Source organism: Cupressus sempervirens, chromosome 2, assembly GCF_028749045.1.
Source record: "Cupressus sempervirens isolate cs-2001-9-10 chromosome 2, ASM2874904v1, whole genome shotgun sequence".
Taxonomy (NCBI): Eukaryota; Viridiplantae; Streptophyta; class Pinopsida; order Cupressales; family Cupressaceae; genus Cupressus; species Cupressus sempervirens.
In genome coordinates, this window is record NC_143119.1 from 316359560 (window position 1) to 316503738 (window position 144179).

Below are 144179 nucleotides of genomic sequence, written 5' to 3' on the forward strand. Positions count from 1 at the left end.
ATGCATTGTTTTATCTAAGAATTTGATGATTTGACTTGTGATTTACTATTATATTTTACCCCATACTTGCATGTGTATGGTATTTGTGCATTTTATATTTATGTTTGACGTGCCTAATATGGTTAAGAGAGGGAGTTGTAGTCACCTGCTAGTCAGGATCTACACAATGTATCACTTCCCACCATTGTTTGTTTAGCTTAGATATATATGCACATGCACATGCTCATCTTTTATACAAGTTTGCAGTATCGAGCATCGACTATACTAAATTGTCAGGATGAGCGTGCCCTATCACAATTACTCAATGATAAGAATGGGGAGATAATGTTCAGGTCCAATCCCAGCCATAGCTTAATTACTTGTCCTAAGAAGGAGGACATGTATTTGACTTTCCACCCTTTTTAAACCCATGAGTTTACCTTTGTATGTGTTGTTTGATTTTGAGTTTTGATCTATTTTGGTAATGTTGCCTTTATGTGGATTTAGCTATGTGATTTATTTGGTAAATTATTTTTAATTAGAATATTTGGGTTAATTATATAATATTGAGAATTATTATTTGATTAAAAAGAAAATATAAGAATATTTAATTAATTAAAAACTAATTAATTATGTACTTTAATTTAAAAGACTTAATTTAAAAGTCTAATTTAAGAAGTTGGATAAAAAAGAATTAAAAGACTAAAAGTTTAATAATTTAATATTACTTTATTATAATTATTTAATTATTAATAATTAAATTAGAGTTATATTTAATTAATAAGCTTTAGTTATTATTATTAATTTTAATAATAAACTACGCTTTAAATAGTGTTTAAACTAATTAATGAAGTAGAGGAAAATAAAATAAAAGAATATTTTAATTTAAAAGTTCTCTAAGTGTGTATGAAAGGATTAAATAGTAAAAGTTTATTTTAGGAAGAGGCCTTTGCATGTTTTCAAAAACAAGAAACTCTAGGTAGAGTTAAACTATTTATTAAGAGATTTGAGTTCATTTCTATACATAGGTTTTGAGAGCAAAATTATGGAATTGGATCAAAAGAATTGTTGAAAGTTTTATAGGGTTTGGATTTGCATGCATTCACATATTGTCTCAGATTTTAGCTGTGGTTTTGAAGTAGGGTTTGAAAACCCAGTGTAGAATTTTATTGAAAGATTTTGTCTACCTTGTGTCTTCCTGGGTGCTTGCATAATGCTTATTAATTTATTGTATTAATTTTTGGATAAAGATTTATATTGTGGATTTTGAAGAGGAAAACTTATTAATCAAGAAAACTTGACTACGAAAAATTGTAGAAAAATATTATGATTGTATTCTTTTAAAACACTTCCTAATATATGGAAAATTTGGTTATATAAAATTTGAAGAAAGTAACAAATTGAACATCTAAGATTGCAACTTTAAAGTTGCCATTAGAACCATGTGATTATCATGAATTTTCTAAATAAAGATAAATAGTATTCTTCAATCTAAAATAATTTAATTACACAAGTTATTGGAAAAAGTAAAAGATTAATTGAGAAGAAAGCATGTTGTAATTAAAAGTATACATGCATGTGAAAATAAATATAATAAAAATAGAAAATGAAGTATATTATGGTTGCATGATTTGAAAGATCAAAGGAATGTAAAAATAGTGATTGCATGTTTTAGAAGATCTTAGCCATGTGAAATAGGGAAATTACATAATTCTATTATTTTTAGGAAAATTCAATTTTTGGTTTTATTTTAATATTAAAAAAAAAAATGATTATTTATTAATTTAGAAAACGCAATTTTTGAATTTATTTTATAATGTGTGTGTGTGTGTGCGCGCGCGCGCGTGCATGTGTGTGGGTGTCTGCGTGTGTGCGTGTGTATAATTTGGAATTATTTATTAATTCCAAATTTTAAAAATAAAAATTATTATTATTTACTAATTTTGAAAATTAAATTGATACTACTCTTTTAGTTATAAAGTGGATGTTAGTATTAAATAATCTTTATGTTTAGTTAAACTATTAGTTGTATATAAATAATTTTATATTTATTAATGCAATTGGGAAATATATATATATATATATATATATATATATATATATATATATATATATATAATTGAAATAAAATGGCACTTAATCTTTAATCCTTTGCTTCTGGATAGCTAATTAATTAGAACAATAGCTCTTTATTTTTTTATTAACACTCTTGTTTTCAAATAGAAAAAGATTGCTAGTATTCTTGGGTGCTCTATAAGATCTCTTCCATGTAGTTATCTTGGTTTACCCTTGGGGTTGAGTCCTTCAGATAGTTTTTGGGAGGATCTTGTCAAGAAATTCAATAAGAAATTGGTGGGGTGGAAAGGTAATATGCTAAGTCAAGCTAGTAAAGCTACTTTCCTCAAAGCTTTTTGTCAAAGTATTCCTACTTATGTTTTGAGCCTCTTTAAGATCCCAGCTAAATTTGTTGATGCAATTGATAAAATTTAAAGGAATTTCCTTTGGTCTAGAATAGAGGAAAAGAAGAGAATGGATTTAATTGCTTGGGAAAATATTTTTAAACCTGAGTTGGAAGGTGGATTGGGTAAAAGATCTATTAGAAGAATGAATAAAGCATTATTAGCTAAACAAGGAAGGAGAGTCTATCGTGATAACAAGGAATGGAGTTCTATCTAGAAACATAAGTACCTTTATGAGGCTCCTTCTCTTTCTGGTTTTCTTTCCTACCCTATTGTTCCCTCTTCTTCTACTCTTTAGAATATGGTACAAGGAGCTAAACACATTTTAAATAAAGGATGTAAATGGAAAGTAGGTAATGGGAGCAAGATTAGGTTTTGGATGATGAATGGCTTTTGGATCACCCTTTGAGGATTTTGAGGATAGGACTTTTGTTGATAGATGTAGATAGGTTTATGGTGTTTTTGTGGAGAATTACTAGATTCATAGTAAATGGGTTAATATTGATGTGATTAATTATGATTTTTCCAGCATCCAGTTGGCCTTGAATGTTGTTAGCCTTTATCCTCAAAAAGAGGATATTTTGGTTTGGGAGATTGAACCAAGAGGATGCTTCAAGATATCTTCTTTTTTTAGATTGGCGGACAAAGGAAATACTTCTATGTGGGCTAAGGTATGGATTAAAGGGCTTACTCCTAAAATCAATATCTTTTTTTGGCATTTGCTTCAAAATAAAATTTTAACTCTAGATAATTTGCAAAAGAGAGTGGTTTACTTGGTCAATAGATTTTGCCTCTGTAAGATGGACTTTGAAGATAGGAAGCACCTTTTTTTAAATGTAGTTTTAACCAAAATGTATGGATTCATCTCCTTAACTACTAAAATTTAGTTTGGCTTCAACATAATAACATTGATCAATGTTTTCAGAGCTGGACATGTCCAACTAAGGATGTTGATATTGGTTTTCTTTGGAAGATTTCTCTCCCTCATCTCTAGTGGGGTATCTGGAAGGAGAGGAACAATAGAATTTTCAGAAATAAGGAGACTCCTAATTAGGTTTTGGGTCAAAATATTATCATAGCTATTAAAGAGAACTTCAAATCTTAGAGAAAAATGTTTGATGAGACTCAAATAAGTAATCCTATGAATGCTAAAGGTACTAAAACAAAATAGGAGGATCAAAGATAGAATGTAAAGTGGAGATCTCTACCTATGGGATAGATCAAAGGTAATTTTTATGGTTCAGCTAAAGAGAGTCCAGGAAAAGTTGGATGTGGAGATGTTTTGAGAGACCATTACAGTAGGGTTTTGGATGCTATCGCAATACCTATAGGCAAGTCTACTAGTCACAAAGCAGAGGCAATGGTTGCTTTTTTCACTACGAGGATGGCAGTAGTATATATTTTTTAGAATCTACGATTGGAAGGAGACTCTCTTAATATTATTAACATGTTGAATAATCAGAGTCTGATAACCTAGAGTATTGAGGGAAGTATAATGGAAATAAAAAACCTTATGATGAAATTTGATAATGTTTTTATTTCTCTCTTTTTTTTACAGGGCAAAAAAGCTACTAATTGGATTGTGAATCAAGTGGTCTATAGGGAAAAAAAGTTGATTTTGCAAGATGACCTAAGCAAGGAAGTGGATTTGATGAAAATTGTTAATTATGATATGAGCAAAGGAAAGATCATGCAAGATCAAGGAATTTATTATGGGAAGTGATGGGATTATGGCGGATTGTTTGAGTATTCCTAGGTGGTCCCTTTGTATAATTATGGATCATACTTGGCATGTATGTAACGTTAAAGGTTTCTTGGAGATCAAATATACTTTACTTTCTTTTCTAGTTACCATTTATCAAATAGTTGCAGGTACAGAGCTGAACATAAGATGGAAGGGGAACCAAAAAAGTAAGAGTCAAATAATTGTAAAGAATGGAAGGAAAGTTTGGATGTATGGGATATTCTTTAAAAAAGGGAAATTTGTGGCATATATTGAGAAACTTCAAGGGTCTAAGCCCCACATTATAGAGTCCTTCAAAAATTGGATTGAAGATAGGGTTACACTACATAGGGTCACTATGAAGCTATTAGAGGAATTTATTGCTAAGATGACAGGTCTTCCAATGGAGGGTCTTAAATTTAGCAAGGAGACCAGTATTTTGAATGTAGCCTTCAAGAAATTCCTTAAAACTATTGCAAAGGAGAAATAGTTGGAAAAGAATGGTGATTTCTATGACCTGGGCCAGATTAAGGTAATCTGAAGGGATGTTTTATCATGCATTCATGAGTATTTTATCTTTGATGGTAGAGCTAAGAGAGTCCACAAGTTTCATTTTGTGTTCCTAAATCATTTTAGCTATAAAGATAGAATCTTTTTCCCATTCTATTTAAAATACTCTCTAATTCAAAGTCTCCAAGCCCATAGCAAGAAGGAGTCACATCCTGTGCTCCATGAGGGCTTAATCTTACTTATTGAAAAGTACTATAAAAGAAAGGATGTTAAACCATCTTTACTTGTGGAGAAGAAGCAAAAAGCGATTGGTAATGAACCTTACTCAAAGAATAAGGTTAAAAGTGAGGAAGGACTAGTGATAGTAAGAGTACCAAAAAGGGTAACAAATGGGAGATTAAAAAGAAAAATGTAGTGGAAGTTATAGATTCTAAGAATTCTGTCGAGGATGATAATAAAATGGAAATGGGGAACCTTAGCTCAAACCTGGAAGGTTATTCTGGGAGCAAATGCATGTCAACTAGTAAGGATAATGTGGAGGGTAGTAAAGATAGGATAACTGAGTCTAATGCAGTTTCTTAAGCTCTGGGGGATGAAGACGAGAAACAAAGTGTTCACCTTTGCCCTCTTAAAATGAATTTCAATGAGGAGAAAATGGACATGGACATAGAAAAGAATAACAAAGGTAAAGTCCTTGTCATGAAAGAGCACATTTTGAGTAAGGAGAATAAAGAGGGGCTTGATGAGAAGTAGGATGCAAACACCAAGATCCGAGTCAATATAGAAAACAAGGACACTACTATTGACACTACGAATAGGACTGACCAAGGGTGTAGGGATGAGTCTCACCAAGTGAAGTTATCTTTTCTTCATATTGCCAGGTTAAAATTTGAGACATCCCTTCAAGGTGATTCATGGCTCTACAATGAGATTATGGTGCTCAAGAAAAAAATTGGGGTTATTCAGAAAGAGTTGGACCATGAATGTGCTATGAGAGCCCATTTGGAAAGACAAGTTGGAAACATTCTTGATAAACTTAAGGAGTATGAGCTAAAACTTCATCAATTAATAAAGGATATCAGGTAGAGAATGGAGTAGGTTACTTCTAACTTGTGTGTTGCAGTGGCCAATCTAGACAAGAAAAGAAATGAGGAGATTATGTCTCTAGATACAATTGGGGTGAGGAGTCCAAGAAGTCCAAGTAAGAGAATAAGGCAGAGTGTGAGGAAAAGGATTACTAAAGCACCTAAGGTTCTTAATTCTGCCACGGTTGATATTATCCTAAGTACTGCAAAAGTAGGCAAGGAGGCATTAAAGAGTTGTTGTATGTGTTGGTCATAGTTGCTGGTGTGTTGGTTGTTGGTTTGTGTGCTTTTTTTGGTTCTATTTTTTATTTTTCTAAATTTTGTTTAAACTTTAGGTTCTAAGTCCTTGTAAAACTTGGGTGTGTTTGGTTTAAACTTATGGTTTTAGGTCCTTGTAAAACCTAGTTTTTTGTGTTTTTTGATATACTCTAGGTTTCATGTCCTTGTAAAACTTGGTAGTGCTTAATGTTGATCTTTTTCTTTTGTTAAAGGGTTTTGGGTCCCTTCAAAACCTATTTTTACCATTATATATATATATACACACATTTTAAGAGAAGACATAGGGGAGTTTACTATATAATCATCTAGTTATAAATGTTTAATATTATGAGAGAGATTATAGATAACTTAATTATAATTATAATTTCAAGTTTGATTTATCTTGAGTTGCATTATAAATTAAAGGAAAAGTAAATATTAATATTAGACTTAAATAGAAGTCAAATTATTTTTTAGAAATAAAATTGATATTAAGTTTTAATTTAATAATATACATTTATGTTATTAATTAAATCATTCATGATATAAGATTATTTAAATTAATAACATGATAATATTGCATGATTGATAACCTGTATCCAACTATGAAATAATTATGAAATAAAAACTTGAATTTGACTCAAATAATTTTTTATGGAATTATATATATTTTTTTAAAAGAGACTAAATAGCTACACTTTTTTTGAATGCATGAGATGCCATGTTTTATTTTGTGGTGGGTTTGGGGGAAACCTTTGACTAGATAGGCATGTTTACCAAAGGCTTTGGAAGTGGTTGTTTTTGTGATGTTGTTTTGTCACGATTATTTTATTCTCAACCAATATTCTATATCCATGTGTTTTTGTAATGAGATTGAGTTCTTTTTCTATAAGCTAATGTATTATATTTTCTTGGTGTAACCTATGAGATTTTTTATCAGTTATCTATTAGCATTTTCTAGTTGCTTGTATAGGACTAAGATGAATATTGTGATTTATCTATTAGGTGCTTTCCAATTTCTTGTATAGGACTGAGGTGAATATTGTGATTTATCTATAGGTTCTTTCTAGTTGCTTGTATAGGACTAAGGTGAATATTGTGGTTGTATGAGATATACTTTTATGAGATTTGGGTAGGTTATATATGTGTATGTTGAGAAGTGGCTTGCAATGGAGGTCAAAGCCTTAAAGAGGTTGTATAGGTAACCCATTGTAATTTGTATTAATAAGTGATAAAATTTCATTAAATGGGTCAAAATTAATTAACAAGATTCAGTGTTTTACCTTGCTCATGCCTTGAGTGATAGTACAGGCTAGGATGGGAGTAGAGAGGATGTTTGGTTGCAACCTTGCCTTGTTAGTATGCCTTATCTGTAAGAAAGGATACTGATGCCGCATAGAGTCACTAGGGGGCTGGAGTCCAAAGAGGTTGTCAGGGTAACCTTAGATTTTGCTCATGTGATGACACTTTCCCACATGCATATTAAGTTTCCTAGGTGTCTTTTCTTTCTCTAGGATTAGAAGTTACTTGTTTACTTGGTACCTTTGAGATAGATTGCTATCAAGATTCCTTGCCTAGGATTGTTTAATGATTTGATTATCTATGTGTGGACCATATTTTATCTCTCCTACATGATGGGAGTGGAAGCCAAATTAGGTGACCATGCAGTTAGAAGGTAGTGTCTTCTTACCATTTGGGTCCCCCTCAAATTTGTGGATATTGGATTCTCACTGCTGCAATTGTACTCTTTGTCATTCTTATTCATATCTTGGAGACTTCTTTTTAGATGATGTAAATATATTTACATATATCTATTGGAATTACAAGTGAAAAGAGTAAACTTCTAAGGGTGTGGAATTTGTAGTTTAATTTGGACCCATAAAACTTTCACCATTCATTCACCACATGCATTAACAAGTAAGTTGAAATAACATGTAAAGAATATGCATCTAAAACATATAGCCATGTAAGCATTCACACACATAACACATAACACTAGATGTGATTACCCAGAAACCCTCGAAGTGAGAAGGTAAAATTGGGATTGGGATCACACCCACAAATCTTCACTACTATAGTAATAAAGTGTATCCAATGAAGGTTACAATGATTTGACCATGAAACATGATCTACCCTATGAAAGGTTTGTCATGTTAAAGGCTTACAAAGACTGATAGGTCTCACCTTGTTAGAGGATTTCAAAACCCTGTCAGAAGTGTGTCTTGTTAGAGGACTTCTATCTTACAACTAAGTAAGCACCCTATTAAAGGATTTCATATGCCTGTTAGGACTACTCTTCTTAAGATATTTAACTAAAATCACCTATTAAAATTTCTTAACATAGATCCTATGATTGGCACTTATTTGCCTAATAACAGATCACCTCTACACAATGTCTAATTGATCCTTCATGATTAGATGTCTCAATTTTGTATCCTTTTCTCTATCCTTTGTTCTTCTCTAACTAATTATGCAATTCACTCTTTCTACTAAGTCACCTTGAATTCTCTACAAATTATCTTGTTCACTCCTCCAATTCAATCACTCACCCATAAAGAGTTTAGGGCTTCATTCTCCTTAAGAAGAATTAGGTGGCTTAGGGTTAAGTATGAACCTATGACTGAGATTCATCCATTTTTCCACTTAAACCTTCCCTTTTTCTGATTGGTTGCATGTAATTACATAGGAAATCCAAATATAGATTCATCCTTATCTCTATAATATCAAAAATATAATCTTAAGTCAGCTCAAAAATGGTTTACATAGTTGTTTGTGCCATTACAAACAAATATGTCAAAATTGTGTTACTCGACATATGAAGTCTTTGATGCTTGTCATGCACTATGTGACTCGTCATCTACATTACTTAGCATCTACTATTTACTCAGCTCCTAAATCACTCAGCATGGTCTATCTACTTGGCACCTAAGTGACTTAAGACATGAGTGATTCGACACTCATTACAACTCGGCATGGTCTAATATTTACATGTTGTGCTCGGCATGTATTACTAGTTCAGCATGAACTAAGTAAATGGCTTAAGTGTGTTGACACTCACTTGTCAAAACTAATCTGAGATCAACAATCTCCCCCTTTGACATGAGTGTCAAAAACACTTAAGTATACAATATTATCCTTAACTTCTTGAGCATAACATATCCATGAATCGACATATATACAAAACTTCAAAAATTTAAAAATTTTGCACTAACTTGTATACCTCAAAATTTGATAACTCCCCCTGAGTTAATGTGTCTGATTTGTATCCAAAATCTGATTTGACTTCAATGCACTATATATGATACTCTTTCATCTGATATGCTCTGTCTTAGCTGATATTTGTATTTGTTTGTTACTTTCTCTCCAAAAATGCATATCATCCCAATGATATAATTCTGCTACTATGCTCGCCCTTTCTTTTCGATTTCTCTTTTGTTCATACTCACTCATATAATATTTCTCATATTATATCTACCTTTCTTTTATATCTCCCCCATGTTAAATTATTGATATCTTATTATATCTCCCCCTTTTTGACACTTATGTCAAATGGGTTGTACACCTATGGTATGTTTGTCTAAAAACAATTTATGGACATCCATTATTATCCTTAGAGTTGCATCCTAGTTGTCACATACAACATCCAATGACTTAATTTGGATTGCAAGCTTGGTAGCAAGGTGCACTAGACCATATAAAGTAGAAAGATTGGGATCTTTCTTCAATAAAGTCTCAGCATAGCCTAGTTCCTTGTGCATTATCTCTATATGTGGGGCGAGGGTAGTCTAAATATTTGTTAGTTTGGCTCTAATGTTAGCCTCATCTACTGCTAAGATAGCTAATTGACTATGTGTCTGAAGCAATGTTCTATAGATTTGATGGTAATCTTGCACTTGATGTAGATATTTGACTTTCCAAACTCGGAATGTGACTTTTGGCCTCTTGGGTGAAGAGTGTAGGATTGCATAGTTTTGTGTATAGTGAGAATATATTCTCAAGTACCTTCTTCACATCCTCAACCTTTGTTGCCAATGCAAATTTTTGTAGTGCTATCTCAATGGATATTTTCTCATTTACCTTGCCTTGAAACTTCTTTTTAGACCATTCTAAGAGTTTTTCATTTGTATCAAGATCTTCATTAGTGACATTTTCCACTACATCAGTCAATTTTTTTATGAGTTGTTTGGTCTCTTTAGGAGTTGGAAAACTAAATGCATCTAAAAGGATGTCCTTGATATCCTGAAGTGCTTTCTTCTGGTTGTGTTCTCTCCTAAGCATTTCTTGATGCTTTTTCTTCTCTAAGGCTTGTTGCAAAATTTCTATTTACTCCAATGTCATAGTATCATAGTCATATTTTAGAATCACAATTTCTTCATCAAGGCTTATGTCTCCATAATGAATTACCTTTTCTACCTTTGATGAGTTGGGGCTTGGTACTAAAATTTGCAATGGAATGGCTTATGTGCCCAGCTTCTGAAGAGCTTGTGTAGAAGGTGTGCTAGATGCTGGTAAGGCTACCAGTGCTTGAGTAGCCACTTTTTCCTTCACCTTTGGTGTTTTCTCACTCTCTTTAGGCTTGTCCTAGTTTATTACTATGACTTGGCTAGCACCTTGTTCCTGTGTTGTAGGTACAGATGAATCTATTTGTTGTGTTTCTTATTGTTGACCTATAGTAGTGTCTTTCTCTCCTCTTTTCTTTTCAATTGCAACACATCTATTAACCTTGGTGGATATGGCTACTGTTGTTTGAATTAAAAGTTGTAAAATGGTCACTAAAGGGGTGATTGAAGGTGGTTCTTATGTATTCACCTTCTCCCTTGTGACTTCAGTCACTACTTTGTGTAATTCTTCTACACTGACCAAAATTGGATTGCCACATAATTTGGCTTGAAGTGTGGACTAATCCAATATCTTCTTTAGATGTTCTAAAATAAGTGGATTAATGTTCTACGCTGATGCATCCAAAATATCCTTAACAATTATGGTTTCATTGGTCTTGGTTGTGTCATGGGAAGGACTAACACTTGGCACTTATGTGTCATGCACACTCTATTCATTTTGATGTTACTTAGTTGTTGCCTTGTCATCATTTTGCTTTTTTGTTTCTTGCCCAACTATATTGTCTTTATCATCGTCTTTCTTATCATCATCTTCCTTGTCATCATCCTTATCATCTTGTTGACCCTCTAAATGGTCAACTTCTCCTCATTTCATAGTGGTCAACCCTTAGATATGTTTCCATATTTGAGTTTATTTCTTGACCACATCTTCAATGTTATTTTGAAGAATGCTAAAGGCTCTATATTTAGGTGTGAACCTAACTGCATATCTCTTGAAAACCTTAGCAATTTTTCCCTTTGTCAGTTCTGGCACTACTTGGGCTAATGTTGTTTCTCTGATTTATTTTCCAAATTTAGACAATAATGCCATTTTTGCTAAATAATATTATATAAACCTTTCGGTATTGTGTTGGAAAATTCTAGTGGAGTGTTTTTAAACTTTGATGTCATGGCATATAATGCCTCTTCCACTTGGTTTTTCTCTTCTTTTCCCAATTTATCAAAATCAATATGTTTCAAACTAGATAAATCTACATTACTTTTGACATTTTCACATAAGTTTTCAAGATCAGATAGATGATTGTAACTTGCCACTTTAAATTGGTTATTTTCATCTGATTTTATCCTCTCTTCATCAGGATCTGGTTGTGCTACATATTTCCTTCTTTGTCTTTTCTATTCCTATCCTCATTGCTCTATCTTATTTGACTTTTCCTTAGCCTTTTGAGTATTTGCATGTGTGTTCACTCTAGTGGTAGGGGTAGTAGGCTTGGCTTGACTATGTTTTACAACTTTCTTTGCCTTTGTCACTAGTTGTGCCTTTGTTACTGGTTGTGCCTTTTCCTTTCTTTTCTTTGACTTGGTAGTGGTAAGTGCATCCTTGGCTTCTTCTCCCTTGGCACCTACAGTCTCCTCTTCTTCCTTATCTTCTCCTATGCCTTGAGTTAGAGCTAGAGGTTCTTGTGCTTGTTCTCATTCTTCCTCTTCATCCTTTTCTTCTTCTTTTTCTTCTTCTTCTTCTACACCTTCTCCAAACTTTTCTTTAGCTTCTTAACCATCTTATCCTTCTTCTTGAGTGTGGAGCTAGTCTTTAATTCCATGGAAATCTTTGATTTCACCATCTCATAGTTTCCAAAGACTTTAGTAGTCTTATCTACTTCTTCTACAAGTAGGACTATTATGGCTGCTAAGGCTTCATCTACATTTACCTCATAACCTAAGGGTCTTATCCATCTTACCTTTGGTGTGGCAACTTGCACAAATGTGTAGTCAGCATCAACAAGAAAACATACATCATAATAATGTTTCTCCACTAAGAAAACTAGAATAACAAGACTTTGCTTCATTAATTTCTTAAAATATTCAAAGTATCTACTCATGGTTTCAAATTTTTCTACTAATTGCTCAATATACTCATTAATTTGCACTTAAATTGATCTATTTGTCTTTCATCCTACTATACCAAAAGAGGGGAATGTATTATGTACATAAAAGAATATGCAATCTAGCATAGAACCAAACTTGAACTATGCACTCTTGGTTTTCCTTATAGCTCCAAGGTTCTCCATAAGTTGTTGAAGCCAAAGCTTTACTAGATCATATGTATGATCTTTCTTGACAATTTTATAATCAACATCCACAATTATATAGGGTACACTATTAAATCTACTAGATTGATAGAATTTGTGTGAGATTACCTTCATAGAAAAGTTTAGCAATGGATCAGTGATGGTATCTATAGTTATACCTCTCATATTCCAAATTTCTCCAGTATTCTTCTCAATTACTTCCTTGGAATCACTCTTGAGTGTCTTTGGCTGATCTAAGGTTGGGTAACTAGTAACCCTATGAATTATTCTCTTGGTTATTTTTATTGGTCCTCCTTCTAGCCACAAGGAACCATCATGAATTTGGCTTAGCACAAATCTTATCCACTCAATCTTAGATATATTTGGAAAATCTAGGGCTCGTGTTAAACCCTTTTTCTCAATGATTTTGAATTCCTCCTTCAAAAAACTATTTTCACACAATCTATTATACACACCTCTTATCTCCATGTCTCCTATACTTCTTATCTTACAATTGTAACATTTCCTCACATCTTGGACCATTATTACATTTGGTGGGATCATTAACAATGTGCCAAAAGGGTCTTGTTGATAGGCTATGTCAAGAATGGCCTTAAATACAGGTTGTTTTACTTCATTACTAACTAGTTGAAAATTTAAAAATTCTTTCCCTTCAACATTTTTTGAACTAGATGCCATCTTGTCAAACTAGGGTTTATGAAAATTGAAACTACATAGCCCAACTTCTGATAAATACCTTGGAAATTTGTTTATCTCATGATGAATCTTTTCACAAGTCTTCTATAATCACTTCTAACAAATTTGAGGTTGTTACGAGCTCTTCTCACTCTTTCTCAATTTCAAAATGATGAAAAATGAACTCAAATCAATCATATACCCTTTGAAAATCTTGCATTTAATGTTAAGTTCTCTTACAACAGTAAGCTTAGCAATAACCATTTTTTGGATTCACTTGACATCCATTGATATTTCTACTACTTGATAGCTACTACGAGTTTGACATCAACTAGATAGTCTAGTAGCTTAGCATCAACTAACATTCCACTTGACACATATAGGAAACTTTTCATACTCGACAACAATATGAAAGAATTTAAAGTTTTGTCTTGAATTTCTAACAACATCTTGCATCTTTATTCATGCTAATTTAGTCTTGTTAGTACTATCTCCTTTTGGAACTAATGTATGATATAACCTTTAAATATCAATCCCACATACCTCTTTTTTGCCTAATTTGATGAGGTGTGATCACCCAACCCATTAGGTGAAGTGATCCCTTCTCCATTTGATGTGTTGTAAACATCTTTCTTTTTCCATGTTTTGTTCATCTCATCTTTGATGTGTTCAACATTTGCCTTGCCTTTACCTTTATCAAATTTGCAACTTGGTTCCTTTGACATAGTTGGACAATATTTACTGATGTAACCAATCTTCAAATAGCTGAAACATGTGGTTTGACTCAACTACCTTTCATAGTTACCACTGAAGTGTGTCCTAATTCAATTCTCAAGAACATTCCCATATTCTTGACAATAATGATAGCTATATCTTGTATTATAATCCAAATTATAAAAGTTCCCATTGTTTCTTACCTTTGTTGTCTTGTGTAATGACTACATGGATTTGGATCTACATTCAAAGGCTCTATGTCCATACTTCTGATAGTTGTAGCAATAACCTTCAAATCTTTATTTATGCATGGTCCTAGTTTTGCATTCATGTGCTTTAAGGCCTTGCTTGTTACACTTATAACAATGAGTCATGTTCTTAGGCTTGATATTCTTATTTGTATTCTTGCTTCTACACATATTAGCAATATGTCCTTTGTTACCATAATTATGACAAGTAGTTTTGGAGTTCTTACCTTTGATGTTCCTTTCTTCAGCAACTTTGGATGGTTCTCCTTCTTTAGTGCTTTTGTAGCCTAGTCCTGATGTATCATTATTAGGTCTAGTAGATTTCAGTAATTGCTCAAAGTTTTTGATGGCTTCATTTGGCTTATTGAAACTTTCAACAAATTCATTTTCCCTCCATAGGTCACTCTATAATTGTTCATTCTGCAACTTCAATGTAGTTATCTCAATGTCCTTGAAATTTAATTCATAATTGGCACTCATCATTTGACGTAGAGTATACAATTACATGTTGGAGATCTTGGTTAACTCTATTGACTTCTCTTCCAATCTGTTGGCCAAAATTCTTTTGTCTTCTTCAATCATGGCTTTTTCTTCTATAGCTTTCTTCTTTTTTTCAGTTACCTCACATAGTAGTATAGCTTTTGATTCTTGCTTTAGCTTGACATTTCTAATTTTCTTAACTTGGATTTTGTTCTTTTCCATTAGATCTACAACTGCTACATCAAATTCATTGGAGTCACCATTTGCAAATAGTTTGGTAGTGTCTATCTCTTTGTATAGTTTGTCATTCTCTACAATAGCAATATATTTCCTTCTCTTCAAGGATTTCTCTAGTTCCTCTCTTGCCTCATTTAATTTATGTAATATGAGATGTATTTCAATCTCCCAGTTCTCAATAGTCTTTCCTAGCTTGTAGACTTCTATTTCAAAATCTTTCCTCAAAGTTGCAAAGCTTCTCTTTCAGACAACTAGGCTCTGATACCAATTGTTGGAATTACAAGTGAAAAGAGTAAAATTTTGGGGGGGGTGAATTAGTAGTTTAATTTGGACCCATAAAACTTTCACCATTCATTCACCACAGGCATTAACAAGTAATATGAAATAACATGTAAAGCATATGCATCTGAAACATATAACCATGTAAGCATTCATACACATAACACTAGATATGATTACCCAGAAACTCTTCAAGTGAGAAGCTAAAACTGGGGTAGGGATGACACCCACAAATCTTCACTATTGCAGTAATAAAGTGTCTCCAATGAAGGTTACAATGATTTGACAATGAAACATGGTCTACCCTATGAAAGGTTTTCCCTATTAGAGGCTTACAAAGACTACTAGGTCTCACCTTTTTAGATGATTTCAACACCCTATTAGAAGTATGCCTTGTTAGAGGACTTCAATCTTACAACTAAGTAAGCACCCTATTAAAGGATTTCATATAGCCTGTTAGGACTAATCTAGTTAAGAGATTTAATTGAAATCACTTGTTAAAATGTCTCAGCATAGATCCTATGATTGGCACTTACTTTCTTGATAACATATCACCTCTACACAATGTCTAATTGATCCTTCATGAGTAGATGTCTTAATGTTGTATCCTTTGCTCTATCCTCTATTCATCTCTAACTGATTTTGCAATTCACTCTTTCTTCTAAGTCACCTTGAATGCTCTATAAATTATCTTGTTCACTCCTCCAATTTGATCACTCACCCATAAAGAGTTAAGGGCTTTGTCCTCCTTGAGAATACTTAGGTGGCTTAGGGTTAGGTATGAATCTATGGTTGAGATTCATCCATTTTTTTGCTTAAACCTTCCCTTTTTCTAATTGGTTGTATGCAATTACATAGGGAATCCAAATATAGATTCATCCTTATCTCCATAATATCAAATTATGATCTTAAGTTGGCTCAAAAATGGTTTACATAGTTGTTTGTGCCATTACAAACAAATATGTCAAAATTGTGTCACTCAGCATATGAAGTCTCTGATGCTTGGCATGCATTGTTTTGTATTATGTGGCTCGACACCTACATTTCTCAGTATCCACTATTTACTCAACTCCTAAATCACTCAGCATTGTCTATCTACTCAACACCTGAGTGACTCAGCACTCATTGCAACTTGGCATGGTCTAATATTTACATGTTGTGCTTGACATGTATTACTATTTTGGGATGAACTTAGTGAATGGTTTAAGTGTGTTGACACTCACTTGTCAAAACCAATCTGAGATCAATAGTATCTTGTATTTGGATGTACTTGCATCTATTCTTGCATACCCTGTAACATGTGCAGTGGATGGCATTTATTAGATGCATTATATCAGATGTAATTATGATTTTTCTTATGAGATTATGTATATGTTATTTCTTAATGTTCATGAACATGTACTTAAGACTAAAACTAGTTATTATAAACTTCTTAAATGTGACTCAATGCAAAGGAACCATTGAGGAATGATAATTATATTTCTACTTTCTTATGTGTAGTTGATGTGTATGTGTATATTGCTTCTACATTGTTACTTTGATGTTATGTAAACATTTTTTTTAAAAGTTCAGTAGACTTTGTAACATATTATATTTATTTCTTTTGGGTTCTCGGGTGAGGCATTACAATAAAAAGAAATAGATGCTTCATATTATTAAATATATTTTTGTTGTTGCATTTGGAATAACTAATTTGAATAATCAAAATCAAATTTTGCATCATTTAGTGTATATAATTGAAAATTTTCAATCAAAAGATATTGAGACCAATGACAACCTAATACAATGGTCTGAGAGAAAATTTGAGTATGAAGTATTGGAGAAAGTCTCTAAAAAACTTGCATATAGAAAAGAAGACCTTTCTAATTTAGTCACAAAGTTAGAAGACTTTTTAAGACAATTCATACTTTGTATATGAAGCTTTGTGATGTTGAGTTATTCACATTAGAGAATCAATGATCTTGATTTAATTAATGCTAACTTGAGGGAATGTACAGTATAATTGGTTAAGAATGAAAGTTCAAACTCACCCTCATACAATAAGTTAACATTTGGTCAGCAAAGGTTACCCAAGCTCACATCTCAAGGTAGTGACATGAGGAATAAACTAATATTAATTCAATTCATGTTGCCACCACATTTGGAAATTATTCAAAAGGAAGTGTCTATAGCATAGAATATCATGAAGAAATACACACATTTCTCAAATATTGAAAACCTAGTCAATCTAGCTGCAGAGCTAGAAATTCAAATTCAATTTTTGGGGAAGGTAAAGGAGCAGTGGAATACAAGCTTTGTAGAAATTTTGGCAAGTTTTGAGAATTTTTTTGAGAAGTATAAGATAGCCCTAGCTCAACCCAATCCATAAGTGACAAAAACAAGGGGGAAATGAGAAATAAGAGTATAATATTAAGTGAAATATAACAAACATCATAGAAATTAGAGACATATTCATCAAATGGAATATAATTAGTAAATTCATATTGCAATCTGAATTATAATCTCAAGGGGAGCATTATTTTATAAAATGATAATTCATGACAAAAAAATTTTGCCACTAATGTCAAAGATTTTTGATCTCTACACCTAAGTTTCCTATTAGTGTCCAAATACTTAGTCATTTACTACAAAAGGTTGGACAGTCATCACTATGGTTGAGTCATCTAGTTAAGGTTGAGCACAAAAGGACTTGTTTATTTTGTATTACATGAAGAGAAAGTCAAAAAAAATTGAGCACCCCACACTACTACATTTGGGCCCAAATTACAATGATAGCTTATTGCAATTACAATGACCACCCATCACCCAAGTGACAGTACATGAATTGGCTCATGTTGAATGGGCATCATACTTTTGCTATCACAAATTGTGACAGTAAGAGCATTTCTCGCATTTGCAATGGATAAAGATATCATAACTTGGAATAAGGAAATAGAAAGAGTTCATCTTCACCCCATCACAATTAAGATAGTAAACTATTGTAAATATGACAACTTAGGCTTTTAGTTTGTCATCCCAATTGTGATGGTTGTGTGACAATGATGTTGTGGGAACAATGGCTATCTGTTAGAATAGTCAATCATAATTGTGACAAGTATGTGACAAAAATGTTGTAGGAGCAACAAATATCTATCGAAACAAGAAGTCACAATTGTGACGACATGTTGAATATTAAAAAAATTGGCAAAAAATGTTGAATAAGTATTCCCAAATTCCCCACAAGGACATCATAAAGAGGCTCAAAGTTAGCTATTATGCTCTAGGGAAGAAAGAGAAGGAGATATTCTTAGATGTAGCATGTTTCTTTATTGGAGAAAGAAGAAGTGAAGCAATTGCAACATGGGACACTGTGTTTAATGGAACACTTGGTGGGGGAAATCTTTTCAATAGATGTCTTCTTGAGGAGCATGAAGGTGGTCATATAAGAATGCATGATCACCTAAGAGACATGGGGAGGGACATTACAAATGGATAGCTACCATAATTCCTTTGGTCTCCAAAGCAAGTTATCGAGGTGAAGTCAATGCCTTATTGTATGGATTTATTATTCATGGCATGATTTCACCTTTGGTCTTGAGATATTCCTCCTCAATAGGTCAAGTTAATTCCTTATTTTTATGGCTTTAATAATCATGGATAGGGCACCCAGCTTCTCCAGTTAAAAATATTTCTTATGTTTACTTTGATAATTTGGGAAGTAATGTGTGTCAGAGGAATAATAATAGATTCACACAATTAGTTGTCATGCAATTGTAGGTTAATGTTGAGCCTCACTTGGTTTTGAGAATAGTTTACTATTCTCTACTAATCAAGGCCAACCACATAAAGGTGGAAGCTCATTTGGCCCCACCCACCCCCCTAACATCTAAATTCCCCATTAACATCTAAAATTTGTTAATTCATTAATAAAATTCAATCATTCCATTGATAAATTCCTTACTAACATCATACAATTGATTTGATAAACTTGTGAATACAACTTTGAATTTAGAATGCACATGCAGTTGTGTTCTATATGCATGGACAATAGGTGGAGCCAAAAAAAATGACCACGTTTACATTTATTTAATAGGTCTATGCAAACCTCTCACAAAAATGCAAACTTGTTGGGTTTTTTTAGCTCAACCTGATGTTTTATGCATATGACTTGAGATTCCATATTGAACTATGACATTCTTCTACATTGTCTAAAACCAAGAGCTTCACATAGTTAGTTTTCATGAAATCATAGGTTAATGTTGAGTTACACTTGGTTTTGAGAATAGTTTAATATTCTCTACTAATCAAGGCCAACCACATGAAGGTGGAAGCTCATGTGCACCCCACCCTCATTTAAATTCCCCATTAACATCTAAAATTCATTTATTCCATTAATAAATTCCTCATTAACATCGTACCATTGATTTGATGAAACTTGTGAATGCCCCTCTAAATTGAGAATGCACGTGCAACTACATTCTATATGCATGGACAATAGGCAGATCTAAAAAAACCCACCATGTTTACATTTATTTAATAGGTCTATGCAAACCTCTAACATAAATGCAAACATGTTGGGTTTTTTTAGCACCACCTAATGTTGTATGCATATGAATTAAGATTGCATATTGAACTATGGCATCCTTATGCATTGCTTGAAACTAAGGGATTTACATAGTTAGTTATCATGTAATCATAGGTTAATGTTGAGCTTCACTTGGTTTTGAGAATAATTTAATATTCTCTACTAATCAAGGCCAACCACATGAAAGGAGAAGCTCATTTGCAAACCCCCCCCCCCCCCCCGCTCACATCTAAATTATATGTTAACATCCAAAATCATTAAGAAAGGATCAATCTTTAAAGTACCTAGAATGTCCTCATCACCTCCTACTACTCTCAGGGGAAGTCCATCTTCATTGCTCATGAGCAATTCATCACAATTCATTAGTGATTCTCATACATCTAACATGGGTACATCCAAGAATTTCATCATCACGTCTTGCATAAAATGAATCCAATATTACAAAACGTCCCCTAAGAAATAATAGTTCAAGTGAAATAAACACACACAAAATAAGAGAGGAAAGAAGAAATCTACTTACCAATAGGTGTTTCCATCGCATCTGTGGCCATGCTACGTGTTGAGTGAGTGTTATAGTTTTTATGTTGTGCCAAGATCTCTCTATTTATATACATACATAGACATGCACATGTGTGTGTGTGTATATACATATCTATACATATACATATTTATATATATGTATATACATATACATATGTGTATATATGTATATACATATACATATGTGTATATATGTATATATATATGTGTATAAATGTATATATATACATACATATATACATATGTGTATATATGTATATATATATATACATATATACATACATACATATATGAAGATTACAAGGGCATGACAACAAGATGCAAAGATCACAAGGGCACAACAATGAAATGTAATGATCACAAGGGCACATACATACATATATATACTTATATACATATAGAGAGATATATACATACATACATATATACATACATACATACATATATACATGCATACATACATGCATACATATATATACATATATACACACATACATCTATATACATACATACATGTATGTATGTATTTATATAGATAGAGAGATCTTGTTTAAGGTGCTAAGTGACTTATGTAGTGCCTCTCATGTTTGCAGTCTGTACCTTATAGTTATTTTGATTCAAGAGATACTTGATACTTTTATTATTTGTACTTTGAGATGACCTGAGGGTCAAAAGTGATACTTTGATTCTAGTGTTATAGATGCTAGACTACTATGTTGTCTAGTTTATCATATTTGCATGTTGATTCCATTTTGAGATGACATTAAGTCTATGATAATATCTAATTATCTATTATTTGGGTGTATCTTTGATTCTATCATGTCATGGATTTTATGCTATGGTTATTTACCCTATTATTGTCTCCTTATGCTTTATGCAAGTGTGACTGATGTAAATGGATTATTTAGGTATAATTGAATAAATTATTAAATTAGTTATTTAATGCATTTATTTCTTTGACTATGTTATTATATGAAATTGTAGTTGATCATGTGTTTTAGTGTGTAGGATTTATATCCCTGGCAGTAGCACATGAAGTTAGTGATTCAGCTATTCATATTTTACCAATGGCGTCCCTATATGTTCAACGTATCCTTATTTTAATTGTTTAATTAAATCTTTAAGTGATTATTAAATCCAAACTCATCTACATTATGTGATTAGACCAGTGAGTGTGTCTATGTATTTATGATGTTTACATTCTCACAGAAATTGTTAAGGGATTTTTTGTGATTTTGGGTTTTTGGGCTTTAAATCTTATTGAATTTAATTTCTAGCAGCTTTTCCTTAGGTGAATTCATATTACAAGGAATAACCTTTTTTTTTTGGGTTGAATTAGAGCTTAACTAGTCTAACTGGCTATTTTCCCTAATTAATTATTCATTCAAAAAGTGAATAAGTATTGAAAAAGGGATTTGTTTTCTCACTTCTCACTTTTGAAAATACAAATTTGAGAGCTTTTTTGAGAATCCTCTTCTAGAAGATCACATTTCTATTCATTGTGAGAGCTATGAGCATGGGATCTTTGCGAGGTTAGTCTCATTGGATCCAGCTTGGGTAGACCTTGCTTTATTGTTATTTTCAGCAGTTTCAATGGGGAATTTATTTTATTGTGATGCTTTTAGTTTCAGCCCCTTTTCTCAAGTAGCGATTTCATGTTTTCTTGTTTCTACTTCATTTTAGCTTCTATTTTTGGTAGCAGTTTGTTAGGAGGCTAAGAACTAGTGTTCCCCTCCATTTTTGTTTGTTGGTTCTACATGGTTGGTCAAGTATGAACATTTTCCCTATTTTGGGGATGGGCGTTTGGGGTTTCACACCACTATGCTGGCCATTTTTTCATATGGTGTCCAAAGCCAAATATTATTGGATTTTCAAGGGTTTTGTAACCAAAGACCAAATGGCTTTTAATTTTGAAATTTTCCAATTTTTTAAGTTTTTACCTCATTCTGCATGCCACCCTATTTTCTTGACTTTTCTTGGCATAAGTTTGATCATAGACATAGATAATCCATTTGGATGTTAATCAAACCATAGTTGTACTTTTATGTTGCATTGGGATGTGTGCTACATCTATCCTCCTAAGTTTGTTTTCGATTGAGTGACTTTTTGCATTGTGTTCTCATCTAGTCCTTGTGTTGTGATCTTCGTGATGGTGGTGCACCATACTCAAGCATATGCATGTACATTTATCGAGTGACTTGTGAGTCCTAATCTTTTGTGGTACTTCTAGAAGTTATGATCATTGGGGTTGGGTTTGGAATTTTCATGCCTATGGACACTCATCATTGGATGAGCATGGGTAGTGTAGGGTAGCATATGGAGGAGCTTCTATCTCACAACCTAGTGTTTGTTTCCTAGTTGGCAGAGGAAGTTTTATATAACTAATAACTAAAAAAAAATACTAGGTAGTAATAAATTTAAGACAATTAAAACTAGATTATGCACCTTCCATTGGGGAGAGCAGCTGCCAATACTAGCTTGGGCTTGTTAATGCCAAGTGACTCTTCATGATGTCAACCCCTACTTAGTAGCCCATTGAGTGTCTAACCAAGACCTGTAGTTTATGCATTGTCTATGTTCTTGGTTTTAGTCATCATATGTGAGGCCTCGCCCCGACCCATCGTAGCATAGTGATACATTACTATTATTTTGATATTCACAACTCGAGATGTGGAGACATTATCTGATGCTTAGAACATACTATATTATTTCATGTTGTGTGATGTTACTTTCAGATATATTTGATGATTGTCATTTAATGTTTCATGTATATGTATTTTGATGAAATCAGTAAATGTAGGATTGAGACTTTGATTTAAGATATTTTAAATGGTTAAGAATTAAGCAGGATGAAGAAACCCTTATTGATGTATGTTTCAATTTATGTGGATTTCTGATACGTATACATATATATACATGTGATTTTATAGGACTACTGATGTGTGTAATGAGTGTGCAAATATTTAGTCGAGAAACCCTACGAAGGAACAGAACTGATCTCTATGTGCTAATTTTGGAAAACTTGTTGTTCGTAATTCAAGTATTGTATTGTGAGATGTATATATGTACCTTCTGTGTTCAGTGAATGTTAGTGTTCGTAACTATGTTCTTTTAGTGTCGCTTGACACTCGTAAATTGTTTATGTTCTTCGGTGTGCTGTTTAGGGTTAGTTGTATAACCTTTGGACCCAAGTTGATTTAAGTTAGTGTCAGTTTGTTATTTGGTTCTTATCGAGGTTAGTCATCCCTTAATTTGGATTAGTGCTTAATCTACAATGTTAGAGTAGTTAGATGGTCCTATTTTATTCCTACATTTTTTTTGGCTCTAAACCTATTTCTTAAGGCTTAAAACATAAAATAATTATACCCAAAGGGTATGGGTATGGGTTAGGGATATTTTCCAACCCCTAAGCCCCTTTTATTGACTTTTGAGGTCACTCAAAAAGTCTCTTTTTGCCTTTGTGCGAAAATTGACAATGGTTACCATGAGTTGCCTCACCCCACCTCCTTTTAGTGTCTAACCATAGTGTGGGTAGAGTTAGGATCTTCTAGATTTGTAGGTGGGTGGATGTAGTTATTGATCCCTTTGGTGGTTGAGTTTGAGGCTTATTTAGAGGCACTTCTTGGACTAGTGGAGGTTGTTACCCAATCTCTACATTTAGAGAGGAGTTTTGAAGATTGAAGGAAGGAAGGGAAAACTCTACTCAAACTTGTTCATTGCCATTACCTCTTTGTGAAGGTAAGAATTTCTCATCTCTCTTGTACAGATTTTCATGTTTGTTTCATGCTTATGCTACCTTGTTGTCAAGTGAATGTTCGTATGATTGTGGGTATGTTGGGAAGATTTGAAAACCATGTTTTTTTCGATAATTTCCTTTCATGTTTATGTTTGCAAATTCTGAGATTTTTCTTGCATGGGTCTTTTGGTATTACTCACCCTTGGAGAGGGCAAAAGTGACCAATTTTGAGAAAGGTCTATTTAGTTGGACTCCAACCAGTGTAGAGTCTCTTCTCAGGATGAGAAGAGGGAGAGAGGGTAGGGTGTTATGGGCCCCTACCCGTTAGCACAAACCTCGTATGAGTATGGCATTATAAAATGGAAGAATGAAAGTTCTTGGTTAATAGCCCCGATTGGGCATCTGATTTGGTGTTGTGCTTGATTTCTCCTATTGGAAGAATCCACCTTTCCCTAGTGTTGATTCATTGTGAATCATATTGTGAAAACCTTGTATGAATATGCATGTTTGAATTGTTCTTGGTCATGCTTTTGGTCACCTGATCAAATTTTGTTCCCTCCATGGTTCTAGAAATGTGTTGCAGAAAACATTATAAATTCCTTGATGAGGATCATGAAGAAAATTCAATTTAATTGTTGAAAATTTGGATTGATATCCTATGTAAATTGTATTTTAAACTTTTTTGTAAATGGCAACGAAGCTGAGTTTTCTTCCTGGTTCTTTACCGACTAAGCCTTTGAATCAGGTTTGCCAATAAAATTGGTGTTTGAGTATAATTGGTTATCATGCGATTTAATTGTGATTTAAATTTAGATGGATGCATATCAAAATAGGATGGAATGGATGTTTATTTAATTTGACAAAATTTCAAGTTTCCTTATATGTTGAAAATGAATATTATGATCATGTATGTAGATTCAATTTTCATGATTACTAGGATCAAACAATTATTGTCTTTTGTATGGAAGAAGCAATTAAATGATTTTGGACAACAGAGAATATTCCTTAAATGATCCTTTTATTTAAATTTTGAAATTAAACAAAATAGAGTAAAAACATTGATATACTTGTTAAATTTACAAAGAAAAATACATTTTGAATGAATCAATTCAAAAAAAAAATCTAATTCCTATCAACTAAACTTTATGCAATAACTTTTATAAATATCCCATCTTAGCATTACTTTTCCATCTTCCTTCATGCACGTCAACTTGAAACTATTTTATTTTTTAAAAAAATTGTGCAAGTCAATGTAGATGATGTCACCTGTACTACCCTGACTTTGTGCTTGATTAATTTAATCCCCTTGGGAAGCGATGGAGTTCATGTAGGGTATTTCATAAATTTTATTTTTAAAAAACTCACCTCACCTCCTTTTCCCATCGCCACCTTTCATGGCAGGTTGGGATGGGACCGTACGTACCCTATCCCCCTCTTGAATAGCGCGCAGTTCTTTTTTGAGTGCTTGGGAAGTGCTTAGTATGGAGTAAAAGATGGGGGGGGGGGGTGTTGACGTGACATGTAGGAGGGTCTTAGGGTAGAGTAAAGTATGGGTTAGTATAGGTTAGAGTTAGTAGGTAGGTTAGTTGTTAATAAATTTAGTTGTTTTGTAAGTTAAGTTTGTTTGTTTGTTTTAGTTTACTTATTTTATTCATGTTATGTAAATTAATTTAGGTGAAGTCAGTTTTAATTTAATTGAGTATAGATATTTGTTTTATTTAAATTTAAGTTAAATTTTGTTTTTAGATAGTGCTTAATCTAAAATAAGTTGTGTTTTAAGTTAATATTTATTTTTAAGATAGTTGTTGATTTGTATTAACATTAAGTTAGTTTAGTATGAAATTAATATTAAATTAAATTTAGTTTAGATTTAATTTAAATTCGATTAAATTTTTGTTGAGATTTAAGCTAAGTTATAGATTTAAGAAATGTTAGTATTTAATAGTGTCTTTGTTAATTTGTTTTGGTAAATTGTTTTATTAAATTAGCTTAGCTTGAAGGTCGTTCACATTAGATGTAAATATCAATTAGATTTAATTAAAGATGGTTAGTCTCATGTATTTTATTTTATTTTAGTATCTTAATTAATAATTTGTTTAATTAGTGTCCTAATAACTAAAGTTATTCGAATAATTTTAAAGATATTGTATACAAGTATATAAAATTTCCACTGTGATAAAACTTTTTAGAAATTTGATTGTTAAACTAATTAACCGATTTAATGATGAAGGATAAATCAATGATTAATTCATGTGTGAAAATTTTAAACTTAAGACATGACGTAGAGAACCTATACTTAAACTGTAATCACAATCATTTCAAAACTTAGAGCAATTTAATTATTATTTTTTTTTTTAAATTGTTTTTTTGCCCTCGTAGTTTTGACATGACATCATACAATTTGGCATGAGTGTTAGCCATAGACATTTTCTTTATGTGTGTTTGTGGTTGGATCATTATCTCCATCAGCATGGCAGGAGTGGACCTATGAGTTCCACATGGTTGGAAGGTATAGCTACCTTTTACACTATTGGGGACCAAGACACAGTCTTTTTTCCTAGTGCAACTGTTGTTGGATGTTTTCACTTGGTACTTCATGTTTTGGAGTAGGTATTCTTGAGATTTATGCTTTTATTGGAATGCTTGTATATCATGTTTAGATAATGTTAGTATTGAAACATTTCCTTATTATGATGTTTTGCATATGTAGATGATGAGTTGATTTGTAGGATTATCTTATGCTTTACTTCTAGCATGTTAGATTTCCTTATCCTTATCTTGTAGCACATTTTATTAGTGATGTCCTCATAAGATAATACCGATGATCTAGTTAGTAGTTTGGGATGTTATGCATAGGGATAACTAGGGCCCATGATGGTCTTATGATGCTATTATGGTTGGGAGGAACAATGCCCTTAGTTTGGTTATTCAATTTATTGCAATGTTAATTCTATACATTACAATGTTGCTTTCAATCATTTTTCCCTTCATTATTTCTTAGATGGTTAGATATTGGCTTTTTTTTTTTTAGTTATTGTTTGAGTGTCCTTGCCTCAAGATGTGGATCTGGTACTCCCTAGTGTGGAGGAACTTTACTTCTTAACTTTTTACTTTTTTGTTATTTGGCATGCTATCTTGGATTCTTGCGCAAAATTACACTTTATCGTGTGAGAATACAAGATCTCACATGGTGTGTTGGGTTTTCTCACATGGCCTTTGGAACCTTCTCACACCAAACCCAACACCAATTTTGGGTGTCTTGGTTGTTTGGCCAAGTACATTCTCACATTGTTTGGTGCACATCCTTGCACAAATGTATTTTTTTGCATGGCATGCTACACATCCTTAAGGCAAGATTTATGTCTAATGTTTGTCCTTGCACAAAAAACAAGGGGCATCTCCACTGGTTTTTGTAAGGAAACTCAGGTGCCGAAATAGCTTCCTACACTAATCTCTTAAGAGAAGTATGGTGCAAATCCTATTAAAATCTTTTACACTTACAGATTCAATATCATGTAAACAACAATATTTTAGCCAAACAAGAATAAAGAAAATAGACAAAGAAAGAAACACATAACACAAAGATTTTTGGGTGGGGAAAAACCTTTCGGTGAAACAACCCCACCCCTCAAGAACCTACACAATTTATTATCTTCAACACAAGGTTACAATACATTTCTAATGCAAGTTCAACAGCGACAACAGAAGACTCTAGTAGAAACTCACAGTACCAACAATACACTTTTTCACATACACCTCTTCGCAACCCTAAAAATGCTTATAACATGCACTTCACTTTTAGGGCTACTCCCAAAGGTAATCGTATTAGGGTTTTACCATTCTTCGAGAAAATAGGAACCCTAAAAAAAATTTTGGGGCAATGCCCCGAACCCCACTATTGGGGTAGAGTGTACAGTACTCAAAATTTATCAGTTGCCACATGTCTTTACCTGTCATTGAATCTTCCTAACATAGCTCTCTTATGTGTCATAATCGTTTTAGCTATGATCTCCTTATACACAATTCAAGATGCCGACACATCAACATTATTTGCAAGAAATACATTTTACAAAACAAATAATAAGAATAGGAATTATCCAAGGTTGAGACACCTTATTCTTAACATTCTCCCACTTATCAAACACCTTGTAAGAGCAACATCAACAGAACAGGAACTAATCGCTATAGGCCAAAAGGCCCATAGACTCCGAACACCATCTGAACTTCTCAGTGCCCACTGGTTTCATTAATGCATCTACAACATTCTTCATAGTATCTACCTTCTCCAAATTTACCTTTCTATCTTCCACCATATCTCTCACAACATGAAACTGCACATCAATGTGCTTCATTCTGGCATGGAAAGTTGGATTCTTCGCAAGGCAAATAGCGCTCTGACTGTCACACCAAATAGTAATCTATTTTGCATCGACACCAATATCAAAACACAATCTCTTAAGCCAAATGGATTCCTTACAAGCATGAGTAGCAGCCATGTACTCAGCTTCTGTAGTGGACAAAGCAACCACAGGTTGTCACTTGCTCATCCAATTGATGGCACCACCAAACATAGTGAACACATAAGCACTGGTGGATCTCATGTGGTCAATATCACCTGCCTAATTTGAATCCACAAACCCATGAATACAAACTAAATGCAGAGATCCAGAAGAGTTACCATGATAACATATGGAGTAATTGATGTACCCCTCAAATATCTGAATACTCGCTTAACTGGATCCCAATGTACCCGTCCAAGATTAACCATAAACCAACTCAGGACTCCCATTGCTTGGGCAATGTCTGGTCTAGTACAAACCATAGCATACATAAGACTACCAACTACACTAGCATAAGGTACTCTACTCATGTCCTCCATCTTAGTAAGAGATTTTGGACAATCATCTATAGATAACTTTGTTCCCATAGGAATAGGAACACATAGTGGTCTACAATCTGCCATGCTGAACCTGTACAACATAGACTTCACATACTTACTCTAACTCAACCAAAGTTTTCTATTAGACCTATCTCTATTGATTTCCATACCCAATATGTACCTAGCTGACCCAAGATCTTTCATCTCAAACTATGCTGACAACTGAGATTTAAAATTAGAAATCATACCCTTACCCTTCCCAAATAGCAACATATCATCAACATATAATGCAACAGAAGGTGATCATTTTCAACTCTTAAGTAAATACAATGATCTGATTTCAATCTTACAAATCCAATTGATAACACAAAGGCATCAAACTTAAGGTACCACATCCTAGGATATTGCCTCAAACCATATAGAGATTTCTTTAATTTGCAAACTAAGGATTATTTACCTTTAACAATGTAGTGCTCAAGCTGTGACATATAAATCTCTTCCTCCAAATCACCATGAAGGAAAGTTGTCTTGACATCCATCTATTCTATCTCTAAATCATATGATGTGGCAAGAGATAATAGAAATCTAATGGATGTCAACTTTGCAACAGGAGAGAATATTTCACCATAATATGTTCCCTCTACCTGTGAATACCCCTTTGCAACCAATCTAGCTTTGTACCTTTCAACACTACCATCTACACAAAATTTCTTCTTGAACACCCATTTATACCCAACAAATTTTCTCCCTTTAGGTGAAGGTACAAGGTCCCAAGTTTTGTTTTTCTCTAATAAAGCCATCTCATCATCCATAGCCTCAATCCAGGAACCTGCATCTTCCATGCCCAAAGCCTCTTTCATAGATCTAGGCTCATCGGTGTTAGTAATCAAAGCAAAAGCACAACTAGAATATAACATAGAATAACCAAATATTTTAGGTTGCTTTCTTTCTCTCATGGATCTCCTTAAGGGTTGTAGTTGAGGTTGTTCTTCCTCTTCTTCTGAACTATCAAAACTGCTAGAGCTCTCCTCATCATTAGACCCAACATGGTCTCTCTGTTTAGTCTTCTCAAGTGTAGGAGGCAATTGAACAACATCTTTTTCCTTTTCTTTTTCATCTGGTTGTAGCACAATAGGAGAAGATGTTAGCTCTCTAAAAATAACATTTCTACTATACAACACCTTACTAGTCACAGGATCCCAAAGCTTGTATCCTTTCACACCAGCACTATACCTGATGAAAATACATTTAATAGCTTTGTTTTCCAACTTAGATCTTTTCTCCTTTGGAACATGTGCATAAGCTTCACAACCAAAAACACAAAGATGTCTAATTGAAGGCTTCTTACTAGACCACACCTCCATGGGTGTCTTACCAACAAGGGTTGATGTAGGAGATCTATTAACTAGATAGCAAGCAGTGGCCACAGCTTTGGCCCAAAACCTATGTTCTAAACTAGCTCCACTAAGCATACTCCTAGCCTTATCCATCAATGTCCTATTCATTCTCTCTGTAACTCCATTTTTCTGTGGAGTATAATGATTTTTCTTATGCCTCTTGATACCTTGTTCTTTACAAAACTGTTCAAACTCTGCTGAGCAAAACTCACCACCATTGTTTATTCTCACACACTTAATCTTCTTACTAGTCTGATTCTCTACAAGGGCTTTAAATTCCTTGAATTGACTAAAGACTTGTGTCTTACTTTTAAGGAAATAAATCCATGTCCTTCTACTATAATCATCTATGAAAGATACAAAAAATACAGACTTGGAGATTGAAGGAACTTTTATAGGACCAAATACATCAGAATGAATAAGATCCAAAACATCAAAAGATTTGTGAGAACTAGAGTAAAACTAAACATGATTTTGTTTACCATAGACACAGTGTTCACAGAAGTCAAACTCAAAATTGCAATCATTTAACCCCTCAACAAGATTTTTATTTTTCATGGTTCTAAGACCCTTTTCACCAATGTGACCAAATCTCAAATGCGACAACATTGTCTTTTCTGTAGGAAGCTTACCTTCCAAAGTGTTTGCATTGCCATCTGAACCAATAACCACAATATTCTTCACTGCTCATTCAGATGGTGAGGATGAAGAACTATTACATAGAAGAATATATGCATCTAGCTGAAATAAATTACCTCTCCTAGTACCCTTTGCAAGCACTATCGATCCTCTCATCATCTTACATCCTTCTTTCAAAAAAAAAACTTGCACACCTACATCATTCAACATACTTATAGATAATAGGTTTTGTGCCAAACCTAGAATATGCATAACTCCATTGATTCCCTTTACTCATCCATCAGGAAATTTGATAGTGACCCTTCCGCATCCAACTATCTTTAGGTGAGAATCATCACCCAAGTACACCTTTCCACCATCAAAATCTTCATATTTTGAGAACCTGTTTCAATGAGAGGTCATGTGAAAAATGCACCCAAGTCAACCAACCACACATCATCAGATGCATGGGTTGCCAAAGCTACGATGAATGCATCACCATCTTCTTGAGATCTTTCTGATGCTGAATCTGAACCTTTCTTCTTCTTCTTTGGCTCTTTGCAATATTTATAGAAGTGCCCAGGTTTATCACAGTTCCAACATTTTTCCTTGGACTTATTGGAAGTCTTTGACTTCCCACGAGATTTGGATCTACCCTTATTGTCAGACTTATTGTCATTTTTTTCTCCCTCTTTTTGTGGATCTCCCATGAACAGCAAGGGCTTCTTTTTTTGAAATAGAAGCCTTTCTCCGCATCTCCTTTGATAGCAACAAAGACACCACATCATCCTTTTTAAAAGTGACTAACGTGCTTCCAAGATCCATCACAAGATGGTCCCATGAATCTGGTAAAGAACACAAAAGTGTGTGGCAACGATCCTCGTCCTCTAACTTGACACCAACTAATGTCAACTACGCAGCCAGAAGATTAAATGCATTTAAATGATCCGTTAAGGATCCACCTTCCTCCATTCATAGAGAGTACAACTTCTTCCTTAGGAACAACTTGTTCACCAAAGATTTGGCCTGATACATGGCCCCAAGTCTTTCCCACAAACTATATGTAATTTTCTCATCTAGAATATTCAGAAGAATTGCATCAGTTAAACAGAGTCTTATGAGACCCTTAGCTTTATGGTCTTTGATATCCCAATCTGCTTGAGCTACAGTTGCTAGTCTTGTAGCATTTGAAGTCGCTTCCCATATGTCACGATCTTCCAACATGTCTTCCATCTTGAGTTTCCACAACTCAAAATTAGTGCCATTAAATTTCTCCACCTCCATTCTTCCATATGATGAACTCGCCATTTCAATCTACAAATAAGATTTAGGATGCTCTGCACAAGACTCCCACTTAACTTGAGATTAGCTCAAAAAACCCTACCCAACAACTAGGATCAAAAGTTGATCAAGCTCTGATACCACTTGTAAGGAAACTCAGGTGCCAAAATAGCTTCCTACACTAATCTCTTAAGAGAAGTATGGTGCAAATCCTATTAAAATCTTTTACATTTATAGATTCAATATCATGTAAACAACAATATTTTAGCCAAACAAGCATAAATAAAATAGAAAGAGAAAGAAACACATAACACAAAGATTTGCCAATGGGGAAAAAACTTTCAGTGAAACAACCCCACCCCTCCAGAACCTGCACAATGTATTATCTTCAACACAAGGCTACAATACACTTGCAATGCAAGTTCAACAGTGACAACAGAAGACTCCAGTAGCAACTCATAGTACCAACAATACACTTTTTCACATACACCTCTTCGCAACCCTAAAAATACTTATAACATGCGCTTCACTTTTAGGGCTACTCCCAAAGGTAACCATATTAGGGTTTTACCATTCTCTGAGAAAATAGGAACCCTAAAAAAGATGAACCCCACTATTGGGGTAGAGTGTACAATACTCAAAATTTATTAGTTGCCACATGTCTTTACCTATCATTGAATCTTCCTTACATAGCTCTTATGTGTCATAGGAATCCGTCATAACCGTTTTAGCTATGATCTCCTTCTACACAATTCAAGATGCCGACACATCAACATTATTTGCAAGAAATACATTTTTAAAAAAATATAATAAGAATAGGAATTATCCAAGGTTGAGACACCTTATTCCTATCTATGTCTAATGTTGGTTCTCGCACAAAAAACAAGGGGCATCTCTACTGGTTTTTGAGGATCAATATTTGGTGATTCTAGTACCCTTTGGATTTATTTAATTTTCCATGCTTTGAAAAATCTTAGTTTCTTTTTGTTGTTGTGATTTTAGGTTTCCACTTCTTGTTGTGTGAGTGTCAGTTCAGGTAGTGGTGTTTGGAGATCCGTTGGTTGTTGGATTTCATTGCAATCTTTGTTATCCTCATATATGGTATGTCATGTGCATCCATACTTTTAAAAATAAAAAATAAATCTTGGCTTTTATTTCATCCTTGTTCAATGGATCTCTAGGTAGGGCATTACAACTTACTTCAATATCCTACACACAAATAATGTAGACTAGAAAAAATGGGCAAAGTTTGCAAGAAACTTTACAAAAACATATCATAGTAGATTTTTTAGAAAGAAACAAGCCATAACCTAGTTAAGTGGATCTAGTTGTTGATTACTTGGGTTGATTACAAATTCATGTAGAACTGTCATGAGATTAGGTACAATAAAATGAACAATCAGTTGTTTCCAGTTAGCAAGATCAAATATAGTTGATCCAGTGACATACATATTCTAGAATCTACTTACCAATAGGTATTGACATCACATTTGTGGCCATGCTATGTGTTGAGTGAGTTTTATTATTTTTTTGTTGTGCCAAGATCTCTCTATTTATATACATACATAAACACACACATATGTGTATGTATGTATGTATACACACACACACACTCACACACACACACACATATATATATATATATATACATGTATATATGTCTATACATATATATGTGGATATACATATATACATACATATATGGAGATCACAAGGACATAAAACTAAAATTTTAGATCTACACTGATCTCCACAATCCACAAGATCTCTCTATATATATATACATACATAGACACATATGTATGTGTGTATTTATGTATATATACACATATATATACATATAAATATGTATATACATATATACATACATACATAGATATACATATATATACATACATACATATACATGTATGTATGTATATATACAAAAAGATCTTTTTTAAGGTGCTTATTACATCTTAGCACAACAGAAAAATTGATCCAACTGCATACAATTTCCAAAATCCAAATAATAAAACAATAAAACTCATTCAACCAATGCTAAGTGACTTACCTCTAAATCATACACACAAATAATGCAGAGTCAATGGGAAATATATATATAATGTACAAATTTCAAAATGCAAATAATAAAACAATAAAACTCATTCAACCCATGCTAAGTGACTTACCCCCCCCCCCCCCCCCCTCTCTCTCTCTCTCTCTCTCTCTATATATATATATATATATATAATGTATGTATGCAAGAGAAATATAATGCCCATTAACAATTACATTAACTCTGACCATTTTTCTTGGTCTATATATATATATATATATATATATATATATATATATATATATATATATATATATATATATATATATATATATATATATATATATATATATATATATATATATATATATATATACACATACATACATATATACATACATACATACATTAATATGCATACATATATACATACATACATACATACATACATACATCTACATCCTTTGTATGGTTTAGAGGTAATGTCATTGTGGTAGAGGCTTTTGCAAGGGAATGAGCCTCATGATTATGGAATTTACATAGAAGCAAAACTTGCTTCTTAAACTCCTTACACTTAACTCTTCACTAAAGTTATTCTTCCACAAGTGAGAATAGCTTCTACAAATTTTTGGGATTCAAGGGACCCTGAATCTATGCTACATTTTCCAAACACATGGGAGAATTTACTATCAGCTTTAGTACTTCATAACACTCTGGATCATATAGTGATGCCCAAATTAATAGTAGCTGTAGATACTTGGGATCCTCACAAGGAGACTATGCCAATACATACATGGTTACATCCTTGGCTTCCATTATTGGGCTAGTTTATGGAGCCTTTATATCCAACAATTCATTATAAATTGGGGAATGTGCTTCATGCCTAACATGCAAGTGATGTATCTGCATATGCAATTTTATCACCTTGGAAAATTGTATTTGATCCTACTAAATAGTTGATTGTTCATTTTATCATACCTAATTTGATGACAATCCTACTAGAATTTATAATCAACCCAGCTAATCAGCAACTAGACAAATTTAACTAGGTTATGGCTCAGGTGTGTGATATTCCCATTTATCATATGGTTGCAATGTTGGAGGAAGCATTTTTTCCAAAGTGGCAAAAGGTTTTGTATCATTGGCTTTGTTCAATTACTAATTTTAATGAAGTAACAAAGTGGTTTTTAAGGTGGAAAGGACTATTTCACCCTGAGCTTCTTGCTAATGAGAGGATAAGAAGTCACCTAAATGTAGCCCTTGAAATGATAAATCAAGCTATAAAGGGTACAATTGTGGAATGACTTGGGGCTAGAGAGAATGTAAGCTATCTTAGGATGACAGAGTAGTACCAATTTGAGGCACTTTAGTAGCAATAGTATGTGCTCAACAGAAAGCCTCAACTTCCATGGGCAATGGGATTCACCTAAATAATTCCATGGGTGCAACTCAGATGATTTTGAAGGTAGTGATTGAAATATATGCACAAGAACATGACATCCAATTTTTTCCTAACATGGGACACATGCATGATGGTCTTTAGGTTTATGGCTTTGGAACTCTCAATTTCTATCTAGATTTTGTAAAACAATAATTTCTTATATCATTGAAGTAGCTAGTTGAGATGCACTATAATCGAACTACAGGAAATCATTGATAAACCATATATATAATGAAGAGGAAACTCAAAATCCTGAATGCTGAAATATTAAAATGAAAGCTATCGAGGATCAAACACCTATGCCAATGTTACAACAAAATGTGAAGTTAATTTTAGATATAAACAATAAACAAAAAAAAACATGACATAAAGCATTCCCCTTTTCTTTGATTGTGGAGAGTTGGGAATGAAAGAGGGTGGAGAGCTCTAAATGAGGGTGGAGAGATCTGAACATTGGTGGAGGTAGTGCCCTTGTGATCACTACATTTCATTGTCATGCCCTTATGATCTATGCATTTCATTTTCATACCCTTGGTGGGAATCAATGGATATCAAGGATTTTGTTGTCGTGTCCTTGTGATTGTTGCATTTCCTTGTCCTTTCCTTGTGATCTTTGCATTTTGTTATTGTGACCTTTTGGTCTTCATTCCCTTGCTCTCTGATTTCATTATTATGATGTTCCCTTGTGATCTCTATGCCCTTGCTCTACAATTTTCTTCAAGGGGAGAAGAGGTACCTATGTAAATATTCTTTTCTTTTCCTTCTAAACATGTATCTCTTTATATTTCCCCCAACAAGTGATTAGAGAAGCTTCTCTTTATGTATATGTATGTGTATATATACATACATACACACACATATGTGTGTGTCTATATATGTATGTATGTATATAGAGATCTCTCTATTTATATACATACATACATACATAGACACACATGTGTGTATGTATATATACACATATATACATATACATATCTATATATGTATATACATACATAGATATATAGAGATCACAAGTGCATGGAAATGAGATGCAAAGATCACAAGGGCATGGCAACAAAATACAATGATCACAAGGGCATGGTAATGAAATCCTAGATCTCCATTAATCTGCACAATCCACAAGATCTCTCTTTATATATACATACATACATACATAAACACACACATGTGTGTGTGTGTGTGTACACATATATATACATATACAAATGTATATATATGTATATACATACATACATAGATATACATAGATATATACATACATACATACATATACACATACATACATACATACATACATACATATATACATTCATACATACATCTACATATGCAATTTTATTACTTTGAAAAACTGTATTTGATCTTTACACAATCACCAAGAGATAATATAATCTGTAAGTACAGATTTCTGCATACTTAGTTCAGTATGAATAGTTTTGATTGAATTTTTCTAGGGAGAGTGAGTCTACTCATGATGATAATGGCTCTATGTATTGGATGTTTAGAGGAAATACACTTATAGAAGATCAAATGTTGTTTCTAGCTCAAATATTTCTAATTTTATGCTCACAACTCAAATGCTCTCCCATGGCCTGAGCTAGAACCCTCATTACTATATCCAAAATTAAATAATAAAATATGATTATGTCCCAATAGAGAATTGAAATGCAATTTTTTTGGATTCCACTTATCGTTGTTTTGATAAATTCTAGAAATTCTACTACCATGCAAATTAACTTACATTGATTATGAAGCTTAGGCCCTAACAATAGTCATAAGGTAAATTGTTGTCAAAGAATGTGCAAAAAACAAGAAAGAGTACATATTTAGAATGAACATAGATACTGGAAACAATGAAGAAACCTATAATCCTCTTATACATAATCAAAATTATGTCAAAGATGAACTCAAGAAATTGAGCAATTGAGTAATCCAAATTTGACATTTCAATTACCACACTCTGTCTATCATTATCATTTTATCAAACTACATAGTAGTTCTAGAGATTTATCTAAATAATAAATTACATTCATATAGAAATTTCATACCATGAGAGATATTCAAACTTGTGGACTATTTGGAAATAATACTATTTTCTAGTAAGATGACACTATAATGGAGCCATAGAGATATACTTCTGGCTTGTTTGTCATTTTTGAAGACCAACTAATATCTCCACTATCAAAATTATAATATCCCTACTCACTTAGAATCTTTACTCTCTTAGAAGATAAAATCCTAAGATGAGATTTGTTTAAAATGATTGTGATGTTATTTTGCAGACAACTTATATGGATTCATATCTAATGATCATAGGCCAAAGGCACTCATGTGTATCATACACTTTTCATGAAATAACCCCTAGTTAGAGAAGTTGTCTCTACTACTGGAGAAAGTATTTGACCTTGAGTGAGAAACTATATGCAATATGTAAAAGCCCTTTACTTTTTTGGGACATAGAGAGCATTCTATGTTAGCAAAATTCAGGTCTACAGTTATTTGCATTTTTTTTTCAAAGATATGAACAGTGATTGATTAGAATTTCCTACACTTGTTTCTAGATATTACCCTCTATCATTTCCTTCCTCTGGACATTAATGTCATCTTTAATTTCCCAAATCAATCCATACACACCTTCCTTCTACCCAACCATAGGCAAGGACTAGAGTTGCATGAAGCCCTTATTTTCTAACATGCATATGGTCAAATATAGACATGAATTACATAGGCATTATTTTTGACCTACATATGGTCTTTTATTTTATGTAGTCCTCTATATGGCCTGTTGGGAATCAAAATTGTATTCCTTACTTGAGTACCATTTCAAGCTTTTGAAGCCCTTAAAGTACATCTAATGCATGTGTACCTGACTATCCTTTTAATGTAGGGTGCTCCCCTTAAAACCATAAACTCATAACAAAAACAAAGAAACAAGAGCCAATGCGAGAATAAAATATGGACGTCTTATTTTCACTGCAAATGTGTAATTATAGAATTCTCAAGTACAATATGCTAACCCACATGGGTGCCTTCATTACAATAATTTTCAAGACAAGCTACCAACTATAACCCAGAGCTATCCTAGACAATATTCGAGCCCTTCTTAAATAGGCAATCTTATGCCACTTTAGAAGGTTGTAGAGATTGAAACTTAATACCTAGGGCCAACAAACCCTAACAATACATATAGAATCAGCCAAATACATCTTTAAATTTTATTTTGGATATTTTAGGTAGCCCAACTTTGAAAGACCATAACTCATGAACAATTGTTTTGACTGGCTATTATAACCACTTTTCAAAAATGCCACCTCTTGATCTACAAGCTTAGAATGGCGCTAGCTCCCTTCTGTCAAATTTTTGGACCTCATCCGAGCATTCTACAAATTTTTCCACCAAAAATCTACAATAACTTCTCTAATACTTATGCTTGAGCAATGAGATTTTTATGGTAGGCTTACAACTCTAAAATGAACCTTCCTATAGAAAATGAGAAGATTCCAAGCTCATATGACAAACTTACTAAAAATAGTAAGTTTCCATAAATAGTAACCACCCTATCTACTAGTCCTTATTAAAATAGAAAAGACTGGAAATAAAATATTTTTGGTGATGTAAGATTGCCCTTGCACCCAGGATGCTCTTGCATTAGACACCCAGAGTAATTTTGAGAAGTGACCCTGTCACATCTTAGGTGTTTAGAGGAAAACCAAGATGGTTAACCTCCTCCTTTGCTAGCCATGATGAATCCTCAATTGGTCTCCCTTTCCATTTGAATAGATATTCCTCATAAGTTCTATTTTTGGTACTTTTTCCAACACAACTGTCTAGTATCTCCTCAATCTCCTTTGTAGTCAAACTAGTTGTTGGAGTGCTCCATTGTGCCTCTAAAACTTCATCTCCATCACCTCCTTCATAATAATCTGTCAAATCTAAAATGTTAAACATTGGTGAAATATTCAATTCAGTAGGTTTTTGTACTTCATATTCATTGCTAGTATCATGCCTCTTCACTATCTTGCATGGTCCAAACTTCTTCATCTTCAACTTATTATTTGTGCCCACTAGAAAATGCTTCTTTCTCAAATGAATCATGACTTCATCTCCAATCTAAAAGTCCTTATATCTCCTTTTCACATCTACTTTAGCCTTATACTATGTATTCATCTTTATGATGTGCTTCCTCACCTCCTCATGGATGTTCTTCAAATGTTTAGCAAAATCTTCTACTTCAACACTACTTATCTCTCCTTTATCAAACTGCCTCAATTCAAAAGCATTTCTAAGACTACTCTCATATGCAATCTAGAATGGTGATTTACTGGTACTCCTATTGATAGAATTATTATATGCAAATTCTTCTTGTGGTAAAATCATATCCCATCCTTTTGGGTTATCTCCAACCAAGCATCTCAGTAAATTTCCCAAACTATGATTCACAGCTTCTCTCCATCCATCAGTCTATGGATGATGTGATGAACTAACCTTCAAATCTATCTTCAACTTCTTCCATAATGTATGCTAGAAATAGTAAACAAATTTTTTATCTCAATCTAAAACTATACTCTTTGGCAAATCATGTAATCTCACCACTTCTTTGAAAAAAAACTCTACTACATGAACAACATCACTAGTCTTTTTGCAAGGAATAAAATGTGCCATCTTTGAAAACCTATCAACAACCACAAAAATAAAATCATGTCTGCACTATGTCCTTGGCAATCCAAGAACAAAATCCATGCTAATATCCTCCCATGGTTTCTCTTGTATAGGTAATGGATGATACAATCCTATATTTTTCTTCACTCCTTTCACCATCTAACATACTCTACAACTTTGTACAAACTTCATCACATCTTGCCACAACTACAACCAATAGTAATTTTTAGGAACCAAAGTTATGGTTTTATCTCTACCAAAATGTCTAGCCAATCCTCCACTATGCTTCTCCTTGATGAGATTCTCTCATTGAACTTCTAGGAATGCACAACTAGCTTCCTTTGAACAACATATTATCCTAGATCATTAAATCCAACCACTTTGTCCTAACAAGTGTAATAGGTTTTGTACAAGCCTTCCACGCTTCACCAAAATTAGGATCATTTGGATACAAAGTACTGAGTTCCTTGAACCTAACCACTTCTATCTACATTTCTATCAGCAAAATTTGTCTTCTACTAAGAGCATCTACAAGTTTGTTAGACTTCCCACTCTTGTGTTTCAAAACAAATGTATAGCTCTACAAAAACTCAACCCACTTTAAATACCTTTGGTTCAATTTTCCTTGATTATTCAAATATTGCAAAGCTTGATGATCAATATACAAAAAAAACTCCTTAGGAAGAAGATAGTGTCTCCACTTCTTCAATGCTTGAACTATAGTATAAATTTTTTGATCATAAAAAAAATATTTTCTTTTTGTATCATTCAACTTCTCACTGAAATAAGCAACCGGTCTACCTTCCTAGATCAAAATAGCTCCTATTATAGTACCACTAGCATCACAATTTACTTGAAACACCTTGTTAAAATCAAGAAGTGCTAAAATAGGTTGCTTAGTAACTTTCTATTTCAACAAATTAAAACTCTTATTTGCTCCTATAGTCCACTTAAATTATTTCCTATCCCCTCTCATTATTTCAGTCAAGGGTCCACAAATGCTACTAAAAATTCTTATGAACTTTCTATAAAATTTAGCCAATCCATGAAAAGATCTTACCTTTGTCGTACTCCTTAGATTAGGCCATTCAAGGATAGCCTTCACTTTCTCTGGGTCCATGTTTAGACCTTCTCTTGAGACTACAAATCCTAGGTACACCAACTCTTTCTTTACAAAGTTGCACTCTTTCTTCAGGTTTATTAGCAACTTTTCTTCCCTTAACTTATCAAACACCTTGTAAATATGAATCAAATGCTCCTCCAATGTCTTACTAAAGATCAATATATCATCTAGGTAAACAATGAAAAACTTGCCCAAAAACTCCTTCAGTACCTCATTCATGAGCCTCATGAAAGTGCCTGGTGCATTGGTTAGCCCAAAAGGCATGACTAACCACTCAATAGTCCTTCCCTTGTCTTGAAAGTAGTCTTCCACTCATCACCTTCTCTGATACAAATCTAATGGTACCCACTCTTTAGATCTATCTTTGTGAAATACTTAGCTTCACTCAAACAGTCCATAATATCATCCATCCTTGGCAATATAAATCTATACTTTATTGTGATCTTTTTTGATAGCATGAGAATCTATGCAATCTCCCATTCTCCATTCTTCTTTGGTACTAATTTTTTTGGTATAGCACATGGACTTAGACTCTCTCAAATCAACCCCTTCTACAACAACTCATGAACTTTCTTGTTCAACTCTTCATTTTCTACTGGTTCCATTCTATGTGTTGCCTTCTTTGGCAAATTGGCTCTAGGAAACAAATCAATCTAGTGACTAATCTTCCTCATTAGGGGCAATCCATTAGGTACATTATCCGATACAATATTAGAAAACTCTCCCAACATATCTACAACTTTTGCAGGTACCTCCTCTACTTCTTCTTTACTATCTTTAGGAATTATACCAAAATAAATATGCTCATGCTTCATACCTTTAAGAAACTCTTTTCCATCAACAAAACATATTTAGGCAGTACTACATACCTTTACTTCTTTATCCTTCAATGGCTTCAACTTATATTTCACTCCATTCATGGTTAGCATGTAGGTATTTACTCACCCATCATGTACAACATACCTGTCAAACCACCATGGCCTACCTAGCAACATATGAAATATGTCCATAGGTATGATAACACACAGTACCTCATCTAGGTAGCTTCCAATCTTGAAATTCATTGAGCACTACTCATTGACCATAAACTTGTGGTCATCTTGCACCCAAGCAATAGGGTATGGACGTAGGTGTTTTTGTCTCTTCAACTTCAACTTGGTGACCATCATTTCTAATAGCAAATTGTTAGTACCTTCACCATCAATGATCACATCACAGCACTTATCTTCACATTTGCACCTTGTGCAAAACAAACTCCTTTGATTAGGCTCATTTTCACCACTCAGCATTACTCTTCTGTTAACTAGAATTTCTCCTCTTTTAGCATCTTTAGAATGTGAGGATCTAGCATCATTATAAACATGTGCAAATCTAGCCTGGCCTTCTACTATTTGATCTATCCTTCCTTAGCACTAGGTACATTCAAATGCTCTATGCCCTTCTTCTCCATAGTCAAAACATTTTCCATGGAAGCCTCCACTTCTAGATCCTTGTCCTCTACCTCTTCCTCTTTGATCTCTATTATTTTGATCATGAAAATGATTGAAATTATTTTCCCTCTAGTTCTAGCTATTATTCTAGCCTCATCCTTGTTATTTTGATCATCATTATGACCACCATAAGATCATTCACTAGATCTTCCACCATGACCTCTTCCACTGTTCTTATTGTCAAACTTCTTGCTTAGTTTCTCCTTGAATCTTAGAGCAAACTAGTATGCCTCCTCAATACTACTCATTCAAACTAGACTCAGCTCATCTTGAATGCTAGGCCTTAACCCATTAAGATAATAGGAAACTTTCTCTTTATTAGTTTTTAAAAAGCTAGTTCTAATGAGAACTTCGTAGAACTCTTCAGTATACTCTTGAATAGATTTTCTCACTTCCTTCATTCCTTGCATTTTCTTCAATAGATAAAGCTCATAATCCATAGGAATGAATTTTCACTTCATTTTAGCTATCATCCCATCCCATCTAGTGATTTTTTCCTTTCCCTTTCTATTTCACTCCAACTAAACCTCTTACCACCAGATCTTTGCATGTCCCTTCAACTTTGCCTTCGTAAACTTGACCCTATCCCAATCTTCAATATCTTAATACTCAAAGTACCCCTATAGTTCATTGATCCAATCGATCAGCTCTTCTAGGTTAAGAAATCCTAAAATTGTGGGAACCTCAAACTTAGGTCTCTTTTCAATCTTGGAGATGGCCCTAAAAAGCCTCTCTTCCTTTAGATTTAGAACTGCCTCTACTTCGACATTTTCTTCTATTTTTTCCTCATCCTCTCTTTCATCTCTTATAGGAAGATTTATTCCTCTTCACATTTTTTCTTCCAATGCTTGCATTTTCCTTTCGAGGGCTCAAAAATCATCAGGTGTAACACCTACAGTTCTTCCACCACGCTCTCTTTGTGGAGCCATTTTCATGCTTCTCTTGAAACCCTAGTGCAAACTACCTCACAATCGACAATATGTCTACACACTTAGCCCAAACCATGGTCCTGGTCTGGATTACCTCACAATCGATGATTTTTCCACACACTCAAGAACTCTAGCTCTAATACCACTTGATGTAGGGTCCTCTCCTTAAAACCATAAAATCACAACAAAAATAAAGAAACAATAGCCAATGCAAGAACAAAATACAAACTTCTTATTTTTGCCACAAATTTGAAATTATAGAATTCTCAACTACAATATGCTAACCCACATGGGTCCCTTCATTACAATAATTTGCAAGACAAGCTACCAACTATCACCTAGAGCTGTCCTAGACAATGTTTTGGCCTTTCTTAAATAGGCAATTTTATCCCACCTAGGAAGGTTCTAGACATTGAAACTTAATACCTAGGGCCTACAGACCCTAAAAATACATATAGAGCTGGCCAAATACATCTTTGATAATTATTTTAGATATTTTGAGTAGCCCAACTTTGAAAGGCCATAACTCACGAACCATTATTTCGACTTGCTATTATAACCACTTTTCAAAAATGTTAGCTCCTGATCTACAATCTTAGAACTATGCTAGCACCCTTTCTTCAAGCTTGTAAACCTCATCTAAGAACTCTATGCCTCCAATGGTGAGCTTGAAGATTTTTCTAAAAAATTTTTCCACTGAAAATGCCCAATAACTTCTCTAATACTTATGCTTGAGCAATGAGATTTTTTGTGGTGGGCTTACAACTCTAAAATGAATCTTCCTATAGAAAATGAGAACATTTCAAGCTCGTATGAAAAAATTACTAAAAATAGTAAGTTCCCATAAATAGTAACCACCCTATCTACTAGTTCTTATTAAAATAGAAAAATCTGAAAATAAAATATTTTTGAGTGATGCAAGATTGCCCTTGTACCCAAGATGCTCATGCATCACCTTTTGAGTCCTAAGAGGTGTTTAATATTTCTAATACCTTACATTTAGTATATCCACCCGTTTCATGAAGATAAATTGCCATTCTAGGTCATTATGTGAAGTTTTGTTTTGAGCAATGTCTAAATCTGCATTTTTGCCTAAGTGAAATAGCAATAGGAGGCCTAGTTTGCAATTGAATATCTTGCATCTGGTTATGTTTCATGACTCACCACCTTCATAATGTTTAGTATGCCTATCAAAGAACTTATTTTTTAGATTTAAAGTTGTTTTGACATGTTTTGACATGTTTTGAATCCCTCAAAGTCGATTGTTTATTATTGTCGTATTGATGTAAATTGTTCAAAATTCTAGGAGGCCCTATTTGATTTGTTATAATTTTTACCCAATTGATTGGAATGAAAAAATTCTATTTTCATTGCATTCTAGAGGTTAGATACTTGTTATGTTTCAGATTTGAGCTTATGACAAATCTGTTTGATTAGTTTTTTAATGCAATTTGCAAAGCTTTGCTGGTGTCATAAAGTGCAGATTGGTTGGTACTCCTGTTTGGGATGTCATATCTTTGAAACCTTGATAGGTGAGATCAAATGAATTGTATTTTTTTTTTTAATCTAAAATTCTTGTAAGTGTGTCAGTTTACAAGTCTTGATGAATCTGTCTACACACTTTCCCAAGTCCATTCTATTTGCAAAAATCACTTTTCTGCTAGTGTTCCCAGTTTTGCAAATTCAAGTAGGTCACTTTGACCGCTCGCCAAATATGGCTAGTTATTCATCATGAGCCATAATCCTAGATTTATACTCTCCTCATGACAATGAACTAATGCCCCAATTTTTGTTTCCCCAGGTGTCAATTTGACCTATTTATTTTCAAAGCCAAAATTGAACATGATTTATGGTTTTCTAACATGTTTGCTTGTAGGTAGTTTTGTGAAGGCAATTTGATAGCCAATATCTTTTGACTAAGTGATCATCATGACACAAGATTTGGCTGGTTATAATAATGTGGAACAAAGAATTAGTGTATCTATTTTCAAGTTAGGGTCGAGTGTTTTGGTCAGTTTTTAAAGCCAGTTAAAGAACCTCTTGGCACAAAAATGGCAATTTGTAGGAAAGGTTGAAGGTTAGTTTTAAATGATGCAAAAATGATTGAATTTTGATCAAATTAGTACCAGATGATTAATGGATCAATTTGACAATTTATTTATTTGAAAATGAAAAATAGCCAGACCCACTTTGGGGCCCAACTAATTGCATCAAATTGATAAAATGCCATGGAAATTGAATTGTCTTGATTATAACATTGAAGTTGAAATAGAGAATGAAGTGTTATTGCTTTCTCATATCAAGATGTGCAAAATTTAGGTAATTCAATTGAATAAAAGAGAGACTTTGCATGAGCATGTATTTAAAGAAGCAAACTGGAGGGTCAATGTTCTAAATGCCATAAGATCATAAAGGACATAGATTAAATGATGACTATGGAATCATCCTAATATATTTTACTTATGTAAAGACTTGTGACTTAAATTAAAGGAAGGCACCATATGTCTTGTGAAATGATATCTGATCATGAGGGATCTCTAATTTCATTTTCTAGTCTTGACTTGTGCAGAAAAAACACAATGACACTCTAGGATTATCAGTAGAGGATCTCATGAATGAGGTTGAGTAGATGTGAAGGCATATAAAGGAGGCATGCCAGGATCAACATGAGGTGAACCTATTGCTAGCTTGGACTAGATTACCTATGTTTGGATATGAAGAGAGGTAGTAGTTCAAATATGAATCATTTGCAAACTATAATAAATAGTGTGCTAGCAGGCTTGCTATGGTGGGTTTTGAGAAAGGACATTCACTAATATGGGGCATTAGTGGAGTTTCCTTCCTTGTATTGATTGGTCCAGGTTAATGAGTTCTGGTCTGGTCACACACAATAAGAATGAGCTCCTAGTCTATCTACCAAACTTACACCATTTGAACACTTGCTCCATTGCCTCACCAGTAGCTTGTAAAGGGAAATTGAAGGCCAAAAATGTGTCAACCTCAAGACCCATGCTAATTGTAGGGGTGTGAGTAAAACAAAGAGGTTGTACTCAAAAAAATAGAGCAAGAAGAAGCAGGGCTCTCACAACATGTAAGGAAGGATGATTGAGAACATTACAATTTCATTTTCTTGACAGCATCCCTTCCTCTTTATTACTGCCCCACTAAAAATGTAGTTGATCAAATCTTCTATTTATTGATGGGGTGGAGCTTAGAAGTTTTGAAGGCAATGTTGGATCTAGAAGATTGATACTCAGAGAGAGTCTAGAAATACATGTGGGTGACTACATGATGTTTATGGGCTTACTCTTACTTATATCATGAGAGAGTGATGAGTTTGGCAGGCATCATTGGGTTAAGAGATTTTCTGAGAAAGTAACAAGAGGACCTGACTTCCTAGGATTGATGTTCAGAGGGAGAAATTTTTGAGATGCAATCCTTTGTGGATGATATCTTCTTTATGAGGAGAATTTCTAAGAGAAAGTCTTTATAATGTGCTCTCCTCTATGAGAGAGAAATATAAGGTGAAAACCCTTTGTACCACCCTATGACTAGGTTCATGGTAGATACTATTTCACATATGATATGTAATGAAAGGTGACGATCTTTTATTGACATATTTAAATAGAAGGTAACCATTATAATATGATGATATTGTAAATGGTAGACCTATTATCATGGTTCTTTGGGCTAGATTTTGTCAGACACCATGATAACGAGCAAACAGAAGGTAATCTTTGTAAGATAATGATCTTGCAAATGATAGGCTTGTTATCATGGACATCTCTAGATATTGTTTTAGACAATTAGAGATCATATATAATGAATCCATTATTATTACTCTAGATATTGTTTCAAACAATTAGAGATCATAATATATGTTATGATAGTTTTCATAACATTGTGATTGTAGTTATTTAACAAGTCACTATTTTAGAGTGTTAAAGTCAGATAATATGTTGTGTATAGATATCCTTGATTATAATGTCTCATAAAAAAAAATTGTTACTTCTCCATTGCTAAGAGGGAGCATTGAAGTATAGCATTGGTTGAAGTGATATACTCATTACATTGAGTATTTGTATTCATGATTTATATGAACATTATTTTATGTCTCATATCATTGATAAGAATGTGTGTGTGTGTGTCTGTGTGTCTATGACTTACATAAGCTATGGGACATGACTTTGTTGTATCCTCTATTGGATTGATTTTATTAAAGCTACCATATTGATAAAATATTGTCCTTAAGATAAGTATCTTATATATATAATATATATTATATATCTAATATAATATATGTTATATATTATGCATTATATATTATATATAATATATATATGATATATGTAATATAATATGTATTATATATACTATGTATTATATACTATTATATAATAATATTATATTATATTACATATATGGTTTATATATATATATATATATATATATATATATAAAAGATCCAAATCTGCATTTGGAAATCATCAATTACAATGGAAATGATTATACATTTGCAGATTTGATCTTAGTTACTTTAACAATTCACACATGCATCATTTTATACTTGACAAGAAAACCTCGGCTGTTAGTGCTATCCATAAGTAGGAGTACTTTATGGATGGTAGGATCAGTCAATGAAGTGTTTTCTTTCAGGGACGAAAGAGTGATGTGATCATAGTGGATTTGCAATCTTTTCTCCCCTCCTCATTTTGTCACTTCACTCTTTCACTTTAGATGCTAATACTTTCACATGCATTTCCATTAAAGAAGCCTCTACCCATGCATTTTTCCCATGCCAACAATTTGAATTCCCAGTGAGGGATATCTACCAAGATCAAAACCTCTAAGTTGAATGAAAGGCACCAAAAACCTCTAGTTTTAGGTAGTACATTGTTTGCTACAACCTCAAGCCTAAATTATTTTTGCATGCAATGAAGCATAGTTCAAAGTTTTGAGAACCACTCTTTTTCATGCACTATCAAATGGCTAAGCAGTGGATCCAATAGTGAAGCGAGGCATTGTCTTCTCCTTCGTAAAGTTAAGTGCAATCATGATAACAAAGCGATGGAGGTCTGGTTATGAGACAAAATGCATTAACTTAATAGTCCCACATTCATACCATGAGAGGATTTTAGTTGTTTAAATATCCAATAACTTAATAGAAACTTTTCTTAAGGGCTCATACCTTTTGAGACACAAGGTAAGCTCATGAAGGGCCCACCTAGCCAGTTTGACAGATGGCAAGGTAATTTTGAATGACTTAGCAGATAACATGGCTTCAATGATGTGGATCTAGAAAAATGAAATAATGACATGTGGCAATGAAAGGAAAAACCATGGAGTGACACATGGTAGGGTGACATAGACCTAGCATGATTCTTGAGGTGGTGATGTGACAGAGAGAGACACGTGGTGCAAGGTCACTATGTCACTAATGACATAGCAATGTTGAGATGGCATAGCATAGAGACAAGCATGGTAGAGCCAATGAGCTGGATAGGATGACATGGCATTGTTTATTGGGTGATGACATGGATTGAGGTTCCATGTGTCATGATGTCACTATGTCACAATGATATGGCACTATGCTGAATAGGATAGTGACATGGCAACCCAATTAGAGGCCACCACATAATAGAGGGATCAAAAACACATGGCAAGATAGGGACCAATAGTAGTGTGATGTGTGGCACCTAAGTGGCATGTGTTAGATGAAAATGTAGAAGACATATGAATCCTAAGGTGACACATGTCACATGAATGTCAAACCTAGTTTGACTCAGAGAAAATTTTGGAGGGAAAATTTCAAAAAATGAAAAAAATAATATTTTATTATTTTTCCTTCTAAAATCACATGTAGTTAGTTTTAAATCAAAATTATTTTTAACCTATAGTTTAAACTTTAGGTTGAAATTAAAAATTTGCTAAAATTTAGCCTCATTTCCATGTCAGGGACCTAAAATTCATTTTGAGATTCTGGACATTTTCGATAAGCAAGTGCAACATTATTATATATCACCAGAACTGAGAGAAAATGATCTTTCCATTTTTGGAGTTTGTTTCTACATAGAAAGCCATTGGTTCAAGTTATTCAAGGTTTTGTCTCAAGTACACTTTTCAGTTTCATTCAGTTAAGACAGTTCAGATTTGATTTTCAGTGAAATAGTGAACTAGATGAACATAAGAGGCTATATGAATGTAGCTAGGGGTGAATTTTGTCACCTCTAAGTTAGTTGGATCAAGGTATTATCAAAATTTCAAATTAATTTTGGATATTTTGGCAAAGTAATGTTTTTCATCATTAAGGAAGAAAAAATTATAAGTTTGTCATAGACAATGATGAGAATCATGTCAAATTTCAGTTGTAGAAAGAAGAGAGACATTTTGCAATAGTAGAGAATGATGATTCAAGTGGACACATGTCACTTCTAGATTAGATCTAGGATTTCAATATTTTCCTTTATCTCTCTCTTTCTCATCCATTGTAAGGGTTCCAATATTGAGGTTTCTCAGTATTGTGAGACCGGGGTTCTAGTTTTTTATATGTTTTCATGATTGTCCTACCATTCTTTAGCATATTTCTCTTGTATGAATAGTAGAAATTAAGCTAATATAGATAGTTCTAATCTATTTAGTGTTTTTTTGAGTTTTTTACATGCATTTGAATGTATAGTTCCAAAGAAACGAATATAGATGAGCAAGAATCTTCTTAGTTTAATTCTAATTCTTGTCTTCTATCTATGTAATCTGCAATGTTATATGGTTTAGGGACAAAAAATTGAGACCCATTTGCATCCCTTAAGGTTGTATGTCTGATATAATTAGTTGTTGGAAGGAAGAGCCAAGCAAATGCTTGACGTATTTGACAAGGTTGTTGGTTATTCAAGAAGGATACTTCATGAGAATGAGATCTTTATGAACATCGATGTTTGATTCACAAAGTGATAAGATATATCTAATATCTTGATGTATGGAATATGTTGGTGGTATTATAGATTTATGTGTGTGATTCATGGAATTTTCCAATAGATAAGACATTGATCAGCTATAGGATCAACTTGTCTTACTGTTGCATATTTGGCAATTTGCTGAAATCAACAATTATAATCATCCATTTCCCTTTTCATTTAAGAGCTAAAAGGATGCCCTCACTTAGCTTATAAATTTCTTAGGTCATGTCATTACCTATTTCATGTCTATAATTTTTGCATAAGTATAGAAGATATAAGGGTTTAATCTACTTTGTTTAGATTCAGTCTATGCTTTAAATATCGGTACCAATGAAGAGTCTAATAGGTTCACCCACCTATGTTTTGCAAAGCTTGAAGTAGAAGAAGGGTCTATCCTTATAGTTGGCCTGATGTCTGAAAGGATACATTGCAAATGGGAACTAGCTATACCTAGATTTATTATGTTCTCATTAGGATAATTTGAAACCATAACATTTCAAAACACCAACATGGCCTATTACAAATATGCAGTCTAGTTTTAAGAAAAATAATAGTCTTACATGTATATGATTAAATAAAATAAAAGAGAGTACTAGTTGTAGCTGTATAATTCTAGTATTATTGATTATGTTAAACAAAATGTTTAATAAAACAAGTATGAAGTAACATAAATGGATCATCTTCTTGATCCTATTATGGCTTAATGTGAATGCATCTAATCATTACGTGGACAATATTATACATGAGATCTTTACTCAATAACAAAGAGATAATATAATCTATAAGTACAGATTTATGCATACTTAGTTTGGTATGAATAGTTTCGATTGAATGCAAGGAAAATTTCTTGTGTGAATTCAAGACATGAATAATTAATTTAATTTAGCAAAAGTACTATGCAAGTGTGTATGTATGCATGTAAAGAAATTCACATAGTGAATTGATATACATACATACATTCACATATGCATACAATCATCATAATTAGTTATCATTGAATCTAACCAAAGCTATTATATATGAACAAGAAATACATGTTTAGAAGGAAACAAAGAACATTTACTTAGGTACCTCTTCTCCCCTTGAATAAAATTGTAGAGCAAGGGTACAAAGATCACAAGGGCATGGCACAACAATGAAATGCACTGATCACAAGGGAATGGTAACAAAGTCCTAGATCTCCATTGATCTCCACCAATGTTTAGAGCTCTCCACCCTCATTTAGAGCTCTCCACCCTTTTTCACATGTAGCTCTCCATAATCAATCAAAACAAATGGGTAATGATTAATATTGTGTTTTCATTTCTTTTTTAATTATAATCCATAATCCACAATCCAAAAGATCTCTCTGTGTATATATATATATAGACACATAGATATGTGTATGTATATATACACATATATACATATACATACATATATATACATACATACATACATACATATATACATACATACATGAAAACAACAATGTACTTTCTAAGAGTTTCCAATTGTTCAACAAAATTAATGTTTTACAAGAAAATGCACCTAAAGAACTATTATGTCAAAAGCAAGAACATGATATTGAAATAGTACAAAAAGTGTTTGACATGAGAGATCTGCAAGTGAGGGTGTTGACCAATCTTGAAAACTTGAATTTTAATGAAATTTGTTGATGATCAAACACCTATGCCAAAGTTACAACATGATATGAAGTTTATTTTAGATATGGTAGAGGAAGATATTCAAAATTTTGGAAATCAAAATTGAAGGCACAAGAGCAAAGGAGAAGGAGCAACTTTAGAAAGAGATTGCAAGGTAGAAAAAATTGCTAGACAATATAGAGGATATTATGGGAGCCACTAGATAGAATCCAAGAAAGTGTTGTGGTAGGTACTATGACATTGTAATCACTTGCAAGTGTCTTTGAGCATTTATAGTCCAAATATCAAGAGGACTACAAGTTGTGTAATTTGTCATGTATTCCATCTGTATTTGCTTATAAAAGTGTTTCAAGTATTGGTATAGTCTCCCTATGATGACCCCAAGTATAAGAGTGTTTTAAGGTTGGGGACCACTTCAACATCCCTTGCATGCTTTAGAGGTAATGTCATTTTCATATAGGCTTTCACAAGGGAAGGAGCCTCATGATTATTTACACAAAAGTAGAACTTGCTTCTTCAACTCCTTACACTCAACTCTTCACTGAAGTTATTCTTCCAACAATGAGAATATCTATTAAAATTTTCTAAGAGCCAAGGGACCTTGAACCTATGCTATATTTTTTGGAGACATGGGATAAGGTAATACTGACTTTAGTACTTCATAACATTCTGGATCATATATTGATTCCCAAATTAATAGTAGTAGTAGATACTTGGGATCCTCATAGGAAGAGTGTTCAATACATGCATGGTTACATCCTTGGATTCCATTGTTGGGCCAATGTATGGAGCCTTTATATATAAGCATTCATTATAAATTGGGGAATGTACTTCATGCTTGGCATGCAAGTGATGCATCTACATATGCAATTTTATCACCTTTGAAAATTGTATTTGATCCTACTAGCTGGGAATAGCTGATTGTTCATTTTATTGTGCCTAATATGATGGCAATTCTACAGGAATTTGTCATCAACCTAGCTAATTAGAAACTAGACCCATTTAACTAGGTTATGGCTCATTTCTTTCTAAAAATATCTATTATGATTTTTTTTGTTTAATTTCTTGCAAACTCTACCCATTTTTCCTAGTCTGCATTATTTTTGTGCGGGATCTTGAGGTAATTCACTTAGCACAGGTTGAGTGGGTTTTTTTTTTTTATTCTAAAATATGTATGTAGTTGGATCAATTTTTCTATTATGATATGATGTAATAAGAACCTTAAAAAAGATCTCTAAGATATACATGTTTAAAAGGAAATATAAACAAATACCTATTTAGAAGGAAAAGAAATGAATATTTACATAGCCCTTGAAGAAAATCATAGAGCAAGGGAATGACAAAAAAAATGCAAAGAAAGGGCATGACATGGCAATGAAATCACAGAGTAAGGGCATGAAGATCACAAGGGCACAACATAAAAATCACAAAGCAAGGGCATGGCAACAAAATACAAAGATCACAACAATGAAATGCACTGATCACAAGGGCATGACAATATTTAGAGCTCTCCACCCTCATTCAAAGCTCTCCACACTCTTTCACATGCAGCTCTCCATAAGAAAAACAAATGGAGAATGATTTTTTCTTTTTTTTTTCTTGTTTATACTCATGTAGGTGTCACAATTATGATGCCAATGTTGGTATTGTGACAGCATTTGGAACAATTGCAAAAAAAAAATGAAAATTGCCACAAATTACACTGTTATCACAAATTATCATCACAATTTGACCCCAAATGTTGTAGTTCTAGTTAATACTGAGCGCATATATAAGTTGAGCTTATACAATTAAGACCGAGTAAATTGTAAGGCATCTTTTGTTGAGTAAATAGAATAGATCAAGTGTGTAGAATTTGAGTGCCAGCATGAATGTTAGTGGTGACCAAGCATTAGAACAGTCAAATGTCAAGAAAACCATTTTTGTCATATGAGTTTATAATCACACAAACACCTATGTAAACCATTTTTGACCAAATTCTATATAATATATGATGATCGTAGAGACAATTGAGATGGATTTTTACACATCGTTGAATGAGGTATTGATCCTAAGGAAAAAAAAATCAACTAATCGGAAGGGAATCAAAAAAAGAGATGAATTATGAAAAATTGACCGTGATCTAGAACTTTCAAAGATTGTCTATTTAAAGAGGGTTCTAACCCTAAGATCATGAGAAGTGTGTGTGTGTGTGTGTGTGTGTGTGTGTGTGTGTGTGTGTGTGTGTGTGTGTGTGTGTGTGTGTGTGTGTGTGTGTGTGTGTGTGTGTGTGTGTGTGTGTGTGAATGAATGAATAACAAATGGGTGAATGTGCAAGAGGAGCGAACAACGATAGAACAAAGCAAGAAAGGCTAAGTCTAAAAGGAGATTAGACAAATGAATCCAAATAGTCAAAGATATAATAGAGATATCAAATTGAGACATTGAATAGAGGAGATCCAAAATCACCTTTTAAAGAAAATCGAGGGTCAAGTACTGAATCATTTTTGACAAATTGACTCAGGGAAAATCTCTTAACCAAGTGATCCTAGTAGATCTATGTAAATCTCCTAAGAGATTCCTTACTTTATTATAAGTGTAAAATCCTTTAAAAGGGTAAGACCTAACACTCTTAAATATTTTAACAAGTCAAATCCCTCACAAGGTAGATCATATATTATGATCAAACATTGTAACCCTAACAAATTCACTTTATTGTTGCAATAGTGAATATTTTTGGGTTTCATCTCCACCTAAGTTTTACCTTCACATTGAAATATTTCTAGGTAACCAAATTATTTGTGTTATGTGTTAAATATTTTTCGTGGATGTGAATGTTTTAACTTTCATTTCAGCCTTACAATTTTTGAACTAAGATATGAGATGAATTAGGTGTGAAGTCAGTAATTTTTTTTTACAAGAAAAAGTTTAAGATCTTGATTCAACCCCCCCTCTTAGTATCTTGTTTCCCATTAAATCCTTCCAACACAAACATCTTTAGTAAACCTTTGGCATCAGCATGCTATCTTGAATTTCAAACCATGCTAGGGGTAAAGGAATTTTTCCTTGGGGGGTCTCAGAGAGGCCTTCTTTCCTTCATGTTTTTTAGCATGTTTCTTCATCTCTTTTTGGAGTGGAGTTTTTCCTGTGTGGTTTTCTCTATTTCTCCTCCTTACAAAGATTTAGTTGTGATTGGTTGCCTCATCAGGCCATCTTGTTGGGACCCAATTTTTTTTTTTTCATTGTAATTTATTTTTCTTTTTATGCAAAATTTGTAGTTTCATTGTTTCTCATCTTAAGGGAGTGTTAGAGTAAAAGGTTTTAACTTAATTTTTTTATTAAGTTACCTTTTATGTCATCTTAAGATTTCACTTTATGCATTTTCACATTTTAAAAAAAAAATTAATTATTAAATTATTTTTCCCTTTAGGGACATTTTAGGGTTGCATGAGCTCCTTCTATAAGGATTGATCCATTCTATTTTTATTCATTACATTCTTTGAGAAATAGATCATTCATATTTTTTAAGCCATCTTCTTGCATTTTGCTCCATTCTTCATTATGAAATGTTAGTTTACATGCAAGTGATCCTTGGACTCTATGAAGTTGGTTTTGACTATCTTTACATGGTATCAGAGCTCATGGTTGTTGGAAAGGAGAATAATTTTTTTGTTGCAGGTATTGAAGAAATTTAGTGTTTTTAAAGAATGGAATGCCCATCCTTTGCAAGTTTTATGTTGTATTATCATTTCAAATGGAAGTCAAAGATTCTACTTCAACTTAGAAGTAGAAGCTTGCATGGAATAGTAATGGCAGCAAAGGTTGATCTAAATTTTTTTGGTCCATCATAGATAGGCTAAGATCATGCTCTTTTCATATGGGTTTTTCCTTCATCATCTTCTTAGTGACACATTGTTCCAATGGACCTGTCATAGAGGGGTTTTCTATTGTTTATGTTGATGCATCTCTTGTTCCATAGTTGATTAGTTTTGTAAAGAATTGGCACCTATGTTTTTACCTATCAATTTGTTTTTGTATGCTTGAATAGTGTTTTTAGGGTCACTTGTGCATAGTTATGTGTCATCTACATCCTTGATTGATATATTTTTTGCCTTGTGTTTCCCATTTATTCATTGTTTGACGACTCTTGTGTAGATTATTATCTTTTGTATCTTTGATTGACAAATTTTTTCCCTTGTTTTTTTATCTTCCCATTGTTTGAGTAGTGTCATTGAGGGAACTCGTGCAAATTAATTTTGATTTTCATCCTGGTTCCAAAGGAGGTTCTTCATTCAGCACTATGATGGTTATCATTAAGTAGTCATTCACACTTTTATTGTGTCTTAGATGATAACTTTCTAATGCATATTTTGAGGGGGGGTTTATTTCTATTGGGTTTTCTCTCTTTCCTCATTTCCTTCTTTATGCTTTTGTCTCCTTAGTTATGCTTATGGGGGGTGTTAACACAATAAAAGTAGAAAGATATGTTTTCTTATTCTTACCTTCAAGGAAAATTATTTTTTGCAATGTGTTTTATCCTTAATTTGTGGATGAACTTGAAATTGCTTGGTTTGTAAGATAATTGATTAATGTTTCTAAATTTTCAATTTAATTTCATTTTTCCTTCATTTTTTTCTTTGAGGAAGTGTATATATTATAATTCTATTCATATGTAAATCAATAAGAAAGAGCTTAATATTCTTATCCCTATTCTAATTTATCCTCTTTTACTACATGTTTGTTCTTTCTTTTCTTGGTAGATCTAATGTTTGAAAGTTAGCTAAAATTATGCATGCTAACAAAGCACAAAATTTTACAACCATTAGGTCAAAATTTATTGATTTGGGCAAGAAATATGAAATTGAGCCTATAAATCTTCCCAAGCACAAAAATTCATAATAAAATGCAAAAAAAACTCTTACAATGCAAATGCCACATTTAAAAATGCAAAGTATGAATAGCAAGAACTTTGGCTAATGGAAGTTCATGTAATTGAAATGTTTGAAATAGGGAATATTGAGGAGGGGGTTGAATTAGTATTTTATAGACTTTATTGCAAAACTAGATATCATTAACAATCTTATAACTTTCATATGAAAGAAAACTAACTATGCTAAGCACAAAACATAACTATGCAATAAGAGAAATCATAACACCATATTTTGTTAACTAGGGAAACCTTGGTCAAAAGGAAAACCTTAGTGGGGATGGTACCCACAAAAAGATCCACTAATTAAAAGTTTGTTGTGAAAGATATTGACCCTTTAGGAGTATATTACATTTGTATAGTGTCTCGGTCCTTGTTAGAGGACTAGGCCTTGTTAAAACAATAAAAACTATTAGGAGTTGGTATATACAAATACAAAATGTATGCAAGATGAGCCCCCTACCCAAGCATGCTATATATAATGTAGTTCCTTTAATACAATAAGATAGATACAAAAACCTCTTTATACTTCTATTGATATCTTCAATATCTAATACTTCCTTTTTTTCTCACAAAATTCACATTCCTCTAATCATACATCAAATTTCACATATCACATAATACATACATACTTCACAAAACCTCACAATTGCAATCTTTCATTTATACCTTGCTAATTTACAAATTACTACCCAGTTGGCCTTCATGTCTTTATACACTTTACAAAATACAAAATTAACCTTCATTGACTTAGGTTTATCATCTAGGATGTCATCCCTAATTAGTTAAATAATTATTTCATAAACAAAATAATTTCTTAACCCAAAATTTCCATTTCTCTATTATACCTTGTTCTGCTTGTATATTGTTGCAACTAGTAACCTGTCCATAACTAGGTTTGTACTAACATGTGCACTTGCGTACATCATCATTATGATTTTAGGTATCCATACCTAACTTTGCACATGTTTTTAATATGCCTATTAAGCTTTCCAACCAAAACTCTATCTATTCTACTAGATAAATTGTATGATACTTAGACAATTTTCTAAGTATACATGTCACTACTTCATCTTCATAATCTACCCACTTTATGTGACTGATATGTTGTCATAAATGAAAACATAAAAATGTCTAACCTAGCCAAATTTTTAGCAATCTCCCCTTTTGGCATTGATGGCAACATAGGGAAAATTAGCTAAGTTTCAAAATAAAACTTTTCAAAACTTGGCCTTGACAAAAATTCAAAAATTCAAAAGCTTCAAAGTTGTGGATCTTTACATATTAATCTTCTTTCCTTATATCTCCTAATTACTATAACACCTCCCCTTAATTATGATTCTAACTTTTACATTACTCCCCCTTGTACCTTATCTTTCTTTATATGCAATTTGCTCTATTATTTTCTCTTTTACATATCTATATACAATTTTCCTTAGTACTCCCCCTTTGACATCAATGAAAAAGGTGTAAAACATTATGTACAAGTCAAGATTTACTGCATTACCTTCAAGGTTTATGTTGGCTGGTTATTTGTGAGATGCAATCATTAAAGTTATGCTTCAACATGGTGAATTATATGCCCCATTTATTCTTTTGCTATATCTGCCACACTCAAAATTGCACATAGAGCATAAGATGTTATCTCTACTATGTCTACATCTATGTAGGAAACTTATCATAAGATGCCTTCAATTTAAAAAATTATTTTAGTTGTCTTGAACTAGATCAATTTTTAATGCAAGGTGTTCTCTTAGCAACAAAAATATCTTCATCTTTATTTCCTTTTGTAGCTCTAGAAGCCCGATATCTTAATTCACTTTGCTAATTCTATTTTCAAGATCTACAGTATTGACTAAGGGATCTTTCACTTCATTCATTGGTTCTTCTAGTTCGCTAATTTTATTGTTTAATTCATCTGTGATATCCTTGATTTATGTATGTGCACAAACACACTTTCCATAGACTATCTTTCCTTTACTAAGAAAGTGTCTCAACTCCTTGATCTTCTCATCAAGATGTCACATTTTTTTCTTAGTATCTCTACATCACGTAGAGTTTGTGCATTTACTATTTCTATATCAAAAAATTGTGCAAACTTGATATCAAAAGATTAAACAATAGATTTTTCTCTATCTTGTGGATCTTCCTCAGTCATTTGTATAGATATTATGTTCTATAGTATATTAGTCACTTCCATCAGTGAACTCAGCAGACTCTTCACCTTCTTGTTCTTTTCTATGATCTTGCTAAGTGGTGAGATCAATTTAGTTTGAACATCATCATCAAATCCTATTAAGGCTTCTAGTGCAAGGTGTGTCCTAGAGGAACTCAATACACTTTCCTTTTTCTCATCTTCCTTCTTTTTCTTCTTCTCTTCTTCCTCCTTTTTCTTCTCTTCTTCCTTTTTTTTGTCTTCTTTCTCTTTCCTCATCTTTTCTCTGCTATCATTCTATCCTATTCTTGCTCTATTCCTCCTTCTTCCTCATCTCTTCTTCTCTTCTCTTATTTTGTTCTTCTTCTTTCCTCTTTTACTCCTCTTCTTCTAATTTATTTTTCTTTTCATCCTCTTCTAACTTCTTAACTTCCTCTTCATTTCTTTTCTTTTCTTCTTCATCTCTTCTCTTATTTTCTTCTTCTATTATTTTCTTTTTTTCTTCTTCTATCCTCCTTTCTTCTAGTCTTTTCTTTTTATTTCTTTCTTTCTTCATTTCTTCTTTTTTTTTCCTTTCTCTTTTTCTCTTCCTCATCGTCTAGGCTGGTACACCTGACCAAATTGTCTACATTTGTGTCATAATCCTTAAATGGATCCTTTTCAATGTCTAAAGTGATCCTTGTACTATCCACTTACATGGTATCAATACCTATAGTGACTTGTAGACTTAATTTTGATACTATTATTGTTGCTACTGCTACTACCTATTCCTAGCTTGATGTGGATGTTATGATTTTTACTATAGCTTTCTTAATTTGTTTGTTCACCTCTTCATAATTTCCTCCCATTATCAAAATTTCTCTCATGTTGTTTCTTAGTAGGGGCTCAATACCCTTTACTATATTATCAAGAAGTTTTTCATCCTTTACTTCACAAATTTTCCTTATCATATTTTCTCTAATTTTCTTATCTTCATCAATTACTATTCTCTTTATGTTAATTAATCTATCATACAAGTCTTTAGGAATTTGATCTTGAATATCTTCAAATTTCTTATTAGACTGGATCATATGTCTAATAATGGCATTCTCAAGCTCTAATCGCTTAATACCAATGTATAAATGGTAGTATTTCTTCAATTTCAAAAAATTGCCTTCATTAATGATAGCACAATTCACCTTCTCAAGTTTAGGCTTCCAGGCCATTCTTCCTTTTGTCATAATCTCTAATTATTCTTCTTTTTTCTATTTTAGATTAGTCTCCTTAGGATTTTCCACTTAATCTCTCATTTTCTTCTTAGTTTCAAATGTCATTATCTCTTTCTACCTCTTTCAAAAATTGCCTGCCATAGCCTTCATCCTTTTCTTCCTAGGTGCATCAGTAGATTCTTGTTTTACCTCAGCCAATCTAGATGACTTCCTCTTCACCTCAACAACTTATGTTTCTTTTTCTTCATCAAATGGTTGCACAAGTGAAATAATAGGTGTGGCTTGTATCTATACATGGGATATTGTTGCATAGGGTGCAATGGGTGTTAGTGTAGATAGTCCTATAATTGTAACTCCTTCTAATGGATCTATTGCCCTAGGTGGTATGTACATTATGTTAAAATCTGATTGAAAATGTCATTGATAAGAGAAATTGATAAGAAGGATGTTAGAATTCTTTAGAATAACAGAGAGGGGGGGTGAATTAGTTATCCAAGGTCTAAATGCCCTAATAATACTTTTTCTCAAATTATAGTGAATCCATAAACTTTTCGTCAATCATCCTAGCAAATTATAATAAATCAATATGCAAGGATAAAACATGCAAGATCAACACATGACACAATGATTTATGTGGAAACCCAATTTGGGAAAAATCGCCAATAACATGCTACTTGATTTTCACTCTTCTAAAGTGATGCCCCATTAAAAGCTTGCCCTGTTAAAGGCTTACAACCAATTGTTAAATGTGACCTTGTTATAGGATTTCACCATACTGTTAGGAATGGGTCTGATCAAAGGACTTTAGAACATTCACTTGGAATGTCACCCTGTTAAAGGATTTACAACATGGCTATTAAACCAACCTAAGTCCATAGGATTTAAACTAACTGTTACAATTGCTAGAAAGTAACAATAATGGTTTTTTTTTTTATCTGATACAACTTGCAACATATCTTGCAAATTTCAGATCATACTTCAGCTCAATCCTTTGCTTGGCTTTAATCACTTCAACTCTAACAGCTTGTCATCTCAAGCTTCATCTCCTTGAGTCTTCTTACTCATCATACCAATGCAATCATATCTGTGGTCATCTGTTGAAGCAGAGTAACTGTGCTTTCTTACTCCTTAGCACCTCCTTCGTCACTTTTATACTTTCATGCTTGACCTCTCCTCTCACTTTGCTTCGTGACCTTGTTATTCCTTAAATAGAAATCAGGATTGCCTTTGTCGCTCAATTCTCCCTCTCCAACTTTAGGGTTTTGAATGGATTAGGTAGGATACAATGTATCTACCCCATATCTTGCTCTTATCTAGAAACTTCGTCTAGAGTCCAGTTGTATTCTCCAAAAATGTTCTACATGGTGTTTTGTGCCACCATCTCATCACTCTTATCTTCTATTTAATTCACAGAATTCAAGATAAAAAACTTGTCGACTCAGATCTGACGAATCTTTGATCTTTGAAATAATGTAGCAACTCGGCACTATTGGTTTACTGGTGCTCGACATCTCTGTGTTAATCAGCACTTGTATCTGCTCAGCACTTTTTTCTACTTGGCACTTGTATCTACTCGACACTTGTTTCTGCTTGGCACTTGTATCTACTCGGCACTTGTATTTGCTCGGTACTTATTTTTGCTCGGCACTTGTATCTGCTCGGCATCTGAAGTTCACTCGGCACTTACTAAAGTTGAACTTTGGCTTCAACTAGGAATCTATTCAACACTTACTAGCTTACTCAGCTCTCTCTCTCTAATGAACTTAGTTAGGCTTTACAAATGACTTAGCTAAAACCTTGCATCTTTGATATGTTTTAGTGTATGTGAGCAATGTTTCTGGATTAGATTGTGTGAGTTTTTTTAGCATCAACGTTTCAGATCATACTACATGATCCATCATCAGGATGAGAGAACATCAGAATATGGAATGTGCAGACCAGGAAACCACAAGCAGTCCTAAAAGGAGAGGGAGGGAGGGGCACAAAGACCAAGAGGACCAAAAATAAAGACACAACCACCAAGAGAACAGGTACAGAATAACCAATCATATGTATAAATGCAGATAATGTATATATATGTAAAGGAATTTTATATTATGCATTAAAAAATGATAAAAAATAAATAACTAAATAAAAAATAAATAAATAAATAAGTAGATAAATAAAAAATTAAAAAATTAAGGATCAGTGTGAAAAAGGGAGGAAGCACACGATTATGAAAATGAATAAATAACTATAAGAGGTTAAAAATACAAAAATTAGGAATTAAAAAATTAAATATTAAAATAATAATAATAAAAATAAAGAAGACTCAATCCCTTACATATATATATATATATATATATATATATAAATGAACAAAAAATAAATAAATAAAAGCATGTGCAATATTTGCACATGCTTTTATTTATTTATTTTTTGTTCATTTATATATATATGTAAGGGATTGAGTCTTCTTTATTTTTATTATTATTATTTTAATATTTAATTTTTTAATTCCTAATTTTTTTATTTTTAACCTCTTATAGTTATTTATTCATTTTCATAATCGTGTGCTTCCTCCCTTTTTCACACTGATCCTTAATTTTTTAATTTTTTATTTATCTACTTATTTATTTATTTATTTATTTATTTTTTATTTAGTTATTTATTTTTTATCATTTTTTAATGCATAATATAAAATTCCTTTACATATATATACATTATTTGCATTTATACATATGATTGGTTATTCTGTACCTGTTCTCTTGGTGGTTGTGTCTTTATTTTTGGTCCTCTTGGTCTTTGTGCCCCTCCCTCCCTCTCCTTTTAGGACTGCTTGTGGTTTCCTGGTCTACACATTCCATATTATGATGTTCTCTCGTCCTGATGATGGATCATGTAGTATGATCCGAAACGTTGATGCTAATAAAACTCACACAATCTAATCCAGAAACATTGCTCACATACTAATGGATTGTGGAAATCTGATTATGTTAAATGTTTTAGTGTGCCCATTTTTTGTGTCTTAGAGTATGTCATCAATACACTTTTTCATCAATAGCTTAGCTAATCTTTGTACTTCATTACAACATCATAACTTCAACCATTTTATAGTGTCTGGATCACTAAAGCAATTCTCATTCCTGCAAGTAGCAATTTTGACATCAATGACAAAACAATGATTGAGAACATTCTTTACCAATTCCATTACTTCCATTACTTTTTATATATGATCATTTCCAACAATCTCCCTCATGATCTTTTCAATCATTTCCAACAATCTCCCTCTTTGGCATTGATGGCAAACCAAACTGATCAATTGATCAACTTAGTTACCACCAAGATTGTATGCATTATCTTGACTGCTACATCCTTACTACTGATCTCATATATCTCTCTCTTTCATATATATCTCCCTCTTGCTTTGTATTGATCAATTTTCTGCATATTTCTCCCTCTTTGACATAAATGCCAAAGATGTAGCATCTTTAACATGTGAAGTATAAGCTTTGCATCTCATTTTTTCTCCCTCTGTCACCATGCTTGTGACTGATTTGGAGTTTTTGCTCCTGTTGTCATTCTCTGTATCATTCTTCTAATATTTCAATGATTTGTTCCTATTGATGCAAGGCAGCTTCCTTATTATTTTATATTGCTTGAGTTAGGGGCATTACCCCCAAATTGCCTCTAAGATATTCATAAGAATCCTTGGGAAATGGTTTGGTGAAGATATATGTAGTTTTTTCCTTTGTATGAATGTACTCCAACTTCACTTTTTTTTTTCTACCAATTCTCTAACATAATGATACTTGATTGCAATATGCTTGGTTTTTGCATGCATTACTGGATTTTTGGATATGTTTATAGCACTTGTATTATCATAATACAATATCATAGGTTTAGTTACCTCTTCTTTCATTCCTTTCAATAGATGTGTGAGCCACACAATGTTTGTGCAATTGACTACTACTGCCACACATTTTGATTCTACAGTGGACTGGGATGTGCATGTTTGTTTCTTGTTGGTCCAAGTAACTAGCCTTTTACCTAAAAATAATGCACCTCCACTTGTGTTTTTTCTGTCATCAATGTTGCCTCCCCAATCTGCATCTATATATGCATTGAGTTCAAACTTCTCATTCTTTTTGTAATATAGACCAAAGTTATCAGTTCCTTTGAGATGCCTCATTATTCTTTTTATTGCTATGAGATGATTTTCTTTGGGATTAGCAGAGAATCTAGCCACTATTCCAATTGCTAATGCTAAGTCTGGTCTGCTATGTACAACATATTATAGTTTTCCAATCATGGATTTGTACATTGTTTGATTGACTTCAGCTGATACATCATTTTTGGATAGCTTATTTCCTATTGCCATTTGTGTGCTGACTAGTTTGGACTCCTCCAATCCAAATGTTTTAAGTATCTCTTTGATGTATTTTGATTGCGTCAAAAATATACCATGTTTTAGTTGATGTACTTGCAATCCAATAAAGAATTTGATCTCTCCAAACATAGACATCTCAAACTCATATTTCATTTTGTCAGCAAAGCCTCTGCAAAGCACTTCCTTTCCTCCAAAAACTATGTCATCCACAAAGATCTCAGATACAATAATATCCTTACCTTCTTTTGATTTGATGTACATGTTGTTGTTATCATCAGTTCTTTCAAATCTTATTTGCACTAGATACTTGTGAAGTCTCTCATACCATGCTCTTGGTGCTTGTTTCAAACCATAGAGTGCTTTATGTGATTTACAAACCATATCCTTGTTGTTCTCATCAACAAATCCTTCTAGTTGTTCAATATAGACTTCTTCTTCTAGTATACCATTTAAAAAATTAAACTTTACATCCATTTGATACACTTTAAAATCTTTATATGCAGCATATTCAAGTAAAGTTCTTACTCTTTACATTCTAGCAATAGGAGAAAATGTTTCCCCATAGTCTAATCCTTCTTCTTGAGCATAACCCTTGCATACTAGTCTAGCTTTTTTTCTAGTAATCTCACCATTCTCATCTAGCTTGTTTCTGAATACCCACTTGGTGCCAATCACATTCTTGTCAACTAGTCTGGGAACCAAACTCCAGGTTTTGTTCTTCTTTATTTGATCAATCTCTTCTTCCATAGCTTTATACCAATCATCATCCTGTAATGCACCATATACTATCTTAGGTTCAAGTTTTCTGATCAGACATGATTCATGTCTTAGTCTGTTCCTTGTCATTGGTCTTGCATCTTTGTCACCAATTATCTATTCAGCAGGGTGATGTCTTTTTACATATTTGGATAATCTTGGTTCTGTCCTTGTTTGCATGTTTGATCTTTTAGTTTCAAGGTCACTATGCACTTCATTTTTAGGTTGTTCTTCATCTATTTCATGTGTACTAACTTGAGGATCAGTTTGTGCATTTTCTTCATTCTGTAACTCGGCTTCTGAATGTAACTCAGCATTCACTGGTTGTGACTCGACTAAAACTAAAATTTGTTGTTCAATTTCAATTTGATTGACAGCATCCTTGTCAATAGGCATTCCTTCATAAAAATACAAAAAGGTTCTGTATTCGTTCATTCTCTTTGGTTCTTTAGCTTGGACGTCTGTATGCTCATCTAAGGTTAAATTTGCACTTTCCACAATTTTGTTAGTGTTAGTATTGAAACCCTTGTATGCTTTACTTCTAGTGGAGTAACCAAAGAATATACCTTCGTCACTTTTTGCATCAAATTTCCCATTTCTAACATCTTTAAGGATAAAGCATTTGCATCCAAATGCTTTGAAATGTTTTACATTGGGTGAGTGACCATACCATAATTCAAAAGGTGTTGCACTAGTACCTTTCTTGACTTGTACTCAGTTCAGTGTATGAACAGCTACACTTATAGCTTCTCTCCAATATTTTAGAGCAACATTTTTTTCCATCATTAATATTCTAGCATAGTCAATCACAAATCTATTTCTTCTCTTAGCAATTCCATTCTATGGGGGAGTTCTAGGAGTTGACATTTATCTTTTGATTCCTTTGTCATTACAAAATATCTCAAATTCGTTTGATGTGAATTCACCACCTCTATCTGATCTCAAGCATTCAAAAAAATTTCCTATTTCCTTTTAAACTCTAGCCACATACCACTTAAACATTTGAAAAGCATCAGATTTTTGCTTTAAGAACATAATAGTCATCATCCTGGAATAGTCATCAACAAACAACATTATGTATTTATCTCCTTTGTAGCTTTGTACTTCCATTGGACCACATAAGTTAGTATGAACTAACTCAACTACTTCTTTAGATGTATAGTTTTTGCTTTTGAAACTTGACTTTGTCATCTTTCCTAGCTGAGATTGTTTGCACATGATATTGTCAGGTTTTTTCAATTTAGGTAAACCTCTAACTTTCTTCATTTTACTGATATTGACCAGATTGTCAAAGTTGACATGACATATCCTTCTATGCCATAAGCACTCATCATCAAATTTTGCAACAAAACAAGAAACATCATCCATATCAAGGTAAAACAGATTACTTCTTGTTTGATCTCCTTTTTCTATCAATTTGCCATCAGTACCATAGATTTTTGCAGTTTTGTTTCCAAATTCTACTTTGCATCCTACATTGCCTAACTATGAGACACTCAGCAAATTGTAGTTTAATCCTTCAACATAGTATGCATTATCACATGAAATTTGTTCTATAAGCTTAATGGAGCCTTTTCCTTTTATTTGACATGGAGCATCATTACCAAATCTAACACTATTGACAGTAACATTAAAGTTTTAAGTAAGTGAATACACAATTGATGGATGCATGGGTATAAATGTTTTATAGGTTCATTAAGTTGTGAAAAAAGTTATTTATACATCTAGACCTTGAATAACGGATTCATGCCCCCTCTCAATTATTCTAAAGTAATTCCAATAATTGGTATTGGAGCCATCTGCTTAAGAGGACTAGTTTTAAGGTACTAGAAGCATAAAGATTAAGATGTCTAAAAAAGAGGTACCCAAGCTCAATAGAGATAACTTCCCTGTGTTGGCCTAATTTTCACCCTCTCTGGATGATGTATTTTATAGTGAAAAAAGCCCTAATCTTGTGCCTTAAAATTTTGAAATTAGATAAAATTCTGGCTGAAATTTATGAAGAAACCCTAGTGCTTTAGACTATTTTTCCCTAACCTTTGAAAGCCCTTTTTCAAAATTTTATTTAAGGTGTACTACATTTATCCTAAGGGTGGGCTTATGTAATAAAAGACCTTGTTAAAGTCTAGTTTAAGCTTTTGCTAATTGTGTTTTGCACGCATTTTGGCCTAAACACTTATTGAAATACCATATGTAAATGCAAATTTTTTTTGTCCATCAAATAAAATAAAATCAATGGCCACCACACTCCTGCAATTTGTAGATGCGCAAGGATTAAGTATTGTGGGGAAGCAAAAAGAGGACACATGGAAAAAGTGGCATCAACTACTCACTAGCCTAGGAGGCGACATGGGACACGCGAATGTGGAAATTGGTTAGAAGATACTCACATGGTAAGATTTTATTGGTCAATACAGTTGACTCAGTTAGCTCAAGGTAGGATAATCAGTATCCATTGATTCAATCAAGATCAATGGTTCTAGCATACCTGCAATTCCAAGATCCAAGAAATATAAGCAATGCGGGAACGAAAATTTGTGACATGTGTCCAATGTGGGTCCAGTTGTTACCAAGGTGGATATTGCATGATAGGATAGAGTATTTAATAAGCCAGTTGTTTTTCACTTTTTATCTGTTGTCGTAAAAGGGTGTAGTTTCACGTGATCGTTGATTTGGAGAAAGATCAACGACAAGTGCATTCCTGCAATATTGAGATGCAAGAAACTTAAGGAATGTGGGTATGCACCTAATTTATGCATGGCAAAGTTTTGAAGTAGTAACTAAAATCTACTTTTTGAATAAGGATTATCTAATCTGAGGAAATCAAGGAATGATAGTCAAATTTATATCCAACATGCAAATAATAGCTATAGGAAATTAATTCAATGCAGATCTTATTCGTGTGATCTTAGTACATGAAATAAAACTCATGAATTCACCATTATTGAACTACCAAAGTGAAAAAAGAGTATTAGAGCATAAATAATTTTTGCAACTAGGGCACACAGGTTTTGTTTAGCAATTTAGTGAGTTGTAGTAAGAATTCTACAGAGAAGAAGTGCAAATTTCAGTGGGTAAGTGCTTTGTGACCTCTCAAAATTAAGTGTCTACTATTATATAGTTTCTAGGGTTTATTTCAAAATGCCTCTGCGAAAAGAATTCATAGGACAAACAGATTATTTGAATTGTTCTGTACATGATGATTTTTTGGAGCAATTCCCTTTGTCTGTACATGAAATAACTAAGGGAAGGAGCTTATTCCAAAAGTCCCTAGGGTGATTGTAGCGGAGGGTTTTTATGACAAAGCAAATTGGGTAAGAGATGCTCGAGTATCTCTAGGAGATCTAGAATTATTTTTAAAATGGTTCTTAGAAAGAAATTTAGATACCCCTATGAGCAATGTCTAGGTATTCAACATTGGAAAATTGACTGTCCCCATAGTTTTCTTTGATAGTGATTTGTTAGTTGACCTGGCTAAAAAGTATGATCCTATTACAACTTGGGTTAAGAACCAATTTGGGGTAAATCTTTTTAAAGTTTGCCCTGAATTAATCAGAGAAGTTTTTAATTTGAACCCTTACCATGTTTTACATGAGAAAATTGGCATGGGTGACCTCTAGGCAAGATATGATGCCCAAGAAACATAATTGAGAATAGGACCACTATAGGAGCATGCCACTAAGATTGGAACACTATCTATGATCACTACTAGCAGACCCGAGCTATTATTGAGAAGACATTTTAACACTAGGGCTCAAGCATTGTATTTTTCTCTCTACAAGATCTTTGGAATAGATGAAGCAGAGAAAACCTTAGGCTCTATTGTTTACATTATAGCTCAAACTCTTCAATTTGGGATGAGCACAATTCTTGATTTTGGTACTTTACTAGCACAAGAAATTCATACTAGTTTAATGGGGATAGCCCTAGGGAAAGTAGATAAACCATTCTGTTGGTATTCATTGCTCATGTATATATGCTTATATAAGGGATATAACTTCATGTCCAAAGGTATGAAATTGGAAATAACTAGGAATGGAGAGAGGAATCTAATTCAATTATCAAGTGTGGATATAACCTTTGAGACTAGAGATGCTAGTTATGTAAGGTTTGACAGATATTTTGCATCAAAACTTAGAATACTCTTCAGAGGAGATAGCCCCAAGATTCCACAAGAATTGTTAGAAATGGTAAGACCTAAGGACTATGCAACAAGGCTATTGGTTAGTCATAATTGGGGGGATATAATCCCTTATAATGTCTCAACAGTAATTAGAGTCTATGATTTTTTGGGAAAGTCACATGTGCTACCATTTCATGTGCCCTTGAAGATAGGAATAGTTGAGCTGTTATGGAAAATATGCACTATAGATGAGAGGAAGTTGCCTAAGAAAGGTACATTTTTTCTAATTGTTAATGTGGTACATGATTTTTTCTTTGTAGGAAAGGGTGGAAGCACCTAAATTTGTTCCTAGATAGATATAACACGGCAGAATCTCATGCCAGATTTATTGATCCTAAAGGATTTTATGACCTCTTAAGAGAGAGAGTGAAAGCTTCCCGCATGGTGCAACAAGTTTACTATCCAAAGGATGTGATCAGGAATATTTTTACTTTGCAAGAGCAAGAATTGAGAAAGGAGAAATGGATAGTATTCAGCAAGACCCTAGAATTCATTAATGCTTTTGACCCCCATTATGACCCATTGAAAGATAAAAAAAATTGGGGAGCCAAGATGCAAGCATTAATGAATAATTTTGTTGTGATTATCCAAACTATGGATGAGAAGAAGGCCATATACATTGAGACATATCCGAACAAGGCTGCAGAGGTGCAAAGGAGGATCAATACTAGAAATGTAGTCACCCTTGGCCAATACACCTTGCAGAAAACAAAAGGATATGTAATGATTCAGAATGTGCAACAAGTTCTTCTTCAGCAGAGACCAAGCCCACGAAGCCCATCTGCAGCCAGTGCTCCAAAAAGATAAAAATTAGAGCAAGAGTCTTCTTTCCAAGTGGAGCAATATTCCCCAAGCCAATCCCTAATCAAAATGGATGATGAAACATCTCTAAGGGAGCAGGTTAGACAAATTGGTACAAAGGGAGATGTAATTGTTACTTCCACAAATTTGGAGATTGGAGAGCCTCAAGAACTACCTGCACCTTCCTTGGATCTTACTGTGGTTGATTATCATGGTAAGGAGATTGATCCCATAGTTGCCCAAGCCTTAGAAAGATTCATTAATGATGAGAATTTTGTAAAATCTAAGGCTTTTGCTCAATTTTTGTGGAGATTAAACATAGGAAATTTTGAGAAAACTTGTGAGAAGATAAAGGTAGAACAGCCAAACAAACCTGACTCTGCTATTAAGGAAGAGGTAAATTCTAAATTTTTGAATGACTTTTCTCAATTTACACCTAAGGCTGGGAGGTAGATAGTGAAAAAATTAGGAGTCCTACTCTTGCCAGAATGGGATATTGTAAATGTCATTATTTTTTATTTAGTAAGAAAACAAAAGGATGTCAATTAAGGACTGAGGAAGAGATATTACAGGCTCACAAAGGAGTCAAGTTTAGTGATGCCCACAAAGCCCTTGTTATTTGGTCTATGGAAAAAAGGAACAATACCAGAATGCATGAGATTTCTACTACAAAACACACTGGTGCATTGACTGTAAACAGGGTTGGTGAGGTTGGTAATAAGAAAGTAATTGGAATGGCTACAGAAATGTTAAAATTTGGTAGCATGTTGTCTGGCCAAGAAGAAGACAAATATGCACAACTCAATGCTAGATTTGAAGAGGTTTTAAAAGCATATGAGGAGAGGGGCATGCAAATATAGTCACTAAAGAATCAAGTAGCTCAAATGGAGAAAGTACTTGGAAAAAGGAAAATGAGAGAAACCAGTAGACCTAGAATTGCATACCCCCCAAGGCCACCTGTTGAACCCTTCAAATCAACTCCAATCATTGAAATACCAGATACCCTAGAAAGGCCTCAGTTCTACATTACAATGGAGTTTGAAGAGGAAAAGAATAAATTATATGCACTACATGTGGAACTAAATAATCAGTATGAAGAAAAGTTGAGGTAGGGTGTCATGTATCTGGTAGACAAAATTGAATTGCCATCATTTGTTGACTTGTTAGTGGGGATTGCAGCCGTTAGGGATGAATTGAAGAGAAATGATGCCATATTCAAACCCCTTGTACAAAAATGGACAGAATGGAATAATGATATTACTATAATGTGTATATTTGTCATTCAGCTATCTTGTCATCAAATTGAAAAGGTTTTTGACTTATTAAGTAAATTGCAAGGTTTTAATGACAAGCAAGATTCCTTTCAAAAGAGGTCAACAATTTGTTTTTCCAACTATTTTGTAGGAAAATTTGATTTATTTCTTTGTGCTCTAAAACGTGTTGATAAAGTGAAAGATAATGAAGAGCGAAAAAGAGAGTTGGGTGAGATTTTTTGTGAAAGGATAAATAAAATTATCAATGAGACTGGTCATTTGTTATGGGCAATGACCAATGAGGAACTCGTAAAGATATAGATATTTTATAGTGCTATTAGGAAAGATCTTGTTGATTTAGAGGCATTTACAAATTCCTTGATAACTATACATAGGGAGGTCTTGAGTTTTGATTGGCTAGATGATACCACTTTTAATGAGTGGAAAGATAAATTTATGTTTGTAGAGAAGATGGTACAAGGTGACTAGGTAGAAGATGATGTTGAGGTAACCGTCACCCTTATAGTTGATGATGAAGACAAGGAGGATCCTCAGGTTAAAGTAAGTTTGCAAGTAACTGAAAATGACTCATCACTTTCAAGCTTAATAGCTACTTACTCTGAGGATGCATAATAAATAAAGCATCAGATCATATTCTCTTGTCTCAACTAACGAGAATGTTACAAAAAGGGACCCACAAAAGGAATATTTTGATGTGTAAAGTCTTTCTATTGTTAGCAATTTTGTCTTCTAGTGATAGGTGTATGTAAAGTATCTTTTTGTAAGAGGACCCCTGTCAATCACAATTGTCCTTTGCTTGTTGCAATTCATGTTATATAATTAAGTTTTCAAACTGGTGTAATTTTTAGTCTTTTAAGATAATATAGTCGGTTCAGTACATGTAGTTATTGTTTTGAGTTATTTTCAGTTATGAATCCTCTAATAATATGATGAATTGACAGAATCAATCACATATTCTGGGCTATTCTTTGAATCTCTATTAGTTATTATATTAGTCATTTTGAAAGGATAATACAAAGGAATACTTACATGATATTTTGTGTCACCATTTTCTATCTCAATTTCATGAGTTTATTTGTTTTGAAATCACTTGAATAAGTTTTAAGTGGTTGAAGATAATTTGGATGGATTGTGTATTGATTCTATTATTGCTCTTAATTCAATGAATTATATAAATGCTTCAATTGATCAGTAGAATTCATGAATTTATGAAAAGGATCTTATAAGAATGGAAATAGATGATTATTGTTGATGAATTCATTCACAAGTTGTTTGAATTAGATCTCCTGCCAATAGTTGAAGTTTTGCCCAATGGATAAGGCACTGGTCACAAAAGTCAGTAATGGTTGAGAGTAAATCTTAATTCCACATGCCAAATCAATTTAAATTTCAAAGTCATTTTTATTGAAGGTTATATTACTAGTCAGCACTCGTCTGTATATTATTTCTAAGTTATAAGTAGTTGCTATCACTATAAATTTTCGTAGATCCAAGGACAATTGTGACCAAATCTACCTAGTAGGGATATTTATGAATTAGAGAATATCAACAAATGGATAAATTGCATATATGATAGGGATAGAGGATGAGAATCAGAATGAAACTAAAATACATTTCATATAGCAATATCTTGGTAAAGTATCCCCTAGGTATACCCAACTTGGTTTAGCAGAACCTAAAGAGTAGAAAACCATCCTTGGTTTTGTTGAAGTTGGGTCAAAGTGGTTCATTCATGTAATTGCTACTAGGAATTGGCTAATCCTTAGGTTGTGTGAGTAATTTCATTGTGATATTGGGCATTTTGTTGTCTAGTAGTTTCAAACACCAACAAAATGGTGACTCTATTGGGGAACACTTATTATTGTCATCCAATAGTGTGTTAGTTAAGATATGTGTCTCCCTTGGGAAGAGTCTAAGGTAAGCATTTCATGTTGAACTTTCCTATGGATTTAGAATTTGTGCACATTCTTTGGAACCCTTTAGTAAAGCATTTTTCATTTTATCCAGTAAATTTTCCCATTATAATAGAGTGGGTGGCGGCTCAAAAGGTTTGACCAGTTTCAGTACTTGAAAGTTTGTTGTCTCAAACAATGACAAATAATAAGAACACTAGAAAATGTGAAGCAAAACTCAAGAATCAAATTACAAACTGATCTCCCTCCTAGAAGAAGATAGAATTGGGATGTAAAAGGAGATCAAATGCAGAAAGGAAGTTATTCTCAAGAGCAAATAGTAGGAAAAGATAATCCCTATCATCTTGTTGTTGACAAAGAACATTTCTCTAAAGGTCCTAGATCTCACCTAGGGTTGTCTGATGATGAATTCTATAATACTCCTAAAATGATATGTTAGGAAAATATTGTACAACCCCATGCATTTAGTTTAGGTGATAGGAATAGTACTAATCTTTTCCAGCATAGTACAAACCCTTTCATGTCAGATTATTCACCTAAAAAGGTGAGACCCAAATACTTGGAACATGAAAGTTTTAATGAGGATAAAACATCTAGTTCTAAGCTTACTATTCCTATTCCTAATGAGATTCAAATCTTGAGAAAATAGTTTGATGAGCAAGAAGCTATTGATAAAAGGTTTCAAAAGGAAAGGGAAGAAAAAATCATGAAGACCTATGAAGAAAAACAAGAATTACTTAGGTGAATTGATACTTTAAAGAAGAAGAATGAGATAGCATCTAGTGCTGAGCAACCTGAGATTGTGGGTGAAGTTGAACAACATAGAGTAAAAGAGAAAAAATTATTACAAAACCTAGACACAAATCAAGAGGGTCCTATGATACAACAAATCAAGAGTTATAAGGCTCTAGAGGCTAAAAGAGATATAGGACATGTTGTTGATGTTCAAGATAAAGGAAAATAGAAGGAAGTCGGTATTAGGATTAATGAACTAGTAAAAGTTGTTCAAGTTCATGGTTCTATGTCACTTTTAGATACTGAGCTAGAAAAGAAAAGAAAGGAGAGAGATGTCTTGGCTAAGAAATTGGAAATTGTAGAAAATGAAGCAACTATAGTTTAGATGAATAATAAGATTAAATTCTTAGAAATTGCTAAGAAGCAATCTATAGCTATGCCTAAGGGTAATATAGATATTGGATTCAATAATGCAGATCAAAATGCTACTCAGGTACCTGGTCCTTTTTTATCTTCATTTTCACAAAAGGTGGATTTAAATAAGCCTGTTGGTGAGACTAGTACTAGTAATAACATGGATGATGCAAATAAAAATATTCCCTATCAACCAAAGATTGACTTGCAAAGGAGACCTATTTAGTTAGAAGGGTATAGGAAGATATATTTTGATGGAATCCCTAGTTTTCCTAATCCTATTCCACAAGAAATGAGAAAAAGGTTGCCCAAATTTGTTGGGAACAATGTTATCACTTGAGAAGTTTTCTATATATGATGAGTGATTATGAAGTTGAAGCTGAAGATGTCATGATGAAGCTATTTGTTCAGCCATTAATTGAAGATGCTAGAGAATGGTTCAAAAGACTTCTTGAATTATCCATTATGGATTGGAAAGACATTAAATATTGTTTCGAGGAGAAATATGGTGATAAGAAAAATTAGAGCTACATTTTGATCGAATTTAATAATATCAAGAGGTTTCCTAATGAGTCTGTCATTGAGTTCAATACTAGGTTTTAGAAGAGGATGTACAAGCTAATGCAATCCATGTGAATTGATGACAAGGTATGTTTGATTACTTATTTAAATGCATTTAATGGTAAAACAACATACCAACTTAGGGACAAGGAACCTAGAACTCTAAGGGATTCTTTTAGAATGGCTATAAATGTAGAAAATAATTTAAGAATCTCAGGGAGATTAGAAAGTAAAAGGGATGACCCTAGGTTGTTTGGTAATAAAGGAAATAGGAGGGAAGGTCATAAAATTGTAGGTGGGAAGTAGCAAGAATCTAGTGACATAAGTCAAGTTCTCAATGCTATAAAAAATTTAAGTTTGCCTCGGGTGAAGAATGATAGGAATCCCAATGACAATATGATCCCTTATCAGTCTAACTTCAATAGACAAAATAGGTTGCAAAATTTCCCTTATACCACTACTTGGAAAGATGGCTAGCCCAATGTTCCCCCTCCTAAGAACAATAACAATAAGGTGACCCCTAATCCCTTATCAAAAAATTCAGTGAATTTGATAGATGATCCTGAGTTTGATAGATGATCCTGAGTTTGTTACTGACCCTGCATGGTGTTTTGCATGCCAATTACCCCATTCTCCTAAATCTTGTGTTGTAGCATTGTCGTTTCTAGGAAATTAAACTATAGTAGAAAAATGTCATGAGCAAGAAGAAAACAATGATGATGTAGGATGTAACATGTTTGAATCACATTATTCTGATAATGAAGATTATAATAGAGATGTACATGACCAAAGACAGTTTCAGAGTGTCATACAACAGCAAGTATTTTCTAATGAAAGTGATGTTGAGGATAATGTATGTAACATGGTAGGTTCAAAGGAAGAAGTAACCCTAAGGAAACCCTCTAGAGAAGAGATTAATCAAATCACATCTAGTATGGTAGCCCAGGTTTAGACAAGAGGTATGGCTCAGAGAGATGAGAAGGACAAGGTAACTAGTATCTTCATAAAAGGAACTAATCAAAAGACAAGGGAGATTGTAAAGCCTAAAGAAGCCCCTGATGTGCAGGTTAAATTTGCAAATAAAAAATGGGAACCAAAGAAAGGGGAAAATCCTAAAGATATAAAGCTCTCAAGTAATGTCCCAAAGAAAAGAGATGAGAAGGTATCAAGAAATATCATTGAGCAAGATGAGAGTCATCATAATGCTTTGAAAATTTTGTGCAAGCATGATGAGAAAAGGAATATGAATTTTTGTAACCCTTCTAATTCTTCCATAGATATGCTTGTTGTTTTATCTCCGATTACTGTTAAGGTTCCTTTGTCCAAATTGTTAAGAATCCCTGAACATTGAGATATAGCCATAGCATGGTTGGGAAAAACTGATGTAAAGGTAAGTTAGGATTGTAATGAAATTTGTGATCCCAAACAAGAGGACAAAGAAAAGGTGAAAGAAAAAGAAATTGAAGTTGTTGTGTCTCAAATTCCTCAGATGTTTTTGGATAGTTCTGTCAATGAAAGTTTGGGAAATATTGAACCCTTTTTCTTGAGTATCCTAGTGAATGGTAAAATGTTAAAGAAATGTATAATTGATTCTTGTACTTCTAATACTATCATGCCTTTTGAGATAATGAAGGAATTAGGTTTGAAGGTTGATACTACTCAAGGAAGATGTTGTGCTATGGATAAAAAGGAAGTTATAGTCATAGGCACTATTAATGCCTTTCCTTAAAGATTGACAACCTGTCCAAACAAAGAACTCACTATGAGTTTATTGGTTGTTGATATCCCACCTCAATATGGTATGTTATTATCTAGAAAATGGAGTGCTTCCATGGGAGGAAGTTTGCAATGTGATTTATCATTTGCAACTTTTAACATTGATGGAAATTTGGTAAAAATTAATAGAAAACCAAAGAGCATATATATACATGATAGAAGAGGATGAAGATGATATGACTAATTTTGTGGATACAGATGTCAATGTATTCAGGGCTAAGGTCCTAACTTTGAGGAAAGACAAGCAGAAATCTCAGATGGAGGTAGAAGTTGATTCAAAGACAGATAAAGATGATTTATGGGCTATGTTCATTGATGGTGCTTATTGCAAGGATGGAGCAGGTGCAGGTATTTTATTAATTTCTCCTCCTAGGGTAACTTACAAATTTTCTTTTACATTGAGTTTCCGTTGTACTAATAACATAGCAGAATATGAGGCCTTGTTGCTAGGACTGATGCAGGAGCATCCAGAGGTATAAGAGCGATCCTGTGTCACCCAAAAAATATATACTTAGACTTAGTTTTTATTTCATGTGTTTTCATTTTTGGATACCCTTTTGGGTCAAATAAAGGTTCCAACTCTCACAATTCCACTATCAGTGTTCGTGAAAATCTCAAAAAAATAGGAGTATACAATTGAGCCATCATTTTGGTGAACTAGAAGGTGTAAATTGGCCAGATGAATGTAATTTTAATTTAGAGCATTCCAAAAAAAGAATCAAGTCAAAAGACCCCACGATTTGAAAGTTATTGCAATTTTTCAGGTTGTGGAGACCTCCTAAGAATGCTTCAAAGTCAAGTTAGGGGCATTAAATGACCTTGAAAAGGGCCAAAAAATGGGGAACAAGAAAAGCTAGTCCATAGGGCTATAGAGAACTTTGAGAGCTTTCTGAAAATGTAAACGGTTTGTCAATCGGAGTTACGGTTCAAAAGTTATGTCTCCCAGAAGTTCGGTTACCGTTTTCGGATTCTTCTAGATTTGCACCGACTTCTAATGCAGCTTTTGGAACCTTCTATTTGGTCGGTGGATGCCTACTAGCACTTTTTAGAATGTACTCCTAGTCCTTAACCCTCTGGGGTCTATTTAAGGAGATTTTTGGCATTGTAAAAGGCAGTTCGGAGTGGAGTTTGAGAGGAGGTACTGAAAGGAGAAATTATCTCCACATTTATTCTATTGTAAGCCCTTAGGGCATGTTTTGAAGTTTATTTTCTCTGTACTAAATGTACTAGCTTATTTTCTTAGTTAATATATTTTCCCCTTTTTTGTTGTGTTCATTCTATTCTTGGGTTATGTCCCCATCAAGTGGTATCACAGCTGGTTTTCCTAAATGTGTAGACAGAGCGCCGACTGTGAGGCAGTTTGCACTAGGACTGTGTGGTTGTGGGTTTGAGTTAAGAAGATGCCTCCATGAAGATAGCGTGGTGGAAGGGCTAGAGCTATTAATCTTGAGGAGGTTAGAGCCCTCCAAAGGTAGGTACAAGCATTGCAGGAGGAGCTTCGTAGAGGAACAATTGTGGCCGTAGGTAATGAAAGTGAAGATGACAATGAAGAAGACAAAATTGGACTAGAAGGGGAATTTGACGAGGAAGTTCTAAATCATGCAGAGGAAAGGCTTTTTAGGGCCATTACTAAGTTTGGGAAAAGACCTACAATTGAAGTGGGTGTATTTTCAGGAAATCTAAAACCAGATGAGTTGATCGATTGGATCAATGAACTGGAAGAATACTTTGAGTATGAGGATATCAAGAACCTAGATACGGTTAAGTTTGCAAAGGCCAAACTGAAATTCCATGCCAAAATTTGGTGGCAAGATGATCAATTGGAAAGAAATAGAAGAGGAAAGGAGAAGATCACAAGGTGGGATCTCATGGTGGACAAATTGAAGAAGCAGTTCATTCCTATGGACTACGAGCTTGATTTGTTTAAGAAGATGCATGGGTTAAAGCAAGCAGGAAGATCAGTCCAAGAATATACAGAGGAGTTTTACAGACTCTTGATTAGAGTAGGGCATGCAGCAGCAAATAAGGAGAAGGTTTCTTGTTATATCAGTGGGTTGTGACCTAGCATCCAGGAGGAATTAAGTATGGCAAGAATGACCAGCGTTGAAGAGGCATACAAGTTTGCCCTATGAGTTGAAGAGAAGCTGAATAAAAGGTTTGAAGGAAGACAAAGAGGGCGTGGTCAAGGAGGAAGGGGAAGCGGTAGATCATCTGGAGGCCACTATGAAACCCAAAAGAAAAATGAAGATGTGGGTACTAGCAAGAACCAAAGGAATGAGGGTTTCAACTGCTCCCATGATCAAGACTTTGGAAATTAGAGAGGAAGAGGTAGAGGATTTGGACAAGGAAGAGGCAGCTTTCGTGGTACCTATTTTCATTGCAATGAAGAAGGTCATCATGCCTTTGAATGCCCTCAACGACAAGGAAGGACAGATAGGAGAGCTGAGGGCCAAGCTAGGGTTGCTCATGTGAATGAGGATGCACAATCATCACATTCAGAGGATGCAAAAATAGGAGAGACCTTGGTAAATGAAAGAGTCCTACTAAGTGGTGAGATTGAACTAGGACAATAGAGGAGTTTGTTCCGTACCAGATGCAAGTGTGAGGATAAATATTGTGACATGATCATTGATGGTGGTAGCACTGATAACTTGGTATCAGAAGAGATGGTCTCTAAGCTGAAGCTCAAGAGGGAGAAACATCCCCAGCCCTATCGGATTGCTTGGGTAAAAGATGATCATAAGGTCTTGGTAAGTGAACAATGTTTAGTGAAATTCAAAATTGGGAGTTACCATGATGAAGTTCTCTGCAATGTTATTTCGATGGATGTTTGCCATCTATTGTTGGGTAGACCATGGAAGTTTGACAAACATGCAGTACATGATGGACATGCAAACACATACTCTCTGACAAATGATGGAGTTCACCACAAATTGAAGCCCATGAAAAAGGAAGGTGAAAAGGTATGTAGTAGTGCTAGGATTTGTCTTGTTGATGAAAGGAAGTTTTTAGACGGTGTGAAACATCAGCATATGTGTTATGCCTTGATTCCTAGGAAAGATAAAGAAGGTAGTAGTGAAATGCCACTTGAAGTTTCAAATTTACTAGGGGAGTTTGGAGATATTATCTCTGATAATGTTCTAGATGGATTGCCACCAGTAAGGCAAATCAGTCATCAGATAGATCTAATTCCAGGAGCTAGTTTTCCTAACAAGGCTTCTCACAGGATGACTCCTACTAAAACAAAGGAGCTAAATAGATAGGTTCAGGAGCTGTTGAGGAAGGGCTTGATTCGAGAGAGCCTGAGTCCATGTGTAGTACCTGTAGTACTCACACCAAAGAAGGATGGAGAGTGGAGGATGTGTACAAATTCTTGAACTATAAATAGGATAACCATCAAGTACCGATTTCCTTTACCAAGGATGGATGATCTTATGGACTGCTTGAGTGGAGCTAAGTACTTCACAAAGATAGATCTCAAGAGTGGCTATCATCAGATACAGATTTGAGAAGGAGATGAGTGGAAAAAAACCTTCAAGACCAAGGAGGATCTTTATGAGTGGTTAGTCATGCCCTTTGGATTGACGAACGCCCCAAGCACCTTCATGCGGCTCATGAATGAGGTAGTTAAGAAGTTCTTGGGAAAATTTGTTATTGTTTATTTGGATGATATTTTAATTTTCAGCAAGACTTTGGAAGAACATTTATTGCATATTCGTAGTGTCCTTGAAAGGCTAAGGGAAGAGAAACTGTTCATTAATCTGAAGAAGTGTATCTTTGCAAAAAGGGAGTTAGTCTATTTGGGGTTTGTTATATCACCTGAAGGTCTCAAAATGGATCTGGAGAAGGTAAAAGCCATCTTGGAATGTCCTACTCCAAGGTCTGCTACTGAGGTAAGATCATTTAATGGTCTGGTTAGTTTTTATAGGAAATTTATTAAGAATTTTAGTGGCATATGTGCACCCCTAACTGATACAATAAGAGGGGATAGAAAAGAGTTCAAATGGACTGCAGCAGCTACGAGAAGTTTTGAATTTCTGAAGAAGAAGGTAATAGAACAACCTGTGTTGGCACTTCCAAACTTTGGAAAGGTTTTCTAGGTGGATTGTGATGCCAATGGCAGCACTATTAGGGCTGTATTAAGCCAAGAAGGTAAGCCTATTGCATATTTTAGTGAAAAATTGAATGATGCAAAGAAGAAGTATTCTGTTTATGATCAAGAGTTCTATGCAACAGTTCAAGCCTTAAAGAAATGGAGGCATTATTTATTGCCAAAGGAATTTATTTTGTATACTGATCATCAAGCATTACAGTACCTAAATAGCCAAGGTAAATTGAATCAGAGGCATATGAAGTGGGTAGAGTTCTTGCAGAGTTATACATTTGTGTTGAAGCATAGAAGTGGAAAATCTAATAGGGTTGCAGATGCACTAAGCAGGAGACAGTTGTTGCTTACAATAATGCAGGTTGAAGTAGTTAGGTTTGATGAACTCAAGACTTTGTACCCCGAGGATCCTGATTTTGCTAAAGAATGGAAAGCTTGGAAAGAACCTGTTGTTGTAGATAGAACCAAGTGGTTAGACTATTTGATTCAGGATGGCATGTTGTTCAAGGGTAGTCAATTGTGCATTCCAAGGAGTTCCATGAGGGAAAATTTGATTAAGGAGAAACATAGTGGAGGGATGGCAGGACATTTTGGTTGAGATAAGACCATTGCCATTCTTAGAGAACATTATTTTTGGCCTCAAATTTCACAAGATGTGAAGAAGTTTGTACAAAGTTGTCAGGTTTGTCAAGTTGCCAAGGGGTTTAGTCACAATACTGGCCTATATCAGCCATTGCCTGTTCCATCAAGGCCATGGGAGGACATAAGTATGGATTTTGTTCTTGGATTGCCAAGGACACAAAGGGGTAATAGTATTCGTGGTGGTTGATAGGTTCTCCAAAATGGCACATTTCATTCCATGCCACAAAACTCATGATGTTGTTCATATTGCAGGCTTGCTTTTCAAAGAGGTGGTAAGACTACATGGTCTTCCAAGGAGTATAGTTTCTGAGAGAGATACTAAATTTGTGGGGTATTGCTGGAGGACATTGTGGAAGAAGTTGAGAACGGACCTTAAATTCAGTTCCATGCATCACCCGCAGACTGACGACCAAATAGAAGTGGTAAACAGAAGTCTGGGCAATTTGCTGAGATGTTTAGTTGGGGATAAGCCCAAGGGATGGGATTTGATTCTACCACAAGCAGATTTTTCTTACAATAACTCTATAAATAGGAGTACTGGAAAATCACCATTCTAAATTGTATATTCAAATAGCCTAAGGACTGCACCAGAATTGAGGAAGATAGAACAAGGGGAGAGGACAAGTGTTGAAGCTGAGGAATTTGCTGAACATATCAAGCGTCTACATGAGGAGGTTCAAGCACACATTACCAAGATGAATCAAGAGTATAAAGCTAGGGCTGATCAAAGGAGAAGACATAAGGAATTCCAAGTAGGGTATCTAGTCATGGTGCACTTACGAAAAGAAATATTTCCAACCAGTACTTACAACAAGCTGAAAATGAAGAAATTTGGCCCTTGCAAAATTTTGAAGAAACGTGACTCAGGAAATGCATATGAGGTGGAGCTGCCAGAAGGTATTCACATTTCTCCCATTTTCAACATTGTAGATTTAACAGAGTATCATGATGATGGTGTAGGTGAGGAGTTGGTGTTAGAGCCATGTCTAATTCCTGCTTCTAAGAAGGAGGAGATAGAAGACATTCTAGATCATTGTGTGGGTAGGAGTACCAGGAACAGGCAGTATGAAGAGTATTTGGTGAAGTGGAAAGGACGGCCGATCGAGGACTCAACTTGGATTTTAGCAGCTGAGGTTTCCCATTTGGGATTTCCTCTATCATTCATAAAGTGACAGGGTCACTTTTCAATCTACCCTGGGTGTCTGATGCAGGAGCATCCAAAGGTATAAGAGCAATCCTGTGTCACCCAAAAAAAAATACTTAGACTTAGTTTCTGTTTCATGTGTTTTTATTTTTGGATACCCTTTTGGGTCAAATAAAGGTACCAACTCTCACAGTTCCACTATCAGTGTTCGTAAAAATCCTGAAAAAATAGGAGTATATAATTGAGCCATCATTTTGGTGAACTAGGAAGTGTAAATTGGCTAGATGAATGTAATTATAATTTTGAGCATTCCAGAAAAAGAATCAAGTCAAAAGACCTCACAGTTTGAAAGTAATTGCAGTTTTTTGGGTTTTGGAGACCTCCTAAGAATGCTTCAAAGTTAGGTTAGGGGCATTAAATGACCTCAAAAAGGGCCAAAAATGGGGGACGAGTGAAGCTGGTCCATAGGGCTATAGAGCACTTCAAGAGCTTTTCGGAAATGTAAACGGTTCATCAATCGTAGTTACGGTTCAAAAGTTATGCCTCTCGGAAGTTCGGTTACCATTTTTGGATTCTTCTAGATTTGCACCAACTTCTAACGCAGCTTCTGGAACCTTCTATTTGGTCGGTGGATGCCTACTAGCACTTTCTAGAATGTACTCCTAGTCCTTAACCCTCCGGGGTCTATTTAAGGAGATTTTTGGCATTGTAAAAGGCAGTTCGAAGTGGAGTTTGAGAGGAGGTACTGAAAGGAGAAATTATCTCCACATTTATGCTATTGTAAGCCCTTAGGGCATGTTTTGAAGTTTATTTTCTCTGTGCTAAATGTACTAGCTTATTTTCTCAGTTAATATATTTTCCCCTTTTCTGTTGTGTCCATTCTGTTCTTGGGTTGTGTCCCCATCAAGGACTTAGATTGGCTCATAAGCATGGTATAAAATGCTTACATGTTATAGGAGATTCTTAATTAGTTGTGTCCCAAGTAAGAAATGCTTATGTGTCAAAAAATAAAAGGTTAAAGAAGTATAAAAATGTAGTATGGGATATGATTAAATACTTTGATGCATTTAGAATAATCTGGAAGGATAGATCTAACAATAAGATGGCAGATTTGCTAGTAAATATAGCAGTAAAACCTAATGATATTACATTTGGTTGTATATCTAAGATTGAAACTCAAACTAGGCCTTATGTTCTTGATAATATCTTGAATTGGCAAGTATTTGAAGATGACAAGGACATTTTGAGGTTTCTAAATTATGAAAATATGTTTTCAGGACAAGAAATTGATTGTGTAGCTTATGTGGAAAACATAAATGGAAAAGATAATATTTTTGGATAGGAAGTTGTGCAATTAAAGACTAATAAGATCCCAAAGCTTTAGTTGTCTTAGAAATAGTTTTTGACAATCAAGATACATCACAAATTGATACTAGTAAATATGATGCCAAAGATCTAGAGGAGGTAAATCTTGGAACTAAGGAAACACCTAAGAAAGTGTATATTGGTAAAAAACTATCCCCTAAAATTAGGCAAAATTTGATAGATTTGCTAAGGAAATATAGGCATGTGTTTGCATGGTCATATGATGACCTAAAGGCTTATAAAGAAGATCTATTCTAGCATGAGATTCCTTTGAAGCCAAATGCAAAGCCCTTTAGACAAAAACAAAGACCAATAAATCTAATGTTGGCTCCTAAGATGCAAGAAGAATTAATAAAATTAAGGGATGCTAGGATTGTAAAGCCTATTAGACATTCTTCTTGGGTGTCCAACTTAGTCCCTATTAGAAAGGAAAATGGAGATGTAAGGTTATGTGTTGATTTTAGGAATTTAAATATATCTTCACTAAGAGATAATTATGGCTTGCCAAACATGGAGGCTATTTGCAAAAGGTTACTGTCTCAGAAATCGTGTCTATGATAGATGGATTTTCAAGTTACAATCACGTGGTTGTCAAGGAATCAGAACAATTTAAGATTGCTTTCATCACTCCATGGGGTACTTATGTTTATGTTAGAATTCCTTTTGGGCTTACCAATGCTGGAGCTACTTTTCAACATGCAATGGATGTGGAATTTGCTGATATTATTGACAAATTTTTGGCTATGTATCAAGATGATTTAACTACTTACTCTAAAAATGAAAATGATCATTACATGCATTTAGAGAAGGAGTTCATTAGGGCTCTCAAATATGGTATTTCATTAAACCCCAGAAAGTGTCACTTTGGTGTAACTGAAGGAAGGCTATTGGGGCATCTAGTTGGCAAACATGGAGTGAGGATTGACCCTAAAAGGGTGGAAGCAATTGATAAGATTCAAAAACCTAAGACTGTCAAGGAATTCAGTCATTTTTTGGATAGATTAACTTTCTTAGGAGGTTTGTCACTAATTTTGCAGAAATTAGTAGACCTATATCAAGGATGTTGAAGAAAGGATCTAACATAAAGTGGGATGGTGAACCTAGCTCTATATTCCATAAGATAAAACAAGCTATTAAAGATACTCCTATTCTCAAAGCACCAGATTATGACAAACCAATGCACATATTTTCTTTTGCCTCATTTCATACCATTGTTGTAGTACTATTGTAGAAAAATGAGGAGGGTTATGAGCAACCAATTGCATTCTTTAGCAAGTCATTGCAAGAAACCGAGCTTAAGTATGATATCAACGAAGAACAAGCTTATGCATTGGTCAAAGGAGTAAAAGCCTTTAGATGTTATCTGATGGGAGCTATTGTTGTTGCATTTTTTCCTACTGTTGTTGTAAAAGACATATTTTCACAACAAGAAGTGTCTGGTAGAAGATCTAGCTGGATCAACTGAATTCAAGAATTTAACATTGACATCCAGATCACTAAAGTGGTTAGGAGTCAAGGTTTGGCCAAATTAATGACAGAAGCAAATCTAGAGGCAAACCAAATAAATCAATTGGATGATAGTTACAGAGAAGATCCTTGTGATATGGATGCCTTTGACTAGTGTAAGGATGTAATATATTATTTGCAAAACATGAAATCTCCATCAGAGTTAACTAATAACTAGAAGAGACCCCTTAAGTTGTATGTTATAACATATGTCATAGTTCAAGGCCAACTATGGTGGAGAAGTATGGAAGGAGTCCTTTTGAAGTCTATGGATGAAACCGAGTCTAAAAGGATTTTAAAAGATATGCATGAAGGTGTATGTGGTGGTCATTATATGGCTAAAACCACTACTCATAAAGTATTGAGGGTTGTTTTTTGGTGGCCGACATTTTTTAGAGATGCTCAAGAATTTGTCAAGATGTGTGATACTTGTCAAAGATTTAGTGGAAAGTTAAAATTCTCTAGAAATTTACTGTTGAGACCATTTAAGGTATAGACACCATTTCAACAATGGGGAATTGATTTTATAGGTGAGATCATGAACAAATATAGTGGTGGGCACTCCTAGATACTGGTAGCCACTGATTACTTCGTTAAGTGGGTTGAAGCAATCCCCACTAGGAATGCAACAAGTAGGGTGATGGTAAATTTCATCCTAAATAATATTATAAAAAGGTTTGGATGTCCTTAGAAGATTGTAACTGATAATGCTATGTGTTTCAGATCAGAGGAATATAAAGATTATTATAAAAAGTATGGCATTACAGAATATATATCATCACCCTATCATCCTCAAGGTAATGTTCATGTAAATCTAGTAATAAGAGTATATTAAAAATCATCAAGGGGATTTTAGGAGAAAAAAAGAAGGCCTGGGATAAAAAGCTACCATTAGCTTTGTGGGCTGATAGGGTTATTGTGAAAAAAGCTATTGGATGTGCCCCATTTGATTTGGTTTATGGTATACAAGCTAGACTTCCCCAGAATAACCCAAAGGAGATGTATAAGTTTGCTCAACTATATGAAGATGATATTGTTGATGAGATGCAAATTAGAATGGATGACATTTTGCAATTAGAAGAAACAAGGAGAGAATCTTCTATTCAGAATGCCAAATTACAATCATAGATGAAGCACTTATATGACAGAAGGGCTACTAATAGGAAGTTTGAAGTAGGTGACATGATTTTAATGTGGAATGTTAGACTAGAAGATAAAGGAAAGCATGGAAAATTTGAACCAATCTGGCTTCGTCCATATTCCATTTGTGATACAAATGGAAAGGATTCATATTTCTTAATTTAATTGGAGATATTCTTGAATTGCCAGTTCATGGACAATTCTTGAAGAGATACTTTTCTTAAGGTAATTTTTTTTTCCATGAATAGTAGTTTTAGGATGTTCTATGTTCTTGTACATTTTATATGTTTTAAATCCATGTAAAGTCTTTTGTGCAGTATGTTTTCTTGTTTCTATGTTCTATTTTGTGCTCTTTGAAGAAGTTGCCATTATTGCATCAAGTATGTGGTCTGCTCTACCAAAGATTCTAAATTCTTGCATAGACTCAAATAGTCTATCATCCCCAGATAGAGCCACTGTTGGCCTAATTTTTCACCCTCTCTATTTGATGTATTTTATAGTGAAAAAAACCCTAATCCTATGCCTTAAAATTTTGAAATTAGATAAAATTATGGCTGAAATTTATGAAGAAACCCTAGTGTTTTAGACTATTTTGCCCTAACCTTTGAAAGCCCTTTTTCAAAATTTTATTTAAGGTGTACCACATTTATCCTAAGGGTGGGCTTATGTAATAAAAGACCTTGTTAAAGTCTAGTTTAAGCTTTCGCTAATTGTGGTTTGCCCACATTTTGGCCTATTCACTTTATTGAAATACCATATGTAAATGCAAATTTTTGTGTCCATCAAATCAAATCAAATCAATTACTATCGTATTCCCATAATTTGAAGATGCATGAGGATTAAGTATTGCAAGGAAGAGAAAAGAGGACACGTGCAATAGTATGACAATAGGGGCCTACTATTTCTAAGGATAATATGGAGATGTTCTCTGTGGCAGTTGTTAGATGAGTATGACTAGAGGGTAGTGTTTTATTCATCAGTTAGGCTAATGTGGTACTCCTAAGGTACATGATTTTATAACCATTGATTTATGTGAAACCAAAGTTTAGTGCATGCCTGCACTTTTAAGTTGCATGAAGGATAAATAATGTGGGCATGCAGAATGAAAACACGTGTCATAGTGGGGCCAAAATCCTGATAAGATGTTGAGTCTACAAAGATTACGAGGAGGATTCTCATTGGTCCAAGTGGATGACAAGATTTTTGAAAGGCATAGCTTTCTCCTACCATTGATCTCAATCAAATCAACGAAGGGCACTTGCCCGCATTGTGAACTTGCATAAAGTTTAAGTAAAGCAAGAATGTGGCATGAAGACATGTATCCCTGATGATGTCAATATCCTTATCTCATAAGGTTAAAAGGATCTAAATTCTATCAGTTGTTGATCTTCCCAAGATCAATAGTTGGTGCAAGCCTACTTTTCAAAGATGTTCGTGGGATAAGAAATGCAAGGATGCACTAGTTTGACACATGTTAAAAGTGACGTCAACTACTCACTAGTCTAGGAGGTGAGATGGGACCTATGAACATGGAAATTTGTTAGAAGATACTCACATAGTAAGATTTTATTAGTCAATATAGCTGACTCAATTAGCTCAAGGTACGATAATCTATATCCATTGATTCAATCAAGATCAATGGTTCCCACATACCTGGAGTTCCAAGATGCAAGAAATATAAGCAATGTGAGCAAGTGGATTTGTGACACATGTCCAATGTAGGTCTAATTGTTACCAAGGTAGATATTGCATGACAGGATGGAGTATTTAATAAGAAAATTATTTTTCACTTTTTATTTGCTATCGTAAAAGGGGGTAGTTTCACATGACTATTGATCTAGAGAAAGATCAATGACCAGTGCATTCCTGCAATATTGAGATGCAAGAAACTTAAAGAATGTGGGCATGCACCTAATTGACATGTGGCAAAGTTTTAAAGTGGTAAATCAAATCTACTTTTTCAATAAGGACTGTCTGATATGAGGAAATCAACGAATGATATTCAAATTTGTACCCAACACAGAAATAACGGCTAGAGGAAATTAATTTTGTGCGGATCTTATTCCTATGATCTTAGTCCATGAAATAAAACTCACAAATTTTCCATTATTGAACTACAAAAGTGCAAAAAGAGCATTAGAGCATAAATAATTTTGGTAGCTAGGGCACGCAAGTTTTGTTTAGTGATTCAGTGAGTTGCAGTAAGAATTGTACAGAGAAGAAGTGCAAAATTCAGTGAGTAAGTGCTTTGTGACCTCTCAAAATTAAGTGTCTACTATTATACAATTTCTAGGGTTTATTTCAAAATGCCTCCCTGAAAAGAATTCATGGGACAAATGGATTATTCGAAATGTTCTGTACATGATGATTTTTTGGAGCAATTCCCTTTGTCTATGCATGAAATAACTAAGGGGAGGGAGCTTATTCCAAAAAACCCTAGGGTAATTGTAGCGGAGGGTTTTTATCACAAATAAAATTGGGTAAGAGATGCCCAAGTATCTGTGGGAGGGCTAGAATTATTTTTAAAATGGTTCTCAGAAAGAAATTCAAATACCCCTATGAGCAATGTCTGGGAATTTGACATTGGAAAATTGACTTTCCCCATAGTTTTCTTTGATAGTGATTTGTTAGTTGACCTAGCTAAAAAGTATGATCCTATCACAAATTAGGTTAAGAACCATTCTGGGGTAAATCTTTTTAAAGTTTTCCTGGAATTAATTAGAGAAGTTTTCAATTTGAACCCTAACCATGTTGTAAATGAGAAAACTGATATGGGTGACCTCTAGGAAAGACATGATGCCCAAGTAACACACTTGAGAATAGGGCCACTGTAGGAGCATGCCACTAAGATTTGAGCACTGTCTATGATCACTGCCAATGCACCCGAGTCATTACTGAGAAGACATTTTAACACTAGGGCTCAAGCATTATATTTTTCTCTCTACAAGATCTTTGGAATGGATGAAGCACAAAAAATCCTAGGCTCTATTGTTTACATTATAGCTCAAACTCTTCAATTTGGGATGAGCATAATTCTTTATTTTGGTACTTTCCTAGCACAAGAAATTCATACTGGTTTTATGGGGATAGCCCGAGGGAAAGTAGATAAACCATTCTTTTGGTATTCATTCCTCATGTAGATATGCTTATATAAGGGATATACCTTCTTCTCCAAAGGTATGAAATTGGAAATAACCAGGGATGGAGAGAGGAATCCAATTCAATTGTGGAGTGTGGATATGACCTTACAGGCAGAGATGCCAGTTATGTAAGGTTTGACAGATATTTTGCATCAAAACTCAGAATACTCTTGAGAGGAGATAGCCCCAGGATTCCACTATCATTGTTAGAAATGGTCAAACCTAAGGACTATGCAACAGGGCTATTGGTTAGTCATAATTGGGGGGATATAATCCTTTATAATGTCTCAATAGTAATCAGAGTCTATGGTTTTTTGGGAAAGCCACATGTGCCCTTGAAGATAGGAATAGCTAAGCTATTATGGAAAATATGCACTATAGATGAGAGGGAGTTTCCTAAGAAGGGTACCTTTTCTCCAATTGCTACTATGGTACATGATTTTTTCTTTATGATGAAAGGGTGGAAGCACCTAAATTTGTTCCTAGATAGATATAACATGGCAGAATCTCATGCTAGATTTATTGATCCTAAAGGATTTTATGACCTCTTAAGAGAGAGGGTAAAAGCTTCCCACATAGTGCAACAAGTTTACTATTCGGAGGATGTGATCAGGAATATTTTTACTTTGCAAGAGCAAGAATTGAGAAAGGAGAAATGGATAGTATTTAGCAAGACCCTAGAATTCATTAATGCTTTTGACCCCCATTATGACCCATTGAAAGATTTAAAAATATTGGGGAGCCAAGATGCAAGCATTAATGAATAATTTTTTTGTGATTATCCAAACTATGAATGAAAACAAGGCCATATATGATGAGACATATCTAGATAAGGTTGCAGAGGTGCGAAGGAAGATCAACAGCAGAAATGTAGTTGCCCCTAGCCAATATACCTTGCAGAAAAGGGAAGGATATGTAATGATTCAAAATGTGCAACAGGTTCTTCTTTAACAGAGACCAAGCCCAAGAAGCCCATCTACAGCCAGTGCTCCAAAAAGATAAAAAATAGAGCAAGTGTCTTCTTCCCAAGTGGAGCAGTATTCCCCAAAACAATCCCCAATCAGAATTGATGACGAAAGATCTCTAAGGGAGCAGCTTATACAAATTGGCAGAGAGGGAGATGTAATTGTTACTTCCATAATTTTGGAGATTAGAGAGCCTCAAGAACCACCTACACCTTCCTTCGATCTTACTGTGGCTGATTATCAAGGTAAGGAGATTGATCCCATAGTTTACCAAGCCTTAGAAAAATTTATTAATGATGATAATTTTGTAAAATCTAGGGCTTTTGCTCAATTTTTGTGGAGATTAAACATAGAAAATTTTGAGAAAACTTGTGAGAAGATAAAGGTAGAACAGCCAGACAAACCTAACTCTACTATTAAGGAAGAGGTAAAGTCTAAATTTTTGAATGACTTTTCTCAATTTACACCTGAGGCTAGGAGGTAGATAGTGAAACAATTAGGAGTCCTACTCTTGCCAGAATGGGATATTGTAAATGCCATTGTTTTTTATTTAGTGAGAAAAGAAAAGGATGTCCAATTAAGGATTGAGGAAGAGATATTATAGGCTCACAGAGGAGTCAAGTTTAGTGATTACCACCAAGGCCTTGTTATTTGGTATATGGAAAAAGGGAACAATACCAGAATGCATGAGATTTCTACTACAGAACACACTAGTGCATTGACTATATACAAGGCTGGTGAGGTTGGTAGTAATAAAGTAATTGGAATGGCCATAGAAATGTTAAAATTTGGCATCATTTTGTCTTGCCAAGAAGAAGATAAATATGCACAACTCAATGTTAGATTTGAAGAGGTTTTAAAAGCATATGATGAGAGGGGCATGCAAATACAGTCACTGGAGAATCAGGTAGCTGAAATGGAGAAAGTACTTGAAAAAAGGAAAATGGGAGAAACCAGTAGTCCTAGAATTGCATACCCCCCAAGGCCACCTATTGAACCCTTCAAATCAACTCTAATTACTTAAATACTAGATACCCTGGAAAGGCCTTAGTTCTACACTGCAGAGGAATTTGAAGAGGAAAAGAATAAATTATATGCATTGCATGTGGAACTAAATAATCAGTATAAAGAAAATTTGAGGCAGGGTGTCATGTATCTAGTAGCAAAAATTGAATGGCCATCATTTTTTGACTTGTTAGCAGGGATTGCAGCCATCAGGGATGAATTAAATAGAAATGATGTCATATTCAAACCCCTTTCACAAAAATGGATAGAAAGGAATAATGATATTACTATAATGTGCATATCTATCATTCAGCTATCTTGTCATTAAATTGAAAAGATTTTTGACTTGTTAAGTAAATTGCAAGGTTTTGATGACAAGAAAGATTCCTTTCAGAAGAGTTTAAAAATTTGTTTTTCCAAGCATTTTACAGGAAAATTTGATTTATTTCCTTGTGCTCTAAAAAGTGTTGATAAAGTGAAAGATAAGGAAGAGTGGAAAAGAGAGTTGGATGATATTTTTTTGTGAAAGGATAAATAAAATTATCAATGAGACTGGTCATTTGTTATGGGTAATGGCCAATGAGGGACTTGTAAAGATACAGATATTTTATAGTGTTGTTAGGAAAGATCATGGTTATTTAGAGGCATTTGTAAATTCCTTGATAATTGTACATAGGGAGGTCTTGAGTTTTGATTGGCTAGATGATACTGCTTTTAATGATTGGAAAGATAAATTTATGTCTGTAGAGCAGATGGTACAAGGTGATGAGGTAGAAGATGATGCTGAGGTAACTGTCACCCTTATAGTTGATGATGAAGACAAGGAGGATCCTCAAGTTAAAGTAAGTTTGCAAGTAACTGAAGATGACTCATCACTTTCAAGCTTAATAGCTACTTACTTTGAGGATGCAGAATAAATAAAGGATCAAATCATATACTCTTGTCTCAGCTAATGAGAATGTTACAGAAAGGGACCCACAAAAGGAATATTTTGATGTGTAAAGTCTTTCTATTGTTAGCAATTTTGTGTTTTGGTGATAGGTGTATGTAAAGTATCTTTTTGTAAGAGGACACTGGTCAATCACATTTGCCCTTTGCTTGTTGCAACTCATGTTATATAAATGAGTTTTCAAGGCATTGTGATGGTCTAAAACTGGTGTAATTTTTAGTCTTTTAAGAAAATATAGTAAGTCTAGTACATGTAGTTATTGTTTTGAGTTATTTTTAGTTATGAATCCTCTAATAATATGATGAATTGATAGAATCAGTCACATATTATGGGCTATTCTTTGAATCTCTATTGGTTATTGTATTAGTCATTTTGAAAGGATAATACAAAGGGATACTTACATGATATTTTGTGTCACCATTTTTTGTCTCCATTTCATGAGTTTATTTGTTTTGAGGTCGCTTGAATAAGTTTTAAGTGGTTGAAGACAATCTGAATGGATTGCATTGATTCTATTGTTGCTCTTAATTCAGTGAATTACATAAATGCTTCAATTGATCAATAGAATTCATGAATTTATGAAAAGGATCTTATAAGAATGGAAATAGGTGATTAGTGTTGATGAATTCATTCACAAATTGTTTGAATTAGATCTCCTACCAATAGTTGAAGATTTTCCCAATGGATAAGGAATTGGTCACAAAAGTCAGTAATGGTTGAGAGTAAATCTTAATTCTACATGCCAAATCAATTTAAATTTCAAAGTCATTTTTAGTGAAGGTTATATTGCTGGTCAAGACTCATCTATATATTATTTTTGAGTTATAAGTAGTTGCTATCACCCAAAAAAAATTGTAGATCCAAGGAGAATTGTGACCAAATCTACTTAGTAAAGATATTTATGAATTAGAGAATATCAACAAATTGATAAATTGCATATATGATAGGGATAGAGGATGAGAATTAGAATGAAACTAAAATAGGTTTCATACAGCAATATCCTAGTCAAGTATCCCCTAGGTATACCCACCTTGGTTTAGCAAAACCTAAAGAGTAGAAAACCATCCTTGGTTTTGTTGAAGTTGGGTCAAAGTGGTTCATTCATGTAATTGCTACTAGGAATTGGCTAATCTTTAGATTGTGTGAGTAATTTCACTGTGATATTGGGCATTTTGTCCAATAGTTTCAAACACCAACACCCTGCATGGAAAAGTTTGATGAAGCTACACCTTGGAGGACTTGTAGATCATGCACAATCTACCATTACAATGGAACATGTTGATCTAGTTGGAGCCCTAACTACTGAAGATATGAAGAAAAAGAAATAACACAATCAAGAAATGTTGAATATTCCCTCTAATCTAAGCTATGCCAAATTTGATGATATCAAATGATGTGACACTATAAAGAAAATGTGGGATGCCCTATACACAATCTATGGAGGGGACAAAAATGTTCAAAGAGCCAAATTTGAGAGACTCAGAGATAAGTTTGATGATATGAGAATGCAAGAAGGTAAAAATATTGCTCAATATGTTGCTAGGATAAAAGAAGTTGTTAGTGCAATAAGAGGAGCTACTGCCCATATAGATGATGATATTGTGTTAAGTAAAGTCTTGAGAACATTATTGTTTGTTTATGTTATTAGATTTTCTACAATTCAAGAGTTGAGATGTATTCCAGGGAATGATCTAACCCTTGAAGGATTGGTAGGTAGACTCAGTACTTTTGAGCTATCTAACTTTGATAATTACAAACCTAAGAGTCTTGAATCTACATTCAAAACTAAGTTGTTGTTGAAGAATTCTTATGAGGTGAAGTATAAAAAGAAGAAGAAAAGAAAGATAAAGTATGTATCCAATGACAGTGATACAGATGAGGAAGATGTTGAACAATTGGAAGCACTACTGGCAAGAAGATTTTATAGAAGTAAAGGCAAGTTTAAAGGTAAGTTACCCATCATTTTTTCAATTGCAATGAAGTTTTTCATAGCATAGAAGAAGAACTATAGAGAAGGAAACAAGTATAAAAATAGAAGAGAAGATGACAGTAAAGATTACAAAGATAAAGGCAAGAAGTCATGCTACTTTGCTAAAGAAGAAAGGAGAGATGATTCTGATGAACATGATGATGAAGTGGTATATGTTGCAATGAAGGATGAATTTGATGAAGATGAGGCAACTACACTTATGACTTGTGTAAATAAAAATGATAGATGGATCAGTGATAGTGGATTCTCACATCACATGACTCGAGACAGAAGTAAGTTCATTACCTTAACTTGTTAGGATGGAAATAGTGTAAGATTTGGTAATGATGCACCATGTTTGATAAAAGGAAAAGGTTCTATCAAACTCACAAACAAGATTTCATGTGACAATGCTTACTATGTTGAAGGACTAAATTATAACTTCTTAAGACAATTAAATAATCTAGGATGCAAGGTTGAATTTGGAAGCAAAACTACCAAGATATATGACACAAATGGGAAGCTAATTGGAAAAGGTGATCAAACTAGAAGTAATGTGTTCAATCTAGATATAGATGATACCACTTGTTTTGTTTCAAAATTTGATGATGTATGGCTTTGGCACAAGATATTATGTCATGTTAATTTTGATAACTTGATTAGCATTAGTAACATGAAGAAAGTTAGAGGTTTTCCCAAGTTGAAGAAACCTAATAATGTAGTGTGGAAAAAATGTCAGCTAGGCAAAATGTCAAAGTCAAGCTTTAAGAACAAAACTTATACCTCTAAAGAAATACTAGAGATTGTTCATACTGACAAAAGTGGACCAATTGAAGTGCAAAGCTACAAAGGAGATAAGTACGTAATGTTATTTGTTGATGATTACTCTAAAATTATGACAGCTAAAATAGAAATATAATGCTTTTCAAATGTTTAAGTGGTACTTAGCAAGAGTTGAGAAAGAGACAGGTAAGAGTCTAAAATGCTTGAGATTAGATAGAGGAGGAGAATTCACTTCAAATGAGTTTGAGATGTTCTATAATGACAAAGGAATCAAAAGATAGACATCTGCCCCTAGGACCCCTCCACAAAATGGGATTACTGAAAGGAGAAATAGGTCTATAATGGATTGTGCCAAAACACTCATGATGGAAAAGAATGTTGCTCTGAAATACTGGAGAGAAGCCATAAGTATTGTTGTATATACCTTAAACCATGTGCAAGTCTAGAAATGCACTCATTCAACACTTTTTGAACTATGGTATGGATATCCACCCAATGTAAAATATTTTAAGGTATTTGGAAGTAAATGTTACATTTTTTAAGATGTTAGGAATGGAAAGTTTGATACAAAAAGTGAAAAAGGTATATTCCTTGGATACTCAACATGAAGCAAAGCTTATAAGTGTTTAAATACTAACACTAAAAAAATTGTGGAAAGTGAAAATGTGAACTTTGATGAATTTATAGAGGTACATGAGGTTGAACCTATGAAAGAACCAAAAAAAATACAAATCATTTGTATACTTTTATAAAGTAATGTCTACTGAAGAAAATGTTGTAAATCAAGTTGGAAATCAACAGCAAGTTTCAGTGACTGCCAAGTCACACCCTATGAATGTTGAGTTGCATTCAAGAACTGAGCTACATTCAAATGTCAAGTTGTAAAATAAAATAGATGCACATTCTAATTCTAAGGTCAATGTACATGAAAGAGATGTTGAAATATCTGACAAAGATGTACACAGTGATTCTGAAGTTGAAAGACAAAATGTAGAAACAAGAGCTAAGCCAAGATTGTCTAAATATGTCAAAAGTCATCATCTTGCTAATCAAATCATTGGAGATAAAAAATGCTAGACCAATGACAAGAAATAGACTGAGAAGTGAATCATGTTTGTTAAGTATGAAGCAGCCCAAAATAGTTAAAGATGCATTAGAAGATGTAGACAGATACAAAGCCATGGAAGAAGAGATTGAAAAAATAGAGAAAAATAAAACATGGAATCTAGTTCCTAGACTAGAAGACAAAAATGTGATTGGCACCAAGTGGGTATTCAGAAACAAGCTAGATGAGAATGGTGAAGTCATAAGAAATAAAGCAAGATTAATTTGCAAGGAATATGCACAAGAATAAAGAATTGACTATGGGAAGACATTTTCTCCTATTGCAATAATGGAAGGAGTAAGAGCTCTACTTGCTTACTCTGCATACAAAGGATTCAAAATTTATTAGATGGATGTTAAATTTGCATTTTTGACTAGCATACTAGAAAGAGGAAGTCTACATAGAACAACCAGAAGGATTTATTGATGATAGCAACAAGAACATGGTATGTAGATTGCAAAGATCCCTATATGGATTGAAACAAGCACCAAGAGCATGGTATGAGAGACTTCATACTTATCTTGTGAAGATTGGATTTCAAAGGACTGATGATAATAGCAATCTATACATAAAGATAGAAAAAAGCAAAGGTATTTTTTTATCTAAAATATTTGTTGATGATATCATATTTGGAGGACAAGATTCTTTATGTAAAGACTTTGCAAATTATATGAAGTGAGAATTTGAAATGTCTATGTTTGGAGAAATCTTTTTTTTTTTGGGATTGCAAGTATATCAGATGAAGTGTGGTATATACATCACTCAGTCAAAGTATGTCAAAGAGATATTGAAAATATTTGGATTAGAGGATTCCAAACCAGTAAGTACACCTATGGTGATAGGACACAAGTTATCAAAGAATGATGATTCAACTGAGGTGAATCAAACATTGTACAGGTCTATGATTGAAAAATTGCAATATGTAGTACATAGTAGACCTAATATTGCATTATCTGTAGAGATAGTTGCAAGATTCTCTACTAATCCCAAAGAGAATCACTTAATGGATGTGAAGAGAATAATGAGATATTTGAAAGGAATAGAAGAGTTTGGTTTATACTACAAGAAGAATGAAAAGTTTGAATTGAGAGCCTACACTAATGTTGACTAGGCTAGAAACATTGATGATAGAAAGAGCACCAATGGAGGAGCATTTTTCTTAGGCAAGAGACTAGTTACATGGACAAGCAAGAAATAGAGTTGTACTTCACAATCTACTACTGAAATAAAATATGTTGCTACTGTTATAAAATGCACAAACATTGTATGGATCAAATAGCTACTCAAAGGAATGAAGGAAGAAATCACAGAACTAGTGATACTTTATTGTGATAATACAAGTGTTATCAATATATTAAAGAATCTATTAATGCACACAAAGACAAAGCACCTTGCAATCAAGTATCATTACTTGAGAGAGTTAGTCCAAGATAAAGAGGTGAAGACGGAATATGTTAACACAAAGGAGAAAATTGCTAATATCCTCACAAAAGCATTACCTAAGGATGCTTATGAGTATCTAAGAGGTAAACTAGGGTTGATACCCCTATCAAAGGATATTTAAGAAATATAAGAAGTTCCTTGCATCAAACAAGTTGATGTTCATATAATAAAAATTGATGCAGTGGATCTTACTTTAGAAACTGCCTAAAGTAATCACAGAGCTGAAAATTCAAATTAGTCATAAGCAAAGTGACAGATGGAGAAACTGAAGAAACTGTAAATGCTTATATCTGCATTCTTTAAGATGAAAAATTTTTGGTATAGGTCTTTGGCATTATTGTCAAAGAGGGAGAAAGTACATTAAACTGGTCATCATCAGAAGAAGAGTTTTGTTGATCAAGTGTAAGAAATAAGAGGGAGAAATCCCTAAACTGATCTACTAATTAGAAAGGAAACATTGATCAAAGAATTAAGTCAAAACAAAGAGGGAGACATTGATCAAAGATCCAAAAAGATCAGCATTAGAGGGATATACTCTGCTAATCAATCTAGTATAAAAGAAAGAGGGAGAAATCCTAATATACCTAGTAAGAGGAAGTTATAAGAAAGAGTTTTTGTAACTTGATCAGAAGATGGAAGTTGTTGATAAAGGGAGAAATTTCAATACAAGTTTTCTTTTTGGTATTGTCTTACTATTTTAATCTAGTCAATTTGGTTGAACAAGATGTTCATCATTTGATTGACTTGGTTGATCAATCTAGTTTTCCATCAATGCCAAAGAGGGACATTGTTGAAATTTGATTGAAAAGATCATTGATAAGAGAGTTTTCTAAGAAGGAGATTTTTGAAAAAGGCTATGTGTTTCAATCATTGTTTTGTCATTGATGTCAAACCTACTATTTTATTGTGAGACAACTACTTATAAGATTCAAGTACTATCACTTAGTTAATTGATGAGAAGGATTTGATCAATAAGATGTAACAAAAGCACCTAAAGAAAAGGTTGATATATGATTATGTAATGAAGTACAAGGATTAGTTAAGATAGTGATGACATGATGTATTGATAATCTACTTAAGGTTACAAAATGGTTGGCTACACTTAGAAAGTTTAGAGGAATAAGTTAAACAAATTTTGTCTACCAAGCTTGACCAAGTGGATAGTAGGTGCCGAGAAAATCCAATGCAAGCCAAGTAGAAAGTTAGTTGGAGCTGAGTAAAAGAAAATTCTAGTGGATACCAAACAAAATAGTTGATGTCAAGTAAAGTTTAGTTGATGTCAAGCACCTATAAAATTTAGTTTATGTCAACTAATTTTACAGTTGATGTCGAGCAATGTAGTATGAGATGAGAATCATAAGATTGATAATGTCGAGCTGCTACATTATGATGAAGATCAAAGATTCACTGAATCTAAGCCAACAAGTTTGTTTCCTTGAAACTTTTAAATCGGGAGGAAGATAAGATTGATGAGTTCATGGCACAAAATTTGATGTAAACTATTTTTAGGTTAATTCAAATGGATTCTAGGAGAAGTTTATAGAAAAGACAAGATATGGGGTAGATACATTATATCCCACCTAATCCATCCAAAACCCTAATTTGGATGATGGATAACGAGTGGGAAAATATTTTAATTTCTTATTTATAGGAATGTTTGGTCATGAAGCAAAAGAGGTTGGTATCATGTGTGAGAACCTAAAAAGGAAAATGAATTAAGGGTTTTGCTTCATCATGTGACCCAAGAGAAGAGTCTGTAATGGCATGTTAAGCAAGAAGGCTAAAGAAGATGAATGCTTGAAGGGTGAACAAGCTATCAGAGTTGCAAAGTATGAAAGCCAAGCAGAATTGAGGAGTAAACAAATATCTATAATCTATAAGAGAAGTTATAAGTTGTATAAAATCAAAGCTCTATGGTTACTCTCTAAAAATTGTATCAATCTAGAGTAAATACTTTGGAGTAAGATTGACCTAAAATTCATTAGAAAATCCTTTAATATGGTGGCATTCCAAGTGAATGGCCTAAAATCCTCTAACAAGGCTCACTTCTAATAGGGTGATTGAAATCCCTTAACTGGGTTAGATTTAATAGTGTGTATTGTAACCTTTAACAAGGTTGGCCTTTCATAGGGCATCACTTCATAGGAGTGAAAAGGAGTAGCATGTGACTGGTGGTTTTTCCCAAATTGGGTTTCCATGTAAATAATTGTGTCAAGTGTGTTGATGAATGTGTTGTGTTTCATGCTTTGCATTTTTGCAAATTGATTTGATAGTAACATACAAGTTTTATGTAATTGAATACACAATGGATGCATGCATGGGTATGAATATTTTATGGGTTCATTGAGTTGTGAAAATTTTTATTTATAGACCTTGAATAATTGTTTCAACCCCCTCTCCATTACTCTAAAGTAATTCCAACACATTAATCCTTGCTGACCACTTTGTATCATTCCTAAAATAGTATGTCTTCCTACACTAACTACTTCTAGAGTCATCTATAATTATTTCATTGTCCTCTTCATTGTTGACTCTACCTCCTTCTTTGTAGAATTTTTAACTTTTATTTAATAGGTATTCTCCATTATTTCATCATAAGTTCTAAATCTATTGAATTATTGATCATTATTAGACTTAAGAATAGTTTGAACATATCCTTCAATTTCTACATCTGTGATCTCATAACCAAGTGGCTCAACATACAACATTCTTGGTATTTCTCCTTCTACATGGGTATAACATATATCTACATTGAAGCAAATATCATCTTTAAAAAATTTAATCATAAATGGTGAAATTGTATACTTTTGTTTCAGCTTATTATGGAATGTCGTTACAATAAGATCTATGATATTGTCAATCTTATTAGTTGGATAGTTTTTATAAAGATTGGTTATCTTCTACATAGTACTCTTATCATTGTTCAAGAGTTCTTCTATAGGCATAAATGGGAATCTTTTGATTAGGTGGAAGAACATGTGTGTAATCAAAGATGAGAATCTAAACTAAATGTTTCTAACTTTCTTTAATCTCCCCAAGTTTTCTACCAACTATGTTCTTAGAATCTCACTCAAATTAACCTTTGTTCTTTCAATGCATAGTTTGTAAGCTGAATGTATGAATCTTAATGCCATGTCATCTTCTCTAGAGCTAGATAAAATCTTAGTGGCTATGATTTTGCTCACAAACCTAACATCATCTTGTTTGATCTTTTTTATGATAATTCCTCTCCCATTCTTTACAAATTTAGTGTTTTCCAAAATAAATTTCTTTACATTTTTTCATTCATGGGTAGATCTTCTTCATTACATAGATTTGTAACCTCATAAATAAGGTTAGCTAAGATTTCTACCACATTATCTCCTAACCAAAACTTTCCATCATGAACTCTACTCAGTATGATCTTGGTCCACTCCTCATTTTCAAACTCATAAGTGAACATATATTTAACTAGTTCATTGTGTTCCAGGTGTTTGAATTCATCTTAAAGACTCATGTCCTTGTTCTATATAAATTCAAACTCATTTTCTATGCTTCCCTCTCCTATATACTCAAAAAAAATTAACATAGCCACCAATATCCTCCAAATATAAAGCTTCATCTAGTATTTTTTAAAATGTAATGGTGGGATTGTCTTCCAGGGGTTGGATAGAGTTTATTTTCATCTTAGGTCTTGGTTCATCTTCCACATTATGAACTAACAACATATCCACACTCAACTGAGAGTTTAAAACTTAAATTTTTTTACAAATTTAACCTTTGTAAATCATAAAATATCTCAATTTACGTGGAAATAGGGTTTCTTAGAGAGTGTACTTTAATGCTTCTTAGTTTTCCTTGAATTCTCTCTAAATTATCTCTTTAACTCTTTTCACATTCAAAATCAAGCTCAAAATTTCAATTATGATCCTTAAATCCTTTCAATTTACCTACTCTATTAATTGTGTAAGTACACAATCCTCAAAAAGTTATTTCTGATATATAGGAGATTTACATTTTATTTTGTATGTCTTCATATGAACTCCAAAACCTTTGTGCACTTAATAATAGCTTCAACACATCATGTTATACCTCATACTAACTACGCAAGCCTTAACTCATTTTTTATCATTATTCTACCTTCCTAATGCTCCATCTCTTATGGAAAGTACTTAATTCAAATAGGATAAATCGCATATGATTGCCGACTTCAATCTACTTCATAATGGTTCAGTTGACTATTCCTCTAACACTACATGTGAGCTTGATGGATCTTTAGCTATAACATGTACCTCTTTGAATTCATCTGCATGTTCTTTTATGTTTTCTTTTTAACGGTCATTGTTGCTATTAGTTCTTCTAGCATTCCTGCTTATATTCCTTTTGAAGTTTGAATTCCTTGTAGTGCCTCATATCAATTCTATAGAATCTTGCTAGATGACCAAATTTGTTACACAACTAGCATATTAGTGCATTAACTTCCAAATCTAGGTTTAGGTTGGTTTACAAGTGCTCTATAATTTCTTACAATATGTCCAAAGTTGTTACATTTGTAACATACAATGTTCTTCCTTGCTCTATTGTTTCCTTCTTTAGATTTTCTTCCTACAGGGTTGGTACCTCTAAACATTCTACTATTTCTATTATTGTTATCAAATTTAGGTTTCTCACAATTTACTACTCTATGACCAAAACCATGATAGGTATAATAATAAAATCAGTAATTGCTTTGAATGACTTATTTTTGCGGTCCCTTTTCATATAACCAACCTCATTACATGCATAACATCTACCTTTGACTTCATATCTTACTTCTTTAGGTGATTTAATTTTGTCTAATTGCTCAGGCTCGTCAACTTGTTTAGGTTGTTTGACTTTCTCAACCTCGTTAGGTGCATTATCATATTGATTTGACTAAATCTTATTCAAATCTTCTTTTTCTTGCATAGCTTGATAACTTACAAAGGTTCCTTTCTATCTTCAAATTTCTTAGCTGAATTTTCTTCAATGAAATATCCAAGGCCAGTCTTACCATAAGAAGGTCTCTAAAAAGACATTTTTTATCAATATTCTCACTACTACAATATAACTTATCAAGTTGTTTCTTAGACTGAGTTGATTCTCCTTTCATAATAGTATTGTACTTCTCAAGTTCTACATATTGCAACTTAGTAGATTCAAGTTCAATGTAATTTTTGTGAGGTTAGATCTCAAACTTTCATTTTTAGATCTGAGATCTTATTCAACTTTGCTATCATCTTTTTCCAAGATCAATTTCATATCAGTAATCTTCAATTCATGCTTCAAGATATCATTTTCTTTCTTTAATCTAGAAACTTCATCACTATTCTTGATTTGATCTTTAGGCTCTTTTTTGGATTTGAGATAATCAATCTTTTCTTTCATCTTTCCAATGTAGTCCTTTGTATCCTCGTATCTTTCTTTCAAAGAATCTATTTCTTTAGTAAGAATATCAATTTCCTTAAGAGCTTCTTCTAGATTCTTCTGTAACTATTCCATATCCATAGGGATCTTACTCAAGTTGTTAAGCCCCTTTTGAGTAACTAAGCTCTGATACCAATTGTTAGAAATAGAAAATATTGAGAGGCGGATGAATCATTATTTTATAAACTTTAGCCCAAAATTGGATATTATTAAAAATATTATAACTTATATATAAAATAAAACTAAATATGTTGAATAATAAATATAATCATGCAATAAGAGAACTTATAATACCATTTTTTTTAACTAGGAAACCCTAACCAAGGGAAAACCCTAGTGGGGATGGTACCCACAAAATGATCCACTAATCAAAAGTATCTTGTGAAAGATATTGACCCTGTTAGGAGTCTATTACATATGTATAGTGTCTTGGTCCTTGTTAGAGACTAGACCTTGTTAGAAGACTCAACCTTGTTTGGAGTCGGTATATACAAATAAAAAATGTATGTAAGATGAGCCCACTTCCCAAACATGTAATATACAATGGCATTCCTTCAATACAATGAGATAGATGTAAAAACCTCTTTATACTTTTGTTGATATCTCCAATATCTGATACTACCTTTGCTACTCACAAAATTAGAGTTACTCTAATCATAAGTCAAATTTTTCATATCACATAATACATACATACTTCACATTTACAATCTTTCCTTTATACCTTGCTAATTTACAAATTACTACCTTGCCCAACTTTATGTCTTTATACACTTTACAAAATACAAAATTATTTTTTTTGACTTAGGGTTAACATCTAGGATGTCATTCCTAATTAGTTAAGTAATTTTTTTTTTTTTTAAATAATTCCTTAACCCAAAATACTCATTTCTATGTTATACTATGTTCTACTTATATACTGCTACAACCAGTAATCTATCTATAACTTTGTCTGTACTATTTATACTAACCCGCACACTTGCATACATCATTATCATGATGTGAGGTATATGTACTTAGCTTTGCACATGTCCATTATATTCCTATGAATCTTTCCAACTGAAACTCTATCTATTCTACCAAATAAATTGTATGATACTTAGACAATTTACTAAATATATATGCCAATACTTCATCTTTGTGATCTGTCCACTTTATATGACTCATATGTTACCATAAATGACAAAATCAAAATTTCTAACCTAGCAATATTATCAACATGAAATAGAAAAGAACATCCAATATTATGCTAGTTGAAAGAGATTTTATCATGAAAATTGGCCTCATCCTAGTGAATCCAAGGTTTCGGATCTTCCCAAGCGCACCATGTGCTTTTAGCAAAAAAAGTACCTTGGATCTAGATAAATCTGTCATAAGAAGGGACTAAAATCCAATCCCCTTCTATATCAATCTATGAACTAATAACCAAATAAAATAGGATGTATAAGAATAGTTTTCTAGGTCTCACTGCTAAAAATGGATTTGATAACCTATTTAGCACATGAGGCGAAGTCTTGTTTCTAGATAGATAGAAGGCAAGGGCCTCTAGATTCCCTAAGAAGATAGAAATACTCATAGATAACTCTATGAAATATGTGATGGTTGTCTCTAGAGGTCCACAAAAAGTCACACAAGTTATTCAAGCTTACTGTAAGAGGCTTTAAAAGGATCCCAACTCAAAGAATAGAAAGCATGGGTTGTCATTTAAACTTTGGAACAAATTTGAAATTTAGCAAGAAAAAACAATGGTGTGGTAATCCAGTCAACAATATTTGTTCTATCAAGGCTAGAGTCTCATTTGAGAGGTCGGCAAGAGATCCTTGGAAGGAAAAAGGAAAGCACAAAAAATAAAAATAAAATGTCTCTACATTGTATCCACTTCCACTCATCATAAAGGATCCAAGGTGGAGTAGGAAGAAAGGATTGTTTTTAATGTTGGGTTTAATGCCATTGGGTTGAGGATCCTTAAGCTTCAAAAAAAGTGTCAAGATATTGTAGAGCCACCTAAACATTCATCATCAATTAACTTGACAAAGAAATAATCAACATAATGGTCATTGACAACTTGAGAAGGTGCCTCAAGAAGGAAAAATCACCTGACACAACCACCAGAAAAAGTAGAGGCTAAAAGGTAGCCAAAACTCTCAGTCACATGAACATACAAAAAAGGAGCCATAGAACATCCCTATCATATGGATATGTAAACACCAAAAGTAGAGGATTTCTAACCATTTATGGTGATGTAAGAAAAAACATCCCCAAAGAGCATTTGGATAGATTGAATAAATTTGGCCCAAAACCAAGCACTTTAAATATTGCAAGAATAAAGGGTTATCCAATGCAATCATAAGCCTTGGTGAAATCTTTCTTGATAGTGAGGAAATTTTTTTGAAGTGAGAAGCCCATTATATACCTTCTTGGACAACAATAATGTTGTCAAGGATAAATCTTGATTTGATAAACCATTCTTCTCAGGTCGAATAATGAGAGGAAGAATATGTCTAATTTTGAGAGCTAGGGCTTTGACAATGATCTTGGAAGAAACTTTGACTAGATTGATGGGTCTCTAATTACATTTATCACTTCAATCTCTTGTCTTCAAGATGAACTTGATGTTGCCTTAGTTGATACTATGTTGAGATAATATGTTACAATGAAAACCATCATAACCAAGAGCATTATCATCCTTCATAGAAGCAACAAGTTCTTTAAGGTCTTCAAGGAATAGCATTTGATCCTTAGAAACCTTTTGAGAATATGAGTTTGAAGAAGGAAAAACCGCAAGGCAATCTTTCAAAGCTTGGTATCTGGTGAGGTAATTTTCTAGTGTAATGAAAATATTCTCATAATACCTGAAAAGGCTTGAACAATATTTGGTAGCTTGGAGAGCATCATCTAACCATCCTTGAAGTGTTTGATACCAAAAGAAGAAGAAACTCCTGAGAGGCTTGATCACCCACTTTCATCTAGTGCAACCTAACCTTAATCTGAGATCCTATGGCAACATATGACCTAAAATTTTCTTTTGATGGTAGAATTGAAAAACCCTAACCTAAAAATCCAAGTAGAAGGGATTGAAAGCCAAATCTTCAATGGTACACACATATCTTTTTTTGTTTTCACCATAGTATCATCAATGGTACATGACCAATTATCTTCCCTTAAATGCAAAGAAACCATGTAGTGTAAGGGCATCATTACATCAAGAAATCTAGCCAATTTGCCAAGTAGGCCTATGCTCAAGGTTCCAAACTCATTGACTGTGGGCCATAGTGGGTTGATGATGAAGTAATGGTATGTTAAAAAATAATTTCATCTTGGAGGAATAAATATGAGATGTATGTGTTTCAATATTAAACTTGATGGAATAGCGGTCTCATTAAGTAATATCAACAAGATGCAAGACAAGTAATTCTTGATTTTTATAGAAGGAAACACTAAGATTGAGTTGTAATCATGGCACCATCCAGTTGTTTGAAAGTTATGTTAGTATTATCTCAAAAGTTGCACAAAGTATACCACATATAATAAGGGGCGACAACACTTGATGTTAGGATTTAAAAGACCCAATTTATTTTGCATGTAAAACTAGGCCTCATGTTCTCCACCTATCCAACCAAAAGGAAAAATGTCTTTATTATCAAAAGTTACCTCAAGAATATTGAAATACCCATAAATAACTCAGGTTGCATATGGAAAATAATTAGTAACCCAACACCACAATTAAGATCTTTCCACAAAATCATTGGGAGAATAAACATTAATGATCTCAAAAGAATAATTGTTGATTGGTATAAGCACCAAAACTACTCTTTTCATGGGTTCAAACCCATGATCAACAATAGAAGAGTGTCAATGAGGAGAAATGAGAATAAAAAATCCTAACCAATTTCATGTCCAGAAGCAAAAATAGGGTTACATGTTTAGATAATACAACATATGGTGGAAATAATGAAAGCAATATTTTTACCTTTTCAAAGTTAAAAAAAATCCAAGCCAGGAAAATGTTGACAAGTTATCCCTAACCGCATACTTTTTTTGGAAATATATATGATAGGCTAAGTTATTGAAAGGGGAGGGGTGAATCAGTAACCAATAAAACTTAATCCTTAACTACCAATTAATCCTTCATGTGTATTCTAATCTAATTGCATGCATGAATAACTAAAAGTATTAAAACATTCATAACACTTTGATGTATAATTTGGTGACCCAGAAACCTTCCCAATAGAAAGTAAAACTAGGGTGGGGATGATACCCACAAGCTTTAGTACTATAGTAAAAATTTGGCCTATTAAGGCTTACAATGATCACTTCTAATGATATGCCTTGTTAGGAGAAATAAGGATTGCTAGGTCCACCTTGCAAAAAGATTAAAAAATGTACAATGAAGTATGCACTTGGTAAAAAGATTTACAAAAGATTGTTAAGTCTACCTTTTGAAAGGATTTAACTAATCCACCTACTAGGATAAAATAGCGGTTGATCTCTTATCTACAAAATGGTTTTTTGAATGAGATTCCTTTGAGTATCATGATCATCTTGTTGTGATAGATAAATATTTGTTGCTCCTTATACTATTATAGCCTTATATTTCTCACTTTTTCTATTCTCTAATTGTTATCTTACTTCCATTCTATATATTTTGGATGTGATACAATTCATTACATACCAATCCAATTTAAAAATCAAAAAAGTCAGCTACAATACAAGTTTACACAAAATACACAAAGTTAGCCCAACTGCAGGAACTCAGTTTTGAAGACTAGCTCGGTGAGGTTTTGATACTCGACATCCATTGTCAAAGCTCAGCATCATCATGCACTCGGTAGACATAGAAGCTCAATCCATACTAATCACTTCCAAGTAGTTTGAACTCAGTCTACACTAGCGACTCAGCAAATAATGTGAAACTTGACATATAAATGCAGTCACTCGGTTAACACTACATAGCTTGGTAAATGATATCACTACAAGCTCAGTATAAACTAAGTCACTTGGTTAACACCGAGTGGCTTGGTCGACACTGGATTCACATTATTTTAACTACAAACTTGGTAAGCACTACACAACTTAGTTTGCACTAAGGAACTCGGTAAACCTTATGAAGCTTGGTTTACACTGCTAATCACTATTATGGTAGAAACTACTTAGTCCAAATTGAATGCTATTTCTTGGACTTGGTAGCAACTATAGAACTCAGCAGAGTCTAAAATACTTGGTTAACTCTATTAACTATACAATATGCTTGGTAGATACTTACAATCTGAATAAGTGTATGTCACTAATAACAAACATGACTAAAATGTCAACAATCTCCCCCTTTGGCATTAGTGAAAAAAACACTTATTAGTCAAAACTGAATTCAAGAACACCTTTTATTCATCACCTTGTGTATCCAACTTAGTAGAGTACTCTATTTTTGAGATTTTTCAAAATTATTTTTGTAAGAGATGTATCTTTGAGTATCTGTACATATATAATGCTCCCCCATACATATATATAATATAATTTACATTTTTCACATCTGATATATACATTTTCTCCCCCTTTATGTACACTTCCTCTTTATAATATACATCCTCTTTACAATATACAATATTCTCCCCCTTTTTGACATTAATACCAAAGATATATGCTATATATTATACAATAATGCCAAAATGTGACAAGAAGTTTTCATGTACCTTTAGGATTAGTGTCATTGTCTTGTCCCAATTTTCTTGCAACATCTTGCATGTGTGCAATGCAATCTACACTTCTGCTGAAGGTTTTATCATGTGGTCTGCAATTGAGAATTTGTTGTCATGGACGAGCATTTTTTCATGTGCAATATGTTTCTAAAATGCATCCATGTGTGGTAGAATCATGCTTTTAATGTCTATCAATGTAGCTCTTATTCTAGCTTCTTCTCTTAGCAATTTTTCTTGTATATCAGTTAAGAATCTGATCTTTGTGTAGTGGGTAGAGCTATAACTTGTGTCAAGTTACAATTGTTTTTCACTTTCCTATAGATCTTCATCAATCTTTGATAGTTTTTCTTTAATTTCTTTTGTGAAAAAACAAATATCACAGATTTTATTGAATAGTGAAGAAACATTGTTGCAAGATGATGCAGGAGCATCCTCGGTTTCTTTGTAATCCTACACATTAGTTCATTCTGCCTAGTTCCAATTGGGCAGTCTTTTCTCATATTTAATTTTGGTATAGTTAATTATATTTGATGAGGGCCGACTTGTGGTTTCTCTATGTTCTAGAATTATCCGTAAGCCATTTTGGCAAGTATAAGTAGGGTGTTTAGGTTTAGGGTTAGGGAAGATTTTTGGGGAGAGGTCAAAAGAAAAAGAGATATGTGGATTTAAAAAGCTGATTTGGAGATCTAGAAGTTGTACATTTGTAATTGGTCGTAACCCAGAAGGCCATACAGCTGGGCATGTATGCTGAATATTTGATGAATCAATAAATATATCCTTGTTCTCTCCTTCCTTGGTGTTGTTCCTCATGTTTTCTTTCGTTGTGTTAACTCTTGCAGGGTGGCTTGGATAGCTGGGTGTGCCTTTGGCCCTAGTTATTCATCCCTTGCCTACATCACAAGAGGTCTCCAGCGAGCCTAGAGTAGTAGATAATTATACTTGATGAATAGCAATTTGTTGAGCTATCAATTCCAAGACTTTTTTCTCAAATTTCTTCTCAACTCTTTGCAACAATTTCTCCTATCCGTTCAAATATTCATTGAATTTCTAGATTGCCTCTGCTAACTAAATCAAAATTGGTTGAGAAGTGGCAACCTCTATGTTTAGTGCCTCTACGAGGATATACCTTGCATCTTCAATTATTTGAAATTATTTGTTTCTTTCATCTCTAAGCCTCTACTACTTATCTTTCTTCTGAAGAAGTTCTCCAAATGTATGCATTTGATCAAGGTTTAGATTGGAGATGTCCCAATTTGAAATAACAATCTCTTCATCAAGGTTAATATCTTCTTCTTTATCTTTTCCTTTACTCAAAAAATTTGTGCTCGATTGACACTTGGTCTCAACTGACCTTGCACTTATTATTTGCATGCAAAGAATGGAAACAATGGTAGAAATAGTAGGACTAGCTAAAAAAGTAGATACTATAGTTATTGATGGAATACCTTGTGTAATAGAAACTAATGTAGAGGGAAGTTTTGTTTTCTCAGTAGATGAAGCACTTGTCATTTTTGTCAGTGAATTATTAAGCTAAACAAGTATAGGAATTGATTGAGTTTTTGTGCTTACAGTGTTTGACATAGTCAATCTTGCAATAGCTTTCTTTGGGCTTGATGTTTTTAGTGCTTCGATTGGAGAACGAGGAAGTGAGGCTATGACTGCTACTATAATTTTCAATGGATTGGTCTCCTCAATGTTTTAATCTTCAAGTAGATCTTCCTTGGTAGCTTCCTGACCATGTTCCTCTTCCTTATCATCTACATTGTCATAATGTGTAACTTCTTCATCATCAATTTCCTCATCTTTTCATGTCCATAATCATCCTTGTCATTAACATTGACAAAAAAATCATTTGGCTTGTGAAGATATAAATGTTCTTCCATGTGTTGGTGGAACTCCTTACCACATGTTCAATGTCATTCAACAACATAAGACAATTGTTGAATCTCAAGGTAAGTTTTTCTTCATTCTTTTTAAGAGATTCTTGTACCTCCTTGTCATTCAAACTCGGCATGAGTTGCCTTAGGGTCTTCTAATATATGTATTTTTTAGTTTTCATGGAATTCTCCTATCTTGGCTTGATACTTTCCATTACATCACTGAAAATCTACTGAGCAAGTTGGTCTGGGGAATACTTCCACTTACCCATTTTAGACTTTACCATTTCTTCTATTTGCTTCTGCTCCTTTGTAGTCCTAGTCTCATACCTTAGTGATTTAAAAAAATTTATGCCTAATCCTGAATCTATTTCCTTCAATATTTCTTCAAAGGTGGGTGGTGTTCTTTTGAAGATCACATCTCCTCCTTCTTTGTCAATTTTCTTCCTAGATGTTGTACTTGTGAATATAGTAGTAGATAGTTTGGTAGGCTTGGTTATAATAACCTTACCTTTCTTCTTTAATGGCTCTTATTCCTTTGATTTAACTTCATCTTCTACTTCATCATCCTCAATATCATCTCCTTTGCATTTAGTCAAGAGAAGAGTGGTGTTGGTTTTCAGTTTTGCAATTCTCCTCTTTCCTTTGTTGACTACCTGAGGGAGTTTAATTTCAAGTTCAATTCTTGCCTTTGCCTCATCATAGGTACCAAAGTATGCATATTTTGGATCAATAGGTTCATTAATCAATGCTTCAAAAATGTCCTTGGTTTCATCTATGTTTACCTCATAACCTAGAGGTTTGACCAATACAATTCTTGATTTGACATCCTAAATATATACTTTATCACTATCAACCATGAAAAAAATATCATTTTTGTAATCATAAAAAATTTCCTTGGGGATCCTAAATCTATTATTCATCTTTTATTTGAATGCATCAAAGTAATTATCCATAATACTCACATAGTTTTCTCCCATTTCAACTATATATTCATTAATCTAATAAAGACCAAGTACATCCTTCCTCCATACAATTGTACCTTTAGACGGGAAGAACTTTTGCAATAGAAAAATAGACAAGTTAAGATTAAACCAAACTTATAAGGATTATTCTTTGAAGTTCTTATACTCTCCATATTCTTGTTGAACTAGTTTAGCATTAACTCAGCAAGGTCAAGTGACAGGTTATTCTTGACCACTTTGTATGTGAGATCTACTGCTTCGCATTACACACTATTGAGTCTACTTGAGCTATATATTTTTTGCACAATGATATGTATCTTGAACTTTAGTTCCATGTCTATAAGATAGTTTATCTGCATTCCCTTTCCATCCCACTTGGCAAGGGTTTTCTTCTCAAGCTTGACTTAACTTAGGGTTTTGGTTGATTTAGCTTTTGCCAACATAGGAAGACTAGTGATCCTATGGATCATCTTCTTAGTTATCAAAATAGGTTGTTCTAACCATAATTAGCCATTATGCACATTACTAAGAATGAATCTTATCCATTTGATTTGAAAATCTCGTGGCATATGTGGAATGTGAGTTAAACCTTTCGCTTCAAGGTGTTGATGCTCAGGTTTGAACAAACCATTTATACACAACTTCTCCAAGGTTTCATCCATTTCCAATGTTCCAATATCTTGAATATTACAATAAAAATATGAATGAATATCATTGATTAATAGTACCTTTTATTGTATTTATGATTGACCTATGCTAGGATCCAAGGTTTTTGTGATGGCAAGACTCAGCTTAAAGTCTAGTGCCTTCCGTTTAATGCCTCAAACCAACATATCAGATCCTTTATTTGATTTTTTATAGGTGGATACCATTTCATTCTATAGGTTTTGAGAGAATATGGAAATCTTCAATAGTGATTTTCTCAAATTGCTTAGATGCTTAGAAATCACTTTGCACAAATAGCTTTGGAAAATGCACGGTGAGAAATGAATACAATTTCATTGTCTTATCAAATTTTGCCTTTCGATCATCATAAATGCCTAGTACAATTGTTTTCTTAAATGAAAAATTGGCTTCACTTCACTTGCATTGAATACTTGATAGAGTATTCCATCACTCAGTAACCATACAAAACATAGTTAATCCCAACTTTTCTTGCCAAGGTCTTGCAACCTGACCTTGCTCAATAAGGATTGTAACATGACCTTACTCAGTAATGACTGGTACCTTCTTGATTGCTTGGTGATCCCTTTACATCTTGAATTTTGATATGGACCTTCCATTCTACTAAGTAGAACTGATGTGAGATGTCTTCTTCAGAGTCCTAGTTCTAGTACTCCTTATGAGATCAAGTGGAATTGTTGGAGTCACCCAATTCTTGAGTGGCATACTCATTATTTCTTAGACTTGCATTGTCAGAAGATTTTAGAATCCATTTTCATCTCATTTTCTTTCTAATGTTATCAGCCTCGGCTTTCTTTTCATCTTCAATTCTTCTAGTATTCATACTATTCTTGGCAAGATGACCAGGTTCTATATAGATAAAACATCTTCTAGTGGTGTCTCTTGTCCTCGTGTAATGTTTCACCCAATGTGTCCAAATTCTCCATAGTAATGACTATTAGAATTTCTTTAGAATAACTGAGAGGGAGGTGAATTAGTTATTCAAGGTCCAAATGTCCAAATAAAACTTTTTCATCAAGTAAAGTGAGCCCATTAAACTATTCATGCATCCAAGCTTAAACTTTCCTATTTAGAAAATTACTATGAAATCAACATACAAGAATAAGACATGAAAGATCAACACAAAACACAATGATTTATGTGGAAACCCAATTTTGGAAAAACCATTAGTAACATGCTACTCAATTCTCACTCTTCTAAAGTGATGCCCTATGAAAGGCCTACCCTGTTAAAGGCTACAACACACTATTAAATGTGACCTAGTTAAAGGATTTAACCACCCTATTAGAATTCAGCCTAGTTAGAGAGGACTTTAGAACATTTACTTGGAATGTCACCCTCTTAAAGGATTTACAAATGACCATTAAACCAACCTAAGTCCATAGGATTTTACACTAGCCGACACAATTGTTAGAGAGCAACAATAAGGGCTTTTGACCTGATACAACTCACAACTTAACTTGCAAATTTTAGATCTCAGTTCAGCTGACAACATTGTCTAGCCTTTAGTCTTTGTAGTTCTGAAAACTTGTCCTCTTTTCAAGCTTTGTGTCCTTGAGTCTCCATGCTTGATGTACCAGTGCAATCTCCTATATGGCCACTTATCGAAGCAAAGTCTATGTGCTCTATTCTTCCTCCTTCTCCTTGACATCCTTCAACAACTTCACAATTTGGCACCCCAGCAACTCTAGCTTCTTAGCCTATGACTCCTTAGATAGAAGTCTAGAATCCTCTTTCCTGCTTGATTCTTCCCACTTTCAATTTCAATTTGAATGGATTAGGTAGGATTCAATGAATCTAACCCATATCTTGTTCCTTCTGCAAACATCATGAAGAATCCTCCTGAATTCGCTCAAAAAATGGTTTACCTAAAATTCTATGCCTCTAGCTCATCATCCTTATCCTCCATCTGGTTCAAAAAATTCAAGGTAACAAACTTGATAGCTCAAATTTGGCGAATCTTTTACTTTTCAAATAATGCAGTAGCTCGGCACTATTGAAATTTTGGTACTTGGCACATACTATGTTACTCGGCACCAACTACATTTTACTGATGCTCAACACCTACTATGGATTCACTTGGTATCCACTAAGTTTTTCTGATGCTCGGCACCTATTACTTGCTCGGCTCCTTCTATATCACTTGACACAAACTAGATTTTACATTTTCTCGGCACTAACTAAAAATATGCTCAACATGAACTAGCTTGCTTGGTATGAACTAATGAACTTAGTCAAGCTTTGTAGATAGCCTTGTTACAACTTGTACTTCTGAAGTTTCTAAGTGTGGCCAACCTCTGTATCTTTGAGGTAATTGTCAATACATCATTTTACCATTGTCTTAATTGATCCTTGTACTTCATTACAGAACCATAACTCAACCTTTCCCTTTGGTGCTTTTGTTACATCTTGTTGATTAAATTCTCTTCATCAATCAAATAAGTGATAGTAATTGAATCTTATAAGAAATTGTCATTCCAAAAAATAGCAAGTTTGACATCAGTGACAAAACAATGATTGAAAACATTCTTTATCAACAATCTCTCTCTTTGCAAACAATCAATGATCTTTTCAATCAGATTTCCAACAATGACATCTACACCAAGTGTTATAGTCCCAGCCAAACATAGCCTTTACTATCTATTCTATTAGGTTCAATATCTTAAATTTGCATTCAGAAGATTTGTGCCCATGCTTCTTGCATTTGTGACATTTACCTTCAAACTTAAGTTTCTCTTTGCATTCATTAGCTCCATGACCATGTTGATTGCAATTGTAGCATTTTCCATTGAATTTAGCTTTCCTATTACTCTAACATTTTTTTGATGTATGTCCTATCTTACCACAGTGACTACAAGTAGGTCTTTGGTTCTTTTGAGCTCCTTTCTTAGATGATTCACCTTCTTTTGTAAATACAATTCCTACCTTTCCATTTTTTGTAATCATTTTCTCATTCAATTGATTAATTTCTGCTTGAGATTTCATCATTCTTTCATTAGTTTTCTCTTTAGTGTTTAGATCATTCTGCAATCTTTCATTCTCTAATCTTAGGTTTATGATTTCTTCATTTGCATTGGTGAGTTGATTAATGAAATCTGTCTACTGGAGGGATTGATGTTGAATTTCATTGTTCTTTCCTTCCATCTCTTATTTTATCCTATTCTTCTCTTCCATGACTTCACATAGTCTTAATGACTAAATTTCTTGCTCTCTTCTTAGCTTTCTTACTTCTTCTTGAAGTGTACTATTATTTTCCAATAGATCTTTGATTGCCTCATTAGCTTCATCTGAATTGTTTGAATGGATGTCTTCAATTCTTCCTTTAATGTAGAGTTGGCCATTCATCTACATTGCAAGATCTATTCTTCTTGTTAGAGATTGAGAGAGTTGCTCCATTTCCTTCTTGAGTTGTCCAATAGCCAATTCCAAATCTAGCTTCTTATTATCAATAGCCTTGTCAAGTCTAAATACATCCATAGCCTTTGATCTTTTCTCAAGCTGTTAAACTTTTCTCTAAGAACTAAAAAGTTTCAATACCAATTGTTGGAAATATATATGATAGGCTAAGTTACTAAGAGGGGAGGGGTAAATCAGTAACCAATAAAACTTAATCCTTAATTACCAATTAATCCTTTATGTGTATTCTAATCTAATTACATGCATGAATAACTGAAATTATTAAAACATCCATAACACTTTAACACATAATTTGGTGACGCAGAAACCTTCCAAATAGAAATTAAAATTGGGGTGGGGATGATACCACAAGCTTTAGTATTAGAGTATAAAGTTGGCCTATTAAGGCTTACAATGATCACTTCTAATGATCTATCTTGTTAGGAGCAATAATGACTGCTAGGTCCACCTTGCAAAAGGATTTACAAACATATAATGAAGTATGCACTCAGCAAGGAGATTTACAAAAGACTATTAATTATATTGTATGAAAGGATTTAACTAATCCATTGTTAGGATGAAATAGTGCTTGATCTTTGATCTGCAACTTGGTTTCTTGAATGAGATTCCTTTCAGTGTTATGATCACCTTACTGGGATAGATAAATCTTTATTGCTCATTATACTATTGTAGCCTCATATTTCTCACTTCTACTCTTCTCTACTTGTTATCTTACTTCCATTCTATATATTTTGGATGTGATATAATACAATACATATATACCAATCCAACTTATAAATCAACAAAGTTGGCTACAATACAAGTTTACACAAAGTCGGCCCAACTGCAAGAACTTAGGTTTTGAAGACTAGCTTGATGAGGTTCTGATACTCAAAATCCATTGTTAAAGCTTAGCATCATCATGCACTCAATATACATAGAAGCTTGGTCTATACTAATCACTTCTAGGTAGTCTAAACTCAGTCTACATTGGAGACTTGGCAAATATTGTGAAACCCAACATATAAACATAGTCACTTGGTTAACACTACATATCTCAGTAAATGATATCACTATGAGCTTAGTATAAATTGAGTCACTTGGTTAACACTAAGTGGCTCAATCAATAGTGGATTCACATCATTGTAACTATGAACTCGGTAAGCATTGCACAACTCAGTTTGCACTAAGGAACTCAATAAACCTTATGAAGCTCAGTTTACATTTTTTATCACCATTATGGTAGAAACTACTTGGTGCAAACTAAATATATTTTCTTGGACTCAGTAGCAAGTGTAGAACTTGACAAAGTTAGAAATGCTTGGTTAACTCTGTTAACATTACAATATGCTCAGTAGATACTTACGATCTAAATAAGTGTATGTCACTAATAAAAAACATGACTGAAATGTCAACAACTTTTTGGTAAGTTCTATGAGACCCCTTACATTCCATGAGATGCAATTCATGAATCAACTGCCTACATATCATTCTTATCCTCAAGAGAGAAGAAATTATTATGTAATAAATTGGAAATTTTCTTGAAATAAAAGTAGGGATCCAATGTTTCTTAGGACCTCCATCATTATGATCAATTCATCTAGAGGGCTATGAGAGCATCAAAAGGGGGATGGTTGAACTGAAATTAGTGACACATCTTGAGGAGTGTGAACCCACCAAGGGAGGGAAGAACTCTCAGCCCAAAACTTTCCCCTATTGGTCAAGGTTTGAAGTAGGAGAAATAATCAACTGGCTCAATAAAGGCTTGGATTGAGTCATGTCTTGAGTTGGTTGTTGAGGAGCAGAGTTGTTGAACTTCTTTTGGGAAAAATCCAAGGTGTGTTTACCCTTAAAAACCACTATAGTCAAACCTTCATATTCTTTATCATGTTAGTGCCCTAAGAAGAATGAAGGGAGGTTTGTTTCCTTGGTGTAGACTTTGTTGAAAGAAAGACCAAGGAACAATACAGGGTCCAATCTTATTCTCTAATGATTGGCATGAATAATAGATGTTGCTTAAATTTAAATAAAGCACCCATTGGAGAAGTGTTCACCACCCACTTGAATATAAACTCTCTTAGAGAACTCAAGATAAATCAACTTCAACACATACCCTTTTTTGGAGATGGGCATGAAAGAAATGGTTTGGTTCCATACAATCCACCTTACCAAAGGTTTGAGCAATAATTTACAAAAGAATACTGAAAAGATAAAGGAAAAGTGGAAAAATATTTCTAGATAAATACTTTTACTTATTTTTTCATTGACAATAGTAAATTTTTGTGACCATGGCTAGAAAAGAGGCAAGGATGACCTAACAAACTAGGGCTCATTCTTCAGGATAGCCTCATAGTGTAGGAGTACTTCCAATATCTACCATTGCAGCAAGCACATTAGGAAGATCAAACACAAAGGGTTAGGATAGGAATTGGATCTAGAATCCAATGCTAGAAATAATTTCCAAGTTGTAAGGCAAGGAGAGATTAGGTGTGTTATAAACTTGATTGTCTACCTTAGTCATTTTATGGGAAATTTCTAGGTAGAATGAGGATAAGATAATATAGAAGGTTAAATAATAATTATTTATCGATTTAAACCTTCTTAGAATCCTAGGTAGGGTCTAGGATTAATGTTACTAAATTCTGGAGGCATTTGACAAACTTTTGCAAAAAGTTATCAAAGTCGTCAATGTTGCATAATGCAACTTTTGTGCAAAAATGTAACTTTTGAATCTCAATGTTCACAACCACCTTTATCTGTTGGAACTATTTAGGAATGGCATAAATAAGGTTGAGAAACATTTCTCAACACATAAGAGAAGAATATATTGTAATCATTTTTTTGAATCAATAAAATTATGTTGTTTTCCTATTAAAATTGTTTGAGAAACTACTCATACATAATTATATGGATTCATATGCAACTTTGAAAGATCAAAAAGTTGAAGAGTGTCCTTATGAATGATTTGAAAGTGTTTTGAGACATTGAAAACACATTGGTTAAGAGAAACCAAATTTTGATTGCTTGTTGGCTACAAGGAGGCCCGAGCTAGGGTTTTGAGAGAAAAAAAAAATTCCTCAAGATTCCACCATGGGAAAAGATAAACCTTAGAGGAAAGAAGAGAAAGAGGATGTAAATTAATATTGTTTGGGTCTCATAATAGGAAGCAAAAGATGTTGGGAGAAAATACTAAACCCTCTGGATAAGCATCTAAATGTGACTATCTAGATATAGGTTTTTGAGGCACAACTTGGCCCAGGGGTGGAATAGAACCATAAAAAATTGGACTTAGATGTTTTAACATGTCCCTAGAGTATTCCAATAAGATTGGTTGGAATATTTTTTGAATTTCTCATACTTTCTTGGGAAAAGAGACCTAATGAGCCCTATTAGGCCTAGAGAGAGTTTTGCAAACAACTTGAGTTGGGAGGTTGGTCAAGAGTCCTAACTTGGTAGGGGTTGTTGATTTAAGGATTGGAATGTTTGGAGGTGGTCAAGACTTTCTATAGTGGAATTCTAAGAATTTTTCCATCACAAATCCTTGGTTTCTCCTTGTAGTCTATTTGGAGTATTAGGTGGATAAGTTGATTTTCTAAAGTACATGGTTGATTTTTGAAGTTCATCGTTAATTTTTTGAAGTACATATTGGTGGGACTTGTGTATGAAAACATTTATAAACTACATCTAAGGTTGGAGGAAGTCCTATTTCATCCCTATAAACCTTGGCTTGAAGTTTGTGTCTTGTTAGGCCTCAAGGAGGTTTCTTAGAGTTTAAATTTGATCTAGTCTAAGGAGAGTGGGTATTGGGAATCACATATTGGAGTCTGATCTTATATGGTTGTAAAAAAATTGTACAACTATAAGGGATACACCTTGGGTATATAGAGGCCACCTCGACATGGATGGGATTAGAAAAGTGATAGTAAAATTAACCCTTGGTAAAAAAATTGGACACCATCAAGTTGAACCCCTTGAGAGGTTCAAACTTTGGAAACCCACTCAAGTACCATACTTTCAAGTAAAACCCTCCCCAAAATTAGCAATCAAAGTAAATTTTTGAAGCTGGTCACAAGCACTATCATAATCCTATAAAGGAAGAAAATGAGGAGAGGTTTGTTGGCATTAAGTTAGTATTTTTGTTAGTGACAACACTTATCCATATCAGTATAGCTACCAAGCTCAACACTTAATTTCCTACACTCACTGAGCATTCTAGTAGTGTTCAATAGTTTACACTGAGCAGACAGTGGCTACCGAGTGAATACAGGCAATGTGAAGATCAGAAATTTCTATCAAGTAGTAAGTTTGTGTCATGGAGATTCAATGTAAACCGAGCATTGGAAGAAGTAGTGTTTACCGAGTGAGGCAAGGTAAACTCAGTATGTAATATCTACCAAGTGACACTACATCTATCGAGTCACTAGTGGTTACCAAGTTCAAAACTACTTCAAGTGATTAGTATGGACCAAGCCTTCACTTCTACCAAGTACATGATGATGCCGAGTATCAAAAGGTCACCGAGTCAGTTCAGTGAACCCAAGTTATTCACTATTGGGCCGACTTTGTAATGTATTGTTCATTTGTATTTTGGCTGACCTTGTAGTTTTGTAAATTTGAAAGGTATATATGTAAGATGTATTGTAAGATATCATTTGTATTAAGTAATAGAGAAGCAATGTGAAGTGATTTTTGAGAAGTGCATGCGAAGAATTATCAGCAATAGTTTAAGGAATGCAACAAGGTCAATACAAAAGCAAAAAAGTTATATCCATCAGATAAGGTGATTAGTACATAAAGGATCTTATCAGAAATTAGTTGTAAGTAGATCCACTACTTCATCCTAATAGGTGAATTAGTTTCTTAATCCTTTAACAAGGTAGACTTAACAATCTTTGTATAAATCTCTTAACTAAGTGCATACTTCATTGTATGTTTGTAAATCCTCTAACAAGGTGGACCTAGCTGTCCTTTGTGCTCCTAACAGGGAAGATCACCAGAAGTGGTTAATGTAAGCCTTAACAGACCAACTTTATGCTACAGTATTGAAGTTTTGTGGGTATCATCCCCACCCTAGTTTTACTTTCTATTCAAAAGGTTTCTAGGTTACCAAAATACTATGTTATTTTGTGTGATGAATGTTTTATTTTTAAGTATTAATGTATGTAGTAGCATAGATTGATTTGTGGTAAATTTAAAGTAAAAATTTAAAGTTACTGATTCACCCCTCCCCTCTCAGTAACTTATCATATCTTGAATATTTCCAACAATTGGTATTAGAACATTGTGGTTCTCAGGATAAAATCTTGATCTTGAGCAAAGATCTAAGGACAAATGGAGATATTTAGACTTGACAAGGCAATTGAAAATGAAAAGCTAGATCTGGAGATGGCCATAGCTCAACTCATGGAAGAAAAGGAGCATCTTTCCCAATCCCTGAAAAAAAGAAAGGAACTTGCAAGAAAAATGAATGACAATCAGTATGTTGAAGAAATGATTGAAGATCTTTTCCCATCAATTAGTTCAGATGAAGCTAATAAGGCAATCAAAAAACTCCTAGCAAAGAATGGCTCTTTGCAAGAAGAAGGAAACTCACAAGAGAACAAGAAATTCAATCAATCAGGCTATGTGAGATTTTGGAACAAAGGAATAAGGAAAATGAAGATTTGGAGGCAAGAAACAATGAAGAATAAAATCAATCCAATCAGCATGAAGACCTCATTGATCAAATCACTAGAGAAAATGAAGAAATTAGGATTCTCAAAGTACAGAATGAAAGAATAAGAAGTGGTCTAAATTATGAAAGGGAAATTAATGAAAGAATAATGAGAGAACTAAGATGTGAAAATAAAATTGTTGAAAAATTGAAGAATGACCTAAATGTTGAAAAATAATTCAATGAGAGAATGTTGAAATCACAAGAAGACATGAATCAATTGAATCAGCAAAATGAGTAGAATCTTCATAGGCAAAAAGGTAAAGAAAGACTTGGATATAATGAAGAACAAGGTGAATCTTCCAAGCAAGGTGCAAAAAGGAATCAAAAACCCTCATGCAATCATTGTGGGAAAATTGGTCATACATCAAACAAATGTTGGAGCAATGAAAAAGAAAAATTCAATGGAAATTGCTACAACTACAATTAGCATGGTCACAAAGCTAATGAATGCAAGGAGAAACCAAAATTTGAAGGTAAATGTCACAAATGCAAAAAGCATGGTCATAAGGCATCTCAATGTAGATCCAAATCATTTGATCCAATTGAACAACTTGTAAAGGCGATATTTGGATGGGACTACAATACCTACTGCAGATGTCATTATTGTGGAGAATATGGACGCACTAGCATAAATTGTGCAAGGAATCATCTAAGAAAGAAGGATACTACTATAAGGTGTTACACATGCACTAAACTTGGTCATATAGCTAAAAACTGCATGAATATAGGAAAAATTGAAGATGAAAAAAAAGCAAGGGCTGACAACATAAGGAAACAAATGAGGTAGCAATGGATTCCTAAATCTACTAAGGATACAAGCTCAAATCATGAAAACGAAGTCACTCAAGAAGTGGGTGACTCCATCCCCTCAAACTAAATTCCTAAGAATGTATTGGAGCTATACTCAGTAAGAAAATCATAAGTAGTTCCAAGAAATATGAGGAATACAAATGATCCAATCAGTATTCCAGATACACTAGGATCACAGAAAGGTTATCTTTCGTCGAGTTGCATTAGACTCCACCAAGGAAAGTTGGTTGAAGACCCTACCGAGCGAGGTCGGGAGTAAGAGAAATGTGGTTCATCTACCAAGTTGATACTCTTGCCAAGTTAGGTCAATGGATGACAGTCTTTCATGCACTATGTCATTATGGTGCTAAGCATTTATGAAATTTTCTCAACAAAAAGGGGTAATTTTGATTTTATTTTTCACCACATTCACAGCATTCAAAGAGCAGAGTGATTTGAAAGAGAATTGTAGTGTTTTCAAGTGATTTAGTAGCAAGATCTTCACAAATTTTATCATCCACCAAGTAGTGATGGCATCTACCAGTGGAAGCAGCACTAAACCAAAGAAGGGTTCTGAAATGTTGGTTAAGGATGTTGAATGCAAAGCACCAAATTTCAAGATTGTTCTGACTGTTGCTAAATCACTTGATCCTTACAGAGCTCAATTACAAATCCCACCAAAGGTACTCCTAATTAACGACATAAGGACTCATTTTAAATGTTCTGTTCAAGAATTAGGGACATTAGAAATGGATACTACCCTAGCCAAAATGTGTGTTGACAGAGTTTTGAAACTCGAGCATAAACATTTGGAAGCTAAAGGATTAACTCATATCCCTCACATGCCTCAAAATTTCAAAATGAAATGGATAAGATACATATTGAGTCAATTTCACAATGGTCAATTATGGTTGGAGCAACCCATTCTAATTACAAAGAAGATGATACACAAGGTTATGGGTCTACCAATATTAAGCAAAGCTAAGACAACCAAAACCCTAGGTCGGGAGGAATTGCAGAAGAAAACTCTAGCCAAGTGGGATAGTAGAGGTTTGAAATTAAACAATGTCACTAACATAGAGCTTAGGTTTGGCATCCACATCATTGCAAACAAGATCTATAGCTTGAGTCGGTTGAACAACATTCCTTGTGAGGTAGTTCACCTAGCATACAAAGTTATAAAGAAGAACCTTGAATTTGATTTGTCAGATGTATTAGTGAAGTAATTGAACAAAAACATCGAAAGTGTGAAGACTTCCAAGAATAATTCCTTCAAGTTTGATTCATTTCTTACTTGTTTATTCTTTTATGTTCAAAAATTCTTTCCATCTAAGGGCACAGTTGTGTGGAGGAAAGACACCCCTGTTCTTTATGAGATAAATGAATTCATTAAAGAAATGGGTGAAATTTTTGAAAGGGTGTTGGATAACTACTTTGAGACATTCAAGGAGGAAATGAACAATAGATTTTGGATCCCACCCAAGCTTGTAGAAGACTACAAGGATGACATATGCTTCATGGTGGACTCTGACAGAGTGTACATTCAAGCAATCATATAGAGAGTGGCATGGGTAAAGTCATTGCCTTATGAAATTAACATTGATGAAGCTAGAGACATCATTGAGGCTTTAGTAAATGAGCCAACCAATCCAAATATTCTAGCATTTGGGACTTATGAGGAAGCCAAGAAGAGGATAGAGCTTAGCATTAAGATTCCTCAAGCTCTCAGTAGAGGCAAGAAGAGAATTTCCAAATTAAAGACAGTTGAAGGTCCTCTAATGCTTACTGAGGGAAAGGGTGAAGATGAAGAGGAGGAATATGATGAAGAAGAAGAAGAATCAGAGAAAGAGGAAATAGAAAGGAAGAAAGGTAAGGTGATTATCACCAAACCTCAGAAGAAACCTACTGCAGTGTTCTCTAGGAGAGCAAGGAAAGGTAAAAGTGAACTAGTATTCATTCGCTCTCCACCTACATTTGAGGAAAGGATAAAATAGCTAATAGTTGGAGTAGGAATATGTAGCTTCAAAGTTCTCAAATATGAGACTCGGACTCCAGCTGAGCAAAAGGAGATTGAGGACTTAGTCATGGAGAAGATGGGTATTTGGAAATATTCCCCTGCACAAATTCAACCTAAAATCCATGCAGATCTTTTTTGCCAAATCAAAGTTAGATGGGAGAACATAGTGCAAATTGTAAAAGACATCTTTGAACAATAGTTGAGACAGTTAGTACCAAATCTGACTAATGCAAAAGTGAAGAAGGCAATAAAAGAGAATGAAGATAGAATGATTCTAAAGCTTAACACATGTTTCATACTAATGAATAAAATAGAATCAGTGGTTAAGCATGCCTTAGACATTTGGAGAGATGTATATCATCTTAACAAGCCATCAGAGGAAACTATTGTAATTAAAGATGATGACAGTAATGATGATGATGTTGATGATGACAACACTTCTTCAATCTTAGTTACTACAGGAGAGTTGCATGCTCTAATGGAGGAAAAGTAAGAAGAGGAGAAGGAAGTAGAAGAGATGGATGAAGAAGGAAAGGAGGAAGAAGTAGAAGAGGAAGAAAAGGATGAAGATGATCTAGTCAAAATAGCAACAGAAGCAATTGCATCTCTTCCTCACACTCCACCATGTATTGTCACATCTGTGGAGATATCTTCTACTAGTGAGATTGTAAGCACTATAGTCACATCAGTTTCTTAATCCTCACTAGCCTCCTCCTAGCTCCATGTGTCTGCAATGGAAGTGTCAAACACTTCATCTACTGAGTTGACTGTTACTTCTTCAACTACTAAGTTAGCTCCCTCTGCTTCTACATCATCATCAGTATGTGCAACAGTATGTTCTACAATTTTGTCTTCATCAATCCATGTAAGCTCTACAATTTTGTTTTCATCAGCATTGTTTGCATCAACATCGATTCCAGTTAGTTCAGACATTTCTATGGGTATTCTACCAAGTGTGGCACCATTTTTGGGAAGTGTTTCAGTTTTTGAGTTAGTTACTACTTCTGTTGGTATTCAATCCTCAAGTCTTATCCCATTTTTCACTGTTAGCCCTTCTATCTCTACTATTGTGCCTGTTCCAAAGGTCAAACCAGTTATCACTGAAGTAAAACAAAAAAAATCATTGGAACTTTTGATCACTAGAAAAGAAATTGAAGAAGACATTGACTTAGACACAGAGATAATAATACCTAAGATTGACTATGAGACTGCTACTATTGAAGAAATGAGGTTAGCTAGTCAACTCATAGAGGAGAAAGCTACGTAGAAGAAGTTAAGGTCTAAAAGGGATAAGGAGTTCAAAATAATTGAAAATGCCAAGAATATAATCATAGAAGCTTTAGGTGTTAAAGTGGATTCCACTTAACCTATTTTGATTTAGTTAGAAGAGGTTGTACAGAAATATAATTAGGACTCCTTTGGATAGGAGAAGCTAATTGAAAAGGCTGAAAGGAAGTTTGATAACAAGGTGTTAGAGCATATTGCTCAGCAGATAGCAATCAAAAAAGTTGAGTTGTCCACATTTTTGGGTAATTTTGAAAATTCTTTTAATAATGCAACATCACTTTTTGCCAAACTTTGTGATGTGTTCGGTTTTACCAATGAAATAAAGGAGAAGCTAAATAAGATTGATGCTGACATGAAATTTGGTGCATCAAAGTTGTAGGCTGACCCCTCTTCTAGCTCCTCTCATCACACCAAGGTGAAATATCTTGCAGAAGTGTAGGTAGAACTTCTAAGAGAAGAAGCAAGAATAAAAGAAAACTTGATTGATATTCAGAACATGATCTTGCCAATAATGGATACAATGCATAAACATATTGCTCATTGCAAGACATTGGTCTAGGATTAGAACTTCTCAGTGGTTGATCACATGATCAAATTATCAGCAGAAGTTCAAATTGCTCTCTCCACTTGTCAAATTTTGCAAGAGAATTGGGATACCTCATTCACCCTCATTCTTAAGGTACATCAAGAATTTATCTCTCATTTTGGTGTAACTATATAGATAGTATATGTAGCCTTTTGGAATTACTATCAAAAAGGGGGAGAGATATCAATATAAGCAAAAGGGGAAACTTTGTATATAAGGAGAGATATCAGTATAAGTGAAAGAGGGAGATAGCACTCAATAGAGTCACCATGTATATGTGTATAGCTATGTACATAAGTATCTTTGTATATGCATTATGTATCATCAAGAAGATATATGTAGGAATGTATATGTAGTAGCTTTACAAAGATCAATTTTGAAAAACCAAAATTTAATGAATCAGTTTATGTACATATGTTTTGGCTTATAAGTGTTTTGTCACTAATGCCAAAGGGGGAGATTTTTGGCATTAAGTTAGTATTTTCATTAGTGACAACACTTATCCATATCAGTATAGCTACCGAGCTTAGCACTTAATTTCCTACACTCATCGAGCATTCTAGTAGTGTTTAGTAGTTTACACCAAGAAGACAGTGGCTACCAAGCGAGTACAGGCAATGTGAAGATCAGCAATGTCTACCGAGCTTCACAGTGTCTACCAAGTAGTAAGTTGTGTCATGGAGATTCAGTGTAAACTGAGCATTGGAAGTAGTGTTTACCAAGTGAAGCAAGGTAAACTCAGTATGCAGTATCTATCGAGTAACACTACATCTAGCAAGTCACTAGTGGTCACCGAGTTCATAACTACTTCAAGTGATTAGTATAGATTGAACCTTCACTTCTACTAAGTGCATGATGATGTCGAGTAATGTAGTGAATGTCGAGTATCAGAAGGCCACCGAGTCAGTTTAGTGAACCCAAGTTATTCACTATTGGGTCAACTTTGTAATGTATTGTTCATTTGTATTTTGGCCGACCTTGCAGTTTTGTAAATTTGAAAGGTATATATGTAAGATATATTGTAAGATATCATTTGTATTAAGTAATAGAGAAGAAATGTGAAGTGATTTTTGAGAAGTGCATGCGAAGAATTATCAGCAACAGTTTAAGCAATGCAGCAAGGTCAATACAGAAGCAGAAAAGTTATACCCATCACATAAGGTGATCAGTGCATAAAGGATCTTATCAGAAATCAGTTGTAAGTAGATCCATTACTTCATCCTAACAGGTGAATCAGTTTCTAAATCCTTTAACAAGGTAGATGTAACATTCTCTGTATAAATCTCTTAACCAAGTGCATACTTCATTGTATGTTTGTAAATCCTCTAACAAGGTGGACCTAGCAGTCCTTTGTGCTCCTCACAAGGAAAATCACTAGAAGTGGTCAATGTAAGTCTTAACAGGCCAACTTTATGCTACAATATTGAAGTTTTGTGGGTATCATCCCCACCCCAGTTTTACTTTCTATTTGAAAGGTTTCTGGGGTACCAAAACACTATGTTCTTTTGTGTGATGAATGTTTTATTTTTTAGTATTAATGTATGCAATAGCATAGATTGATTTGTGGTAAATTTGAAGTAAAAATTTAAAATTACTGATTCACCCCTCTCCTCTCAGTAACTTATCATATCTTGAATATTTCCAATAGAGGTCATACCTTGTGAAATACCTTTAAAAAAACTTGAGGCCACTTTTTCTGAAGAGCCATAGTTGCCTATTATTAAAACTCCAACACCAGCATCAACTATTGAACCAAAGTTAGCCAAAGGTATATAAAAACCTATAAATGTTGCAATACATAAGATATGAAATTACAAAGGCATGAGGATTCAAAGCAACAATATGACAACCAAAAAAATCCTATTGGAGCTCATACAAGCCCAAATTTCAAGCATTCCTTACAAAACTTTATATATATATATAAATATAAAATATATATATATATATATATATATTGAAAAAATATAATTTACATAGAGAAGAATAGTAGTTCAAAAAGAACTGCAAGGGAGAATGAATAAAATATCCACTAATTAGAAATGATAATGGCAGGAAAAATGAAACAATGGCCTAGAGAAGCCATAGGAAATACAAACAAAAAATATACATAGATATGAATGCATCTAATCAAATATAACATTTTTTTCAAAATCCAAATAAGAGGTTGAAGACTTTAAAGCACAACAATTTTTTGATTTCTAATTAGTTGATCCACTTGATCTTGGATGCATTGGACCTAATATGATGTCATGACAATCCTCCTAGAGTCCACCTATAGTTGAGTGAAAATATATGTAAGACAATAAAAGATGTCAGAGTAAAGTTTTAAAATTACAAATTTTTAATGATCATGGGAGTTATCAAAGACTATTTTACAATGGACTCTCCTTATGTGAAATAAATTAGTTTGTCAAACATTTTTAGTAATGACTTTATTTTGAAAAACAACTTCAAGTAAAGCCTCCTTTTGATCCACTTGATCTTGGATGCATTGGACCTAATATGATGTCATGACAATCCTCCTAGAGTCCACCTATAGTTGAGTGAAAATATATGTAAGACAATAAAAGATGTCAGAGTAAAGTTTTAAAATTACAAATTTTTAATGATCATGGGAGTTATCAAAGACTATTTTACAATGGACTCTCCTTATGTGAAATAAATTAGTTTGTCAAACATTTTTAGTAATGACTTTATTTTGAAAAACAACTTCAAGTAAAGCCTCCTTCCACTTAAGATTATGATAAAAAAAAAATAGTAGGAAGAAACTAAAAAATAGAGCTCCATAAGTTCTTCATAAAAGAGTAGCCCCAAAAGATGTGTGGTATGTCTTCAAATTTTTTGCAAAAAGGACAATTAATGGGTTGAACCATAATACATTTCCACCTACCACCAATTGGAAACTTGCAATGTAGTATCTTCCAAGCCATTAATTGGGCTTCTGCATTAATCTTTGACTTCCAAATTTTAGCTGAAAGTTTTGTCCAAAACTTTTCACTAAATTTACAATTTCATTTGTTGTTTAGTCAAGAATTTGTGAGAAGAATAAGAATTTGTTGTAAATATATATTTTCTAAGGGAAAGATAAGAATGGAAATGTTGAAAATCATAGCCAGCCTTTGAAGAAATTGCATTGATTTGGAGCGAAAAGTTCCATAGAAAAATCCAAAGAAACTAAAGATTCCAAAAAGATAAGAAAAGATTTGTATTAATTGTTCAAATTAAATTGGGTTCTACTAACATCCCATGGAATCCAATAAAAAGTATTGAAGTCCTAAAGATTTCTCACCTTGTTAATGCTTTTTTTGGAAAGAAAATAAGATAATTTAAAAACACTCAAGGGAAAAGACTTATCATAATACAAAATATGTATGTTCCACCAAATAGAGGAAGTGGAAAAGTTGAAACCATGTTGGAGAGAACCATCTCTCCATTTAAAAGATGGTTGACCATTTTCCACACTTCCCAAATTGATTAGAGAGAATGTGGGGCCTTGATAGAAAATTAAGGAGCATGGAGTAACTTGTCTAGCCAACCCACATCTTGTCATTTGTATTTAATAGTGGCAAGGATTAGGATTATCTTGGTTTGAACAAGAACTTTCCACAGTTCTTCCCATTTAGAAACTCTAAAAATCTATTTGGCTACCAAGCAAGACCCTTGATTTTTGGATCAATTAATCTGAAGCCTCTTGTACATTTTGCTTGTATGCAATGAGACCAAGAGGTAGATATAAACCCCTTACCACCATCTCATTTAATCCATAAATGATGTCTAATATTTTTAATTAATTCCTCAGAATTTTTTGGAGGGCATCCAACTTGATGAATAATAAACATGAGTGGCAAGAAAAAATTTATTAGCAACTTGGATTTTCCTTGCAATAGAAAGAAATGTGTTGCCCTCGTTAAAAAGTTTGGCTTTGACTCTATTGAGATTCCAGGTTCACATATCAAAGAGAGTGACTTCCAATCCAAAGGGAATCTCAAGATACCTCATAATCTCACCATGATTAATCAATTTCCATTCATGTGAAATCCAATGGGAAATAGGACCATCTTGTATCAACAAAAAAATTGTCTTTTCATGAGAAAACTTGGAGCTAGAGACATCACATTATATTTCCAAAATATCCATAATATTAGAGATTTCTTTCTCAGAATTTTGCAGAAATAATAAGTTGTCATCAGCATAATGCAAATTAATAACAATAGAATTTTGAGGAATAGATACTCCTAAGATGAGTTTCAACTTCCATGCACCCTACAACATATAGCCTAATGCAAAAGTAGTAAGAACATAAAGATAAGGGGCAAGGGCACATCCTTGATGGATAGATCATTGAAGAGGAAAAGGATCAGTCATCATATTATTCATAATTATTTGGGAGTTAGTATCTCGAAATAACATATGAACATGAACCTAATGTTTTGGACCAAACCCCAATGATTTGAGCTTGCTCAAAATAAAATTCCACTTCATCCTATAATTAGCCTTGCCAAAATCAAGTTTAACAAGAATAGCATTCTGGTTAGTTTGTTGATCCTATTCACATTTTTCCCAAGCTAAAATCAAATTTTTTTCATGTTCTCTTTTCTCTCTAGCATCCTGATGATGGATCATGTAGTATGATCCGAAACGTTGATGTAAAAAAAATTATACACAATCAAATCCAGAAATTTGACAGCACATAAAATCAAATTATCAAGAATATATCTACCAACAATGAAACTAGTTTGTTCAGGTCATACAATTTCTTGCACCACTAGTATAATCCTATTAGCAAGAACTTTTACAATAATTTAATAAGAAGTAATCAAAAGTGTAATAGGGCACTAACCTAAGATATAGTCTTCATTTTTCCCTTTTGGAACAAGTTTGATTATGCCACCATTAATAAAAAGACCCAAGGAGCCTCTCTCAAAGGCTTCCAAATATAAAGAATAAAAATTGTATCTGGTGTGTTTCCACATTGCTTTGTAACATTCCACAGGAATCCAATCACTTCCAAGACATTTATAAGGAGCCATATTAAAGAGAGCATTTTCTAGATCTTCCAATGTGAAGATTCTATCGAGATATCAATTGTAATTAACTATAACAGCCACTTTTCTTGGGTCTTAACTAACAATTATCATATCAAAGAAATACAGTTAATACTTCATATTCATAGGAAGATAGTTATAAAAAATACATTCATGTGAATGAGATTAATTGTTAAAATCAGTTAAACAAAAATTTCATAACTATTAATTGAAATTGTGATTAATGAATTTAACAAGGAATTTAAAATCTACATACGGCAGTGTTAAAAATTGAAATCCATCTAGGGATGCTTCTGCAAAACCCAAATTAGTCCATAAATACCACTAAAGGAAAATATAGTTATACCACTTTATCGTAATGAAAAATACAATTGTATCATCTAGAGCATCAAATACCACTGTATCATTTAGGGCATCAAATACTATTGTATTGTTTAAGGCATCAAATATCACTATATCATTTAAGGTGTCAAACACCACTATATCATTTAGGGCATCAAATACAATTGTATCATTTAGGGAATCAAATACTACTGCATCATTCTTTTTCTTTCTATTGCTAACTATGGAAATAATATATAGTTAGAAGGTACACTCATATTCATTATTCAAATAAATGAAAGATAGAAATAACAATCCATCAAATAAACCTATCTCTTGCATATAGTTATATTTCATGTTCAGTTGAAAGATAAATCAATTCTAACCAGTTACCAATTACATCGATGAAAAGTTTCTTTCATTGAAGGAATAAATGAATCAATGATATAAATCAATCCATCATATCTTCTACTCATATAAACATCATAAAAGTAAAATACATGTTTCTAACAAATAATTGAATGCATAACTTACCTTTGTCTGGTGCATGTCCTGACATCTTCTAGAGAGGGGAAACATTGTCAAGGGTTTAACCTCCCAACCATGGACCCTTTAAATATCCCCACATAATCTCATTTCAGCAAGGTCCTCCCAAGGTAGAATAGACATGGAGTACCTTGACCATCCACAGATCATCCTAGTAATTAATTCCACCACTTAACTTGATAACTAAGTATACTTGGACACTCATGAGCTAGATTTGATTCTTAACAATTTCTTTTAAGATGTTCATGAAATTGAGGATCTAATCATAGTTTATTTTTGTTCTTCCTTGTAGGATTCCTCTCCTCTCCACCCGTTCACACTAGCTTCACTAGACTTGGGTGCATCCCAAGAGACTACTATTAATAATGACATCTTTCACATCATTTTCTTTGAATACCTTTTTTATTCTTACCTCAGTCGTTATATAATAAATACCAGTAAGTCAGAATATCATAACATGGGATTCAAATTTGTACTAGATTACTCCATGGTTAATACAGCAAAGAACATGTTATGAGGACTATGATCAGCCCCTATTCAGTTATTATGTAGAGATTAAAAGAAAAATAAAAAAGCTTATACTTTTCAAGTTCAATTACTATCATGACTCGTGGTTGCAAACCATGGTTTTTACAAATTTTATTCATGAATCATCATTTGTTTGATAACAATAGAACTTGGTACTTATTGCAAACTAAAAACATAAATATACTCTACCAATAGAAATAGATAACTATTTGTATTGGAAGAAGTAAAGTATCGAAAAAGAAATAATTATGATCGATTCATGACCTATAAAACAATATCAACCAGTATTTGTGGAGATAAATCTAGGAATATGCTTTACTCGCATTACTCGATGCTTAGCCCGAGCTGTCAATAAAAGGATAAAAGAACAACGAGAAGATAGAAAGGAAAATACTGAACTCTTCTTTCAGAGATTGTCTCTTGATAATAATAATAAAATGATTGTTTTATGCTCGACTACCTACAACTGTAGATGTTTATGATCTTACAATGATTAGTTATAAGGAACATTGGTTACAAGAACGGTTCCACAAATTTAGAAAGTTAGATTGTGAATGGCAACTTGAAGATGGTTACCACTCATCGATATGGAGTTATAAAGATTATATTTTCATGGTTTAAAAATAAGAATCATTTATATACATATTTAAATATAATTATTGTGTCATCATGCTATTGTGTTTTATCTATAATTGTACCTATATATATACATATATCTATGTGTGTGTGATTTTGAGAGTATGTATAGTTTATTATATTCTCTTTATATATGCACACGCATATATGCATATAAGTATAATTCATAGATATTGATAGAGTATCATGTAGACATCATATATATTTATATATTTGAAATTTATAATGTTGATCACTTCTAAGGACTCAAAATAAGAGAGACATAATAGTTCTTTTCATGATATTCAATGTTTAATTTTATAAAAATTGGCCCCAATTAGCTCATGGTATTGTCCAACATACTCTCTTGCTTAATCATTTATCCTAAGTTATGGTGATTCAAGATCCATACCTATTTGCCCATTGATGGTGGTGCCCCCGTGCCCAATTCTTTTCTGATAATGCTTTCACCCCTTTGATGTGCTCCTACAAGGAATTTTCCATGATTATATAATATTCCTCAATATAATAATAGTTTACCATAATAAGTTCTTATTCATAAACCATCATAATGGCTAACCACCATCCTACTTCCCATGATGAATAACCAATTTTCTAAGATAATTATATAATAGCATCATAATGATTAACTAACATGTGATCTTCATATGAAATTATAACCATTAACCATCTTACCATTTCACATGATCATAACAAATTTTAATTGTCAACTGACTTCACGTGAAACCTCAATAGTTATGTGAACATTTTAAATTGGGTCAAAACTTGGGATGTAACATACCATTCCCCTTGTGTTTCATTGTCCTTGATGATATCTACAATTTTAGACAATAAAATAATAATCCAAATACAAGATGTATATATAGCATCATGATATCATTTATTTTCAAAATTGAATCAAAATATAAGTCATGATCAAAATTCAAGGTCTATTATTCCTTTACCTTAATGCTTCTAGAAAAATGCATAGATGATATCATAAAATCGAAAAAGAAACACACACTCAACTGAGTTTACTTTATTAGACTTGTGGTCACATCAGCATCACATGAGTTTATCATCTTTTAGGATATTTTGTTTCATTTTCTTGGCATACTCATGTAGACATTCACCATATTGTTAGTTCAATTCTCATATTGATATCTCATGTATAAGAGAATTTTGAGTGTTCAATAATTGAGAGTAAGATGAGCATTCAAAATTTATAATTCCTCAACCAACATGTTCTAGATCATAACTTGATCACATAATTTAAATCACTCATAGATACCATCTTCCATATGGTACTAATTAATGAGTAGATCACCTTCATAGATCACCTAAAAAAGGTCAATGGATCCATGTTTTCCATTTATGTAACCTTGGCCTTCACTCCCATCTTACTACAATAACATTATATTAGAATAATCATCTCATTATATAATTATACTTCATCTCCAAAACAATATAAAGCAACTCAGTATGTCTTGTTATTTCCTTACCATATAAAATCAATCTTGCATGTGTATTATAAATGTATAGTGGTGTGTCAAAAGATAAAAACATGACAAACTATGAAAGATCGTGATACATCCAATTAAGATCATTTAGGTTATGTTTAACATGGTTCCAAACTATATGTATTCCAATCTCCTAACACTTGGGCTACATGCCCACATGCAATTCCTAAGACATGGTGCAGCCTTGATGCTTATTTATTTTGTCCACCATATTAATATTGTGTCTTAGACTCTAAGTCCACAAAACTCTAACATTTCTATGGAACTCTACCTTTCATGCTGAAATTTCTTAGCTCAACCGATCCTTAGATCATGGATTGATCATAAGCATCTGAAACAAATTTTCATAGGGTTATTATCGAGTAGCTCATCTGAGTGTGCTCACCAATCACCTAAAAATATTTGGAAATTTATCTTTCCCATTCATGTCACCTATGCTTTCATTCCCATCTTTTCACTATAATTTTTCAAGGAAAAACTTAATCCAAAAAAAAGTTACATCTATAAATAAGCATTGTTAGTTTTAGTTATGCAAGTGTGCTTACTCCATATTGGAGCACAAAATAACCTTCTTTTCATTTAATCAATATTATAAAGGATTATCTTTTGCAAGTTAAAGAATTCTCAAAATCATGGTTCACACATTTATTTTCCCTTCAGTTCAAGTCCAAAATTGGATAACAAAATTTTAACTACTATTTCATATCAATAGGAATGTAATTGCATAAAATATAATGCTGAAAACTTGCAACCAAAAATAAATATCTAGTCACCATCAAGGTTTAGATAACACCGCATCAAGGTTATAGTAATTGGTTTGTATTGTGCAAGCCTCGTCATTTGGACCTAGTTTAATCTTGTCAATATCTACTTAGAATGGCCCTCCCTCTTGGGATAAGGCATATGTACCATTCTGGTCTTGCCATCTAAGCATCCTGGTGTTAGAGTATCCTCTCAACAATAGACAAGGTTGAGGATACACCTCCACCAACCTTCCCCCTGTCAACTAACACCACTGACCTCTTAGTGATCCTTTTAAACAAGCATACCTTAAATCTACCTTGTCCAAGGATTTAGATGGGAAAATGAACAACCCAATCACCACCACTCAACTTTCTAATTCATGTCATATTCCTTAGTTATGATTCATCTTTATGATTTTGCAATTTTTCCATTTTCATTTCACATGGACTACACCATCATCTCAGCCCTTCTTGGCTATTCTAGATGATTTCTCGATGTGGATTTTTTAGTATTGATTGTAAAATATTTAATTATGTAAAAATAAATATCTTTAAACATTACATTATCAATTTCTCTAAAATAATATTGGGCCCATGGTTTAGTGTTGAACCTAGATCTTTGATACCACATGTAACAGCCACTTTTCCTAGGTCTTAACTAACAACTAGCATATAAAATAAATATAGTTAATACTTCATATTCATAGGAAGATAGTAATAACGGATACATTCATCTGAATGAGATTAATGGTTACAATTAGTTAAAGATAAATTATATAACTAACAAGTGAAGACATCATCAATGAATTTAACAAGGAATTTAAAATCTACATAGCATAGAATTCCAAACTAAAATCCATCTAAGGATGCTTCTGCAAAACCCAAGTTAGTCCATAAGTATCACTTAAGGAAAAATAGCTATACCACTTTATCATAATGACAAATAGCACTATATCATCTAGTGCATCGAATACCATTGTATCATTTAGGGCATCAAATGCCATTGTATCATTTAGGGCATCAAATGCCATTGTATCATTTAGGGCATCAAATGCCACTATATCATTTAGGGAATCAAATACCACTATATCATTAGCGCATCAAACACCACTATATCATTTAGGGCATCAAATACTATTGTATCATTCTTTTTCTTCCTATTGCTAACTATGAAAATAACATAAATTTAGAAGGTATGCTCATATTCATTATTCAAATAAATGAAAGACAGAAATAACAATCCATCAAATAAACCTATTTCTTGCATATAGTTATATTTCATGTCTAGTTGAAAGATAAATCAATCTAACCGGTTACCAATTACATTGACGAAAAGTTTCTTTCATTAAAATAACTAAATTAGTGATATAAATAAATCCATCATATCTTCTACTCATATAAACATCATAAAAGTAAAATACATGTTTCTGAAAAATGTTTGAATACATAACTTAGCTTTGTCCGGTACATGTCTTGACATCTTGTGGAGAGAGGAAACATTGTCAAGGGTTTAACCTCCCAATTACAGACCTTAAAATATCCTCACATAATCTCATTCAAGAAAGACCCTCCCTACCTAGAATTAACATGGAGCACCTTGACCAACCATAGAGCATCATGTTACTTAATTCCACCAATTCACTTTACAACTAAGTATACTTGGACAAGCATGAGCTAACTAGGATTTCTAATAATTTCTTTTAAGACGTTTATGAAATTGACAATCTAATCATAGTTTTTTTTTGTTCTTCCTTGCAGGATTCCTCTTCTCTCCACACTTTCAAGTCATCTTCACTGGCCTTGGGTGCATCCTAGGAGACTACTATTAATAATGAGGTCTTTTATCACATGGTTTACCTTGAATACCTTTCTGATTCTTACCTTAGTTGGTATACAAAAAATATTAGTAAGTCAAAATATCATAACATAGGACTCAAATTTGTACCAAATTACTTCATGCTTAATACACAAAAGAACATGTTATGGGGACTACGATCCGCCCCTATTTAGTTATCATGTAGAGATAAAAAGAAAAAGAACAAATCTTATACTTTTTTGCTTCAATTACAATGGTGACTCATGGTTGAAAACCATGGTTTTTATAGATTGTATTAATGAATCATCATTCGTTTGATAGCAACATAACTTGGTACTTATTGCAGACTAAAAATATGACTATTCTCTACCGATAGCAATAGAAAATTATCTGTACTGGAAGAAGTAAAGTATCAAAAAAGAAATAATTGTGATCAGTCCATGACTTGTAAAATAATATCGATCAGCCTTTATGGAGATAAATCCTAGGATATGCTTTACTCATTTTACTCAATCCTCAGTCTAAGGTGTCTATAAAAGAAAGAATAAGGAGAAGATAGAAAGGAAGATATTGAACTCTTCTTTCAGAGATTGTCGCTTGATAATTTAAAAAATGATTGTGCTATCCTTGGCTACCTACAACTGTAGGTGATTTATGATCTCACAATGCTTGGTTACAAGGAACATCAGTTACAAGAGTAGTTTCACAAATTTGAAAAGTTATAAGGTGAATGCCAACTTGAAGGTAATTACCACTCATCAATATGGAGTTATAAAGATTATATTTCCATCATTTGGAAACAAGAAACATTTGTTACATATTTAAATATAATTATTGTGTCATCGTGCTATTGTGTTTTATCTATAATTTTATATATATATATATATATATATATATATATATATATATATATATATATATATATATATATATATTCATATATCTATATACGAACTTGCAATTTTGAGAGTACATATAATTTATTATATTCTCTATATAGACATGTGCATGTATATGTATATATATATATATATATATATATATATATATATATATATATATATATATATATATATATATATATATATATATATATATATATATATATATATATATATATATATATATATATATATATAAAATTTATAGATATTGATAGAGTATCATGGTGTCATTATATATATATTTATATATGTGAAATTCATAATGTTGATCACTTCCGAGGTCTCAAAATAAGAGAGATGTAATAGTTATTTTGATGATATTCGATGTTTAATGCTATAAAAATTGACACCAAGTAGCTCATGGTATTTTCCAATGTACTTCCTTTCCTAGTAATTTATTCTAAGCTATGGTGATTCAAGATCCATACCTATTTTCCTAATGATGGTGGTGCCCTTGTGCCCAATTCTTTTCTAGCAATGCTTCCACCCCTTCGATGTGCTCCTGCAAGGAATTCTCCATGATTATATCATATTCCTCAATATAATAATAGTTTACCATAACAAATTATTATTCATAAACCATCATAATGACTAGCCAACATTCTACTTCTCATGATGAATAACCAACTTTCAAAGATTTTAGGATAATCATATAATAGCATTATAACGATTAACTAACATGTCATCTTCATATGAAATTATAATGATTAACCATCTTACCATTTCACATGATAACTGTCAACTGACTTCATGTGAAACCTCAAAGGCTATATGAACATTTTAAATTGGGTCAAAAATAAGGATGCAACATACCATTCCCCTTGTATTTCATCGTCCTCAATGATTTCTACAATTTTAGACACTAAAAGAATATTCTAAATACAATATGTATGTATCATCATGATATCATTTCTTTTCAAAATTGAATCAAAATCTAAGTCATCATCAAAATTCAAGGTCTATTATTCCTTTACCTCAATGCTTCCAGAAAAATACCTACATGATGTCATAAAATTGAAAATGAAACACACACTCACCTAAGTTTACTTTACTATACTTGTGGTCACACCAGCATCACATGAGTTGATCATCTTTTACAATATTCTCTTTCGTATTCTTTTCATACTCATGTAGACACTCACCATATCATTAGTTCAATTCTCATATTGATATCTCATATAAGAGAATTTTTAATGTTCAATAACTAAGAGTAAGATGAGCATTGAAAGTTTGTAATTCCTCAACTAATATGTTATAGACCATAACTTGATTGCATAATTTAAATCACTCATACATACCATCTACCATATGGTACTAATTAATGAGTAAATAATCCTTCACAAATCACCTTTAAAAGGTTAGTGGATCCATGTTTTCCATTTATGTAACCTCGGCCTTTATGCCCATCTTATCACAATAATATTTCATTAGAATAATCATCTCATTTTAGAAATATACTTCATCTCTGAAACAATATAAAGCAGTTTAGTATGTCTTGTTGTTTCCTTACCATATAATTATCAATATCGCATGTGTATTATACATGTATAGCAGTGTGTCAAAAGGTAAAAACATGATATACTATGAAAGATCATCATATATCCAATCAAAATCATCTAGGTTATGTTTAACATGGTTCCAAACTATATGTATTTCAATCTCCTAACAATTGAGTTGCATATCGAAACACAATTCCTAAGATAGGGTGCAGCTTTGATGCTTGTTTGTTTTGTCCACCATACTCTGATTGTGTCTTAGACTCTTAGTCCACAAAACTCTGACATTTCCACCAAGCTCTACCTTTCATGCTGAAATTTCTTATCTCAACCAATCCTTGGGACATGGATTGACTATAAGCATCTGAAATAAATTTACATAGGGATCTTATCGAGTAGCTCATCTTAGTGTTCTTGCCAATCACTTGTAAATATTTAGAAATTTATCTTTCCCATTTGCATGACCTAGACTTTCATGTCCATCTTGTCACTATAATGTTCCAAGGAAATACTTAAGCTAGACAAAAGTTATATCTATAAATAAGCATTTTTAGTTTCAGTTATGCAAGTGTGCTTACTCCATACTCGAGCAGAAAATGGCTTTCTTGTCACTTAAGCAATATTAGAAAGGATTATCATTTATTTTCCCTTCAATTCAAGTCCAAAAATGGATAAATAATATTACTACCATTCCATATCAATAGTAATTTAATTGCATAAAGCATTATGCTGAAAACTTGCAACAAAAAAACAATATCTAGTCACCATCAAGGTTTAGATAACACTGCATCAAGGTTATAGTAACTAGCTTGTATTGTGCAAGCCTTGACATTTGGACCTAGTTTAATCTTCTCATTTTCTATTGAGAATGGCCCTCCCTCTTGGGATAAGGCACATATACCATTATGGTCCTATGATTTGAGCATCCTGGTGTTAGAGTATCCACTCACCAGCAGAAAAGGTTGAGGTTACACCTCCAGTAACCTTTTCCATGTCTTTGGCACCACTGACCTCTTAGTGATCCTTTTAGGCAAGCATACCTTAAATCTACCTTGGCCAAGGAATTTAGATGGACAAATGAACAACCCGATCACCACCACTCGAATTTCCAATTCATGGTATTTTTGTTAGTTCTAATTCATCTTTATGATTTTGCAATTTATCTATTTGTCCATTTCACATGGACCACACCATCATCTCAGCCCTTATCGACTATTATGGATGATTCCTTGGTATAATTTTTTTAGTTTTGATTGTAAATTATTCAGTTATGTAAAATAAATATCTTTCAACATTACATTGTCAGTTTCTCTAAAAAAGTGTTGGGTCCAACGTTCAGTGTCAAACTCAGAGCTCTAATACCAAAAGTAATAGCCACTTTTCCTCAGTTTTAACTAACAACTATCATATCAAAGAAATATAGTTAATACTTCATATTCCTAGGAATATAGTTTTAACAGATATGTTCATGTTAATGAGATTAATGGCTACAAATAGTTAAGTGGAAATTTCATAACTATCATTTGAAGACACCATCAATGAATTTAACAAAGAATTTATAATCTACATACTGTAGAATTTGAGACTGAATCCGTCTAGGGATGCTTCTGTTAAACCTAGATTAGTTCATAAATATTGCTTAAGGAACAAATAGCTATACCACTTTATCATAATGATAAATACCATTATATCATCTAGGGCATCAAATACCACTGTATCATTTAGTGCGTCAAATACCAATGTATCATTTAGGGGTTCAAATACTATTGTATCATTTAGGACATCAAATACCAGTGTATCACTTAGGGCATCAAATACCACTATATCATTTAGGGCATCATATACTATTGTATCATTCATTTTCTTTCTATTGTCAACTATGGCAATAACATATAGTTAGAAAGTACACACATATTCATTATTCAAATAAATGAAAGACAGAAATAACAATCTATCAGATAAAGCTATCTCTTGCATATAGTTATATTTCATGTTCTAATCAAAGATAAATCGATCTAACCAGGTATCGACTACATTGATGAAAAGTTATTTTCCTTAAAGGAATAACTAAATCAATCATATGAATCAATCCATCTTATCTTCTACTCATATAAACATCATAAAAGTAAAATACATGTTTTCAAATAAATTTTTAATGCATAACTTATCTTTGTCTAGTGCATGTCCTGACATCTTGTGGAGATTAGAAACATTGTCAGGGGTTTAACCTCCCAACTACGGACCCTTAAAAGATCCCCACATAATCTCATTTGAGAAAGGCCCTCCCTATCCAGAATAGACATGGAGCAACTTCACTAGCCATAGAGCATCCTGGCACTTAATTCCACCACTCAACCTAACAACTAAGTATACATGGACAATCATGAGCTAACTTGGATTTTTAATGATTTCTTTTAAGATGTTCATGAAATTGAGAATCTAATCATAGTTTTTTTTTTGTTCTTCCTTGTAAGATTCCACTCCTCTCCACCCTTTCACACTGGCTTCACTAGCCTTGGGTGCAACCTAGGAGACTACTATTAATAATGAGGTCTTTTATTACATGGTTTCCCTTGAATACCTTTCTAATTCTTACCTCAATTGGTATACAAGAAATACTAGTAATTCAAAATATAATAACATAGGATTCAGATTTGTACCAGATTACATCATGCTTAATACAAAAAAGAACATGTTATGGGGCCCACGATTTGCCCCTATTTTGTTATCATGCAAAGATAAAAAGAAAAAGAACAAATCTTATACTTTGTGGATTTAATTACTATGGTGACCCATGGTTTTCATAGATTTTATTCATGAATCATCATTCATTTGATAATAATAGAACTTGGTACTTATTGTAGACTAAAAACACGACTATCATCTACCGATAGCAATAGATAATTATCTATACTAGAAGAAGTAAAGTATGAAAAAAGAAATAATTGTGATCGAACCATGACCTATAAAACAATATTGATCAGCCTTTATGGAGATAAATCATGAGATATATGTTACTCATGTTACTCAATGCCTAGTCCAAGGCGTCAATAAAAGAAAGGACAAATAAGGAGAAGATAGAAAGGAAAATACTAAAGTCTTCTTTCAAAGATTATCACTCAATAATTAAAAAAATGATTGTGCTATCCCCAGCTACCTACAACCACAGGTGATTTATGATCTCACAATGCTTGGTTACAAGGAACATCAGTTACAAGAATGGTTTCACAAATTTGAAAAGTTAGAAGGTGAATGCCAACTTGAAGGTG